Here is a 137,158-nt window from a genome sequence, read left to right on the forward strand (position 1 = left end):
TTTTGACTCGGGTCATGATCTCAGAGTCCTGAGATCGAGCCCCGCATCGGGCTCTCTGCTCAGCGGAGAGCCTGCTTCCTCCTCTCTCTCTCTCTGCCTGCCTCTCTGCCTACTTGTGATCTCTGTTTGTCAAATACATAAATAAAATCTTTAAAAATATATATAATATTACATGTTTCCTGAAAAATCAAGTCAGCTTCAAACCTCCAAAAGTGTGTAGGAATGTGATCCTGCCAACGTCATGACCTGCTGAGGTGGGCCACCCAGGCCCCCGGGGAACTTACAAGGGTCTTCTCCTGGGACCTCCGCATGCAGACAGCAACAGAAGTGCAGAGCTGTACGGTCCCCGGTAGGAAGGATGAGGCTGAGAGCCATGTCTGGGGAACATGCCCCGTTTGAAAGCTCGTTGAGTCCTCGAAACAGGAGGCAGGAAGAATAAGCTTTGTCCTGCATTAAAGAATAAAGGCTAGACGACATCGCCAAGGCGGCCACCAGGATGTCCCTCACTCAGGTCCCCCTTGACAAAACCAACGGGGCATCTGGCTGTGACAACAGTGGTCTCGAGGGGCTGTGGGGTCCAGCCAGGACCCTGTGGAACCCCGCTGTGCTCCAAGACTGATGAAAGCTGATTTGAGAAGCCAGGCCCACACCCAGGCTGTCGACCCAGGGACCGAGGGCTGCAGAGCAGGAAACCGCCCTTCACCCCTGAGGACTCAGCCACTCAGCTGGTCTGTCACCAGCATCAAATATCAAGGGACCTGGAAGGAGTCTCGTGCACCGCTGTGTCAGCCCAGGGCACCTCCAGCACTCCGCCTGCACACACACACACGCACGCGCATGCTCGTGTGCACACACACACTGGGGCCAGCAGCCTATGCACATTCACAAGCCCCAGCAGTGGCGAGAGGGAGCTCCTGCAGACGGCTGGTGGGTGCGCCCCGAAAACCAGCCCAAAGCCGCAAGCTGGGGACAGACCCAAACGAGGTTTAGCCCCCTCAGGGAAAGCAAAGGGGAAGCTGTTGGCACGTGGCTAGACGTGGCAGGATAGAGGAAAAGCGCACAAGCTAAAGAATTCTGCCACAGAAGGGAGCCAGGAGCCGGGAAGGGGGTGTGCCCACCAGTGCAAGAAAGCCTGAGAATCCCTAACGGAGTCAAGGGAAAGCGCGTCTCCCCGGGGAATCAGTAGGTGAAGACTGCAAGGTATGACTGCCCCTTCCATTGTGAAGACAGTAACACAAAACTTCAAGGAACATGAAAAATCAAGGCAACATGACACCACCAAAGAAGCCCCACAATTATGGGGGTGCCTGGGTGACTCAGTCGTCAAGCATCTGCCTTAGGCTCAGGTCATGATCCCAGGGTCCTGGGATGGAGCCCTGCATAGGGCCTCCTTCCCGTTGGGAAGCTGGCTTCTTCTTCTCCCACCCCCACCCCCCCAACCCCGCTTGTGTTCCCTCTCTCGCTGCGTCTCTCTCTGTCAGATAAATAAATAACATCTTTAAAAACAACAACAACAAAAAGGCAACTTTCCCAATTTGCAATTTGCCCAGTAAGTTCAAAATACAAGTTCAAAATACAGGCATTGTGTTCAGAGCCCTGTGATAAAGTGAGCATCGCAATGAAGCAGGTTAAATGAACTGTTTGGTTTCCCAGTGCACATGCAAATTATGTTTATACACTGCTCCGCTCCATCAGCGTGTGATAGTGTCCTGTCTTAAAGAAACAATGTACATACTTTAATTAGCAAACACTGTATTGCTGGGGCACCTGGGAGACTCAGGCGGTTTAGCATCTGACTCTTGATTTCAGATCAAGTTATGACGTCAGAGCCGTGGGGTCGAGCCCTGTGTCCATCTCCAAGCTTAGCGTGGAGCCTGCTTGGGATTCTTCCTGCCCCTCTCCCTCCCCCCACTCATGCATGCTCTCTCTCTCTCTCGCTCTCTCTCTCTCAAATAAATATATACATCTTTATAAAAAAAGAAACAAAAAAAGAATTAACATCAATCTCTCAAACTCTTCCAAAAACTTGAAAAGGAAGAGATGCTCCCAAACTTGTTTTATTAGAACAGACCCACCCTGATACCAAAGCCAGGCAAGGGGGAAAAAACCTACAGACCAATATCCCTCACCAATATAGATTCATCAAAATCTCAACTAAAATTCAACAAAAATTCTCAACTAAGTACTTGCAAACCAAATTCAGCCCTATATACCCGGATTAAGGGAGATTTCTCTCTGGGATGCAGGAACGGTTCAACATTCACCAATCGATCAATGTGATACATCACATTAATGGAATGAAGGATAAAAATTATATGGTTATCTCAATAGATGCAGAAAAAGTATTTGGCAAATTACAGCATCCTTTCATTATAAAAGTGCTCGACAAAAACGAAATGAACGGGAGTCAACAAAGTTCAGAAAAGACGAGCCCACCGCTAGCCTCATACTCACCAATGGAAGGTTGAAAGCTTTTCCTCCAAAATCAGGGACAAGACAAAAGCACTCTCACCACTCCTTTCCGACATGGTACTGGAAGTCCTGGCCAGAGCAATTAGGTAAGAAAAAATAAATTTAATTAATTAATTAATAAAAATATAAATATAAATAAATAATTAAAAATTTAAAATTAAAAAAAAAAAAAGAAAATCCTAACGACTCCCTCAAAAAACTATGGGAACTAATCAATGAATTCAGTCAGGTTCCAGGATACACAGAAATCAGCCTGAGTTTGTGTTTCCCTGAGTTTTCACTGAAGTATCTGAGAAGTAGATCAAACAAGCCCATCCACACTAGCACCAAAAACAATAAATCACCAAGGAATATGTTTGCCCAAAAGGTGGAACGTTTGTGTGCTGGAAAACTGTGACACTTGGATGAAAGAAAGTGAACCACATGAAGCCAACCGGAAGATACCGTCAGGGACAGATGAAGAGTGTTAAAACATCCCCAACACCGAAAGCCTGGTCCTGGGTGAGCTCAGTCCTTGCAATCTGGACGACGGTTCCTTCGGTCCGGGTTGTCACAGAGACCATGAAAGGGGGAGCCTTCCCTCCACAGGGTCCCCCCTCCCTGGCCATATCCCTGCTCCCAGCACAGACGCTGCCCCTCTGTCTCGCTCGCAGGCTACCCATGTTTTTGAGCTTCCGAAGACTGAGTCTGCGGGGCGGCTTCCTTCACACATTCTTCTCTGTGCTTCTATCCGGATTTACTGATTTCTACCTTGATCTTAACTGTTCCTTTCCTTCTCCTTGATCTTCCCTTCTTGGTTTTTTTAGGGGAGCGCTCAGATGATTGACAGGCGGCGCTGCGCCGGCCACGCCCACAGGCTGCCCCGCAGGCTGCTTCCTTGCTATTCAGCACAGGTGTGTTTTCCCTGTCCCTCAGGCCTTCCCTTGGACCCATGGCTTTAGTTACCACCATGTTTAGTTACCAAGAGTTTGGGGGGGGCACGGGGGTGGCTCAGAGTGTTAAGCCTCTGCCTCCAGCTCAGGTCATGGTCTCAGGGTCCTGGGATTGAGCCCCACATCAGGCTCTCTGCTCAGGGGGGAGCCTGCTTCCCCCTCTCTCTCTGCCTGCCTCTCTGCCTACTTGTGATCTCTGTCAAATAAATAAATAAAATCTTTTTTTTTAAAAAAAGAGTTTGGGGGACGCCTGGGTGGCTCAGTTTGTTGGACAACTGCCTTCGGCTCAGGTCATGATCCTGCAGTCCCGGGATCGAGTCCCACATCGGGCTCCCAGCTCCATGGGGAGTCTTCTTCTCTCTCTGCCCTTCTCCTCACTCATGCTCTCTCTCCCTGTCTCTCTCTCAAATAAATAAATAAAATCTTTGAAAAAAAAAGAGTTTGGGGCCTTTTCCTATTATTTTTCTGTTATTCATTTCTACTTTTAATTCTGCTGTGTTCATGGAAAACACTCTGTGGTCTCACTTGTTCTATGGGCCAGGATGAGCCCATCTTGGTCTGCAGGCACTTGAAGAGAACACGTCCCCTGCTGTTGGTGGACGGGGAGTCCTATCGATGTCAGAGGGGTCCTGGGGGGTGACACTGGCTTTGAGTTTTTTCCACGTTCCTGCAAATCTTCCTTGAAGTCATTCTGCCAATCGTTGAGAGGGGTACTGCTGACAGCTTCCGCTTAAACGAGGACTTGCCCACATCTCTCAGACCTGTGGGGAGAAGTGGCCACATCCACACGGGCCCCTGGTGGGCTTTAGCAGCCCTGGGGAGCCCTGCAAGCCGAGCCCACTGTCCACCTCCCGCCTCATGGGCCTTGGCTGGAGGCCAGCTTTTCTGTTCCCTCCAACCAGGAAGGAGCCCCGGGCACCTTCCTGCGGGGCCCAGGCCTGGCCTCCTCTGCCCACGTCAGCTCCCCCACCTGTCCCTTAAAGGTGGCACACAGGAAGGTGCAGCCCCAGACACAGCCAGCGGGGCTCACTCCTGAGGCCCTGGGAACTCAGACGGATGGTGCCTGGAGAAGTCTGTGCTGTTGAGAAGCTCTGTGTCTCAAGGTCACACTTCTTGTAGGAGAAATCGCTCCCAGCTCCATAGTAACAAGCAGGGACAGTGCACTGTGGGTTCATGTTCAGAAAATAGGTATTTCTGTGTAAGTCCCTCTGCCCCCGGTGAGATCTGGGGGTCCCTAAACCTGGCTCGGCAGGATAGTTTCTGGGGGTGAAAATCCCAACCCAGATGTCCTAAAGGAGAGTCATGGGGACCAGCTGTGACCTGCCTCGTGGGGTCCCCACAGGTGGCCCCGTGTTTGGACAGGGTCAAGACGGGGACCAGCACATAGTGTCCACGCCAAATGTCATGCCCATGTCTCACTCATCCCTGCTTCCCAACCCCTCAGGATGTTGTGAATGTCCTTCCCTATCCACACCGGAGGTCTCATGCTGAGACAGACCAGGGGGGCTTAGCGGAGTCAGAGACACCTAGCCCTGGCCATCTGGATGAGGGCTCAGCCCTCCTGCTCAAGACTGAGCACCAGCCCCTGCAGCCCTCCCAGATTCCTGCCAATGCCTGTTTGCAGACACCCTGTGGGTCTGGGGTCCCAGGTGGACCCCACGGGCTTCGCACGGTGGACGGATCACTCTCCAGGGCCCCACTGGCCTCCAAGCCAGGGTTTGCAGGTAGAGGGTGGGGAGACCCCACTGCAGCCCTGGGCTGATGCGCCTGCCGTCACTTTCCCATCACAGCCCCTCGACCCCAGGTCGGGGGGGCCAGTAGGCTCCAAGCATGCTGGTGTAGACTCCAGGAGCCTGGAGTTCGGCCAAAGAGCGGCATTTTGAGGATGGGCCCAGGGCATCTCGCAGCACCGGGGTCTGCGCACTGGCCAGGCCCAGAGACAGGGTCCACATCCTTCCCAGAGGCCGCTGCAGAAGGAAAGAACTCGATGGTCCTTCTGGAAAGTGCACTAGAGAAAAAGAGGTTGCACAGATGTAGACACAATGCACTGACATATGTGCACAATGCACATACAAATGTACACACATGCGCACACACGGACACCCGTCTGGGCCAGTGCACACGTTCTCCTACACAGATCATACAGGGATGCCGCACCTCTCCTTAGCCCCCTCCAGCACCCCAGGCCTGCAGCACCCCCAGCCCTGCGCCTCCCTCCACCGGGAAGCCCTCCCCTCCCCTGCCTTTCTCTTGGCCTCTGCCCATGCATGTGACAGGGACTCCCGTGTTTCCCCACCAGAAAGCTAGATTTTAACAGAAAATCTCCCGTTCTCTGAACGTTGGTTGGAAAATGAGATGTTTAAAGGCTGGGAAGGGGATGAGGTGCGAGATTGCCGAGGGAAGTGACAGTTTCTTCTGCTGGAACCAACCCCCCCAGCTCAGCATCAGCTGGAGAGGACGTCCAAGGGCTTCTTCAGCCTCACCCTGGGCCCTGGGAGCCTCTGAGCTAGTGGGGCCCCGCCGTCTCAGGTAGCCAGCAATGGTGTGGCCGTCAGCCTGGCCCTGGGATCCCACTGAAGCCTGTTCCAGATCCACACCTCTGCCCCTCTGGCTCCCCGGGCTCGTGGGAGGGCTCCTCCTGTGGCGGCCCATGGTGTCCAGCTCTCCGGCGCAGGCTGGCTCTGAAGCGGGACCCACCGCCAGGCCAGCGCATCAGAGGGTGAGGGCAGACACCAGACAGAAGGCCCCCGCCACCCTGCCCTCCTACCACGGCCTGGCTGGCCCCTGATTACAAGGCTGGGCCTCTCTCCTCTGTCCAAGACCCCAGCCACCCTGGTCCCGTCTCACAAGGACAGGCAGTGGGCTGTCCTGGCCCCCCCCCGACCCCCATCAGCCAGCGGGGGCCGTCATGAAGTCCACTGTTCAGGCCCCCCCACCCGACCCGGGCCTGGCCCCATGGCATTCTGTGGTCCTGGCCCCGCGGCCTCCCAGCCCCTCACCCTTGGTGACCCTGGCATCGGCTACCCCCAGAAGACCCTGTTTCTCTGTGCCCGGCAACATTGCTGGTCATGGCGCCTGGACTGTGGGCGCCTCCTGCCTTCTCCTGCAGGCCCTCAGGGGTGACGCACCTGCATCGGTGTGTCCCCTGGGGCCAGAGGGCCACACCTCATCTGGCGGTGGTCCCAGCCACACAGCCAGCCCTACAGTTGCCTTCCACCCTGAGGACCACCCAGCAGCTCCCACCAACCACTCCTCACCCTAGACATCCAACAGACTAAGGAGCCTGCACAGAAGGTGCCTTGAGAGACTGTGGGTGGGAGAGAACATTCCAGAGAGAAGTGGGAGGCAGGAGGTACAGCTACTGTGTACAGGGCATGAGACTGGAGTGAGGAAGGTGGGGACAAGGACCCCCGTCCAGGGGCCGTGACACCAGTGATGGGGACAGGACCCCCGCCCAGGGCTCGAGACACCCATGATGGGAACAGGACCTCTGCCCAGGGCTCGTGATGTGTGTGATGGGAACAGGCCCTGCCCAGAGCTTTTGATGACAGTGATGGCAGGACCCCCGCCCAGGGTTCATGATGCCAGTGATGGGGACAGGACCCCCCCCCAGGAGTTGTGACACCTGATGATGGGGACTGAGCTCAAGATCCACTCAGGGGCCATGATGTCCCCCACAAAGAGGGGCAAGTTTGTCTCCACCTTGAGAGCTGGAGGAAGCCCCACCCCAGCTGACCCCGTAGGACCAGTGGGGATACTGTGTGCTTAGCCCATGAAGGCCATGATGCTGCAGGTGAGCACAGTGGGGCCTCAGTTTCCCCACCTGTCCTGGCTTTCAGGGGCTGCTAGGAAGCAGGAAGGCCTGACTATCTTGGAAGAAGATGGGCTGAGGCTAGGCTGGTGGGGCCAAGAAGCAGTGCATGTCCCTGCCCCGCGGCTGGAGAGCTCACGGCAGCACCGTTCCTGGAAACCTCTGGTTTCTCCACCTGCCCTCAGGACTGTGAAGGCAAATGGGCCCTGCGCCCACGCTTCTCCTGCCAACACCTCTTGCTCTGTTTCCAACCCCAGCCCTCTGGGCTGTGCATCCCCTCCCAGCATGGCCACGGCTCGTGACCCCAGGGGGTTACAGCCAACCTCCGCACTCCAGAGCTCCAAGACCCCCAGCTCAGGGAGAAGGGTGGCCCAGCCATACAGGAGGTTCCCATTGCAGGTGAAGAAATGTTTACGATGGTGCCAGCCTGCAGGGAATGGCCACGCTCCCACACCACAGAGTCCCCCGCCCCAAGCGTGGTGCTTTCTGGAAATCTAGAGGGCCTGGGGAGGGATCAGTGTGCGTGTCTGTACCCTCGGGCAGCGTGGCCCCCGTGACCGAGGTCGTCGGGGGGATGGGGGGACGGCTACCTCTGCAGGGGGGCATGAGGTGGGTGGGCAGGTGGTAGACGGACAGATGAGAGAAAACAAGAGGAAGTCCAAGTGAGCCGGGGACAAGACAGCTACAGGATGCAGATCGGGCATGAGTTCTGTTTTCTCCTCGCGTTTCTGAATTGTCCCAGCTTCCTACAATGCGTGTTATTCTTCTGATCAGAGCGACTAGGGGTTGTTTTCTAAGTAGTATGAGCTGCATCACAGAAAGCTTCCCAGAGCCGGGGGCGCCTTGGCCACCAGCAGTGGCCTCCTACCGTCCTTGCATGGCCCCAACAGGAAAACCCGGCGGGGAGGGAAGGCCAGGTCCTGTCAGAGGGCCTCCAGCTCCTGGACAGACTCCCTCCGTCATGGGTTCCCAGGGCTGACCCAGCCCCCAACTCCAGGCAGCCCCCTGGGGAGCTCCCAGAGGCCACACAACTATCAGGGGCCCAGCCGTCCCTGTCTGGAGGGGCATCAGGCCACGCCTGGGTCTGGACTCCAGGCGCCAGGCCAGAGGGTTATGCTGCGGTGTGCGGTGTGAGAGGTCACAGGCCAGAGTGTGGGTCACTGTCTGCAAAAAGAGGCCTGATGCTGTCCCCTCCCACACTGTCCATGGGTGCCTAGATGCAGGGACACACTGAGCTGCGTGATGGACAAGGACCCTGACCCAGCAGATTACGCTCCCAAGGAGCAGACAGTAAATATCCCAGAAGGGAACTTCCCTAGGCCTGTGCTGGGAAGGGAGAGGCCAGGGCAGCAGAGCTGAGGGGACAGGCAAAAGGACCTCAAGTAGGAGAGCACTGGGGGAGCAGCCCACCAGGACGGTGCAAGGTGGGGTTGGGGGTGGGGGAGGAGAAGGAGGGAGGGGAAGGGAAGGGAGGGAAATGGGAGGTTAGATGCAGGAAGGAGCTCAGGTGCTCCAAGCGGCCTGAGAGGAGGAGACCAGGCAGGATGGCCTGCCAGACCTTGTGACCATAGGTCCCACAAGCCGAGGCCACGTCCTGGTGAGCCGGTGGCAAGTCTGGTCAGCCTGGCCTCAGACCTAGCATCCAAGCAAACCAGACCCTAAATCCCCTGGTCTTGGTGTAGGGGAGGCACAGAAAGCAGGGACAGGAAGCCAGCAGGACCTGCCAGCGAGTGACCATGGCTTTGCTACCCCTCTGTCCTCCTAGGCCTGGTGTCCCCCCTCAAACCTGTGTGCTGCCTCCTTCCTGGGCTTCAGCGGGGAAAAATTTGGGAACTGCCAGCATGAGGCCGCCGGTCACTGTCGTGGCCAGGATCTCGGCTGCCGGCCATCCTGGAGGGGCCTGGGCTGAGGCCCCAGAACTCTGCTGAGGGGGCGTGAGGCCATCACGGTGCCCCTTGGGGCCGGCAGGAAGAGCCAGGCTATCTAAGCCCTGGCAGGGGAGCATCTGGGCAGAAACATCTGGAAATCCACAGAGCAGAGGCTGAGGGCCACAGCAGACAGCTGTCCGAGACCAAGGTCACTAGCGGGCAGAGAAGGTGACCTGGACCCAGTGGCAATGGCCTCAGTCACCCCGAGGCCCCTTCTCTGCCTGGGGCCCTCAGGGAAGAAGGATGGAGGAAGCTCCCTCCCCATCCCAGGAGTGCCACCGGCCACGCAGCCTGGCTGGCCTGCCACAGGCGGGCCCTTCTGGGAAGAGGCCTTCCTGGTAGCCACCAGGCCCTGCACAGAAAGAGCCGGGACATTCCCTGGCCCGGTGCTGGTGCTCTAACACAGGTGGCTGTTCTCATAGAAAGTTCCAGAGAAGACACATGGCACCACAAGAGAAACAAGGCACCGTGCCCGGGGTCTGAGCGCAGGGTAGGGGCGCACCGTTTGGGGAGCATCACGGGCCCCTTCTCTGCCCTTTGTTTTTTTTGTTTCATTTTACCTTTGTTTTTTTAAAGTGGTACCATTGCCCTGTGACACGATACTGGTTTCAGGTGTGGGAGGAGGTGACTAGGTGACTGGATGTCTGTGAACTGTGGGACACGATCGGCATGATGTCTCCTGAGCCCCCGTTAGCTCGCACTGTCACAGATTTTCTTTTCTTGTGATGGAAACTTTTAGGATCCACTCTCTCTGCGATTCCCAAATGAACCTGGTTTTGTTAAGGACCAACGGCCAGGCTGCCCATCCCACCCCCACCACCCCTCAGGCGATACCTCCCTAAGGAAGGGAAATGGCGCACCTTATCAGGGCCTTTTTTAAGTTTTAAACCGTGTCCCTGATGCAGCGGTCCATCCAAGACGGAAGGCCCTGGGCCAGCTGGGCCAGCGCCAGCCCCTCCCCCACATCCCTCCTCCCACTGCTGCCTTTAAAGGCTCCTGGGGCCCACAGACCACCATCTGCCTTCTGCCTGCCACCTGCCACCATGCGCTGTCTTGTAAGCCTAGCTCTGGCCCTACTGGCCCTGGAGGCTGCCCTGGCTCTGGCCCCAGCCCCGGCCCTCACCTTGCCAGGTAGGCCTGAGCTGCCATCCCTTGGCCGGGCGTGTGGGGGGGGTGGCGCCCAGGAGGGTCCTCCCGGCCTCCCTCGGCCCCAGGTGCATCCCCGACACACCGCTGGCCCTGATATGTTGGTGATAGGACGGGCAGCACAGAGTGGAGGAGGCTTGCCCCTGGGGGTCCCCCACAGCAAAAGAGCAGGGCACTGCCTAGAGAACCCCAGGTGCCATAAGGCCGGCCCCCGTCCTTGGACCCCTGGGTTTTAACCCCACCTGCTGCCGTGGGCCTGGACCTGATGCACCCTTTCGTCCCCAGGTCACGCTCTGCTTACTCTCTTCCTTTCAAGAAAGGGGGCAAGTTAGGGTGCTGGGGACAAGACTGCCCATGGTTCCCGCTCTCGCCCCACCTTGCCCCCCCCACCAAGCAGCCCCAGGGGAGGCGGTCCACGGGCCCCCCCCCGCCTCACCTGCCTGTCCTGTGTGCAGCGCAGGCTGTGTGCCCGGAGCTCAGCTCCTCCGAGGAGGACGCCTGTGTGGTCTCCTGCAACTCAGACGAGAACTGCCCCCAAGGCACCAAATGCTGCCCCAGAAGCCCCTGCGGCCGCTCCTGCGTGGTCCCCCTCATCGGTAACACCGCGGCCCCCACGTCCCAGCTGAGGCCTGTCTGGGGGGTGGGAGGAGCCAACTTGCTCTAGGGTCCCCCCTGAGGGGGCATCCCAGACCCCTCTTAGTGACCCACCTCCCCAGCTCCCTGAACTCCACCTGGGATTGAGCCCACTCCCCTGCTGGCATGCGGTCTTAGGCTCACATGCCTCCTCCCAGCATCGCCCAGGCCCAGCTCTCTGAGGTGGCAGCCGCGGTCCCCTCCTTGGGGGCCCAGGGGGCATGGTGGCAGCCCTGGGGGCCAGGACACCAGCCGCAGGGGAGACCAGCTGCAGGGCGAACTCAGGGCCTGAGGGCCGGCCATCTCTCCCCAGCGCCTGTGCAGAAGGCCGGCCGCTGCCCCTTGGTGCGGGCCCCGCTGATGCCGGCACCCTGCTTGGAGAGCAGTGAGTGCTCCCGGGACGACCACTGTGCCGGTGACAGAAAGTGCTGCCTGAGCACCTGTGCCATGAGGTGTCTCTCACCGGAGGCAGGTGAGCGCCCCACGCCCTCCCGGGACCGCACCACGGTCACGGCCACAGCCCCAGCCACCGTGGCAGAAGAAGGCCTAGGCTCAGTCTAGGCGTCAGGCGAGCAAAGGAAGCGGAGACTCAGAGACTCCTCTGAGCGGGACAGCAAGCCAGGCTGAGGAGGGCCTGTGACCTTGCCACGTAACCTTGGGAGGCAGCTGGGCTCCCAAATGTGGGAGGAGGCCTGGGGCAGGAGCTGGGAACTGTGGATCCTGGCCCTCTGTGCCCACGCCTGCCTGTGGGCCATGGGGAAGGCCGGGGCGGGAAGACTGTGGAGCGGCCCCTGGGGTCGCGTCCCGCTCCTCTGAGGCCTCCATGTCACCTGCAGAGGAGCCGCTCCAGTGAGGGGCTTCCCCAGGAGCCCCCCGGCTGCCGGAAGCGACCAGCCTGAGCCTGCTTGGCAAGAACCTCGTCTCCCCGATTCAGAGAGCACAAGACACTTCCCACCTGCTGCCAATAAAAACCCACTTAGCTTCACGTCTCTCCATCTGTCTGTCTGTCCGGGGCACCTGCCAGGAGGGACAAAGCACACAGGCCTCTGGGAGCTCCCAGGCTGCCCACTCAGCCCTCGGGGGTCCGGCTCCGCTGAGAGGCGTCGCTGGCATGGGGTTGGGGGCAGAGCAAAGACTGCAGGGAGGGCTGGGGCCCCGACGTCGACGTGGCCTCTCTCCACGGCAGCGTGTGACCCCATCGGGTGGTTGATGCGGAGGGCAGTGTGCTCGCAGGGAGCCTCAGTGCCCATAGCGATTCGGGCAGCCTCACTAGGACCCGCAGGGAAGCGCGCCCACCCAGCACACACGCGAGCCCCCAGGGTTGCCTCCAGGCTGCCCCGACCGCAAGCACCCCCAGAATTTCCGGAGGCCACCTGCTCCCTGCCTCACTAAGCTCTGGATTCAGGGGTTCCCACGAACTCCACAGGCTCACCAAGTTGTAAGGATGACCCACAGAAGTCTGAGCGCACAGTCTGTTACAAAGGACACAGACCAGAAAGAGCCAAATACAGACCACACCGTGGGGGTGGGGGCGGGGACATGTGTCCCCGCTGGGGTGGGGCACCACCTCCCCACACACCCACATGTCCCCATCCCAGAAGCCCCCTGAGTTTCAGTGCCCAGAGAGGTCTCGAAGCTGCATGAACAGGATGAAACCCTTGGCCATTGTTGACCAACTCAGCCCCTACCCTCTAACCTCATGGCTGGCTCTCAGGCTGCTGGCCCCTGTCCTGTGCCACTGAGGACCCCAGAGCCACATCAGCATAAACTCAGGTATAAGAAAGGAGTCCTTGCAAATATCACAGGACGCTCATATCACCCAGGGAACTGCAAGGTTTTGTAGCACTCTTCCAAGGAGGGGACAAAGACCAGAGTTCTTTATTTTTTTAAGATTTATTTATTTGTTGGGGCACCTGGGTGGCTCAGTGGGTTAAAGCCTCTGCCTTCAGCTCAGGTCATGATCCCAGCGTCCTGGGATGGAGCCCCGCATTGGGCTCTCTGCTCAGCGGGGAGCCTGCTTCCTCCTCTCTCTGCCTGCCTGTGATCTCTCTCTCTGTCAAATAAATAAACAAAATCTTTTCTTAAAAAAATATTTGTTTATTTGACAGAGAAAGAGAGCAGGAACAGGGATGCGGGACTCAATCCCAGGACTCCAGGACCATAACCTGAGCAGAAGGCAAACACTTAACCCACAGAGCCACCCAGATGCCCCCAAAGACCAGAGCTCTTGATGGCGACCCAGTGTGCAGTCAGCGTGGGAGCTTTCGGCCAGCCTGGCCCAGCTCGTGCACACTCCACGGCCTGCCACGTGCCCACTGAAGTGACAGGAGCTGGGGAGAGAGGACGATTATCCAAGAAGAGGGCACCAACTGGTAGCCTTTTGTTTCTGGACCATTCTCCAGCAAAAGGAACCAGGAGTCCCTGGAGACAGTTGAGTGAACACAGGACCAGGCCACATGGGACACCATGTGTCAAAAGCAGCACCCGCCTGCGGCCACCACCACACAACCAGACCCCAGCAGCGACGGTGGCGGACAGGAAGCTCTTCACAGAAAATGCTGGTCAACACGGTGTGGGGGAGGGGGCACAGGACTGGAAGCCCACCTCCACAACGCTAAAGTCATCATCACTCCAGGAGGTGGCATCGGGTGAAACGTCACAGCCTCAAAGCATCCTGTAGACCTGCTCACCACTCACCAGGGGGAGCGTCTCCCAGCGGAGAGCTCGTCCCAATCGACCCAAGGGATCAAACCTGGCACCGCATCTGCTAGGACCCACCAGGGCACTGTGCGTCCCAGCGCGACCCAAGGGGACCACAACACTCACACGTGGTGGCCTTGCCAGAGATGTGCCATCACATGAGTCCAGTTTCCACTCGGTGTTGTAGAAGACAGGGAGCAGAGGGGGCGGGGGGAAGGGACTCATCTCCTGATCTGCTGGCCTCACCACACCTAGGATTCCCTACTACAGGGTCTCTTAAAAGAGTCGCTTTCAGGAACTGGATGTCCATCAGGGTGGAAACCCTCTCCCTGCTCCACCACCTCCCACCGCGTGCTCGTGGCAGCCCACCCTAGAGCTCCCAGACCCTGCCAGCCTCCTGCCCAGGCCACCCAGCTTCATACCCCTGAAGCACCACTTCCCCTCCTCCTCCAAGCTGAGGGCCCCTGTGCTGGAGCCCAGGTGGGCCGGAGCCAGGAGAGGCTGGGAGGGCATCAGTACCGCCCGGGGCCAGGCCCCCGCCACACACTGTCCTTACCCCACCGCCCCAGGAGGCTCTGCAGGACTTCCTGGTGGACATGGTGGAAGGATGGGCAAGGCAGAAGGGTGGGTAAGGAGGAGGAATGGGACAGGGGAGGGATGGAGAAGTGGAGACAAGAGAAAGGAGAGGAAGAGGAGGAAGAGGGAGGAGGTTTAAGTTGTAAGGACCTTCTCCTCTTCCTCCTCCTCCTCCTTCTCCCCCTCCCCCTCCTTCTCCCCCTCCTCCTCCTCTTCCTCCTGGGGGTCTGGGGAGGTCTTTCACGCCCAGGCTCTGTGATCCTACAAAGGACGAAGCACTGCACCTCAGCCACAGCTAAGATGTACACGGCAGGAGACGGCAACACTCACACATGGAAGAGGCACGGGGGAGAACTCTGGAGGCGGCCAGGCAGCGGCTTCCAGATCTGTCCCCGACTAGCCACCAAGGTGGTGCTGGATTCCCCAGCAACGCACAAGCGGTCACGTCCGCCCAGGAAGCTCCTCAGGGGTTTTCCCTGGGGCTGGTCTGGGGACACCAGAGGGGTGGAAACCTAGCCTGGCAGAGGTCCCACAGGGGCCAGCACCATGCCATGGCCCCCCAGGGTAGACCCAGGAAGGCCCTCGTGTTGGCACAGTTGAGCAGCCACATCCCTAGCCACCAGCCCCCTGCCCCCACCATCACCAGCTCCTCCGGTCCTGATTCCAGCCGTATGTCTGTCTGCTCGCTGCTCTGGTTCTGTCACTCCACTGCCAGCAAGTGTGACGGACAGGGTGGCCTGAGGTCTCCTGGCCATCCCTCCCCCTCCCTCTCGAAGGGAGCCGAACCCATCTCATCCAGCCTTGTCAGCCTGGTGCCCTGGGCCTCGTGAGCAGGCTGCGTGGAGGGCACTGACCTTCCCCGGCACCTTGCTGAGGGCACCAGGCTGGGACCCCGAGGCCACTCTGCACTCAAGTCACCAACAGGCTGGGGAATAAGGGAGCAAGCCAGGCTAGCCTCACTGCGAGGGACACAGGAAATAGGGTGAGACTGGGGTAAGGAGCAGGAATGCGGAGGGGGCTCACGGAGCACCACCAGGACAGCGACAAGAACGAGGCTGCCCACGTCTTCCCCGCATCCAGCTGGGTCCACTGCCTCTGACAGCAGCGGTGGCTCCAAGCTCAGTGCTCAGGAGTGGTTTGAACTCAGATCCTCTCCTCCAACCCATAAAACCCACCCACAAGGGCAGAAGCCTCTCTGGGGGCTGTGGCCAAGAGCCTCCGGACTGAATTGCCTCAGCCAGCTCTGAGCATGGGGCCACCTGTGAAAATTTGAGTGACTGTGGGGACTCCAGACATAGCCCCCAGGCCTGGACACAGCTCCCCTAAGTGGGGAGCTGACTCTTGGCTCCCGGGAAGTCAGAGAGGCTTTGAGGGGCCACAGAGGGCTCCCTGCCGTGGCCAGTGAGTCCCCAGATAGTGGGCCCCAGGCACGCCCCCCTCGTAACCTCCCAGAGCAATGGCGACAGAGACTGTGGCCACAGCAAGGTCCGCGTGCTCAAACCTGATGACCTCTGCTCCCCAGGCCAGCTGTCCCCCTACCCAGGCTCCCGATGGCAGCTCTGGCAACCACTCTGATGTCCCACCAGCCCAAGGAACTAAACAGAGGGCAAACTAAACAGACAGGCCCTAAACGTGGCCTAATGGCTAAGCCCACTCATGGGCCAAAGGCCCCTCTCCTGGCCCCCCACTTTGTGCAACGCACCTGCTTTACTGAGACAATTCACATAATACACATCCACCCCTCAACCTGTAGAACCCAGGGGCCCATCGTATTCTCAGTTAACGGGGCGTCCGCCCAATCCAGAGCGTGTCCAGTGCCTGAAGCCATCCCAGCCCAACCCCGGCCCTGGCAAGCGCTCGTCTACTTCTGTGCATGGGGACCCGCGTGTCCAGGACCGTCTCCTGTCGGGACTCTGTCACCGAGCATGTCCTCAAGGCTCATCTCGAGTGGCTCTGGCTGGCCACCATCCCATCAGGGACACTCGTTGATCCACTGATGATCACCAGACCGTGTCTAGTTGGGGCCTTCTGGGAACACTTGTGCACGAGTGTCGTACGGACACGTTCTCCGTTTTCTCGGGGTGTACACATAAGTCACACTGTTTCGAGAAACTGCCCATTTTCCAAAGCAGCCACACCGTGTTACATACCCACCAGCTATGCTCAGAACGTGGAGCTCCCCACGCCCTCGCCAGCACCGGTCGTCCCCGGGGTTCTGTGGCGGGGGTTTTCATGGCCACCGTTAAAGTGGTGCAAACGGGCACCACACTGTGGCTGCGAGAGGCACCTTCCTGAGGGCCAGCGACGCGCTTCGGAGAGAATCTACTCCCACTCTGTGACCGGTTTGCAACCGGGCCGCTGCCATTTACCAGGGAGGTGTAAGAGCTCTGACTCACTGAGACGCACCCGTATTACCGCATGACTTGCCGTTCATTGCTTTTTCTTAATATTCTTCCTTTTCTAGAGCAATTTTACGTTCCCAGCAAAAACAGTAAAATCTACTTCTTGTCCCCACAACACACACGCACGCCCTCCCCCCACCATCAACATTCCCCAGCAAAGGGTACACTCGTTATGATCAATGAACCCACAAGGCCTCACCATGAACACCCAAAGTCCACAGCTGACGGGACAGCTCCCTCTTGGTGCACATATTCAGTGGCTTTGGACAAACGTGTGATACCCACCCGCTATAGTATCACCCAGAATGGTTTCACTGCCCCAAAGATCCCACACTCCGCCTGTTCATCCTTCCCACCCTCAGCCTAGGCAACCACGGACCTCTCCACGGTGCTGAGTGTTGCCTTTTCCAGAACGTTCTACGTTTGGAATCACACAGTATGCGGCATTTGCAAATAGGCTTCTTTCACCTAGGAGCGTGCATTCGAGGTCCCTCTGTGTCCTCTCGAGGCTTGACTGCTCACTCTTTTTAGTGCTCCGTAATACCCCACCAGCTGGGTGGACCAGTTTGCTTGGCCACCACCCTCCTGAAGGGCGCCTTGGTTGCTTGCAAGTCTTGGTAATGAGGACTGAAGCTTCTAGAAACATCTGTGTGCAGTTTCCCATGAGGATGTGGGTTCTCGGCTCTCGGGGGGGAATACCCAACAGCACGACTGTGGGCCAGCGTGGCGTCGGAGTGTGTTCTGGCCCCTGTCACAAAAATATCATCCACTCTGTGCCTTAGGAGCAATGGAAATCTGTTTCTCACAGTTCTGGAGGCTGGAGGAGTGAGATCGGGGCACCGGGACGATCGGGAGAGAGCTGTCTTCTCTACTGCAGACTTTCTGCTGTGCTCTCATGTGGTGGAAATCCAAGGGCTCTGTGGGGTCTCTGTCACTTTTTCTTTTTAAGAGAGAGAGCTCACGCTCGAGAGGAGGGAGGAAGCAGACTCCCTGCTGAGCATGGGGCCCCACTACACAGGGCTAGATCCTATGACCCTGAGATCATGACCTGAGCCAAAACCAAGAGTCAGACAGACACTCAACCAACCGAGTCACCCAGGTGCCCAGGGGTCTCTTTTAAGGACACTAATCCCACCAAGAGGCCTCCACTCTCATGACCCAATCACGTCCCAAAGGCCCCACCTCCTAACACCATCCCCTTGAATGTCAGGTCTCGACATATGAACTGGGAGGACACGGCCATTAACTCCATTGTCTATGGTAACAGTATGTTTAGTTTTGTAACAAAATGTGAAACTTTAAAAGCAGCCGCACCATTCTGCACTCCCACCAGCAACGGAGTAGACATCTTAGGCCAGAAACCAAACCAAGATGCATAATAACCCCAAGAGAGAGAAGAGCAACAGCACAGGGAAATGGAAAACCTCGTGGAAAGAATCCCTTTCACCAAAATTCTTCCATAAGAGAAAATATCACAATCACGAAAAAAAATAGTATAAAAAGGAACATCCAAAGCCAAAAAGGAGACCTCAGTAAGTCTAAGTGTGACGGCAGAAAGCAGGCCTCAGGAGAGTCAGAAGCGGACGCTGCGGGGACGTCTCAGGAAGCAAAAAATCAGGAGATGGAAAGAAGCCGAGATGAGACAAGATGGGAAAAACAGGGAAAATCAGAAATCAGACTCAAAGAGCCAATATTCGAACCTGGGCATTTTGGAAAGAGATTAAGTGAAGGAAAGGATACGCCCAACCCAGGAAACAAGGACCCCAGCCTGATGACAGGGCTTTGGGGGGGGGGCACCGTAGGCTCCGGCAAGGAGGGAGACTCTCAGCGCCCGGAGATGTCAGAGCCGCGGGCATAATGAAAAGCCAGCTTTTCGAAGTTAAAACAGAAATAAGAAAAAGGACAAAAGAAGGGAGAAAACAGAAGGAAGGGAGGGAGGACTGACAACACAGGCGAACTTGTGGACTCAGAAGCCAGGGGAGCGACGAGGCCGGACGGTCCGCCGAGAGCCCGCGACAGCAGAAAGCGGATTCTAACCTCGGCCAGCCGGCCGGTGGGGGGGGACACAGGACGCGCCCTTTCAGACCCGCGGGGTCCGAATTTGCCTTCGCCGCGCCAGCTCTCCAGGGCGAGCCAGGGCGCCCTCCGGGCAACGCGCGGAAGGAGGAGCAGCGACAGGACTGCGCGAGGAGGACCCCGTTAATCTTCCCGGGGAGGGGGAGACCCCGCCGACGGCCCCCGGGAAGAAGGGGACCCGGCAGACGGCCCCAAGGCCGGTCGGAAGGCGCGGGGACCCGCCCGAGCGGTAGGCCGGCGGCAGAGACCGAAGCGGGCGGGGAGCGCCCCTGGGAGAGGCGCCGGACTCTGACGCGCTCCGGGAGCCACAGCCCGGGGCGAACCGCACGCAGCGGGGAGAGCGCGGCGGAAAGGGGAAGTAACCACGCACAGCCCTCAGGGGCGCGGGGCCCGCCTCCCGCCGTCCCAAAACAACATGCCCGCACCCGCGAGCCGGAGACGGTGCGTGAGCCCCACGGCCGCGGCGGGAACAGAGCGCCCGCAGGCCTAGGCACACCGCGCCTGCACGGCCGCACGACACTGTGGGAACCGCTCCACCGCAGCCCCTCCGCGCAGGACCCGGGGCGCGCTGCAGGGCGGGGCTGCGGACGCCCGGCCGTCAGCCCCGGGTCCCGGGTGTCTCATTCTTCCCGGTTCCCATCTTTCCTGAACTGCCCAGCACTCGCCTCTCGCCCCGCTACTTCCCATTTCCTAGGATGTGCCCTCAGCAAATATGGTATTCGGCCAGAGAGGCGGTGGCTAGCGTGAGTTCCGGTGTCTGCCCTCAGCAAAGATGGCACTGCGCTGGAAAGGGTGTGGGCACGACTTCCGGTCGGGCGGACCTCGGCTAGGCTCGGTTCCGGCGGCGCTCCAAGTGACGTAGCGAGCGCGCCGCGCGGCGTGAGCCGAGGACGGTGCGGGGGCACATGGAGGTCAGCGGTGGCTCCCGCGGCTGCTGCGTACGTCTGGCGCGGGTGGGGAGGAGGATTCTGGGCGTGGGTCCTGAGGGCTGGAGGGTGCACCGGGATGCGGGGGGTCGGGGTCCTGCGGCTGGAGGCGGGGAACCGGCCGGCCCGTGCGTGCGCGCTCTGCCGCCGCCATGCCGCATGGCGGCCGGCGGGTCCGGGTGCGGGTGTTCTGTCTGCCCCCGACGGCCGGGCTTCGGGGCTGGTGTTCGCCCGACCCCAGCGGGGCCTCCGGACCTCAGCTCCGTCCCCAGGCGGCAGGGCTGTCCTCCGTGGGGGGCGTCCCCGCCGGCGGGCGCCGGGGGTGCGGGATGTCGCCTTCGGGCTCTTGTCCTCCGGAGTCTGGGCTGTGCGGTGGTGAGACCCGAGGCCTCGCAGCTGCGGTGCGCCGGCGAGCGAGGGAGGCGTGCGGCCCGGGGCCAGGCTCCGGGCAGCTGGGAGTCGAGCGCGCGCTCTGCTTTAGCAGGAGGGGAGGCCCGGGCACCTGCCGTGCGCCGGCCGCGGGGTCGCCCCGCCAAGCGAGACGGTCCGAGCGGCTGGAGGCCGCAGCAGCGGGATGTGCGACGGAGCCTGGGAGGAGCTGACGTCTCGCCTGGGCGTGGAGGCATGAAGGGTGATTTCCTGGGTCTGTGGCGTTGGGGGACAGCGGGGTCTGGGGGGGGGGCGGGAGGGCGAGGCTGTGGGGTGTGGATTTTCCAGGTGCGGTCCGATGGAAAACGTCTTCCCTTGCGTCTCCCCAAGTCAGCTCTTCTAACTCTCCAGCCTTTGAAGTGAGGGGGGCCCCGGGCCAGCCCCCCCACCCCGGGAGACCTGAGTCAGGCGGGGGTCTGGATTGTCGAGCTGGCTGACTCCAGGCTGACTGCCAGAACGGCTGCTCCGCTGCCAAAGCCCTGGCGCTCTGCACTTCGGTGTTCAGTCACGTCCTTCGCGGAAACCAAGTCTGTGAGGGTTTTGCTGCAGAAAGCACCGGCCCACGCAGGGACAGGCAGAGAGGAGAGGTTCCAGCTGGTGGGGAGGGTCGCCGTCCCTTCGTGGGTCCTGCTCTCGGGTCCAGGAGCGGGAGCTTGCTGGAATCACTGCTTTCTCTCTGTTGTCTGCAGGGCTGTGGAACTACGTGCTAGCCGTCCTACCTGCCGGCCCCTGCCCCCAGCCCCAGGCCGCCATGGCTGCCCGCCTGGTGAAGCAATGTACATGTCTCCTAAGGGAGGCCACCCTTGTTCCCCCTGCCACGGCTCCTGCCATGGCTCCCGTGGGTCGACTAAGACTTGCCCAGGTCGGCCGCAGGACTCTGACCTCCTCAGCTACCTCGCCCAGTTCTCACTTCCCACGTTCCTTGTCTGGGCTCCTAAAGAAGGAGCACGTGTTCAGCGCCAGGCCTCAGCAGCAGGAGGTGGACCGGCTCATCGAGAAGGCCACCCAGCCAGAGGAGCTCCTGGAGCTGCTCAGTGGTGGTCACCGCCTGCACGAGAACCACGCAGCCCTCGTGCTCATCCAGCTTTCCCGCCTGCTCTCCGATAAGCCAGAACACAAGGCCTCACTCATGCAGGATGCCCGCTTTCAACAGCTTCTCCAGCTTGTCAACAGCCAGGTGGGTTTCTAGAATGTTCTCTCAGGGTTCAACGGGCAGAAAACAATGGCACTGGAGTCCAGAGCCTCCAGTCGCTTTCTGTAACTGGGAACCTTTTTGCTTGCCTAGTTCGTTACATCCTTTGGTTAATTGTCCGCACGGTTCCCTTAGCTGAATTTTGCTGTCCTTCTCTACCAAGCAACAAATGGGACACGGGACATGGATGCGCAGGAAGCAAGCTGGTTCTTCTCCGTTTCCCGGGTGCTTTTGCCCTGGGCAGGCTGTCCTGACCTGTGTAGCTGCCCTTCAGTGTCTGGCTCACGGTGGGCATGCCCCTAAAGCTGGAGGAGATACGGGGGGCGGGGGGCTGAGGAAGGGTCCCAGGGAGTTGGGCTGAGCGCAGCCGTCATCCAGCTGGTCAAATCCTTAACACATGAGTGCAGAGGGCACCTGTCTGTGGCACGGGGGTGGGGCGACACACCAGCTCTTGGCGGTGGCCTCGTCGGCCCACAGTCCCTCCCCTGTTCCATGCTGGAAGGAAGCCCTGCTTTGGTCACTGAGCTCCAGAGCTCTCTGTGCAGGTGTTAGAGGCCGAGGCAGAGGAGAGTCACAGGTTAAGGGTGGGGTTTCCGACTACGTTGTGGGAAAGCAGTGGGCGTGGCCGGCTGGTTTTACATCCAGAGAGGCCCGCAGAGAAAATGCCGGAATGCTTCTGTGGTAAGGGAGGTGCGGAGCTTTCTGTCTCTTGAAACGTGTGCGTGCACTGAGGTCACGGCTGAAGGTCACTTCTTTCTGATGCTGTCACTTGTAACCTCTTACCAGCCTCCTTCTGGCTTTGCGACTGTGGTCCTGGTAGTTACTGACTGTTTTGCACACACACAGACAACTGAAGTGTGTTTCAAGAGACGAGAGCAGATGTCGGAGCAAACCCATGAGCCAAAGCAAACAGGGAACAAAGTGTAATGCAGGTGGTGGCCGAGCTTCCTTGTAAAAGCTCTCCTGTCTTCCAGGAGACACAGATGCCGCACCACGTTTCCTGATACGGACTGAAATTTTTACTTCCTGGCCTCCGCAGCCCTTCCCTGGCTCCCCTGTTTACACTCTGCTCCCTCTGTGCAGTCCCATTTCACCGGGGAAGGGAGCGGCCCCACCAGTGGGCCTGAGTTAGAGGCTCAGTGCTGTGGGCAGGACCCCACCTGAGCCCCTGCATGCTGGCTCCCTGGGGGCCCTCTGCCGCATTCTGCCTCTGCGAGGGTGTGAGCTGGGCTAGAGAGGCCCATGCGCCTCCCTGAGGCCTGGAAACATCAGCAGGGTCCCCCTTATCAGAAACAGCCCCCGAGGAGGTGCTGGTGCCACTGCCTCAGGGCCATGTGTTGCGATGTGAAGCCTCACAGGGTGTGGGTCCCTGAGGTGGCAGCGGTGGTAGCTTGTGAACAGCCAGCCCCTTGTCCCTGGTGCCTGGGGGTGTGGGGTCGCCAGGCCTTCTCTTGCCCACATATACAGGGGCTGGTGGGAGGGTGGGGCAGCAGGGCGCCGCACCTGGACATGCTCCATGGGGGGGCTCTCCCCTCAGCTAACTGCTTACTGTCACTGCGAGCCAGGGAGCCAGCAGGTGGACAATTTGAACCTGAGTCAGCCCTGCAGGCTTTCCCCTGACTACTGGACTCGGCAGCTTGCTGGGTTCATGTCTGCACGTGAGTGGGGCGCTCGTCCGGCGGGCCCACTGCACGTATCCGTGGCCGGGTTTCTGTGTAACCACCTGCCTCCATGGAATTTGCGTTGGAGGAGCCTGGGGGGTTTTCCTCCTCGCACAGAGCTCATATTCGCAGGGGACCCAGACCACTGGCGGAGCGGGGTGGGCTGCCAGAAGTGCCCACCTTCCGGCCGTGGGCGGGGAGTTGTGCTTGCTCCAGACACGTGGGTACAGGTGGGTTCTCGGGTGTGACTTCCTATGTCCTCCCCGCCCAGATAGCCTCGGTCTGGCACGGGCCCCTCGTGAGGCTGCTCCGGAGCCTCTACACACTAGCGCTGCCCGCGGCCTGCAAGCAGCTGCAGTCGGTGGAGCAGGAGGTCCGCTGGCGCCTGCGCAGGCTCCGGTATAAGCACTTGGCCTTCCTGGCGGAGTCCAGCACCACCTACATGCAGCAGCGGGGCTCCCAGGAGCTGCTGGCCGAGCTGCTTGTGAGCCTGGAGCGGCGCTGGGCAGAGATCGAGGACAGCCGCACGGTGGTGGCCCTGATGGCGAAGGCGGGGCCCCTCTCGGAGCCACTGATGAACCGCCTGGAGGACAAGGTACTGGAGCAGGGGCACGGGACAGCCGCGGGCACCCTCTGTGGCCACGCTGATAAGCCCAGCATGCTTCGCCTTCTCTAAAATCACTGTGCGCCTGACCTGGGCCGGCGGGTGGACCCACTCCAGGCTGACGCGTCCCGATGATGTGCTGCGCCACACACCCCCACACCCCACTTCCCACCCCACCCCGCCGCAGTCAGGTCAAATTCAGCCCCCGTTGCCGTCATAGCGGGCGCTGGCCTAGATGGCTGCTACAGTAGGCCATGCAGCCCATGGGCCCCAGGCTCCCCGCACTGGGACCTGGGGATAAGTCTGGCTGCAGACAGGGCACCCGCGCCTGGGGGTTCCCCGGGTGGGAGCTGGGGCAGGCCCCACCTGGCCGGGGCCTGGGGTAAGTGAGCTCAGGCCCAGTTGCTGTCCCACAGGGGCCGCCCAGCGCCGCGCAGGAGCCCTGGCCTCGGCCGCCCCGCTGACCCCTGCGGCTGTGATTGACAGTGCCTGGAGCTGGTGGAACAGTTCGGGCCCGATGAGCTGCGGAAGGTGCTGGTGACGCTGGCCGCTCAGAACCGGCGGTCGGTGCCCCTGCTGCGAGCCATCTCTTACCACCTGGTCCAGAAGCCCTTCCCCCTGACGAAAGGCGTCCTCTTGGACCTTGCGTACGCCTACGGTGAGCCCTTCCGGCTGGGAGCAGCGGGGAGAAGGGCGCTCTGGCTGCAGCTGTGTCAAATTCGGTGCCCGCCCACCCCATGGCCGGTGCTGGCCCAAGAGGCTGCCACAGAAACACAGTGACCCATGGGCCCTGGTCCCCTCTGCTGGGCCTCAGGGATAAATTTGGTCACGGACACCTCATCCCCAGAACTCAAGGCCAGGCTGGGGTGGCTGGGTGGCTCCCAGGGCAGTCTGTAGACCCTTGAGGGTGAACCCTGGGCTCTCTCTATCCCGAAGGCAAACTCGGCTTCCAGCAGACGCAGGTATTCCAGCGCTTGGCTGCTGACCTGCTGCCCCACGTGCCCGGCCTGACATCCGGCGAGGTGGCCCACTGCGCCAAGTCATTTGCCCTTCTCAAGTGGCTCAGTGGGCCTCTGTTCGAGGCCTTCGTCCAGGTGAGCCGGGCAGAGCCCTGCGGCTTAGGCTCGGATGCCGTGGGGACCTGACTCCCCTGGAGCAGGTTCCCTGCCCCTTGCATCAGGGAGGCACAGCTGGCCAGACACACTGCCTGGTTGTTCATGGGGCTTTCTCCTTGGGTCATTCGGGAAGTAGACGTCGTGGGTGGGGACGGTGTTTTCTGTTCTCTCAGCTTCGGAGGAGTTTGTATTCTTGGGTGGCTGTCACAGGGAGCCAAATGGGTGGCGAGGCTGGAATCCGCTCGCAGCTCCCAGGGCAGCAGCGGGGACAGACGCGTCTGTGTGTGCGCAGCCAGCAGCTGCTCGAGGCCGTGCCGAGCCAGCCGCAGCATTTGCAAAGCCGCTACCAGGCGGCTCCTGGGGATCCCAGCCTCTGGGGATGGCAGCTGCTGGCGGGGAAGGTCTGGGTAGCCCTGGACGGCTGGGGTCATGGGCCATGGGAGGGATGGGTCTGTCTTACACTGTCCCCCGCCTGGCCTGGCCGGCCCAGCACGTCTTGGACAGAGCCCAGACCGTCCCGGTACCACACCTGTGCAATGTGCTTCTGGCCTTCGCGCACCTCAACTTCCGTCCAGAGCGTCCAGAACAGGAGGATCAGTTCTTCAGCCTGGTACGGTCTGTGCGCCCCTGCCTCCTCTCCTCCCCTCTCCCTGCCGGCTGCTACGGGGCCCCTGGGGAGCAGCTCCAGGCTGGAATTCTGCTTGGGGGCCATGGGGATGCGAGGGGAGCAGGCTAGAGCCACATAATGCACATTGTCCTGGGGACAGAAGATGCGCAGTCCCCCACGCCTGCTGTGTGGCCCAGAGCAGCTGCAGGTCAGAGGCGTCGGCCGGCTCCCTCTCAGGCAGCACAGGGCAGGGGATCCCTGGTCTCCGATCCTGGTGCTTCCTTAACACCCTGCCATCGCTGTGAGCTGCAGGCAGAGTTGCGTGCCGCATGGGTCACCTGTGCATCCACGCAGGGTGAGCCGTTCTGCATGTGCACCGGCTTTGACCCTGGGTGTCTGTGGGTCTAGCACGTCAGCTGCGGCCCCTTCCATAGTCTCCCAAGTCCCCTCAAGGCCAGAAACACCTCCCCGACCTGGGGCCTGTTCCCCGTGTGACGGGAGACATGAGTTCATACCACAGACCCTTGTTGCTGGGAGGGGCTGTGGGAAGCTCCAGCTGAATGAAGGTCATGCTGGTGCCGAGGAGGTTTCTGGTACTCTCAACGGGGGCTGTCCCAAGTCTAGCCGGGAGCATGGGCAGGATTGTCCCCGTAGCTCTTCAGGCCTCAGGGTGGCCAAGTCCTTCGGGAGCCCTGAGCGCTACTGGCCCGGGATGCTGGCCGCCGCTGAGCACAGCTGCTTTCTCTGCCCGCCCTGTCCTCGCTCAGGTTCACAAGAAGCTGGACTCGGAGCTGACCGGGCTGCACCCAGCCCTGCAGGTGGACGTGGTGTGGGCCCTGTGCGTGCTGCGGCAGGCACGGGAGGCGGAGCTGCGGGCGGTACTGCGCCCTGAACTGCATGGCCAGTTTCTAGGTGAGGGGTGGGGCGTCCCCCCTCCCAAGCCCACAGCCGCCGCACGTGCCCATCTGCTTTTGTGCGCCTCTGCCAGGGCAGGGGAGAGGCGGCCCCCTGAGCTCACCTGGCATTCACCACTCCTCTGCCCTCTCCCTGTGGGGGACCCCCAGACCCTCTTCCCTGATAGCGCATGTGGTTCAGGGTGCAGTGTGGGGGCAGGGTGCTCTTGTCCCCCACCTGGCCCGCGTGTCCCGCTCTTCTCACGCTGTCTTCTCCCTTAGAGGCCAAGTCCCCGAAGGACCAGGGCACCTTGAGGAAGCTGCTGCATGTGAACGCTAGCGCGCAGCTGGAGCACCCCGGGTACGCGGGCCCATGTCTGCCGGCCGCGGCCCTGGTCCCCGGACTGTCTGCCCTCGACAGGAAGGTGACCCCCTTGCAGAAGGAGCTGCAGGACACACTGAAGGGGCTGCTGGGGAGCAGCGACAGGGGCAGCTTCGCAGTGCCCACGCAGTACGGCTGGGTCCTGGGTGAGCCCCCCACACCCCCTTGCTGACGGCCACCGGGCTGCTGCTCATTCCAGCTCGCTGTGGTGAGGGCCCTGCGCCCCCGGGGACGGTCCCCAACACGTGCACCCACGCCCCTCCTAGATGCTGAGGTGCTGCTGGACCCCGACGGCCAGTTCCTGCCCCTCAGGAACTTTGTGGCCCCTCATCTCGCCCCACCATCTGGGAGCCAGCCGCTGCCCCCTGGAGCCAAGAGGTAGGCAGCCAGACGCCTTCCCTGGGGCTCCCTGCTCCCTCCGCGGGCCCCAGGAGCACACTCCGCCTGAGCCCCGCGCCCTTCCCTGCCAGGCTGGCCTTCCTGCGCTGGGAGTTTCCCAGCTACAGCAGCCGGAGCCGAGACCTGCTGGGGCGCTTCGCGCTGGCCCGGCGCCACGTGCAGGCCGCTGGCTTCCTCGTGGTGGACGTGAGTACCGTGGGGCCCGGGGCCAGCCACGTCAGGGTCCCCCCTCACGCGGAAGGAAGGGAAGCTTTGAAGGTGGCGTTGAAGGCCGCAGCTTCTGGGAGCCACTCATAGACCCAGTCTGCGTGCTGGCCGCAGAGAGTAGATGACCTTACAGGCTGGGGGATGGTTTTGTCACGTTTACGTCTTGGATGTTTTTCTGTCTACAGTGGTTTTTAGAAATTAAAAAGCCGTTTTCGGGCACTACAGCCTTCCGGATCCCTGGCCCAGGGGTCAGGGTGCTGTAGCTCTGAGCACTGAGGGAAGCGGGGCCTCCTTGCCGGCCACAGTCCTGCGGCTCTGTGGGCTTGGGAGGCTAGGGGTGCAGGCGCAGAACATCGGGCAGAGCCGCGGTACCGTGTCCTCCCCGCAGGTCCCCTACTACGAGTGGCTGGATCTCAAGTCTGAGTGGCAGAAAGGCGCCTACCTGAAGGACAAGATGCGAAAAGCGGTGGCAGAGGAGCTGGCCAAGTGACGCGTCCCAAGCCATGGACTTGCGGGGGGCCAGGCTCTCCCGAGGCCTGGCCGGGGCCACTGGACACTCGTGCCTGGGCAAGTTTGCCCAAAGGGGCGTGCTGACCTGCAGCGTCTGCTGCTTATGGGCAATAAACCTGTGATTTCAGCTTTCAACAGCAGGAGACGTTTCGGGTTCTGTTGCCTTCACCGCCCTCTGCCCTGCTTTGCGCACTACTGGCCTATCCCCACCTCTGCCTTCCCCGGGGGCCCCGTTGGCACGCACACAGCTGCCTGTTGCACACGCCGCACATCTACGCAGGTGGAGCTTGACGCCTCTGGCCCTGGGGCCATGAGGGCCTTCCCGGGCAGGCCCCTGGGTCTGGGGACATGGCTTGGGGTTCTCCTTGTGTGGATGCTGAGCACGGTCGTCCTGGGAGGTTCTCTCTTGCCTGGGGTGTCAGGTGAGTGTGGGTGCCCTGAGGAGCCAAGCTGATAGGAGGTGCTGGGTCTGGAGCAGAACCAGTGCTCGGCAGACACGGCAGGTCTCATGACCCTTCCCCGCCCGTCTGGGCCAGAGGTTCCTGGGGTCACAGGCCTGTGTGCCCCAAGCCTCCTTTCCCACTGCAGCAGTAGTGCTACTAGATGCTGGAAAGAACAGTTCGTCCCTGGCTCCAGGGTGGAGGGAGCTGGGGAGGAAGGCCACCTCCACCCTGGGTCCTGAGGCCAGCTGTTCCGCACACCTCCAGAGAACTCGCAGCTCACACAGGCACGGGGGTGGACACGTTTGCCCAGGGGGTGGCTGTCCCTCCCTAGGTGGGAGGGGGTAGCGACAGTGGCCCAGGCAAGAGACCTGCCAAAGCGAAGGACTGGCATGGGTGAGCGCCGGGTGCAGATCGGCTCCGAGGGGCCTCACGCGGCCCCCTGAGGACGTGTGAGCCTGTCCTGTACGCTGCTCGGGTCCACCTGCCTCCATGGGACACACACGAGTCCCTTTGTGCTCCAGAGAAGGGACGCAGTAGCTGTGTGCTCCCAGTTTCCTCAGCGGCGACCTCTCGTGGCACTGGCGGGTGTCCCACCAAGATACTGACAGGGATGGGAGTCCCTAAGTAGGACAGCTCCTTGGCACAAGGACCCCTGTGCCCTCTACACCCGCACGTCCCTTTTGCTAGCTGCCACCCCTGTTTTCTCCATTTCTCCCCTGACCTCAGAGCTTCTATAGAGGAGTCTGCGTAGCCCTCGGGTCAGATCTGCACCAGTTCCTTCCGGGCAGCGCTCATGCAGGTGCTCCGGTCTGGCCCTTCCCTGCCCCTGTGGTTGGATGGCTCAGCCCCACTCCCGAGGATGGTGCAAACCCCAGTTCTCGGTTGAACACCCAGGAGCGCGGCTGGCACTGTGCCGGCCTAGGCTCCCACCAGCAGAATGAGGAGCCCTTTTGTTCTTTGTGTCCTTGCCGTGTGGTGTCGTCCTAGATGGCTCGGATTCTAGAAGATGGGGCATCTCCCCTGCAACTGGTGCTGGGGAGCACTAAATTCTGGCCATCTGGGGGGGGGTTGTCAGGCCTCTGCCATCTTGGTGTTCCCACAGCAACCAGTGTTCTCTCCACCTTTGCGTGTCCTTACTCCCATTTGTATCGTCTTTGGAGAAATAATCGTTCAGTTCTGCATCTCATTTTTAATTACGTGACCTGAGTTGTAAGAGGATGTTCTAGAAACCAGTCACTTACCGGATGAAGGATTTGCAAATGCTTCCTCCCATTTTGTGGGTTTTCACTTCCTTGATGGTGTCCTTGAACTAACGAAAGGTTTCTATGAAGGTCACTGTATCTTTTTTCTTTTGCATGTGCTTTGTAGGGGTCATATCCGAAAATCCTTTGTTTGGTGAATCTAGATCATGAAATAACACCCATTTTCTTCTAAGAATTTTATAACTGTGTTCTTAATACCTTTCATCTGTTTGGGGTTAGTTTTGTATTTGGTGTGTGCTTGGTGTCAACTTTGTTCTTTTGCATATGACTCTCCACTTGTCCCAGCACCGTTACCAGGAGAACAGCTTTCTTCTCGTTGTATAGTCTTGGCACCTTGGTTGAAACTCCATTGGCCACAGATGTCTGGGGTTATTTCTGGCTCTCAGTAGCCTCTTGTCTCTTGATTGTTGCTTTGTAGGACATTCTGAAGTTAGCGTGAGTCCTGGACTACATGAAAAGGCTTCTGTACAGTAAAGAAAACAGCCTACAAAACTAAAAGCCTGCAGAATAGGAGGAGATATTTGCAAATGACACATCCAATAAAGGGTTAGGATCTAAAGTATATAAAGAACTTTAAAAGAAAAAAAAAGTATATAAAGAACTTAACACACACACACACACAAAAACCCTTCCAGTTTAAAAATGGGCAGAAGACATGAACAGACATTTCTCCTAAGAAGACATCCAGGTGGCCAGCAGACACATGAAAAGATGCTCCACATCACTCGGCATCAGGTAAGACACCACCTCACACCTGTCAGAATGGCTAAAATTAACACGGAACGATAGGGGTCCGCAAGGATGTGGAGAAAGAGGACCCTCTTACGCTGTTGGTGGGAATTCAGGCTGGTGTAGCCGCTGTAGGCAACAGTATGGAGTTAACTCAAAAAGTTAAAAATAGAGCCCCCTACAGCCCAGCAATCGCACTGCCAGCTATTTACCCAAAAAAGATAAAACACAAATTCAAAGGGATACCCGTGCCTCTAGGTTTAGAGCAGCGCTGTTGACAGCAGCCAAATTACGGAAGTGATCCAAGTGCGCATTGCCTGATGAATGGGTAAAGGGGAGGGGAGGGGTATACACACATGACACACAACAATGGGCTATTTACAGCCATGAGGGGAAAACTTGGCATTTACAATGATGTGGATGATGCTGGAAGGTATTCCGCTAAGTGGACTAAGAAAGGCCCCATAGGATTTCACTTCTGTATGGAATTTATGAAACAAAAAGGAAAAAAGGCAAACTAAAAAACAAGACTCCTAACTATAGAGCACAAATGCATACCCGAGGGGAGGTGGCCCAGAGGATGGGGGAGGCAGCCGAGGGGCCGGGGTGCTTGGTGAGCACTGAGTGACTGGAAGTGTTGGCTCACTCCATGCCTGCAATTCATACGACGCTACGTTAACCACACCGGGATTTTAAAGAGGGTGAGTCCTACTTGATGGTACATTTTCAAGGTGGTTTTGACTATTCTGGGTCCCTTGTGGCTGCGTATGAATTTTAGAAGAAGCCTGTCAGTTCTTACAAAGAAGCAGTTGGGACTCAGGAATAGCAAGGGAGCCTCGGCTCAGTTTGGGGAGTGCTTTCGGAACCACCTTATGCCTTCTGATCCATGAATGTGGGATGTTTGCACATTGATTTAGCCGTTCCTTAATTTCAAAGTTTTTCTTATTTTTAGAGTGTAAATTTTGAGCTTCCCTTGCTAAACTAATTCCTAAGGACTTTATTCTTTTGGGGGTTATTATGAATGGCATTCTCTTTATTTCAATTTTGGATTGTTTATTACAAATTTATAGAAATACAGTTGAGTCTTGGGGCGCCTGGGTGGCTCAGTGAATTAAACCATTGCCTTCGGCTCGGGTCATGATCCCAGGGTCCTGGGATCGAGCCCCACATTGGGCTCTCTGCTGAGCGGGGAGCCTGCTTCCTCCTCTCTCTCTGCCTGCCTCTCTGCCTACTTGAGATCTCTGTCAAATAAATAAATAAAACCTTTAAAAAAATACGATTGAGTCTTTACCCAAAGTATAATTCATGTACAATATCCTGTTAGTTTCAGGTGTACATCATGGTGACTCTATTTGTACACGGATCTCCATGAGTCTAGTTACCTCTGTCACCGAAGTTACAAGAACGTTGTTGACCGTCTTCCCCATGCTGTACATTGTACTCATGACTTACATGTTTTCTAACTGGAAGTTTGTGCCTATTAATCCGCTTCATCTATGTACCACCCCCACAGCCCCTCCGTCCCTCTGGTCACCCTTCTTTGAAGCTGTTGCCATTTTGTGTTTGGGGTTTTAGATTTTTTACAATTTTGTAGGATTTTTTTTTAAAGATTTTATTTATTTGACAGAGATACAGTGAGAGAGGGAACAGAAGCAGGGGGAGAGGAAGAGGGAGAAGCAGGCTCCCCGCTGAACAGGGAGCCCAGTGCAGGGCTCGATCCCAGAACCCTGGGATCCTGACCTGCGCTGCAGGCAAACACTTAACAACTGAGTCCCCCAGGTGCCCTATTGTGTAGTTTTTTGAGGAACCTCCACTCCAAGAAATGGCTGCATCGATTTATGTGCCCATCAACAGTGCACGAGTGTCCCAACTTGACACGCTTGCTAACACTTTTCATATCTCTTTTTTGATACTAGCCATTCTGACAGGGCAGGGTGGTCTCTCCCTGTTGTGATGTGTGTGTCCCAGGCGATGAGTGACACTGAGCATCTTTTCACGCGTCTCTTGGTGTCCGCTTTTCTTCTTTGGAGAAGTACCTATTCAGATCCTCTGCCTGGTTTTTAATCAAGGTATCTGTTGTTGGGTTTTTTTTTTATTGCATATGCTTAGTTTTATATGTTTTATCGTGTATGTTCTGTATGTATTTTGGGTATTCGCCCCTCACTTGGTCGTGTGGTTCGCGGGTCCCCCTCCCATTCCGTAGGCTGCCGCCTTCATGTTTCATTGATGGTTCCCCCTATGCACCAGCTTTCTGGGCTGATGCAGTCTCGTATCGCCCTTGCCTGAGGAGACTCCAAAAAGAATGTTGCGAGACTGATAGAGAACGTGCCTGTGCTCTCCTCTGGGGGGTTATGGCTTCGGGTCTCACACTTAAGTCTTTTGTCCATTTTGTATTTATTTTTGCGTGTGGGGTAAGGCAGTGCCCGGTCTCGTTCTGCATGTTGTCCAGTGTCTGTCGGCGAGACCGTCTTTTCCCCGTCAGACATTCTTGCCTTCTTTCTCACAGGTTCGTTGACCCCCTAAGTGTGGCTTTATTTCTGGACTCTCTCCAGTTCCGCTGACCCTTGTCTGTTTCCTGCCAGACCCTTACTGTTTGGATCACTTTGATTATGTGCTTTGTAGTGCAGTGTAAAGTGTGGGCGCATGGCACCTCCACATTTGCTCCTTCTCGGGGTCGCTTTGGCTGTGAGGCACCGACCGTCGACCTCCCTGTACTGCTCTTGAACCCACAGCCTTGCTGAACTGATGTTCCCGTCCTGATCATCGCTGCTGCTTTGAAGAGTTTGTCCTTGACTTTAGCATTTTTACAGACGCCTGCTTGTGGCTCTGCCTGCCTATATCCTACCTGGAGTCCATTGGGCTTCCTGATGTTTGGGGGGGTTTTGTATTCAGCTTAGAAGTGTGAACCATGCCTTCTGTGGAAGCGCACGCTCTCCTGGCGTTCCCATGGTGGGGGTGTCCAGGCCGTTAACGTGTTCCGCATTTCCCGGAGACACTGTTCGCTTGTCTTCTCCCCCGTTCTTCAGCGGGCATGGTCTGTCCAGCTTCAAGTTCACCCTTTCTCCTGCCCATTCGAATCTTCTGTTCACCCCTTAAAGTGAATGTCATCATTTCCCTGCGTTTTGGATGTTCTTCCCTTAATGTGACCTTATCATTTGACCTCCCTTAACTTCTTTGCTCAGGCACACGTGTACCATGGCGTCTCGAAGTCTCTGTGAGGTGTGTCATCCTGCTATGCTCTTGGGCAGTTTCTGTTGCCCGCTTTCTTCCCCGTACAGGGGTATATATAGTCCTACTTTCCTCTCCTTGTGCCTGGTAATTTTCCGTTGGAAATCGGGCATTTTTAATAAAATACTGTAATAATTCTGGGTTCAGGGCCAACGCTTTCTCTCCTCTGGGGCTTCTCACTGTTACTTGCTCATTTGCGGGACTGGCTAAGTTATCTTGGTGAAATCTTCCACTTTTCCCCTGCAGTGTGCGGCCTCTGGTGCTCTTCCTCTGGAAAGTACATGGCTGTGCCCACAGTCACCCTGGCCTGCTCTCTGGGCTCTGGCTTCACTGGCTCTGTGAGTCTCCTCCCAGATTCCTTTGACCACAACCTCCACGGTCTTGAGAGCAACCCTCGGGCTCAAACTTCCCCAGGCGCTATTGCAAGGCAAGTCAGCTCCTCTGGGAAGAGACCGGGAGCTGAGCACTCAGTGGAGGGGGGACAGCAGCCTCTTCTGGAGTGGAACCATGGCCCTGAGCTGGCATACTCCACATGCCAGGCCCAGGGTAGAGTCTCCCTCCACAAGTGGGGGCTAATCAGAGGAAGGGAGCCCCACCTCACTCACACTTCCCTGGGACTCAGGCTCAGCAGTACGTGCCAGGATAGGATAGGAAATGCTGAGATCCTGGGGGCCCTGCGTTCTTGGCTCAGCAGTCAGGTGCATTCTCTACCTTCATGAGCAGGGAGAGGGGAGGGAGGCAGCGGCTTGGCTGCATCAGATACCACTGACTCTGAATTCTTTCAAACTTTGAACAGGACACCCGAGTGGCTCAGTCGTGTCCAATGCTTGGTTTCAGCTCCGGTCGGGGGACCAAGCCTGAGTCAGGCTCTGCACTCTGTGCAGAATGCGCTTGAGTTTCTTTCCTTCTGCCCCTCCTCTATGCGCATGTGCGCACTCTCTCCCCCTTTCTCAAATAAATAAATAAATCTTTAAAAAAAAATAACAAAATAACTTGGCCCCAATTTCCTTGAATAGCTCTTTCTTTGTCCGTTTGCCCATCAGACCATTTCCAGGAGCCCTGAGTGTTGGCGGTATGATTTCCACCAGTTTCACTGGGAAACAGGCTTTCATTCTGGAAGTCTGGCTGCCCTCACTCCTTTTCTTGCCTCCCTGTGGGGTTATACCCCGCAGTCCCATGTCGAAAACGGGCGGGAACAGATGCCCTTCTCCTGCCTCCACCTCAGAGAGCATTCAGTCTCACCAGTGAGCACGGCGTTGGCTCCAAGCTTTTGCATAATCTCAGTCAAGCTCATTTTTACTTGCCAAGAAGTTTTTCACCATCTCAACGGCTGTTGGATTACGTCAGACGGGTCGTGTGTCACTCAAAACTGTCACATAATTTTTCTTGTTTAGCTTGCAGATACGGTGGGTTCCACCAAATGGTTTTCAAGTGCCGAGCCATCCGCGGACACCTGGAATAAATTCCATCGGTCATGGTCGTGTAGTTCTTTTTATACAGTGTCAGACTCGATCTGCCAGTCTGGCACTGAGATTTTCTGTGCCGAAGTTCATGGGCGACACAGTCTGTAGCTTCTTGTTTGCTGCTTGTTTCTGGCACCGTCTTAGCTTGGTTTTGGTGCAGTATTTGAATTCGCCTCAGGAGATGAGCTCAGATGTGCTCCTTCGTCTCCTGCTTTCTGGAAGAGACCGCTTCAAATGGACGTTGTACTTTGCATACTTGGGGGAAGTGGCCGGTGCACTCTGGGCCTGGAGTTTTCTTCGGGTAAGCTCTTAAATGAGAAATTAAGTGTCTTTCATGGTTCCAGCACTGTTCAGACCATCTCCTTCAACTTGGTTGCTCGAATTTGGTTTTTTTAATTTGCTTCTTGCCTCCAGGGATTTCAGACATCACCCGGGCGCTCCCGGGAACAGTCTCACCCAGCGTCCGGCACCATGTGGCCCGGTCAGGCCACCGCCGAGCTAAGCATCCAGACCCCACCGCACTCGGCTACTGGGCTTCTGTCCTCTTCAGGTTGTCAGCCTCATTAGGGCTCAGTCGGTCTTAAATCCCCACAGAACCATCTTGTTTCATTGATTTTCTGTTTCCACTGTCACTGATTTCCACTCCTGACTTCAATATTTCCTTCTTTTTGGTGCTTTCGGTCTTATTTTGCTCTTCTTGTCCTAGTTCCATGAGGCAGGAACGTCAATGATGTTGAGGTCTTGCCGCTCTCTGATGCGTATACATATCCCTTCGGCTGCATTACCGCAGACCACACACTTCGATGTTTTGTATCATTCTTCTTCAGGTCAGTTCTGTGTTAAAAACGCCGAGGTCCTCCCCCTTCACCCCTAGATCGCCGGAGTGCGGCCTTCTTCCCAGCATTTGCAGGGTTTCCTGTCGTCTTGCTGTGGTCTGAACACAATGCCGTGATCTGGACGCTGTTCTGGACGCACCGGGGTGTGTTTTCCGCCTGAGCTGTGAGCTCTCTCACGAGAGGTCCCCTACTTAGAACACAGGATCACTCCGCATCACTGGCCAGGCGGCCCGTAGGGGCAGTGGCAGGTGCGCTGTGGCTGTCCTGCACCGGGCTGGCTCCCTGCCCAGCGGCGCGGTGGGTCATCCAGAGGCCGGAGGGGGTTCCACAGCCACACCTGCGGCGGCAGCCTCCCTGCAGCTGCGCCGGCCTCCGCCCCGAGTATTTTGCAGCTCTAACAGCTGCCATGAGCACATCTGGGATGGTCACGTCCTCCTAGGGGACTGATCCCAGCCTCTAGCGTGTCTCCGCACACTGTCAGTCCGCCGCCATCACGCCTCTGCTCAGAGGTCTGCCTTCTCAGATGCTGCCCCGTGCGGCGCCCTCGTTTGGCTGCTGCCTGCTGTCGGGCTGCTGGCCACACCGTGAGTCCGCTGCCGCCAGCCCACCGACCCCGTGACTCTAAGTGACTTTCCCATAAACAGCACATGCTTCCGTCGGCCTTTCGTGTCCACTCTGCCCGTCTTTGCCTCCCACTCTGTGTGCGCACATGTTACTGTGTCTCATGTAATTTGTACAATTAGCCTACTCACGTTTGTGCGTGTTAAGGCCCAAAGCCGGCCGTTTTGTTGTCTTCCTGTTTGCCTCTGTTCCTTGTTCTTTCGTTTCTCTCATCCTGCTTTCCTGTGGACTCTTTGAACACTTCTTTTTAAACATCTCATTTATTTATTTGAGAGAGAGGGAGAAAGCATAAGCAGTGGGGAGAGGGGGAATCAGGCTCCCCACTGAGCAGGCTGACGCGGGGCTCTATCCCAGCACCCTGGGATCATGACCTGAGCTGAAGGCAGAGGCTTAACCGGCTGAGCCACCTAGGCGCCCCTTCTGTGGACTCTGACCATTTAAAAGGACTGGATCTCGACTTACATAGAATGGTTTGGGGTGTGTCATCTCGTTTTGTCTTTTTTTTTTTTTTTAAGATTTTATTTATGTATTTGACACAGATCACGAGCAGGCAGAGAGAGAGGGGGAAGCAGGCTCCCTGCTGAGCAGAGAGCCCAATGCAGGGCTCGATTCCAGGACCCTGAGATCATGACCTGAGCCGAAGGCAGAGACTTTTAACCCACCGAGCCACAGAGGCTCTCCAATAAATAAAATCTTTTTTTAAAAAACCCTCTTGAGGGGCACTGGGTGGCTCAGTGGGTTAAGCCTCTACCTTCTGCTCCGGTCATGATCTCAGGGTCCTGGGATAGGGCCCCACATTGGGCTCTCTGCTCAGCGGGGAGCCTAATTTCCCCTCCCTCTCTGCCTGCCTCTCTACTAACTTGTGATCTCTGTCTGTCAAATAAAAAAAAATTTTGTTAAATCTTAAAAAAAAAAAAAACTCTCTTGAGTGTCAGCTGGTGTTAATGTTTGTTTCATCGTCACATATGCCACCAGGCACTCAGGAGGAGAGCTCACTCTCTGTCCTTCCCGTGCTCCTTCTTCCCTCTCAGTGCCCCAAGAGGACACCTTTATCGTGTCCGTCCTGGTGGAGGGACGTGCTTTACCCAAGCTTGTGGGGCGCTGGGCGGGGGCCGGAGCCCTCAGAGTCCCCTCACTCAGGGTGCATTTCTCCGTCGCTCCCGTGCACACGCACAGGCACACGGCCGAAGCCAGGGTCTTCTTGAATGGTGCTCACTTTCTACACCTGGAACACAGAGTGCGCTTCCCTCCAGCCGCGGGCTCTGGACCAGAAGAGCACTGCGCTTGCCCTCAGCGTTCTCTGTAGGGCTCGCGCTTGTCTGGCTGCTTCAATGATCTCGTCCTCAGTGCTCAGAGCTTACAGCTCAAGTGTCCAGATGTGGATTTCCTTGAATGTACCATATTTGGGATTTGCTCAGCTCCTTGGATCTCTACGTCTCTGTCTTTGGCTGTGTTGGAAGCTTCAGGCATCATTTGAGTACTCTTTCCGACCACTCGCCCCTGCCCCTTTTCTGGGACTCCGGTTATGTGAACAGCGGATCTTGTGTTGTTACCCCCCAGGTTCCCGAGCCTCTGTCCAATTTTCCCCAGCGTTTTCATTGTTGTTGTTGTAAACAGGTTGAGTCCTTTCTGTGGACCCATCCTCAGCCTCACGGGGACGTCCCCTGTCATTTCGGGCCACAGATAAGCCGCCCAGCAAGTGTTTCATTTCGATGAGTCTGTATCGTGCTGTGATTTTGGTTTTCTTCTGTGTTATAATGTCTCTTTCTTTGCTGACATTTTCCATTTGCTCCAAGATAAACTGTTATTCCTTATGGAAGCTTTTCAAGCACGACTGATTTAAAGTCCCTGTCTGATAATCCTAGCATCTCCGCCTCCGTTTGGGCATCAGCCGGTTCCTCTTTCTTATTCTGATTGTGCCTTTCCTGGGTCTGGGGTTTCCTTGAGTTTCCTGGTAGGACGGGGGATTTTTTTATTGTCCCCTGAACAGTCGGGTGATTTCGGTTCACATTCTGTATTTTAGCAGGTGGCCGTCCTGTTCGGGCTTGCCAGGCGGGCCCTGGGTATGCTCTAGTGGCCTGTGGTTTCGGTGGAAACCTGGAACTCTGGCCGGGGGCTGGGGAATCTGGTCCTCGAGGCGTACTTCCTGGGCTGAAAGCCTGTTGTGGGCACTCCCTAACCAGTGCTCAGGTTGGGGCATCTTGGTGGGGCAGGAGGGCCAGTAAGCCGGGTGGGGAAGGAATGGGCCTCTCCCTGATCCTCCTGCCAGTTCTGGCAGACACCCCTAGAGTCGCAGTGGAACTCCAGCCCCACATGGGGATGAATACATACCCCTGGTCCTCTTCCTGGTAGCAGGATGGGGGCGGGCAGGGGGAGGTCAAGAAACGTGATCCTGGACCCCCTTATGTGGGGCTGCTCTGTTGTTCCTCCAGCCCTGGGGACCCCCACCATGTCACCTCACTCTTTTCATGTCAGAGAATTGTTCTGGTTTCCTGCATTTATTGGCAGTCGGGCAAAGAGACAAAGCTAGGCCACAAAGCAGACAAAGCTAGAAGGCCCTCAGGGCATGCTGAAGGGCTTTTGGTTTCCGGAAAGTGTGTGCAGGCCATATAGTAGGGTCCGCGGAGCAGTGGGGCTAAGAAGGACTCAGCCCCGGCTGCAGCACCGGCGAAGGGCGGGAGTGGAGGGGGCGGAGGCAACTTAGAGGAGTCTGGGAGGCGCAGATGAAGGTGTGGGAAAGGAGGGTTAGAGGAGGGTCCTGGTCGGGGATAGATGAACGGGTCTCCAGCGTTTCCAGAGCCTGAGAGGTGTGCAGGATGCCAGCTCAGGCTGGGCAAGGCGGGGCTGCTGCCTAGGGCAGGCAAGGGGGTTAGCTCCACGGTGCATCCCGGGCGGCCACGCAGAGACAGGTTGGGGAGACGCCCAACCCCACCCCCATGACAATGACCGCTCTGATTCCCTGCCCCCGTCCAGCTCTGGGTGGCGACAATGGTCATCTGTCTCCTGGAGCCGGAGCCTGGCACTGGGCGGGTGCGAGCGCGGGAGGGCCCGGGAGGAAGCAAGGGCACGGCTAGGGGAGGCTCAAGAGGGCTTGCGGCTCTGGGGTGCGGCGGGGGGCGGCCGCGGAAGCGGTGCGGGGGCGTGGCTTTCCTCTTTCTCCGCCTGTCGGGGAGCCGAGCTGCGGGGCGCGCCCCCACCCTCGCCTTCCCGCACAGCTCGGTCTCCAGTTTCCATGGAGCCGGGAGGCGGTTGCCACGGAGACCAGCGCACGCAGCCAATCGGCGCGGAGCTGCGGCTCCGGCTCACCTCCTGGATGGAGGCAAGGGGCGCGCAGGAGGCCGGGCACCGGTTCGGCGCCGCCACCTCCCTCGGGGCGCTGAGGCCCCTGCACCCTGCGCGCTGGCGACCCTCCCCACCCCCTTCTCTTCCAGGCCCTCCTTAGGGTTGATGTTCCCTGGGGTCCGTCCAGCTTCCGACCGGCCCCGAATCCCCTGGCGTCCAGAGGGGAATGCTGCAGGAAAGGCGGGGCCGGGCAGCGCGGAAGGAGGGCGAAACCCAGGTCGGGGAAAGGAGGAAGGCCGCCCCCCGCCCCAGCCGCTCTGCAGTGCTTGGGGCGCACGCGCACGCTCACTCGGGGAGCAGGGCAGGCGGGGCGGCGCTGACGTCATCCGATGACCCACCCACCCCCTACCCCCTGGCCGAGGGGCGGTGGCCGCGCAGGTTCCGCCGGACCGACGCACGGACACACCGGGCACGGAGGGAAGGGCGCACGGTCAGGCCATGCCCGGGGAGGCTGCCCGCGCCGAGCTGCTGCTGCCGGAGGCGGGCAGGCCCGGGCCCCGCACAGGTGAGGCCTCGGGCTGTGCCCCCTGCGGCTGTCTCCGCCGCTCTGTCCCTGCCTGTCCCCTGTCTAATCCCTCTCCTGCCTGTCCCCTCTGTCCTTCTGCCTTCTCCAATCACCCCTCCCCCGCCACCCCGTCCCCTCTCCGGTCCTTCTGGCGCCCTGCCCTTTCGAGCACCTGAATGCTGACCGCCGCCCCCCCTCCCGCCCCGCACGTCCCAGCTCAGGACTGCGGGGAAGGGCGGAAACAGGATGTCCTCCAGGAGCCGGGAGCGATGCGAGGGCCTGTGAGCATCCCAGGGCTCCAGGGCTCTCGGCTGGTGTCCCGCCCTCTGGGCCGCCGCTGTTGCCCCATTGTCTGTGAGCAGCTGCGGGCCCTGCACAGAGGTTGGGGGGGGTTCTCCACTGCACCCCATAATCAGGGGAACCCGCCCCTTAGAGGCCTGAAGCTGCTTCAGGGCTGGTGGCCTGGGCAGCTGAAGCAGGACTGGAGCTAGAGCCGGGGGAAGCCTGGGCGACAGGCTGTGAGGGTGGTAGGTCAGATCCCCTGGGGGAGCAGGTCTAGGGGCAGTGCCCCGGGGCGCAGGCAAACATCACTGGAGAGGCGAGGTCAGCAAGTGTGGGTGGAGGCTGAGGGTGTCTACCTGGGTCTGAAAGGACCAAGAAGGGTGGCCCAGCAGGTCAGCCATGAGTGACCCCTAGAGGGCCAAGGGCACCTTGCTGTGGATCAGTCACCTGGGAGTGTCAGCAGAGCTGGGTCCAGGGGCCTGGACTCCCTCTGGGGTCCAGTAAAGCAGGTGGAGGACTAGGACTTCTCAGACCCAGGGTCTCAAGTTGCTTGATGACCTTGAATGCTTCTAAAAACCTTTGACTTTTGACTTCCCTTCCTCATCCCCCATGGCTGGGCTCTGCCCTCTCCCTGCCCCAGGACGGGACGGCAAGTGTACCACCCGCTCTGAGCCCTGTCTCCTCCCGTCCCTGCCCACCACACCCACCTCCAGGCATTCAGTGTCTGTCACACGGCATTGGACTCGAAAGACCCCATTCTCAGGATCCCCTGGCCACCTCAGAATTGCAGTAGTGCGGCCCCAGCACCCGAGGGAGCGTCCCCCATTGCTGCAGGCCAATGGGCAGTGGAGGGCACTACCCCTTCGTAAAAACTTCACCCCTAATCCTCGCAGATTCTTGACTTTTGCAGATAGCTGAGGCACAAACATACTTGTGGGGTGATCATGGGTAGGAAGCAGGAGCCCTCTGAATGGGTGGTTGGGGCCCAGGCAGCCCCTGTGATGCTGCCCTGGGACCGGCTTGCATATTCCTGGCAGGGGGAGCCCTTCCAGCCCCGCGGGGCGGCTCTCACCATGGAATGGCCCAGCTGGCCCTATCGTCCTGGAACCCGTCCCCCACAACTGCCCTCTCCCACGGGACCTCACCCCCACCCCCACCCTCCAGCTCGGCCTCCGTGGGACATGCAGCCTGAGGACGCACACACAGTGGCCCCACTTCTCTCCTCTGTGAGCAGGAGTGAGAGCAGAGCCGGGTGGCACCCCCAGAGGCTGGCCTCAGGTGTGGGCAGCAAGGAGAGAGACAAGGCCAAGAGGCGAGACCCCCACACACAGGAGGTAGGAAACCTAGATCATCACAGAGCCAGCGGAATGCAGGTGTCCTGCCCCTGGGGGTTTATGATGCAGGTCAGGTGAGGTCACTCGCCAGGTCCCAGCTAGCCAGTGTCTGCAGATGGGTGCTGGTCCTGGCCTCAGGATCCATGCCTCCCACCCCCCGCCCAAGGCTCTTCCCCTGGCATCGCACCTCTCGGAAATTTCTCCCAGACACTCCTGGAGGATGCCTCCCCTTCTCACACCCCTCTCTTTCCACAGAGTCGTCCTGTGATGTGGCCGTGGCCACCACCCCAAGAGGGGACCGGCTGGAGCACTGTGCCCTGACCCCTGGACCCAGCACCCTGGCCCTGGAGTTTCTGCCCAGCAAGCCAGGCGCCCGGCCCCCGCCCGAGGGAGCCAGCTGGGATGCAGGGCCGGGAGGCACCCCCTCGGCCTGGGCAGTCCCCACAGAAAGCAGCCCCAGTCTGGGTTCCCCCGAGGCCCAGCCTGCCGGCCGCCCTCCCCCAACCACCCTGGAGCCCCGGATCGTGATGGGCGAGGAGACCCGCCGGGTGTCCCTGCCGTCCAGGGCAGCCCTTCCAGAGCTCAGGGACTGGGAGGGTGGGCACCCCAGCCTGGACCCACCCCCCGAGTTGTGTTCTCAGGGTGACCCTCCTGTGCCTTGCCCTGCCCCAGACCCTGACTCCTACTTTACGCCACCCTCCACTCCCACCGAGACCACCTCTGCCCTGCTCCTTGGCCCCGGGCCCCGCAGGGAGGCCCCGGCTGAGCCAGGGGACTCACCACCTGCCTCGCCATCGGGCTCCTACATCACAGCAGATGGAGACAGCTGGGCCTCGTCCCCGTCCTGCTCCCTGAGCCTGCTGGCCCCGGCCGAAGGGCTGGATGTCCCCTCAGGCTGGGGCTTCTCCCCGCCGGGCTCCGTGGCCGATGAGCAGGAGCTGCCTCCCGCGGGGCCCCCGGGCCCCCCGTCCCCGGAATCCAGCGTCTCAGCCGACAGCAGCTCTTCCTGGGGCCAAGAGGGCCACTTCTTCGAGCTGGACTTCCTGGCCAACGACCCCATGGTCCCCGCCGCCCTCCTGCCCTTCCGAGGCAGCCTCATAGTGCAGGTGGAGGCTGTGGAGGTGACACCAAGAGCCCCCGAGGAGGAGGAGGAGGAGGAGGAGGTCCCTGTCCCTGGAGGGGACCCAGCCGGGGAGGGCGAGGACGACAGCACGTTTGCCTCCTCCCTGCAGTCCCTGTCTGACCTCTCCATCACCGAGGGCATGGACGAGGCCTTCGCCTTCCGGGACGACACCTCGGCGGCCTCATCCGACCCCGACTCGGCCTCCTATGCGGGGGCAGACGACGAGAGGCTGTACAGCGAGGAGCCCCATGCACAGCCTGCCGCCCTGCTCCAGGACACCCCCGGCGAGCCCGCTCCTAGCGTCTCCGCGGGGGTGGCCAGCCAAGCCTCCGAGAGCCGGGAGCCAGGCGCCCAGGTTCCTGAGATGGGCCAGGCCTCCGCTCCTCCTGCAGCGCAGGAAACCCCGGGCCTCACCGGGGAGAGCCCCTGGGCCTGGGGGGAGGACATGGGCTCCATCTCAGGTCTGGTGCCTGCTGCCGTGGGCACGGCTCAGCCCCAGTGGAAGGATGACAGCGCAACCTTAGGCCCAGAGTCTTGGACCTCCCCAGAAGAGGGAACCCTCATTCCAGGCCCAGACTCTCTGCAGAACCTGGAAGAAGCAGGCCAAGGCCCTGAATCTGAGGCCACACCTCTGTCCCTGCAGGACGCCGGCCTCCCCTCAGGCCAGGCGCCCGCCGCCACAGTCAGCCCTGTGCCCCAGCCAGGGGACACAAACAGGACCTTACACCAGGGCCCTGACTGTGAGGCCACACCTGTGTCCCTGCAGGACGCAGCCCTCCCCTCAGGCCAAGGGACTCCTGCCAAGGCCAGGCCTGAGACCCTGCGGGTAGATGCAGGCTGCGTGCCAGGGATCGACCCTGTGGTCACTGCAGCCCAACAGGGAAGACAAGTGACCTCGGAACTGAGGCCAGCACCCGAGGAGAGGGACACAAGCTGCACAGGAGACCTGGGGCCTCCAGCCCGGGACCAGGCCCAGCTGGATGGACTGGAGCCAGCTGCAGACGCTGGGGTGCCCTGGACCTCATGGGGCACCTCCAAGCCTGCCACGGAGGCCCTAGACTCCCCCAAGCCTGCCACAGAGGCCACAGACCCCCTTGAGGCCCTGCAACACCCCAGGCCTGCCACAGATGCCGTGGAATGCCCTGGCTCTGACACAGAGAATACAAATTGCCCCAAGCCTGTCATGGAGACCACAGAATGCACAGAGTCTGCCACGGAGGCCACGGAATGTCCACCATCTGTCACAGAGGCTACAGAATGCCTGGAGTCTGGCAGAGAGACCCTGGAACATTCCAAGCCTTCCATGGAAGCCTCAGAATGCCCAGAACATGCTATGGAGGCCCCAAAATGCACCAAGCCTGCCAATGAGGCCCTGGAACTCCTTGAGCCCACCTCAGAGGCCCCAGAATACCCTGAGTCTGGCACAGAGGCCCTAGAACATTCTGAGCCTGCCCTGGAGACCCTGGAACATTCTGAGCCTGCCACGGAGGCCCCAGACCATTCTGAACCTGTCCCGGAAGCCCCGGAATGCCCAGACCCTGCCACGGAGGCCCTGGAACATTCTGAGCCTGCCCCGGAGGCCCCGGAAAGCCCAGAGCCTGCCATGGAAGCCCCGGAACTCCCAGAGCCTGACATAGGGGCCCCGGAACGCTCAGAGCCTGCCATGGAAGCCCCAGGATATTCTGAGCCTGCCACGGAGACGCCAGAAAGCCCTGAGCCTGCCATGGAGGTGCTAGACCATTCTGAGCCTGCCCCGGGGGCCCTGGAATGCCCAGAGCCTGCCATGGAAGCCCCAGAACATTCTGAGCCTGCCACAGAGACCCTAGAATGCCCAGAACCTGCCATGGAGGCCCCAGAACATTCTGAGCCTGCCACGGAGACCCTAGAATGCCCAGAACCTGCCATGGAGGCCCCAGAACATTCTGAGCCTGCCACGGAGACCCTAGAATGCCCAGAACCTGCCATGGAGGCCCCAGAACATTCTGAGCCTGCCACGGAGACCCCAGAATGCCCAGAGCCTGCCATGGAGGCCCCAGAATGCCCACAGCCTACCATGGAGGTCCTGGAACATTCTGAGTCTTCCATGGAGACCCCGGAACATTCTGAGTCTGCCACGGAGGCCCCAGAAGACCCAGAGCCTGCCACGGAGGCCCCAGAACATTCTGAGCCTGCCACAGAGATTCTGGAATGCCCAGAGCCTGCCACAGAGGCCCCAGAACATTCTGAGCCTGCCACGGAGGCCCCAGAACATTCTGAGCCTGCCACAGAGACTCCAGAATGCCCAGAGCCTGCCACGGAGGCCCCAGAACTTTCTGTGCCTGCCACGGAAGCCCCAGAAGCTACCACGGAGACCCAAGAACGCTCACAGCCTGCCACAGAGGCCCTCAAATGCCCCAAGCCTGCCACAGAAGCTTCAGGACTTTCTGAGCCTGCCACTGAGGCCCTAGAACATTCAGAGCCTGCCACAGGCCCCCCTGGGTCTGCCATGGAGGCCACAGACCCACCCAAGCCTGCCTCCATTAGAGAAGAAGTAGCTGAGGGTCTGTTGGCACCTAAGCAGGAAACCTGTGCCAGTGCCTGTGTTTTTCCTGGTGATGGAGTCGAGCCCCATTTTCCCCCAAAGGAGGACCCAGGGGGTGAGAATCAGGGGACTGGAGGCCTCAGGTCAGCACCCCACAGTGCTAGGAAGGCTCCTGGAGATAGTGGCCCAGAGGTACATCTTGCTGCTCTCCCTGAGGTCAGTCACACATGGCCCCAGAACCCAGCAGAGGAGGGAAGAGCCAACCCCGAGCCCAGGTCTTCTGTTGCTGTGGCCTCAGAAGCTGGGCTGGCTTCCTGCTCTGAGTCTCCCCCAAGGTCTGTGGCCAGGCCTGGAAGGGGCTGCCCCGAAGAGCCTGCCCCCACCACTCCAGCACCCTCTTGGCGGCTGGAACCCGTGCTGGGCCCAGGCAGTGGAGTGAGGGCTCAAGTAGCCCCTGAAAGCCCCAGCTTGTCCCCACCACAAGCCCCCGGAAGCCCTAATAGGGGTCTGCCCAGCATGACCCAAGACAGGCCCCTCGGCCCAGAGCCCGCTGCTCCTGGGGTCCCCACAGAGGCAGCCCCATGCCCCATGGCACCCCTCACCCCCTGCCCTTGCCAGGGACCTAGGGAAGACTCGACGGAGGCCAAGGAGCCCCCGGGCTCTCCGGGCCTCCAGCCGCCACGTTCAGGAGCCCAGCGGGCAGTGGCTGCCTCCTCAGGAACCACAAAACCTCCTGGGGCTGGGCATCGAGTCAGCCTCCCGCCCCACTCCCCCCTCCTCAGCCCTAAAACGGCCCCTATGGGGGACACCCATGCCAAAGACCAGGCCTGGCGGATCTCGCCCCCCTGCCAAGTGCCTCCTGGCCCTCGAGGGCTCCCAGCCGCCGAGCAACAGGATGACCAGGACAGCCTGGAGGAAGGTGAGGGGGGCTGAGGGGCCGGAGCTCTGTCCCAAGCCCAGGGCCACAGGGGGCAGGTGGGCGGGCCGTAGGGATGAGTTACGAGGCAGAAGCCGTCCTCACATGCACACGCCCCCACCCCATACCCAGACTCGCCCCCGAGGGCTCCGGGATCCGGCCAGCACTCAGACAGCCACGGGGAGTCATCGGCGGAGCTGGAGGAGCAGGACCTCTCGGGAGCGCAGACGGCACAGTGCCCGACCCAGGTGCCGGCCCGGGACGGGGGAGGCTGCAGCCCCGAGAGGGCCCTACTCTACCCTCCCTTGGGTGCTCAAACCCTGTCCTCCCCAGGTCCCAGCAGGCGGCAGCAGCGAGGAAACAGTGGCCAAAGCCAAGCAGAGTCGCAGTGAGAAGAAGGCCCGAAAGGTGGGTGGGCTCCTGCCAGGGCCACTCCCTGGGGAACAGGCCTGCTGTGTAAGGGGACCCCTCACACCCAGTGGCTGACAGATGCCACGGGTGGGGCCATCAGGTCTTGAAACCGCTGGGGCCAGAGCACCATTGAGACCGTGCCCACAGCTGGGGTAAGGTATCCCACCCTACACCTGGGGGGCGGGTATCCCCACAGGCTCTACCCAGAGCCCACAGAGGGTCCCCTAGAGTTGGTGGCAGAGTCCTTGTTGTCCCATCAGTGTGCTCTCTCCTGGGCCTACCCACTCCTCCCCACCCCAGCCTGGGACCCCCAGGCTGATGCCAAGGTCTGAACCCCCCGTGTCCCCCAGGCAATGTCCAAGCTGGGCCTACGGCAAATCCAGGGGGTCACCAGGATCACCATCCAGAAATCCAAGAACATCCTGTTTGTCATTGCCAAGCCTGATGTTTTCAAGAGCCCGGCCTCAGACACCTATGTGGTCTTCGGCGAGGCCAAGGTCTGGCCGGTCACCGGGTGGGGTGGGGTGAGGTGGGGGCCCAGGGCATGGGCTGGGCTGACTGCTGTGCCCCTGCAGATCGAGGACCTGTCCCAGCAAGTGCACAGAGCTGCTGCTGAGAAGTTCAAAGTGCCCACAGAGCCACCCGCCCTGGTCCCCGAGTCTGCACCTGGGCCGCTGGTGAGGTCTGGGTGTGAGGAGGAGGAGGAGGAGGAAGAGGAGGAGGAGGTAGGAAGCAGGGACATGGGGGAGGGCTGGGGAGGCGTCTCATGGCTTTTCCTGGGGTGGGGGCAGCCCCAGAACCTGCCGGCTTGCCCCCCTTCAGGTGGATGAGGCAGGACTGGAGCTCCGTGACATTGAGCTAGTGATGGCGCAGGCCAACGTGTCGAGGGCCAGGGCCGTGCGGGCCCTGAGGGACAACCAGAGCGACATCGTCAACGCCATCATGGTGAGTGGAAGGCCCTCCTCAGCCCCCTGCTGCTGGCCCTACCGGGCCCCTCCCCAGCCTGCTCTGTCTCCTCTCTCTGCAGGAGCTCACCATGTAGCCAGGAGCGCCTCGACCGCACAGCTTCGTCCCTGCCCCCGGCTCCACTGCTCAATAAACAGGTGTCTCCACACGGCCTCTACTCTGGCTCCTCTCTGCTGGGCGTGTGCTCTGGCCAAACGGGATTTGTGGAGGGCAGAGGGGAGGAGACGCTTCCTGCGTCCGTCAGTGCAGATAGTCCCAGAGGGTGGAAGTCTGGCCCCCCATGGGGGGTGTGGCCTTCCGGTGGCCCCAGAGACTGGGAGTCCTCTCCCCACCATGTCCCCAGAGGGTGGGATCCGTCCAGTGACTCCAGGTGGTGGGGGGGGTCCCTCCTCCCCCACCCCCACTGTGTCCACGGTGCCCACCCTGCCCAGAGATGGTGAGCAGGCACCCAGCTGTGGCCCAAGCCTGGGCCTGGGGGCTGGGTTTGGGAAGGAACTCCCCAGACTCTCAGGCTAGGCAGGTTTACCAGGGAAAGCCGGTTCCTGGGTGGGGGGAGGGGCAGCAACCAGTTCTTGCCCTTCCTGGCACCCAGCTCTGCAGTGGCCGTCCATGCTCTCCGTGCTCCCTCTTCTCCAAAGTCCAGGGACCCACAAAGGTGGGCCCCTGGAGAGAAGGGAGCGGCTCCTGCCATCTACACAGGACACTCAGAACTGGTTCCACAGTCCACCCAACCTGGACTGCTTCCTACGGCCACTCACACCCAGGGAGGGCTGGCCCTGCTGGGATGACTTCAGCTCTTCCAAATGCTTCCAGAGCAGGCTGATTTGCATTCATGTCTGGAGACCTACCCCATTCCCCTTAGCTCTGCCGGCCTGGGTCCACGACCAGCTCCTGGACACCCCACACCAGAACCAAGTCTGAGAGCCTTCCTCCCATCCCAACCTGCCCCTGGCCAAGAGCCAGATCCCACCCGGCCCCCCCATAGCCTCACTGGGAGCCCAGGGCTGTCCTCCCTTCTCCGGGACACCAGCACCCCTCCACACTCAGTTCGGGGCTTCCCAAACATGCTGTCAGGGGTCTCCCAGGACAGAGGCACCTTCTAGGTAAGGAGGATGTCTCCACGGCCACCCCTGCCTCCCCATGCGCCAACGGCAGGGGAGGCACCCCCCTCGGGGAAGACCTAGGAACACGGTGCCCCCCCCCGGAGACAAGGACCCCTGGAGACAAGGACCCTGGGTCCCTGGGCTCTAAGATGAGATGCTTTTGGTGAGGGATTGGGTAACAAGTCTGCAGTGGAGACCACCTTGGTGGCAATGAGACTGAGGACTGGGGGACTCGGGTGAGAGGCCGAAGGCAGGCACCACACTCAGGAACCCGGAAGATACTCCCAGGGGCAAGAACCTGACACTTGCACCAGCGCCCAGGCCCCCTGCTGCCCACCCCACATCCATGCAGCAAAAGCCCCAATCCCATCCACCCGGCTTGCTGCGATGAGCACCAAAGGGCAGCCGGCCCCCAGGCCATAGTGCCTAGCCCAGACGTGCGTGCCCGGCTCCCACCCCATGAGACCAGAAGCATGCTGGGACCAGAAATGAATTATTCACATCGCAGTAAACTTCTTTGAAGGTCTCTGAGAGTTTCGACAGGAACGTCGTGTGCAAAACCGAAAGGACCCCCGGGACCCCTCTTGGAGCGGGCCGCGGGCACCGGCGCCCGGGCCGGTCCTTCACAGTAGAGGGCGTAGCGGCAGGCCCCTCCCGGCACCGTCAGGCGGAGTCCCGGTCCATGCTGCAGCCCAGAGCCTCGATGTCGTTGCTGATGTCCGAAATCATGCGGTCCCACTCGTCCCCTTCTGAGGGCACGGACTGGTCGTCGGAGCTACCTGCGGCCCTGTTCCCGGTGCCCGTGGAGGCGGAACTCAGGGCCCGCCGGTACCTGCCAAAGCTGTCGGTGATGATGCCTCGGCCGTCCTTCACCCCGATGGTCTCGAGGAAGTTCTCGAAGTGCTGGCTGTCCTTTTCTGGGATGAAGGGCCGCAGACCTGTGGACACAGAGTGGGGTTGACGCTGGGCCTCCCATGGGGAGAACAAGTCTGCCCACCCGGCCTGTCTGCATCCAGCCCAGTTCGACAGGCGCCGCGGGCCCACCAGGTCCCAGCACTGCAACAGGTGTCTGACCCCATGTCCTCCCTCAGGCTGGCATTAAGTTCACTCATAGGCCTGGATATAGAACAGAAGGGGCTAGCTGACCTCTAGGGGCACCACCCACTTCTACAAGAATAAGCCAGAAAGAAACAGAGCTGGGGCTGGGGCCTGGGACCCCAGGCCTGGCTGCACTGACCCTGGTGGGGAGGCCACAGGGTCAGCAGGAGCTCAGACCAGATGCAGCAGTCCAGGCCTCCTGCCCTACCTCCCAGTGAGTAGCGAGCGCTTGGGTGGCTGCTGAGAAGGGTATGACCCACCCCCTTGGATGGTGGGGGCAGGGCTCAGGAGCCTCCACCAGCCCCCATCAGCCCATGGGGTCTCTAGGCTCAGCATGTGGGAGACAAGGCCACCCAGTCACCCGGAGGGTGTGGGCAGGTGTGCAGCCTGGCCACCCTGCCCACCCAGCTCTCAGGGCCAACATCCCAACGGCCAGTGCTTCTACCCAGAAACAGGGTCCACTTCTCTGCCCAGCAAATTGCTGGTCATCCACCGAAAGCCCCTCAAGAACCATGCCCCCCCCCAGCCCCATTCCATCCCCTGCTCCAGGAAGACGCTCTGGGCTTCCACCCAGTCCGGCTCCCAACGGCAGCTCCCATCCGTCACTGGGAAGAGCTCTGCGCAGCGGATCCCCAGCGGAACCCCCGATGCCCTGGCCACACCCCTGCCCCCCCGCAGGGCTCACCGAGCAGCAGGAACTTGCGGCTGTCCCCGTACAGCTGCCGCAGGTTGATGCAGAACTCGTGTACAGACGCCCCGTCGCGGTAGTCGTGCAGCAGCGCGGCGAACTGCTGGATCTCCTGGGAGGACAGCTTGGTGCGCAGCTGCCCAGGGCCGGCAGGGGTGCGGCGGTGAGCGGCGCCCACGGTGCCCCCTGCCAGCCCACGCAGCGGCCCACACTCCACCCCGGGCACCCCGCGCCCGCAAGGAGCCCAGGGACACGTACAGAACCAGGTGCGGGTCAGCAACGGTGGGCTGGGGGGGATGAAGGGGAGGCAGCTGTTGTCCCCCCCCCCCGCCCCTCCCCCGCGCGCCCAAGCCCCCGCCCGCCAAGCCCCGCCCCGCCCGGTCTCCGAGCCCTGCGCGCACACCGTCAGCATGTAGTCCTGCAGCAGCTCGGCGGCCGTAGCGCTCAGCTCGCTCTCGCTGGCCGTCTTGGCGTGCGGAGCCGTCTGCATGCAGAAGGACAAGGGCGACACGCCGCCTGCGTGCGCACACTCAGGGAAGGAGCTGCAAGGACAGGAGCCATGGGCACGGGGCTCCCAAGCTCACCTTGAGGCCCGGGATCCCCGCCCCCCCGCAGAGCTGCACTTCCGACCGGGGCGCCCGCGTGCTCGTGGGGGGCCGGCTGGGGCCAGGGACTCACAAAGCACTGACGTCTGTCTCATACGGCTCCTTCACGTCCACCTTGGTGGAGGAGTCGTCTGCGCAGGGGGCAGAACACAGGCTTCGGGTTATGGGCGGGCGGAGGGGCCGCAAGTACCCGGGCCCCACACCCCACAAGATGTGGGCCCTGGTGGGGGGGGGGATCTGCAGGCCTTCTTGGGCAGAGCCAAACCTCCCCCCCCCCCCGCCCCGCGGCAGCCTCAGGCAGCCCCCCACCAGCTCCGCCTGCAGGCATTCTCCACCTATGGGCACCACCTGTCACAGGTGTGGGCCCCGAGCACAACGCTCCAAATGGGGGACTGAAGAGCACTCCCCAAGGGCCAAGGATAGGACAAGAGCCACTTGGAGCTGCCGCGGAGTGTCCCAGGGTGTCACTTTGTCCCCTCTGCTCACTTCAGACAAGGAGTGGGATCCCAGAGGTCGGACAACTTTCCCCACCGCACGGTGTCGGCGGAGCAGAGAAGGTCAGAGGCAGGGCTGACCCCCAGCCTGGAGCCAGTGGGCTCCGCGCAGGCAGGGAGGTGGGACCCCGGCATGCTGAGCCCCTCCCACCCGCCAAGAGCCCTGGACACAGCCGCTACTCAGGAAACACTGGTCAGGGGACCTTAGGTCCACGTGACACAGACTGTGGGAGGCACAGATACCATTCTGCGCCACTGCTGAGCTCGCGGAGTTGGGGTGACCGGGAGCACAGGGCGCTCCTGGTGTGTGGAACACGGGGCTAAGGGCTCTGCAGATTCAGAGGAGGGGGCAGCTGCCATGTGCCAGCACCCGGCAGCCTCGGTCCTGGAAAAAGCCCTCACCCAGTAGCTGTGAGGTCTGTGGGTTCCTCCCCCCACACACACACCCCTCCCCCTGCCCCTGTTCTCAGGCAGGTGAAGGGACTTGAGCTGAGAAGGCGTTCCCCGCCCGGGATGTGGTACAAGAAGGCACCAGGCTCGCCGGGGACATCAGCAACAGGGTGTGGGAACAAGGCACTGGCACAAAGCCACGGGGACAGGACAGCATCACTGCACCCACAGTCACGTACCACTGTGCAGGGATAGGTGGTGGGTGGGTGTTGAGGCCCCGTCAAAGATGGCTCTGTCCAGAAAGTCGATGGTGGACTCGGTGTACACGATCTGGAAGACCTGTCCCAGCAGGGAGCACAGCTCCTCCGCAGCGACCTGCCATGGGGACAAAGCTGGGCCTTCCTGGGCAGCTTGCTGGCCCCCTGGCTCCTCAGATGCCCAACCAGCACCAGCACCCACTGCCCAGCGGGCCACGAGTGGACCAGCCCACAGCTGGGAGGCTCTCTGGACCCGAGGGGGCCAGGTGTGTCCACCGCCAGCCCTCCTGTCCCCCCAACCTGCCCACCAACATGCTGCCTCTGCTGCAGCCCCAGGCTCGGGGACGGCACTCCCAGCCGGGAACACGGCTCACACAAGTGTTGTTAAGGTAGAGTCCTCTCTGATACTGGGCAGTCACCAGAGGGGCCTGCAGTGAGGACAGGCTGGGGAGGCAGCCCCGTGAGGAAGAACTGCCAGCTAGAGGGCGGGCAGAGCCAAGGAGGCACAGTGATCAAAGGGTCCCCGAGGCAGGAGGTGGCCCCTACAGTCTTATAGACAAACTACACACAAGGAAGGGCAGGGGTCAGGAGGTGGGAGAGACCAGGTCAGTGTGGGAGGGGCCTGGGCTGTGGGGCGGGCCTGTGGTGGGCGGGGGGCTGGGTCAGTAGTGGGAGGGGCTTGGGGTGCAGATTTAGGAAGAGCCCCAGCAGGTTGTGGGCAGCACAGGTGCCTGAGTCCCAAGTCCCGCCCTCTACTCACCTTGCTCTCTGCAGCCAGGATCACCAGGCAGCAGGCCTCCACGGGCCCCACTCCGCTCTCTGACAGGGAGACTGTGGTGAGGCCTCTGGAACTTTCTGCACACAGACTCTGGCTGGGGGAGATGCCAGGGTCCTGGGCTGAGAAGTCAACAGCGCAGCAGATTAGGGCAGCTGTGGGAGCTCCACAGCCTGCTGCGGGCAGTGGCCCCCTGGCTCAGGCGTGCCCCCTCGCCCCTCCGCTGAGCTGCGCCCCCCCCCATGCTCCTTGGAGGCTGCCCTGGCCGTGCTCCCTGAGAACCATCGCTCTGCAGGACCCCCCGGCGTCTCCACCACGGACGGTGCGCGGATCTTGGGCTAGGACATGAAGCGCCCAGTAGTCAGCTACTTTCGGTCTACACACGAGATGGGATTCCCTGGATTCCACTTGCAGGAACCATGGGCATGAGCACAAGCCTGACAGACGGGGACCCCGAAGTGTGTGGGCCCCAGGGTGTGAGGGGGCACAGTCCAGGACAGGATGTGCACCGGGCAAGCCCTGGCCCACGTTTCTAAGGCTCCACACTTCCTCAGACAAGGGCAACCCCGGGCCTGCCCACAGCAGGGAGGGAGGCTCCTACCCTGGGAAGCACAGGCACATCAGCTCAGCAGACCGGGGAGCAGACCGGGGAGCAGGGGCGGGAGTGAGACCTCCCATGCCCCCGCCGGCTACCTCCGGACGTGCCCCTCTGAGGCTCAGACGTGGCTGGGAGCCGGCAACCAGGCAGAAGCCACCCTCGGGACAGGTGTGCCTGCAGAGCCCGGGGCCGGGCACCCCGTGAGCCCCACAAACGCCGCCATCAGACCCAAGGACTGCACTACCCCCTCCCCCGCAGCCACAGGCCCCCGGCACCGAGCACATGAAATGCGGCAAGTCCCCATGGTGCCATGTGCAGCGATTCAGGGGCGGCACAAAGAAGATGGGGGACATCTTGTTAATGACAGTCATGTTGATACACATGGACACAAAGGGCTAAATATATTAGTAACACTGATTTCCCTTGCTTCCTTCTCCTTCTCCTTTTCCATGGCTATTAGAATGTTTTAAGTAGCTCCGGGGCTGTTCTCAGGTCAGGACAGCCCCACACAGCAAGGACGGGCTGTCTGAAAAGCTCCCATCTGGGCCCCGACCGCAGTCCCCCAGCTGTCCCCACAGCTGTGGCTTCAGACTCCTATACCCACGGAGACACCCTCCTCAAGATGTCTGCACTGTCTGCTCCACCCTGGCCTGCCTGGACAGCGGGTCACCCGCCACACGGAGCCCCTGCAGCCAGACCCGGCCCCACACACCCTCCCTACCCCGCATAGCCCTAGGCACCGGTCAAGCCTGGACCTGCAGAAGCATGCGCATGGGGCTGCGTGTGGTGGGCACTTAATAAATGTCAGGGTCACGGCCACTGAGCTGTGGGCCACCATGTGCGTGACCTCACACACGGCACGCTGGGGCCACAGGGCCACACAGATTCAGGGTCGCAGGACCTCGCTTTCAGGGCCACCCACGAAAATGAGGAAGACGCCAGGACACAGGGATTCCTTCTCTCCCTTTAACTCAGAAGCCCTCAAAGCTCTGGGTCCCCGTTTTCGTCTCATTTCGCAAAGGATCTCCTATGGAGCTCATTCTCTCCCTCCAAAAAATCTGCTACCCCTTTCTTAGCAATTTGCTCCAAAGATGAATGTGGATACGCGTCCCACCGTACAACAAACCTACGGGGGGGCCCAGTCCCCCACCCACTGGCTTCCATGCTTGCAGGCGCTGCCCAGAGGTTGGTCTTCCCGTGGCCTTCTGTCCCTCAGGATGCCCCAGACCTCGGGCCTCCTGTGGGACCGTCCACTTCCCAGGCTGGCTGGCCCCGCCACCGCCCTGCTGGGGCCCCCGCTGGTCACTCAAGCTCTGTGCTCTGGTAAATCCATCTGCGAAGTAGGAGAGTGTGGCCCTCCTGTCCGCTGAGCTGGATGTCATACCAGGTTATCCATGTCCGGGCTTCCTGCCAGTGAGCCCTTTCTGTACATTCTGTACGTTAAAACGCTTCATGTTGTTCAAACTAAAGTAATGTCCGTCGTCCAACAGATGTTCCCAGAAGGGCAATGAGGGGGAAGCAGAGCGCAGAGGGGTGTGTGGGCCCGCAGCAAACCCACTGGATTTGTGACGTGGAAGCCCCCCGAGCTCAAGGGGTCACACAAGGATGCTCACCAGCGCCCAGCTCTTAGGGAATCTCTCAGATCCGCCACGATCTGCTGACCTTAGGCAGACAGACAATTTCCCCTCTGCACCACCTGAGCCCCCCTTGGCCCCTGTCACAGGCGCTTTGGCGATGGACGGCTTCAGGACCCCAAAGGGCCCCAGAACACCCAAAGGAGCCTGGGTCAGTGCCGGTCTCAGAAGCTCCAGCCTCAGAAGCCCACCCAGAGGGATGTGACATCTCTCTCCATGTCTCAATTATTTGGTACCAGGCAGAGGCCATGGCACTGGGGGTGGGAAGGGGCCGGCTCACCCAGAGAGCCCAGGAGGCAGGGGTGGCAGTGGGGACCAGGGGCAGAGGCCTGGGGGCCAGCGCCTTGTTCAAGATTCCTCCTGACTCTCTTACAAGGACATGCTCAGCACATCTCTCGGACCAGGCGCTTCGCGATGGTCCGGTCTCCTCTCTGAACCCGGCTTTGGGACGCCTGTGGCCCAAGGCAGGGCCTGCACACTGGCAGCACTGAGCGAAGGCCCACTCTCAGGTGGCAGCCAGCCCAGTGCGGAGAAACTGTGTCCAGAGCTCCCCTGGATTCCCAGGCTCACCCCCAAGGACGCCTGCCCCGGCCCCGGCCCCTACCTGTCTTCAGGACCACCAGGTGTGAGGCGTCATCCCGCACATAGGACACGGCGGCGATGTCGTGAATGGGGACCCTGAGGATGGTGTCCTCCCCGTCCCGCCAGGCCAGCTTGACGTTGTAGGCAGACAGGCTGATGACAGCGTCGTGCTCCTGGGTCAGATGTCCGGGGAGCTGGTGAGCTCTCTGCTGGGGACCGCAGTGCGTCAGTCATAGGCCCGCCACAGGCCCCGGGCTCCCTGCCCCATGCACAGCCCCGTACCCTACTGCAGCCGCACTAGGCCCACCCTGGGTGCTCTGCGGCTTCCGCAGCTACCCTCACCCAGACCCGTGGGGTGTGCTCTACGCTCTGGACAATGTGAATTCTGAAAACAGCCCAAAAGTACAAGGAGCAAAATCCTGAGAAGAAAGCTCACATTCAGACAGGTTTGGTCTTGACGGCCCGAGAGCCAAGCATACCCATGCCACAACAGGACGGGGTTGTCCCTGTCATCCCTCCCAGCCAGGAAGGCCCAGCGTCAGAGGACCAAGAGCTGGGGTCAGAGTGCGAGGGCAGAGGTCAGAGTTAGGAGGGGTCACAGGCCAGGGGTCAGAGGTCAGGGTCAGAAGGATGGGGTTACCTTTGCATTGTCTATGAAATGCAGGATTTCGGTCCTACTGGAGGGATTCAGGTATCCCGGTATGGACGTCAACTGACCTAAGTACTGCAAGAAAGTGAGGAGAGACGCTGCCATGAGGAAGGGAAGATCAGCCCAGACTGTCGTGGACACACAGAGGATACAGCCTGGCCTCCGCCTTCCACCACCAGACCTCTGGCCTGGCTCGGGAGTGGGAGGCCTCTGCTAGGAAGCGTGCTCTGAATTCTTGGAAAAGTGTCCCGGCTCAGGAGACACTGCCACACTTCCCGCTGTCCCACACCATGAGGATGATTATCCCTAACAGGGCCCCTTCCTCAAGGAGAACAAGCTCTGCCAGGGATGGAAATCCCTGGCTCCAGCCTAAAAGGGGGAAAGGGGGAACAGAACGAGAAGAGCGCGTGCCTGTCGCGGTCCAGGGGCGCAGGTTCCCGGGAGGACCCAGAAAGACTGACCACAGGACAGGGGAGTGCAGCCTCCCCACACGTCATCCTCCCCAGGTAAGCACACAGCCTCACACAGTAGGCCTGTCCGCCACCACCCCTGTCACCCTATACATCACGTCCAGCTGACGGCAAGGCACGCTCATGGGCAAAATGCCATCTGAACACACATGGCAAGCGCTGGAACCAGACGCAGACACGGCAGGGCTGTTCTCAGGGGCCACCGGACCCAAAGTTCAAAGCAGTGGCATTGGGGGCGCCTGGGTGGCTCAGTTGGTGAAGCATCTGTCTTTGGCTCAGGTCATGAATTCGGGGTCCTGGGATGGTGTCCGGTGTTGGGCACACTCCCTGCTCAGTGGGGACTCAGCTTCTCAACCTCTCCCTCTGCCTCCCACTACCCCTGCTTTGCTTTCACTCTCTCTCTCAAATAAATAGATAAAATCTTTAAAAAAATAAAATACAATTTATAAATAAAGCAGTGGGATTACTGTGCTAAGGGTTCTAACAGAAAAAGTGAACGTCATGCTTCATATATAATGTAAGCAGAGAGCTCAAAACGCTAACCATGGACCGATGCGAAATGCCAACAACCCACCGTAACAGAAACAGACTGACGGTTCCACTGATGGACACATCTTGCAGGCGGACACAGCCAAGGGACGGGTCAATGGGCATGCAGACGTGTGAAGATATGTCAACAGAAACTTCCCAAAATGGAAAGCAAAGAGGGAAAAGTATGAAGAAGATGGAACAGGATGTCCAAGAACGGTCACTAAGTTCCAAAAGTGGGGCCGGGCGTGTGGTGGGATGACCAGAAGCGCTCACGACAAACGGGCTCCAGACCACAGATCCGGGGACTCCGAGAGCACCAAGCAGGACACACACAGGGAGAAAAGGGAATAAAACCAGAAGCAGCCCAATGCCTGCACATCAGAGTCCAGCAGTAAACCACCACAGAGAGAACCTGCAGTAAGCCCCAGGACAAAAGCACCTTACCTGCAGAACAAGGGTAACAAGGGTCAGAGGGGCGCCTGCGGGCTCAGTCCAGTGAGCGGCCGGCTCTGGGTTTGGGCTCAGGTCATGAGCTCAGGGTCGTATGATCCAGCCCCGAATCAGGGGCTCCAGACCCGCTGTGGCGCCTGCTTAAGATTCTTTCCCTTGGGGCGCCTGGGTGGCTCAGTGGGTTAAAGCCTCTGCCTTCAGCTCGGGTCATGATCCCAGGGTCCTGGGATCGAGCCCCACATCGGGCTCTCTGCTCTGCAGGGTGCCTGCTTCCTCCTCTCTCTCTCTCTGTGCCTGCCTCTCTGCCTACTTGTGATCTCTGTCTGTCAAATAAATAAATAAAATCTAAAAAAAAAAAGAAAGAAACCTAACAATCTTTAAAAAAAAAAAAAGATTCCTTCCCTCTCCCTTTGCTCCCCCACCCCCTGCTTACATGAGCTCACTCTCTCACTCTCTGTAAGTAAATAAATAAATCTCTTTTTTTAATAAATAAATCTTTAAAAAAAAATAAAGTGACTCAGTCGTTAAGCCTCTGCCTTTGGCTCAGGTCATGATCTCAGGGTCCTGGGATTGAACCGCGCATCGGGCTCTCTGCTCAGCGGGGAGCCTGCTTCTCCCTCTCTCTCTGCCTGTCTCTCTGCCTTCTTGTGATCTCTGTCAAGTAAATAAATAAAAATACTTTGAAAAAAAAGAATGATATTGGACTTTTCTTCAGAAACTACGAAGCGAGAGAGAAATGAAACCCTGAAACGTTGGTGGAAACCCATCCCCCCTGCAATCTGTGCCCAGGGAACCAGTCCTTCAAGCAACGGAGAAATAAAACCTTTCGCTGACAAACACAATTTGAGGGATTTTAACACTGACTGATTGATCTGAGAGAGAGCACGAGTGTGTGCACACACTCTTGATCTCAGGGTTGTGAGTTCAAGCCCCATGTTGGGCATAGAGCTTACTAAAAACGTTTTTTAATTTTAACTTTTTTATTTAAAAAAATTTGGTGGGAGGTGTGCCTTGGTTGCTCAGTGGGTTGGAGCCTTTGCCTTCGGCTCAGGTCATGATCCCAGGGTCCTGGGATGAGCCCCGCATCGGGCTCTCCATTCAGTGGGGAGCCTCTTTCCTCCTCTCTCTGCCTGCCTCTCTGCATACTTATGATCTCTGTCAAATAAATAAAATCTAAAAAAAAAAAAAATTTTTTTTTAAGTTTTATGTAAATAATCTCTACACCCCCCATGCGACTCAAACTCATGACCCTGGAATCAAGAATTGTGCATCCGAACAACTGAGGCAGCCAGGAGCCCCTAAAATTGTTTTTTAAATTCAAGACCCAAGAAAAGCCACTTTAAAGAGCGACCTTACATGATGAAAGTGGTCCTCCAAGAAGACATGACAATGCTTCCCACGTACGCACCTGACCACAGAGCATCAACACACAAGGCGAAGACAGAGCTTCAAGGAGAGAGAAACGAATCCACAATGGCAACTGGGGACTTCAAGGCACCCTTCTCTGTCGGAAACGCGCCGACCCAGCAGGCAGAAAGTCAGCGAGGACACGGGAGCGCGACACCCTCGGCCAGCAGGATGTAACCAACACCTACAGACTACTTCATCCGGTAGAACACAGGCTCCTTCAGCTCACGTGACCACTCACCGCGAAACAGCTTGTTCTGGGCCATAAAACACACCGTAACAAATTTCAAAGCCTGGAAACCATACACAGTATGTTCCCAAATCACAATGCAATTTTTAAAAACACAATTGTAGGGACACCTGGGTCGCTCAGAAGGTGAAGCCTCTCTGCCTGGGGTTCAGGTCATGACCCCAGGGTCCTGGGATAGAGTCCTGCATCGGGCTCCCTGCTCAGCAGGGAGCTTGCTTCTTCCTCTCCCTCTACTGTTCCTCCTGCTTGTGCTCTCTCACTCTCTCTGCCAAACGAATAAATAAAATCTTTAGGGATGTAAAATCTTTAGGGGCACCTGGGTGGCTCAGTCAGTTGGCTGTCTGCCTTCTGCTTGGGTCATGATCTCAGGGTCCTGGGATCGAAGCCCATGCTTCAATCTCAATGGGGAGCCTGAATAAATGAATAAAATCTTTAATCCATTATCAGAGAGTTGCTTTCATGAGTATAAAATCAACAAAACAAAAAACGAAAGCAACCAAGGAAGAAAGACCCAACTACCAAAACGCACATAAAAAGAAATTTGAGTAGGTGCATGATCTATTAAAGAAACTGAATTAATTAGTTATTAATAACCTTCTAAAACAGCACCAGACCCACACAGGTTCACAGGTGAATTCTACCACACACTAAAGGAGGAAGCGATACCAATTCTCTATAATCTCTTCCAGAAAATAAAAACAGAGAAAACATCAACCCTAATATCCAAGTCAAAGATACTACAAGAAAAGAAAAATCACAGATCAATATTTCTCATAAACATAAATGCGAAAATCCTCAACAAAATATTAAGAAATAGAATCCAATGAGGTATAAAGATATAAATTACTTAAGATAACAAATATACACAATGACCTGGTTGCATTTATCCCAGGAAGGCAAGGCTGATTCAAAATTCAGAAACAAGTTAATGTAGTCCATCACACACCAACACTCTAAAGAAGAAAAATTGTCTGACCAGATGAACAGATGCAGAAAAGGATTTGACAACATCCAATGCCCGTTCATGACAAAATTCTCATCAAACAAGGAATAGAAAGAAACTTCCTCAAACTGATACAGAACGTGTAAAAAACCTACAGCCAGCATCCTAATTAACAGTGAGATGCTTAAAGATTGCTTCAGATCAGGAGAAATACAAGCATATTCCCTCTCACCACTGCTTTCCAGCACTCCCGGAAGTCCCACCTAATGCAATGAGACAAGAAAAAGAAGGAAAAGGTACGGACTGGGAGGGAAGAAACCCAACCATTGTGCTCAAAGACGCTCTCTCTGACTGAGGAACTAAACAGGTCCCTCTGGGAATTACTGAGTGCAAGGAAGGTGGACACGGGCCCAATTTGGTGCGCCCAGGGCTGTGCCCGGCCACCACCTGCTCACACAAGGAGAATGGGCTGCAGGGCACCCAGAACACAGCAGCAGACACAAGTCAAGTGGCTGAAACTTCACGAAAGCTTCTTTCAGCAACTGTCCGTGTGTGCCGGGCAGCTCTGTCAGGAGACACACACTCATTCTGGGAAGTTCTATATTTCATCCTCTCTCAATTGGGGGCTGAGGAAAGGGAATAAAGCTAAGCTGTGCACTGGCTTCCCCACCCTCTCTAGGGCTAGGAATCTTCCTCTGAGAGAGCAGTTTAAGAGTAAATAAGTGGCACATGTAACTGCTGCCTCATACTTAGCTTCTCACCAATAAACATTCCAGAACGTTCCCACAGAGCTGCAGCTGGCCAGTGCCTTTCCATCCGCTTATGTGCATGTGTCCACCAAATGCAGATGCCTGTTCACACCAATCCGTATTAAGTTTCATCTATTCTCATGGTTCCAGATTCCAGACTTAATACAAAGTTATGATGACTGAACAATGTGGTGCTGGCGTAAGGACAGATATACAGACTGATGGTGTGGAACACAGTCCAGAAAGAGACCCTCACATGCGTGGTCAGCTGATGTCTGACAAGGCAGCCAAGACCCTTGATAGGGAAAGGACAGTCTTTTCAACAAACAGAGCTGGGAAAATGAGAGGTCCACACAGGGAAGAAAGAAGATGGTCCCTTACCTCACACCGTATATAAAATATAATTCAAATGGATGAACTGTCTAAATGTAACACCCAAAGCTCTGAGTCTTAGAAGAAAACCAAGAAATAGCTTCATGACATTGGATTTGGCAACGATTTCTTGGTTCCAACACCAAAAGCACAGGCAAAACAAAACAAAAGAGAAAAACTGGACCTCAATGAAATTAAAAATGTTTGTGCATCAAAGACCATAAGCAACAATAAAAAAATTTAAAAATTAAAAAAAAAAAGACCATAAGCAACAAAGTGGGGCGACGACTGTCTACGGGAGCTGGTGTTTGCAGCCACATGCGCGGTGGTACCCGGAACACTCAGAGATCGCCTACATCCCAACAACCCGAAACTAACCAAGCTGATTAAAAGTAGGCAAAGGGCTCCAAGCGGACATTTTTCTGAAGACACAGACGGCCAACAAGCGCACGAAAAGATGCCAGCATCACTAGTCCCTACGGAAATGCAAATCAAAGCCACAGCGAGAGGCTGCTTCGCGCACCCACCGCCACGGCTCCCAGCGAGACCTACAGTAATGTGCCGGCGAGGACACGGCACAGCGGGCCCAGGACACGCTGGCAGTAGCACAAAATGGCACAGCGGCCCGGAAAACGGCGTAAGTTCCCCAAACGCTGAGAACCAGAGTCTCTGCAGGACCCAGCGACCCCGCTTCCGGGGATACACCTGAAAGACGGAAAGCAGGACCTCCGAGAGCTCGCCACTGTCGCGGCAGTGACACCCTAACCACGAGAACGTGGAAGCCAGCCAACGACCCTCGACCGACGGTGGCGACACCGACTGCGGCCCGTCCACGCCATGGGACGTGACTCGGCCTCTGAACAGGAAGGGACCCCGCAGTGTGCCGCAGTGGGGAGGGGCCTCGGTGGCATCGCGCTCCTTGAAATCCGCCTGCAGTTTTGTTCTCCTGTGCAAGAGCTCCGCGGATGCCCAGACGCACACTAGAGCGGAGGCTAGCGGGGGGCTAGGGAGGGCCGGTTCTGATGCTGGGAGAGCTCTGGGTTTACAAGACGAAAAGTTATGGACAGAGGTGGACGGTGGCGATGGCCGCCCAACAGCACGAACGTACTTACTGCTCCAAACTGTGCACTTGAAGATGGTTAAGGCAGGAAACTCGGTCACATGTATCGTCACACGATAAAACAAAGCAGCAAGGAAGCAAAGGGTGCCTGGGCGGCTCAGCCGGCTAAGTGTCCGACTCTCGATCTTAGCTCAGGTCTTGATCTCGGGGTCGTGAGTTCAAGCCCTGCATTGGGCTTCACGCTGGGCAGGGAGCCCACTGAACACCACCAAGAGCGACAAAGCCAAAGCAGAGACTGGACAGACGCTTGGGACCCACGTGCGGCAGCAAGTTCACAACAGTCAGAAACGACGGAAACGTCGCCACGCTCTGACGTGTGGACGTATCAGTGAAATGGGGGTATATACATAGAGTTGTCCTCAGTGTTAAAAAGAAAGTTCCAGGGCGCCTGGGTGGCTCAGTGGGTTGAGCCGCTGCCTTCGGCTCAGGTCATGATCTCAGGGTCCTGGGATCGAGTCCGGCATCGGGCTCTCTGCTCAGCAGGGAGCCTACTTCCTCCTCTCTCTCTCTCGGCCTGCCTCTCTGCCTACTTGTAATCTCTCTCTGTCAAATAAATAAATAAAATCTTAAAAAAAAAAAAAAAAAAGAAGAAAGTTCCAACACCTGCTACAACACAGCTGCCAGAGGGGGAGGTGAGACAGAGCGGGAAGAGCCAGTCACACAGGGACACACCGTGTGACTCCACGTGCACGCGGTCCCCAGCGTGGTCCAATCCACACAGGAGAGAGCAGAGTGGGGGGTGCCGGGGACAGGACAGGGAGCTGGAGTTTCGTGGGGACAGAGCTTCCATTCGGGGATCTGAGAACGTTTCAGACATGGGCAGTGGTAGCCCCACAGCACCGGCAGCATGCTTAATGCCAGTGAACCGCACACTTAAACCTGGTTAAAAAGAGTTAAAATGAAAATTTTGTCATAAATATTTTATATATTCATTTGACAGAGTGACAGCACATAAGCTGGGAGAGAGGCAGAGAGGGAGAGGGAGAGGCAGGCTCCCCGCTGAGCAGGGAGTCCAATACGGGACTCGATCCCCAGACCCTGGGATCATGACCTGAGCGGAAGGCAGATGCCCAACTGACTGAGCCTCCCAGGCCCTCTGCCATGTGTATTTTACCATATTAGAAAATCATCTTGGGGGACGCCTGAATGGCTCAGTTGGTTAAGCAGCTGCCTTCGGCTCAGGTCATGATCCCAGCCTCCTGGGATCGAGTCCCACATCGGGCTCCTTGCTCAGCAGGGAGCCTGCTTCTCCCTCTGCCTCTGCCTGCCACTCTATCTGCCTGTGCTCACTCTCTCTGTCAAATAAATAAATAAAATCTGTGCTGTGGCATTGGCGTCCGTTCCCTGAACACATGAGGACATCCTCCAGTGAGAACAGACGGGCCTGGAGACCTTCCGACGGCAGATTCCAGACGACAGCCTGAGTGTCCCTGTCAGTTGCAGAGCGGTCCAAGGCAACTGCGCAGGCCTGCAGGACATGGCGGGGGGCACTCCTCGGGAGACGGTGCACATGTCGGCCGACCCCGCGGCTGCCGGCACCCCGATCTCCCAGTGGAGAAACTGCTCCCCTCTCCGCTCTCCAGACCTGCTGGCTCTGCTCTTGACAAGTTTCACGGGGATGCGCCGGCGTGCACGGCTCTGGGTTCACCCTGCTCGCAGCGCGCTCCACTTCTTAAATCTCTAAGTTTGTCTTTTGCCAAATGAATGACATTTCGGACACGACTCCCCAGAACAGTTTCTCAGCCCCTCCGGCCAGGACTCCAACGACACACATGCTGGAGAACGTGCTCTGGTCCCACAGCTTCCGCCAAGGTGGCCCCTCTGTCCTTCGGGGCACGGCAAACTTTCTGGCTCTCCCGGGGTCCCACGGACACCCTGGTCCCACCCGGGTTCATCGGGACCAAAGTCCCTGCTCCCGGCCTGGCCTCCCCCAGGTGGGTGCTGCCCTGCCCGCCCATGGCTGACACCCCTCTGCTGCTCTTTGGTCCTGACGGAGCGGCTTTCGGTGGGATCTGGCCGCACCTGTCTGTGTTTCTGGGTTGCCAGCCTCTTCGACTCCACACCTGGGGCACATGAGGACAAAGAGACGCTGGAGGCCTCCCCTGGGGCCCCCAGGTCCCTGTGGGGCTACCTTGTGTCCACCTCGCAGAGGAGCCGACAGTCACCTCATGCAGCATCCAGGACTGTTGTTGTGCAAAATGACACGCCCAGGGAGAGGCACATGCACCGCTCCTTCTGGAAGCAGAAATCCCCAACTTTTCTCTTCCAGGGTTTAATAGTGGCGACATTTCCCCACACCTGCGCTGTCCTCACATATGGCTCTGACTCGTCCCAGGTCTTCCCCAGCCTCTCCCCACACATAAAAACATCCTGTTGCCTCTCCCAGAGGCGCTCACGCTCGGCCCTCAGAGTCTTGCCGTGGCCTGTGCTCTTGCGCTGCACCAGGAACCCCCCTGGCTCTTTTCTTGGGGGAACCCTGGGCTCTGGACCTGCGTCTCTGCTTCACGGTGTGTCCTGCGCTGTGAGGCAGCAGTCCTCCCATGTCTCCCTCAGAACTGGGCCCGCCTGGTCACTGTGGCGGAACACCTTCGTCCCATGAGGTTGCACTGGCCCACTCTGCGACAGGCCCCGCGTCTCCGCGTGAGCACTGCCTCTCCTCCTGCTGGGCCCCCCTCGTGGGCCCTCAATCTCCATCTGCTCTTCTGTCTCCCGCTGACTGATTTCCTCTCTTCACCTTCTGGCCACTCCTCTGGGCGCCTTTCTGGACTCTCCTTCGAGCCCTCTAGTGAACGTGTTAAGACACACATGGATGTACATCTCATTCTAAAAACTCCCATCCAGGGACGCCTGGGTGGCTCAGTTGGTTGGACGACTGCCTTCGGCTCAGGGCGTGATCCTGGAGTCCCTGGATCGAGTCCCGCATCAGGCTCCCAGCTCCATGGGGAGTCTGCTTCGCTCTCTGACCTTCTCCTCGCTCGTGCTCTCTCTCACTGTCTCTCTCTCTCAAATAAATAAATAAAATCTTTAAAAAAATAAAAAATAAAAAGTAAAAACTCCCATCCACCCCTCTTTATTCAGAAGTGAAGCCTGGAACTTCTGAGATCACCGTGCTTGCTCTCACCTCTCCAAGGACGTTACACTGACCCCCGGTTTCCCGCATGGCTGCGGCCAGGCCCACATCTCTGTCCCATGTTTGCCACAGGCTCTATCTCCTTGAATGTGTACGAATCCACGCTGGCCCCGACAGAAGCCACACGCACAGGCACGGTCGCTGGCTGTGCTTAGCCTGGCGGGCGGTAACCCCAGCTCCCCCCACCGAGAGCACCCCAGGACCCCCGTGTGGAACAGGCCTGCATAGGCGTTCAGGAAGCGCGGCAGGGAGGGGGGCAGGGGACTCCCACTCCACACCCAGGCTAGCCTCGTGTCTTCACTTGGGGTCGCTCCAACCCTCCTCTGTGCCAAGTGTCCCCACAGCTGAGCCTCCCCAGTCCTGTCTCTGATGGGGACACCACCCACCTCCCCTGTCACCTGACGGTGAAACCCCTCCGAGGACACCACTGCCCCACACCTTCCCCAACTGGGGCTGGGACTGGACAGCTCTGCATCCCGAGGGGACGCGAAGCGGACTGGCTCCGTGCAATCTGCAGCCCCACCCTCCCAGGTGCCCTCTCCAAGCGCAGGCGCCCCACTCCTGGCGCAGCCCCCTCCACCACCCTGACCTCGAGGCCGCAGCCCCTCTCCCCAGTTCACTTGCACTCAGTGTGTTTGGGGGCCTGGCGTGCCACGCTTATCTGTAGGTGCCTGCACACAGGACCGGACAGGGTTTGGGGACTCGGCACACACATGCCCGCCCTCGAGAGAAATGAGGTGGCTGCTCCTGTAGAAAGAGCCGGAAATGGGGCCAGCGGACTGGAACATGGAGTGTGGGCACAGTCACCTGCCACAACAGCGCCGGCGGGACAGCGGGGGGCGCACCCCACGGCCGGACTCACCTTCACCTCCTTCTCGATGTAGTCGCTCAGCAGCCTGTCGGGCTCCACGCGCTCGGGCAGGGACAGCGCCACAGTGTGCAGAGGGCGCCGCTCTGTCACCTTCTCATGGGCTTTCTTATCTCTACTCTTTTCACCTTTCAGGAACACTCGTTTAAACGGCGACACAATTCCAGGCTGCAGGCAGAAACGGCAAGGGTTGGAGGTTGTTATTCACGAAGGCTTCGCACAGCCCCCACAGCGCACATGCCAATGTGGCCGAGCCACCACCACGGTCCCCATGCAAAGGGGCTGCCCGTGCGGCCCGGGGAGGACAGTACCAAGAATACCAGCCAGGGTCGGGGTGGGGGTGGGGCTGGTGCTGCCTTGGGCGCATGGAGTGGGGGGGTCCGTCCTCCACCGGCTCTCGGACACTCGGAAAGGTGAGGGCACGCTCTCCGAGCGAGTAATCTCGTGGCTCGGTAAAGGGCAGGAAGGGGGAGGACCCCCCAGAAGACAGCAACGTAGTGTCACCCGAGCCCCTGGCTCCAGCAGGTACCTTCGCTCCAGGACCCCGGAGCAGGCACCCCGGCCTCAGCAAAGGACACACCTCAGCAGCCGAAAGCCCACCCACTCCCTGTGCCCTATCTGTGCTCCCCACGCCCTTCCCACCTCCAGGGCCTCTCTGCCCCAGGGCGCTGACCGCACTGCGCAACCCATACCACAGAGGCTAACCTCCCACCCAAGGAAACCTATGCAGTGCGAGCCGGGGGCCTCGCTTACTCGCCTCTCCAGCCGCCTACACTGCCTGTTCTCCACCTCGGCAAGGTTTTCACACAAGGACGAGGCCGCTCCCGCTGGCAGCCGCTCACACATCAGCTCAGACAGGACGCCCAGGGCCTCACAGGCACACGGACGGGCTGCAGAAGGGACGGAGCATCTGCGAGGAACCTGCCCGCCCTGGGGTCTGTCCTGGCCCCGTTCTTCTCAGCCCCTAGAGTTTCAGCATGCACAATCTCGGGGTATGGCCAAGAGTGGGGAGAGTGGGGGGTGCTGCATGGGAGCAGGTGGGTGCTGTGGGCCGCTCACATGGGGAGGGGTGGGGAACGCTCGGCCACAATGGGCCAAACAGCTACAGTAAATTTTAAGTTGAAAATGACCCTGGAAATGTAGGAAAGCGAACACCACGTTTCACCAGCCCTACCCTAGGCTGGCAGGCCACAGCAGACCGGGGCTGCCCCTCTGGCCCACACCCCAGTCAGCAGCACTTCTGGACCCCCGGCTTCCGTGTGCAGAGCACCTCCCAGCTCCTGCGACAGGTGCTTGCCGCAGGGGCAGAAACGACGGTGGGTACGTGCACACCTTACCCTGTCAGAATGTACGAGCCTCACAGATGCTGACACCCGTGCCTACGCCCTCTCTCTCCCTGGCCACCCCACAAAGCTCCCCCTCCTGGACCGCGACCCGCCGGGCACAGGCTGAGGCTGAGTGTGACCAGCGGCACACACAACTGCTCACACACGCTCTCCCACCTCGTTACTTCCTTGCTCCTGGGAGTACCAGGAAAACGACTCTGACAGGACAGGTTTGCCACAGTCAGCCTCTCACCGCAAGGCCCACGCCAAATCACCACAGCCACAGACCACATGCGCTGCGGGTGAGGCACAGCTCATGGAATGGCAGTCCGCACACACGGCCTGTCGGCACTGGGAGGATCCGGGGCCTCACCCCTGCAGCCGCCGGGTCCACGGCACATGTGTGGCCCCCGGCACATGTGTGGCCCCCGTGGTGAGGAAACCCGGACCGCCCACTCCAGAGGCCTCCGACTAGCCCAGGGCCCCCACTCACGAGCCTGACCTGTCCTCCTGTGCCGCCACCCCTTGGGACCCTGCAGGGGACCTCCAGCACCGGTGCTGGTCAGTGGGCATTCAGTGCCCACGCTGGCTAGGCGTAGGGAAGGCCCCGTCGGGGAATGAGATGGCTCCTACCTCAAGAGGGCACAGTCAGGCTGGAGAAGAGCCCAAAGCTGGCGAACAAGCACTAAATCCACGGTGAAAACCGCCGGCTGCCGCTTGGAAGGCGTGCTCAGTGCCAGTTGCTCCGCCTTTAAAGGTGCCCCCGCCCCGGCCACAAGGCACAAACCCATGAGGCACGGGGGCACCTACTGGCCGATCGTGACCCCGTGGGAGTGGCCGGGAGCGCCCAGCTTCCAGCCTCCGCCCTGAACAGCCGCACTGCAGGCTTCTGGCTGCTGCTGTGAACATCTCCAGCAACTTTCAGTGGTTGCACAAGCTTTCCCTGACGGCGGAAGGCTGAAACCACTGGGTGGAGACACAGATTGTGGCAAACCTGACCCTTCCCGTGGCCACCTGAGCCCCGCGTCAGGGGCGGGTTCCCTGCCAGCATCAGGCAGCGCTCCCACCCCCACCCCTGCCTCTCCAGAAACACCGCGACCAGGTGGGCACTCCGGGTTTGGGAACGGAGGCTGCTCTAAACACGAAAATGTAAAGTGACGTTCTGGTTAAGGAAACACAGGGGAGACCATTCAGAATATCCTGACACAGAAGCAGGGTTCCCGAACACAATCATAGATCCTTTAATTTTTGCAATATTCTCCAGATCAAGATGTCAAGTTTTTAAAAGCATGTCTGACAGTGCCCGTGCGCCTTCCTCACTCCACAGGAATTTTTACTGAGTGCTGACACTCACCGTCCCCACCAAAAGGATCTCACAATCCCTGAGCCTACAAGACAAGGACCAACTCAGCCCCCAGAAGGAGCACGACGGTGATGATGTCCCTTCAATAATGGAGCCCCGCACTGGGTGCGGCCTGGGGTCCACCTGAGCCTGAATCTTCTGTGAAGATATGGGGCCCTGAGGGTCCAGGGCAGGGACATGGGGCTTCTGCGGCACACAGACTACTGGCCGCTTCAATAACTGGGGGCATCTTTCTGGACTAGTTGGAAACAAGCCTGAGATCCTTACCTATCCTATAATATCTTCCATTTTATGCTAGAAACCACTTTTGAAGTTGGGGACCTAGAAGGTGGCTCTTAAACACTCGGTCTGGCTGCTGAGCGTTTCCCAGAGGAGCGCCCAGGGGCCAGGCTGGCCTAGATTTGCTGGGCTGAAGCTCGATTAGTTGCTCAGCTGGGGAGCCCGGGCTCGGAGCAGGTGCATCTCCTCCATGGCTCTCGGAGGCTAACGTCTCCGCCAGAGTGTCTGACTTATGAGCGATGTGTTTCTGGAAGAACAAGCACAACCACTCACGGGGCAGTGGGCCCCGCCTGCGGCCTGGAGTTCATCACAAGATGACACACCAGCTGGCTGGGTGTGCACAGCGCTAGGCTCAGCACACTCTGCGGGGTCCCCAGCAGCCAGGAGGGGAGGGACGGCGCAGGGCACCCAGAGCACCTGGGTGCAAGTCTATACCTTCTCAAGGACGTATCTTACCTGATCCTTTAGTCATAGTTCAGAACTGCTCCTGAACACACACTTTCCGTGTGCAAGGCCACGGGTGTCCTCAAGTCCAACACTCAGCAAACGTCTACTGAGTACTTGGTAGGTGCCCGACCCTGGGGCTGCAACGAGGGGGCCTCTGTCCCTTCCCCGGGGCCCAGCGGACGGGCAGCTGCATACAGCGGTCAGGCCCACGCAGGGCTGCAGTAGAGCCTGAGGGACGCACGGCGGCCAGATTGGTGGTCAGGCAGACTACTCGAAGGCCTGCTGCAGCAGAAACCAAGGGCACAGCTCTGTCTCGCCGGGCAGCTCAGCGGGCGCACGTGGCAAGGCACGGAACCCTCTCCTGCAAGCTTCCTGACCAAGGGTCCCTTTATGTCACACCTGTGCTGCAACACTGTCCACCTTCTTTTGTTTTTAAAGATTTTATGTATTTATTTGACAGAGATCACAAGTAGTCAGAGAGGCAGGCAGAAAGAGAGAGGAGGAGAGGCAGGCAGAAAGAGAGAGGAGGAAGCAGGCTCCCCGATGAGCAGAGAACCAGATGGGGGGCTCGATCCCAGGACCCTGAGATCATGACCCAAGACAGAGGCGGAGGCTTTAACCCACTGAGCCACCCAGGAGCCCCAAGATTTTATTTTTATGCCATCGTTACAGCCAATGTGGAGCTCAAACTCAAAACCCCAACATCAAGAGTCACACACTCCTCCAACTGAGCTAGCCAGGCGCCCCCCCGACCCTGGCCTCAAGACTCACACCCAGTGCTCATCTTTGTATCAACTAACCGCCGGCGTTCTCGGTTACGCGGTCGACAGGCACGCTGTCAGAGCAATCTGCCGGACAAGGTGCCTCCCACCAGGAAAAGAACCTGCTCCAGGCCCAGGGAGGAGTGGGACACGGCCCGCGCCCTCCGGCCCTCCCCAGACCACAAGGCCCCCAGCTCCGGGCCCCGACAGCTTGCCGGAGCGGGAGCCACGCAGGCGCTCCGGCGGGGTCCCAGCACAGGCAACATTCCGGGCGTGCATCTGCCAGCGCCGCGCAGGCTCTTTCTCTCCACCCTTTCCCCAAGTCACGTTCCAACTCAGATCCCGTGTCCTAACCAACCGCGAACCCAAGTGAACCCGCTCTTCCCCCGCAGCTGGGACATCTGGGCCTCCCACACCTCGGGTTAAGATGGGTGGACCCTCCTCTTCTGCTCGCCGACCACTGGCAGCCACCGCTTCTCAGCCCCGGAACCCAGTGGGAACCTTCCTCCCTTCTTCTCAAAGCAGGGGTCGTGGGCCCGGGTCACCCCGACTCACAAACACACCCGCCGGGCTTGCACCTACCTCGTTCTCCATGGGACACCCACTGGACAGTCTGGGGAGGGGCTCTGGTCTCTCCCCCCCTGCCGAAAGTTACTTTGCACTCTCTGTTTGCTTCTGATCTTGCTGAAAAATATGGTCGGATGTGAACCCTCCCTCTGACAAAATATGTGAATGCACAGGAAGACCAGAAACCACGGCTTCCTCCAGCAAACCCCACTGAAGCTGTTTACCGTTTGTTTAAAAAGGGTAAGAGGCGGGCGGCGCCCTCAAACTGCTGGCACAACCCGTACATCCACGAGCATGAGAGATCCAAGGAGAGCAGTGTGTGCTGAAGGCAGTTAGGAACCCGCGGCGCAGTGGCCTCCCTGCATCTCCGGCCAGTGCTATGTGGTCCGCTGAAGGACACGATTCTGGAATCCCCACCGCTCTGCAAATCCGCTGCCCACAAGAGGGACTGAGCAAACCCAGACCCCACAGAGCTCTCCTCTGACCCCTCGGGGAGCGCCCCCACCTGTGTGTGGCCACCTCAGCCCCAAGTGCCCAGGCTGGGGCTGGGGCAGGGCATGCCCTTAGAGCCCTTGGCCTGCAACAGCCTCTGTGTCCCAGGGGTTCGAGGTCCCCACGTGACACAGATGAGCATGTTTCCTAGCCAGTTCCCTTCAACGTCTTTAGGGTCAAACGCCCTCATCTGGAAAAGCAGAAGCTGGTGTGCTGATGAGGCCTGATGCGGAATATTCCAGAACAGCCTGTCAACAGGAAAGGCTACGTAAGGAAGCGTCTGGGTTCACTGAAGGGGCCATGTGTGCTCGCAGATCCACAGCCTTAACAAGCACAACACATGTCTGTTACCAGGGTGAACCAAATGAAAGTGCTGGCATTCAACAGCTTTTTGCCCAGAAAAACAGCCTTTCCACATGGCTCCACTTATACTGTGTGAAGCTCAAGGCTTCGTGACTCTGAGACCACGGGCTCCAAAGCCATCGCTCTGCGCCCCGACAGCGAGCATGCGTGCCGTGCCCCAGATGGAGAAGGCGCCGCAGGCCGGGAAGGCAGCCCTGAACCCGATACGCTCGAATAACGCCCGGCACTGACCAGACTGTCTGTCTCTGGAGGGGCTCGGGGCAGCAGGCGGCCTGGATGCAGACATCTTTCTCCAAGCCGCCCCCATGCAGCAGGACCGGGTGGCCCTGGCCTCCGCACGGCCACTGAGGCAGGTGCAGAGTGGCCCATGGGACGGGCACGCCTACGGGACACCCCAGTGGCGCCCCCCCAGCCAGGCGGCCTGCTTTCACAGATGTCACGGTCGCCCGGTGGGTGAGAAAGAGCAAGGCCAGCGAGCGCACGGGCAGACACCGCAGACAAGACACGGGGGTAGACACGCGGCCCCTGCGAGCGTCTGGGGAGGACTGTGCCCCCAGATGCAGCGGTGACACACAAGTAAATACAGAAAAATCATTAAAAACTCTAGAAAACCAAAGTTGGTCCTCACAGACACAAGCTGTGTGATACTACGGCACCACCTGGTTCTGAACGCTGGACACAGCAAGACAACAACTGCGGAAGCACAGATCCTGTGGCAGAAATGACACGTCCCGCTTGGTCAGACTGCACACGCAGAATGCAGACCAGCCCAAGGGGCCAGGCGCACGCACTGCTCCGGGTGTCTCTGCATCTAAGAAATCCATGGTTTTCGGGGGGTTTTTTTTAGACTTTATTCATTCATTTTAGAGGGAGGGAGGTAGAGCACGAGTTGGGGGGATGGTGGTGGAGAGAAGCAGACTCCCCCATGAGCAAGAAGCCTGATGTGGGACTCGATCCCAGGACCCTGAGATCATGACCTGAGCCAAAGGCAGACACTCAACCCACTGAGCCACGCTGGTGTCCCCAGACATGCGTGCTTTAAAAAAGAGAGATCATGAATTCAAACTGAGAATTCTAATTTGAAATGAATCTACCAGGATCTTCCTTTATGTCACCTTTATGCTTGTGTCTTTTCTCTCTTACGTGAATGATCTTAGTTCTAGACGACCTGGCTGGCCAGCAGCCCCCAGCACAGGTGCTGTTCATGGTCCACACAGTTCTGGGGGCCAGGGGGCTAGGCGGGGAGCTGGGAAGCAGGGGTCAGGTCTCAGCACCCCGCACAGCCACCTCCTCAGCGCCTCGTGTCTGCAGCTCTGTTCTGTGTGGGGGTAAGGTGACCACAGCCAGACCTGCACCACCTTCCAGCCTCAGACGCCGCTCCAAGGAGGGAAGACAGGTTCTGATCCTCTTAAACACCCTTATAATTAGGAAGTCAAGGGGCACCTGGGCAGCTCAGTGGGTTATGCCTCTGCCTTCAGCTCAGGTCATGACCCCAGGGTCCTGGGATCAAGTCCCGTATTAGGCTCTCTGCTCAGCGGGAGCCTGCTTCTCTCTCTCTGCCTGCCTCTCTGCCTACTTGTGATCTCTATCTCTCTGTCAAATAAATAAATAAAATCTTAAAAAAAAAAAAAAAAAAATTAGGACGTAAAAAGAAATATTCTCCACTGGGGGGCGCCCGGCTGGCTGAGTGTGTGGAGCATGCAGCTCAGGATCTGGGGCATGAGTTCAAGTCCCATGACGGGTGTAGAGAGGAATTAACATAACAAAACAAAATTACTAAGGTCTCAAAGACTATGTATACTTTACCCCAGAACAAATTTAAAAAATAAAAAAGATATATTCTCCAATATTCTCCACCAGACCAAAAACTGGAGCAAGGGCCAAACATAATCTGACCCTAGAGTTTTGGTTGTTTTTTTTTGCTTTTTTTAAAGATTTTATTTATTTATTTGACACAGAGAGAGAGGTCTCAAGTAGGCAGAGAGGCAGACAGAGAGAGAGAGGAGGAAGCAGGCTCCCCGCCAAGCAGAGAGCCCAATGTGGGGCTCGATCCCAGGACCCTGAGATCATGACCTGAGCTGAAGGCAGAGGCTCAACCCACTGAGCCACCCAGACGCCCCTAGAGTTTTGTTTTTTGTTTTTTCTTTTTAAGAAATTAACTGACAAAAGGTTTAAAAGGGAAAGAAGAAAGTGAGGAGCCAGTGGATGAAGGTGGACACAGGCTCCGACCCGCGGTCTGAGCTCTCCAGGGCTCACGGCACTGATGGACCCCGGCGCCCCCACTCCCCCAGTAAAACCAACTCAGCACAAACCCACGAGAAACGGGGTGAGTGTTCCGTGTGGAACCCGTGTCATCCGTCACCCACCACACATCCTCATCTCGGCCAGAAAAGCCAGGTGAAATGCTTCCTCCTTGCCCTCTGGTCAAAGCTGTCAAAGCGACACTGTTCCTTAACAACGGCCCAAGGTGAATAGGAACGAGCCGCACCCGTGGCCTGCAGACGCTCAGGTGGCCCCAGCTCAGATAAGGGACAGCTCTGGAGGGGAACATCTCAGGAAGGGGGCCACTGGGGCTAGGAGTGGGGGGAGCAGCGCAAGCCGCGGGGCAGCCGCCTCTGCAGGAAATGCTATTTCAGGTCCCACAGGCACCGAGGGTGCTCACCGGCGCGTATTTCTGGGGCTTTTCAACCAGGGAGCAAGGACATGAGCTTTCCGTGTGGAAGAGACCCTTAGGAGTGCAGTCTGACGCTTCCAGCTCAAACTTGGGATTCCAGAGTTATGGGTTCCCTCCTTCCAGATGCTCCGCCCTGTGTCCCGTGCTGGCGCTCCGTGTGTAAGGATGCTAACTACACAGACACTGTGTCCTAAAACCTACAAGACAGTTGCAAGATAACAGTATCACTATTATTACTAATATGATTACTGAAAACAATCTGGGGCTTTTTGGTACTTCTTGTCCTCAGTGTAAATCCCGCTGGGGCTGTGCTGTCACATGTCTATGATCTCATTACTTGAAATAACTCTTCTCTGAGGGGTTATGCCTTTGTGTAGCTTTATGCCATTTTTAATACTTTTTTTAAAAAGATTTTATTTATCTGACAGACACAGATCACAAGTAGGCAGAGAGGCAGGCCGAGAGAGAGAAGCACGCTCCCTGATGAGCAGGGAGCCCGATGCGGGGCTCAACTCCCAGGACCCTGGGATCATGATCTGAGCTGAAGGTAGAGGCTTAACCCACTGAGCCACCCAGGCGCCCCTAAGTGACATTTTAAGAAGCTTTTACTCCATCTGCAATATTATAAAACATAACATGGTTGCACAGGCACGAACCCTATGCTCAGAGGTCACACCGTCCTGGCCTCCGGGTAACCGTTTAAAAACCAACAGAGTGAATACCGGCTCATGCATGTCCTGGAGACCGCTCATGGGACCCAAGGGACCCCCGTGGCCGCATGACCCCAAACCCCACCATGTGGGCGCAGCATAGCTTGGAGAACCTGCGCCCTGCACACAGAGTAAGGCCACAACACACAGACCATGTCCTGTTCTTGCCACTGTGTCCTTGGGGTAGGTCTTTGGGAAGTGGGAAGCTGGGTCAGTCAACATACCAGGTGAGCCAGGGGTCGCCCTTATGCCCTGCCTGGGGTTGCACAGGCCCCTTCCCTCAAGCCTGACCAGCTCGGGGGTTTCTGCGGCCCTAGGGAAACAGGTGGCCCCAAGTGATCTGAATTTGTGTCTCTTGCTATTCAAGAGTCTGTTGGTTTCCCTTTTTAGAAGCATCTTATTTAGGGACATTTACCTTCTGTTTTATAAGGTGCAGATAATGTTTTCTTGATATATCTTTTTTTTTTTTTAAGATTTTATTTATTTATTTGACAGACAGAGATCACAAGTAGGCAGATAGGCAGGTAGAGAGAGAGAGGAGGAAGCAGGCTCCCTGCTGAGCAGAGAGCCTGATGCGGGGCTCGATCCCAGGACCCTGAGACCATGACCTGAGCCGAAAGCAGAGGCTTTAACCCACTGAGCCACCCAGGCGCCCCTTGATACATCTTTTTACTTTGCTTGTGCTTATGTGGTCAGGTCTTTTTGTCTTTCCTTTTATGGGTTATTTATTTTCATTTATTTGTTTTTATTTACATTCCAGAGCCCATTTGTTGCTCATCCTGGTGTCCAGTACAAAGGATGGACCCATTTCACCCTTTTCTGTACGGTGACCCAGGTTCCCCATGCCACTCACGAAGAGTCAGATCTCCCCACTCTCCTGCACAACTCAGCTCCTCGCAGAGCGGGGCCTAGTTCTGACTCTGCCCCTCTGTGCCCGCAGCTTCGCACAGAAGAACCCCACACCGGCCGGCAGGGGAATGGCCACTCTGGGCCTGTTCCCGAGTTGCTCCTCTTTTCCACGGTTTTCTCGTTCTTGCTTGCTCGTAGCTCGGGGAAGCTTCCGCTCAAGTAGTCTGGTTCCAGAGAAGAGCCTGGTGGCCTTTTCACTGGGATCATAAATTAATTTGGGGGGAACAGACCCAGTCATGAGGCCACCAATCCCAGCCAAACACGAGATGTCTCCCCACTTCTTCTAACCTGTTTTTCCATGTTTTGGGAGTTTGTCCCACAGACATCTCAAATGTTCCTGCTAAGTTTACCCTAGAGCACCCACTCACCCTAGGGACCAGGACCTTCTCCTCCGTGATAGGCCAGAGCTCCAGTGGGACAGAGGGACTAGCAAAGCTGGCTGGAGGGGCTGCTGGAGGCGGGCAGGGGACATGGCATCTGAGCCAGAGCCCAGCCTGGGGTGCAGGAACTGTGGAGCGGGGTTGGCCCCCAGGCCCCCCACACCCCACGCATTCCTGTACTGACATGAAGGCAGGCTGTGGTACGTCGGGACTTGCTGTTTCCACTGACCCAGGCAACTGGAAGAGAAGCCGCAGGGCATCATGCTCGGGGAGAGTGGCCAGCACCCCTGCAGGGGCCCAGATGCGCTACTGAGCCCACGTCTGCGCCTGAGGTCCCACGTGGCCAGAAGCCATTGTTTCACGGAGCCTGGAAGAGCAGGGCTGCTGGCCCCACAGTGCCAGGCATGGTCTGCCACCTCGGACACTGCCCGTGCCTTCTGCAGGAAAGCTGTGCCCCCGGAGAAGCTGGAAATCAGCTTGCCTGCACCCAGCCGTGGTGCCCTGTGGGAGCTCTCCTTTGGCCACACAAACCAAGCACATGCAGCGGCATGGTGGCCTCCACCAGGCAGGAGTCAGGGCATACTGGTGGCTTCCAAAGAACCACCTGTGAGGGTCTCCTGTCCTTTCTGCACACCTGTGCAGGGCATGCCGACACACAGGCAGAGTGTAAGGTCCCGCTTCCACAGGTCACCCGAGAGCCAGCTGGACAGCACCATGGAGAGCTCAGCACGCGCGGCCACGGCCACGGCCACCATCGAGAGAGGATGCCCAGCACCTTACAATCTCTTGGGACACGCTGCATCCACATGTGGGCCTTTGGCTACTTCCTCCCAGCGCGGCCAAATGCCTGCGCACTCCTCAGCAGAAGGATAGGCAGCGCTGAGGCCAAGCCCCGTGACTTCCAGCTGCCTGGGACCAGCCTCACTGCTGCCAGGAGCTCTGGCAACAGCCAGGCCTAGCTCGGGCCTCCTCAGCACCCATCTTCTTCCAACCTCCTGACCCCAAAGCTGCCCCTGCTGCTGTGAGCCAAACACACAGAAACCAAAGGAGGAGCATCGTGGGGGGAGGAGCGCCCCCAGAAGGAGGGGTGAGGGAGAGGAGCGCCCCCAGAGGGAGGGGTGAGGAGCAGCGTCCAGAACAAAGGCAGGGACCGGTCAGCCCAGTTCTGACGAGTCCCCCACCTCATGCCGGCAAGGGAAAGCCTGGCCAGCGGCGCCCAGCAGGAGAGGGAGGGCACCTTCCCCGAGGGACACCGCCGGCGGTGTCCGTGAGCAGGGGCCATGCGCGCTGCACGCAGAGGGCGGCCCTCCTACCCTGCACCCCACACCTGGGCCTTGGCCCTGCTGCGGGCACTGCAGACGGCGCGAGCTCTCCGCCAGGAGCCGACGCCACGCCCAGGGGCGGGGCCACACAGGCTCCTCCTCGGAGCGCGCGCCCGCCAGGCCGGCTAGCACCTGGCCGGCGAGCACCTGCGTGCGCTAAAAGGAACCCAGCTGGTGAGAGCATGGCCTGGGCCTGACCCCGCGGAGACCGGCGCCCCGAGGGAGACCAGCAGGAGAGCGTGAGAAAAGCTGGCGCGCCCGGCGATCGGGCAGTGAGGGCGACAGGGCCGCGCGGCAGACACGCACAGACTCCACAGACTCCCAGCAGCTGCGGGCCACCCGCGTTAACGTGCTGCCGGTACACGGGAGCGCCCTGTACTCCTCCAGCAATTTCTCCGTGTGAAGTTCTTACGAAATAAAGAGAGTGGTAGAGACGCATGGAAACAGCGCTCTTCCCACAAGACTGCACACACCAGGACCCGCGTGACGCAGGCCGAGATGTTTGCCGCTGCGAAAGAACTTGCCCCCGGGGATCAGAGAAAAGGGCAGTGAAGCACATGAGAAAAACAAACGGAAGACGCATCAAAGGTGCCCCCCTCCTGCTGCAGCCAAGACCCAGCCACGGAGGAAGAGGGAGGTGAGGCCATGATGTCGGCCAGCGTCCAGGACCGCCAAAAGGGTCACATCGTGTCCCCCCTCAAAACGCCTTGCCACTGGGAGCCAAGCACAAGCTTCTTAGGACACGCACAACCCTGACATGTGCAAAGAGCTCTAGAAATGAAGGTTCCCACGCAGGGAACTTCTGGTGCCTGCATACACCAGGTGATAAGATACCAGTGACAGGGCTTTCTGCCCCTGGTGACTACAGCAAAGTTCCAGCTCTAAGAATGAACTCATGAGAGCATGCGATGTAGACACACAAGGGCCACAGATGTCTCTGTGTAACAGGTGTCAAAACAGCAGAATCTTTGTAAGGGGTATGCATAACCAGTAACCCTGGCTCTTCAACCCCCCTCCAGGATAAAGAACTGTTCCTGATACTTAATCAGGTGCGATCCATCACCTTGTCTCTATACCTGCCGGATGTAGCTACAGAAATCTGTGCAGGCCAATAAACACACCCCAGCAAGGGTGGCCAGGGTGGGCCCTACTTAACCACATGACAAAGTTCAAGCGACAAGAGGATGGAGAAGGGGGGGGTGGGCCCTTCGGAGAATCTACTCTCTCTGCACAGTGCACATCCTGACCCATCACCCTGTGCTCCTTCCTACAACACTCGGGTCTATCTTACAGCACTAAGCCTCCCCAAACATGGTAAAGGAGTTTCAGGAAGGCGGCAACAACTCCCCAGAAAGCACTGGACCCAGTGGGCACTAAACATGTATCTGAAATAAATGAAGTCAAGGAAGTAAAACCATGTATGTGTACAGAATAGTAGACACATGTAGGAAAGTGATCTGAAAAGCTCTAATAATAGTTGTTCCTGGTGGAGAGGATTTTTTTCTTCATTTTTTCTTGATTATACTTTGCTATTTTTCTAAGCTGTAAATGTATTTTTTTTTTTTTAGTAAGGAAAAATCTTAAGTTCATTTTGGAAAATAAAACCCAAAATTGTTAGCACATACCATTTCATCTATTGGGTTGGCAAGTATTCAACAATCTGGTAATGTGTCACGTGAGCAAGGATATTTTAAAACCCGCATTCTGATAAGTGACTATTTGGAATACAAACGGGCACTACTGTGGAGAACAATTTATCAATGTGTACTAAAATTACAAATGTACATAAAGCTTCCTAATAATGGCATTTTCAGGGCTTAATCCTATAGATACATGTACACACCTGAAAGCTTAGCAGATGGCCCATCTCTGCATTTTGTGTGAGAGCAAAAGGGTGACATAAAATTCTATAAACAGGCTACTGTTGAAATGAATTGGACCAAACCATAAGGAAAAACGCCACCGAGCCCCAGTGAGGACTAAAGAAACTGCATATGTATAATGCAAGATCTCCAAAACACCGTCAAGAAGAAATAACCCAAAAGAGGTCCCTAGTCTCCTAACAGAAATAACACCTCCACAACAATGAGCACCCCTACAGGCAGATCTTGGTTCCTAGATACCATTTCCACTGAAAGCAAACAGGCTCCTCAGACTAATGTCTGGTTCCGGACGGGCTGGGGCAGGAAAGCAAGAGAATAGCCTAGAACATCTTGGAGCAAATGTAACCAAGAGCTCAGGGTACTGGGGACTAGTCAAAAGTCACCGGCCACATGCCAACGTGAATACACTGAACAGGACTGAACTGCCCTTAAAAATAGTTAAGATGGTAAACGGTAGGTTATGGGGTTTTGACCGCAATTAAAAATAAAGACACCAGATGGGGCGCCTGGGTGGCTCAGTGGGTTAAAGCCTCTGCCTTCGGCTCCGGTCATGATCCCAGGTTCCTGGGATTGAGCCCCATGTCGGGGCCCCATGCTCAGCGGGGAATCTGCTTCCTCCTCTCTCTCTCTCCTTGCCTGCCTCTCTGCCTACTTGTGATCTCTGTCTGTCAAATGAATAAATAAAATTTTTTTAAAAAATTATAAATAAATAAATAAAGACACCAGAGCCAGCCCACAGTGGCTCCCCAACATCGGACCCTCCGCTCAGCAGGAAGTATGCTTCTCCCTCTCCCTCTGCCCCTTTCCCCACTAGTGCGTGTGCGCTCTCTCTTGCTCTCTCTCTGAAATAAATAAAATAAAATAAAGCAGAAACCTGGCTGGGGCACATGGGTGACTCAGTTGGTTGAGCATCTGTCTCCAGATTTCACCTCAAGTCATGATCTGTGCTGGCCCGAGCCAGCTGTACCCTCAGCGGACTCATCCCCTTGTTTCCCAAGATGCCCCACTCTTGAAAGGTTGTGCTTGAAATCCGTGTGGCCCCCGGTGGCCCTCCACGGATCGGGGGGTGCTTTTCCCTCACTTTCTTTCCTCCTTGTTGTTATGTCGGTCATGGGATCAAGCCCCAGGTCAGCCTCTGCATTCAGTGGGGAGTTGGCTTGGGGCTCTCTCCTCTCCTTCTGTCCCTCTACCCTGTATGCTCACTCTCTCTAATAAATAAATCTTAAAAAGAAAAATGCAGAAACATGGCAAGTGGTGAGTCAGCTTCACCAGGAATGGAGCAAACAGACCTTGATCAGCAAGTCTGGGTGCAGTTTGTGAATCAGGTGGCAATATAGGATTGATGTGAATTTCCTGACTGAATGGTCTGAGGACAGTGGTCCTTGTATCAAGAAAACACACGCTGGGGGCGCCCGGGTGGCTCAGTCGGTTAAGCATCTGCCTTCAGCTCAGGTCATGATCCCAGGGTCCCAGGATCAAGCCCTGCATTGGGCTCCCTGCTCAGTGGGAAACCTGCTTCTCTCTCCCTCTAACGCTCCCCCTGCTTGTTCACAGTCTCTCTGTCTCCCTCTAATAAATAAATAAAATCTTTTAATTAAAAAAAAGAAAGCACACACTGAAGGAAGAAGGGTCATGGAACATCATGTCTGCAGTTGTTTTTTTTTTTAAGATTTTTACTTACTTATTTGTTTATTTAAGAGAGAGAGAGAGCACGAGCAGGGGGAGGGAGAGGGAGAAGCGGGCTCCCTGCTGAGCAGAGAGCCTGACATGGGGCTCGATCCCAGGACCCTGAGATCATGACCCGGGTTGAATGCAGACACTTAACTGACTCAGCCACCCAGGTGTCCCAAGCAATTGCTTCTTAAATGGGTTAGAAATTGTAATACTTGGGAATCTGGGTGAAAGGTCTCTGAATACCCTGTGCACTCTTCATGCACTCATTTCAACGAGACATAACGATCCTAGAATGTGTAGGTACTTAACAACAAAACATGTCAAGCCCAAACACAGAACCACGAGGAGAAACAAATCCGAGACAACTAGAGCTTTGACGGCCACTCGCTCAGTAACTGGCAGAGCTGCACGCAGTTCCCCAGCAAGCGGTTTGGCGATGTCTTATGAAGTTCGATACATAGCTACCACATAAATGGCAACTCAGTTATTAGGTATTTACCCAAAAGAAATGGCCACATGTGTCCATGCAATGACCCGTTCACAAACGCTCACAGCTTTCCTCAGGAATACAAGACCCGAGAGCACCTGACGCCCAGCAACAGGCCATGGTGTAGACGTACAGTAGACTGCCATTCGACATCACAGGTGAGTGAAGGGTCCCTGAACAAAAGAATATGCCCAGCCTGGGGGCGCCGGGGTAGCTCGGGAGTAAGGATCTGCCTCTGACTCAGGTCATGATCTTGGGGTCCTGGGATCAAGACTGCATCAGACTCCTTGCTCAGCAGGGGAGTCTGCTTCTACTTCTCCCTCTCCTCCCCTGCTCGCACTCGCCTCTCAAATAAATAAATAAAATCTTTAAAAAAAAAAAAAAAAAAAAAAAGGAGTACGTACTGCCTGAATCCATGTGTGTGAAGTTCTCGAACAGAAACCAATCCCGATGGGCCATCTACAGTGCCAACCATCAGAACAGCGGCTGCCTCGGGGGAGGGGAAGGCATCCTAGGAGGCACAAGGGACCTTCTGAGTGATGACAATGGTCTGTTTCTTGGCAGGGCTTCGGGATGCACAAGTGTACACAGCTGTTAAAACTTAGCTAATGTACTTTTAAGATGCGTATGTTTCGGTGTGTGTAACTTTTATAGCAAAAGAAAACCGGAAACGATATTGAGCCCCAGCTACTGACAAGCGTGCTGAAGCACCCAGACCAGAGTGGAATGGTGTCCGTAACTGACCCTGAAATGCACCAGAGAGGCAGGGCGAGGGTTCGGGCGGGCTCAGAGGTACATGGGTAGGTGTGCATAACAAATGTTAATGGCAGAATCTACGTGGTGGGTGGACAGGGATTTGCTGTAAAATCCTTTCAACTCTGTTGGATTCAAGAAGGTTCACAATCAAATGCTGGGGGGCGGACTGCACAGTCTTCTTCCACGGAGGAGGCTAAAGATTCAATCCTGGGGGAGAGGAGCCTTCTTCTTTTTTTAATAGATTTTATTTCTTTATTTGACAGGGAGAGACAGAGAGAGCACAAGCGGGAGGAGGGACAGAAGGAGAGGGAGAAGCAAGCTCCCCACCGAGCTGGGAGCCCGATGCAGGGCTCCATCCCAGGACCCTGCGATCACCACCGGAGCTGAAGTCAGAAGCTTGGCCAACTGAGTCACCCGAGCATCCCCGAGAGGAGGCCTAACGGGACCTGGCATGGGCCTGACCTCCACGTAGGAAGGTTGGGTCGGTTTCGGCTACTGTTACACCGCAGAATGTACATGGGTGACAGTCATTGACAGGGACATGTCTCCTGGCAGTTAGACCTGGGAGATTTGCTGACATGTGACCAGCAGGGTGAGAGACCTGCCACATGGTCTCTCCAAGCATTAGATTCATAAACTGCATCCCCGCCAGGTAGACAGTGAGGGAAAATGGAATGTTCTAGAGCACCCAGGACTGCAGAGTTAATGGTAAGGACACACAGGAGGCGCACTGGCTTGTGGGTCCAACAGTGTGGGGAACTACAGTAAAGAATTAAGTGTCTTTCTCCTCAGAGTCACGAGTGGCAGCAGGTGAATCAGCGGGTCCCACACGAGGGAGCAGCTCCACATGTAAGGACAAGAGTTCGCTCGTCCACACCCACGGTGCTCCCTTTCAGAGTGCAAGGATCCTTCCCGCCTCCAGGTTACAAGACACCCACCTTCCTAAGCCTCAAACAAAAGCCTAAATCCCCACGTCCGGCTGCACTTGGTGAAGCAGATTAGTCCCACTGCATGCATCCAATCCCCACAATCAAATGTCTTAATTCTTGGCACAAGCCCAGCCAAAAAACACCACTATTCAGGCACGCTTAGGAGGAAAAAGTAACATTTCTGGCCAGGAGAGCACAGCACAGGTCGTCCTGTGACCCTGAGCAGCCCGTCTGTGCGTCAGGTGACCAGGGAGACTAGGTGCTCAGAACCTCTGGGTGAGACCGAGACCAATTCCCCCCAAGATGGTCCTTGCACAAGACTCTGGCCACACCTCCCCGATCTCCAAACAACCTGAGTCTGCTTTCACAAAGCCAGGGACCAGGCAGCACACACACACGGTTCTCCCTCAGCCTGGACGCCCCAGATCCAGGCGTGGCAGGGCCGGTGCCCCCACCCCTGAGGCCTCTCCTCGGCGTGGGAACAGCCGTCTCCTCCCCTTGTCCTCATGTGGTTGTCCCTCCGTGCGTGTCTGCACCCCGACTTCCTCCTCGGATGAGGATCCCAGTTGCACTGGGGTAGAGCCTGCCCTAGTGACCTTGTTTTGCCTCAATCACCTCTTTAAGAGCCCTCTCCAAGTACAGTCCCGTTCTGAGGTCCCAGGGAACCTCAGGGCTTCACCCTGTGGATTTGGGGGGAAAAGGTTCAGCCCAGAGCACCTGGGGAGCGGGGGCAGACGAGGAACAAGCTGCGGTGCACCGAAGGTATTAGAAGTTGGGGCAAAGGAGCTTTATTTAAGGATTTTTCTCTACGCTTGTCCTTAATGCCTTCACAACAAAAAGGGTTTGCCATTTGCTCTCATCAAAGTGCGCTTTCTCTGAACTTCCACTGTCGTGGGTCCTCCAAGCCCCACTTCCAGCTGTGACCACAGAGCTCATCTGTGTCCCCACATCTGGTCCTGGCACTCAGTCAGCACCAGGGAAGAGCTGTTACAGAGAGTGACAAACAGCCCAGCAGCTTCCGCCCTGCCCCCCGGGCCCAGGGCCCTCCCAGCACCCCGGCTCCTGAACAGCACGCACACGGGCCCATGTGGGGCGAGCTGGCGCCCACTGTGTCCCCTTCTCCCACGCCATGTGGGCACCTGCTCTCCAAGCAGGATGCAGCGGCCCCAGCCCTGCTTCGCATGGCACAAACCATGACCCAGGCACTGGGATAGGGGAACAGGAGGGTCTCACGCTGCTGGCTCCGCAGGACTTAAGTCCACAGGACTTAAGGGTGGCGGCTGACTCCCCACAAAGTGGGGATGAGCCGGGCTGGTGCTGCCGACAGGAAGGAAGACGCAGGAGAGCCACAGGGACCGCGGTCACCAAGCCCATCGCTACAGAAGGTGCTGGTCCCCGACCTCACAGGCACAGTGCTGATGGCCCCCCTCGCTTCACAGCGGTCCACTTAGTGGTACCATCTCTGAAAAAGAAATGTGTTTCTCTCCAGGATGTTCCTCCCGAGTGATGTTCCGAGCCATAACAAAGAGGCACCGTGAGTTTTGGGCCACTGGCACGGCCAGCAGGTCATGGGGTCTGGAGGCGGCAGGGGACTCTACAGTTCTTCACAATGGAAACTAATAAATACAGGTACGATGGAAACAGCGACTCTCCAAATCAGAGAGGACACCTTTGTCTCCCGATGTCAGGCATGTCTCGCGACTGCTGGCCTCCCTGGGCTTGTCCACTGGCTGCTGGGCCTACGGTCCCTGCCCGGCACCTCCCAGCTCGGTGGCACTACATGTGGTCACCCAAGAGTCCCTGTGAAACTGACCGAGAGGCAAGACAAAACAAGGCACAGACCCCAAAGTCCCTGTGTTACCCCGTGTTACAACTGTGACATGTCATGACTGACCATTGCTTCTTGCGGTTCTTTTTTTTTTTTTTTTTTTTTTTTTGACAGAGATCACAAGTAGGCAGAGAGGCAGGCGGGGGCGGGGGGGGGGGGGAAGCAGGCTCCCCGCTGAGCAGAGAGCCCAAAGCGGGGCTCGATCCCAGGCCCTGAGATCATGACCCGAGCTGAAGACAGAGGCTTAACCCACTGAGCCACCCAGGCACCCCCTGGCCGTTGTTTAATTGGAGAGAAGAGAGTAAAAAACTCACAGTGCATTGCTTATATGAAGTACCATTTCCTTAAATTCTCATTTCAGCTGTGTACACACACACACACACACACACACACACGCCTGTAGAGAAGGCTGCCTGACATCTGGAGACAAAGGTGTAAAGACACTGGTCCAGCCAAGCCCCCAGTTCCTCACAGACACCACCTGATGGAAGGTCCAGCAGCTACCGGAGCTGACGGCCAAGGGCCCATAACTTGGGGGGCTGTTTTCTCCCCACTTTTTATATGAAAACTCAAAAATTCACACAAGTGAACAGAATAATGGATGAGGAAGACCCATGACCAGCGCATTCCACTATCTCCCCTCTGTTTTGTTTCTTGTCTGGGTAAAGCCAGTCTCAGGTGTCCCACCATTTTACCTATAAACAGGTCAGTGTGGAGGTCTACCAGCTCAGAACTCAGCCACACGTAATAGACATTATATGCCACAAAATTAGCAATAACTCCCTGCTACTACCTAACACCCAGGCCTACATTTCCAGAGTACCTTATAGCCTTTCTTTATTTACATTTACAGAAAGCACAATAAAGTCACCCAACGTAAAAATATTTAACCATTCACGATGAAAGCCCGGCCGCCGGAGGGGTGACCAGCAGCAGCAGAAGCCGGGCCCGAACCGCACAGAGGCCTGGTGGTGACCTCCCATGGCCTGGGGTCCTCATCTAGTCAAGCATACAGTCCAACTCATGCGTACACCTAAGCTTCTCACAAAAAAGAATTATATCCTGACAGAACAGGGTCAGAACTCTTGGAACTTGGGTCCCTTTTATAAGGTGGCAACATTATTCTCCAAACCCCAAATCAGGACTTGTGGTCTGTGAGATAGCAGTCACTCTGGGGACATGTGGCAGGGAGAGTGGCCCCCCGTGGTCACTCCTACTCCCCAGGCCCCATGCCTCTAGCAGCCAGTGGACTTGCTGGTGCACACACATGCACCAGATGTACCAGGACCGGCTCCTCCCACTACCTCATCACCCAGAACTTTCCATGGGACATTACAGGGGCTCCACTCACCCTCATCCTATGTGCCAGGGTAGCCTAAGAAAGGACAGGGCTGGGGTCACCTGGGTAGCTCAGTTGGCTCAGCAGCCTACCCCTGATTTCGACCCATTTCATCATCTCAGGATGGTGAGATCAAGCCCCGTGTCAGGCTCTGTGCTGGGCATGGAGTCCGCTTAGGATTCCCTCTCCCTCTCCTCCCGCGCTGCTCAAGAAAGAAAGAAAGAAAGGAGGTAGCTGTGCCTGGGGCCACTTGATATGAAACCCACCCTGTTCTACTTACTCTCTGGTGAGCTCTACAGCTCACTGCCTCCAGTGCCGAGGAAATAACAGGCCACATTACAACACACCTGAACAACTGCCCGAGAAAGCCCAAGCACAAGTGTCTGAAGGCCTGAAGAGGCCTAACCATCCACAGCTTTAAAGGTTAAATCTGGGGCGCCTGGCTCGCTGGCTCAATACAGATGCGACTCTGGATCTCGGGGTCATGAGTTCAAGCCCCATGATGCGCCAAGAGCTTACTTTAAAAAAAAATTAAAATAAAAATTAAAAATAAAGGTTAAAACTGCAATGTTGAGAGAGCTAACCTGAAGAGAAATTTAAATGTCTAAACTGTACTTTCTGGGCGCCTGGGTGGCTCAGTTGGTTAAGAGGCTGCTGCCTTCGGCTCAGGTCGTGGGTCCGGGTCCCGGGATCGAGTCCCACATAGGGCTCTCTGCTCAGCAGGAAGCCTGCTTCTCCCTCTCCCTCTGCCTGCCTCTCTGCCTACTTGTGAGATCTGTTAAATAAATAAATAAATAATCTTTAAAAACAAAATAGCAAACTGTACTTTCTTTCGAAAATGTTATTTATTTGACAAAGAGAACGTGCACAAGCAGGGGAAGGGGGGTGTGCAGGGCGGATCGTAGAGGGAGAAGCAGGCTCCCCACTGAGGAGGGAGTTCGATACAGGGCTCCATCCCAGGACCCTGGGATCATGACCTGAGTCCAAGGCAGACGCTTAACCCATTGAGTCCCCCAGGTGCCCCCAAACTGCACTTTCATAAAACTATTAGGTCATTATTTCTGCTATTTTAGCTTGAATTTGGGTATAACTTTTTAAATAGATCTTGTTAACATAAGCATCAAGTGTCATGAGCTGGCGGTGACCTCACACTAAACGGAGGAGCAGAGCAGAAAGGCTCTGACTGCTTGAGACTGGCAGAGCAAGAGGGAAAGTGTGCTAAGTTGTGGCCTGAATAGGATTTCCCGCCCCAGAGCTGTCTGCTGCCCTGCCTATGGGAAAATGAGCTAGGGCAGGGGCCTAATACAGAGAAAACACAGAACTCTTGTGTTAGGCAACCATGTAACAAGTGATTATCTTCTCTAACAGACACAATGACATTCATCATTAACCTTCTCTAGGCCTAAATCTTCACACGGCCCCCACTTCAAAAATTCTTGAGTTTCACTGGCTTCTCACTTCTATTTCAGGAATGTCCCACCGATTCTTCATCTCTTCCAACGTCATTGAATATTCTAATGTTTCTACCAAACCTCATAGAGGGCTCTGAAGTCCGTCAGTCTATCCCATGCTTCTTATCACAGAACCAGGTTAGCATCCGTGGGAAGGGAGGGACCCTGTTCAGCCAGCCCCGTCTGGTCTGAGTGTGGAAGATGCTTTGAGGCCAAGACTGGTGACCCGCTGGGCCAGGAGCAACGCTGGCAGCCAAGAGCGCTGGGGACAGGCCATCTCCTGTGCGGGTCCTGGCCCACCTGTCTGCAGCAGGGAAGGAGGCCGTGGACTGACTTTCTTCTGGAGCCTTCTACCGGCTGTGGCAGAAACATTCAACTCAGCTCTCCCCTTCAGGGTGGGCAGCATCTCTCGGCTGTCTAGCGCCTGCAGGCTGAATCACTTTCTCGGGCTGTTTTCCAGACTTCGGTATCGGCAGCTGGTACCACACTTTAATTAGACATAACACAACACGTTGCCGACATAACAACAAGGAGGAAAGAAAGTGAGGGAAAAGCACCCCCCGATCCGTGGAGGGCCACCGGGGGCCACACGGATTTCAAGCACAACCTTTCAAGAGTGGGGCATCTTGGGAAACAAGGGGATGAGTCCGCTGAGGGTACAGCTGGCTCGGGCCAGCACAGACTGTGCGACCAGAGGACCTACCCAAGCCTGTCTGAGATCTGCACACAGAAGCGCACACTAACGAAATCCAGCGCGTCGTTAAGTCCTCTACCTCAAAGAGAAATTGCGCTCAAACCATTCTGCACTTCAGTGGCAGCCGAGCTACGACGGTCTCCCGAAACGAGAGTGACGTTATCAGCCACTCCGGCCGGTAAGGAAGATGACAGAAACCGAGGAGTCCCCTGAACTATGTCCGAAATGCAGCCGCCGACGGAGCGTGCCCGGAGCGGCGCGGCGGGGCGAGCAGGGCCGGGCGCCGCGGCCCGGAGGCGCACCGTGCGCGTGTGCGCGGCACCACGAAACCTGAGGCACCGAGCGGTCCCGCTGTGCGCGGGGCGGACTCCCCATTGTCTCCCAGACACCGTCCCTGGAAACTTTCCGGCGCCGCGGCGGGCCGGCCCCTCCGCAGCCCCTGCGCCCTGCGCCGCCGGCCCAGCCATGTGCAGAGCCGGGGTTGGGGGACCCACTGACCGGAAGGGGCGGAAAGGCGTGGCTCCTTCCTCCCCCGCCGCGCGGCCCGGCCGAAGGACCACCTAACCCCATTGTCCGGGGGCTCGTCTCCCGGCCCATCTGCGGAGCCCGACGCCCGCGGCCCAGCGCCGGGCCCGAGCGCGCGACGCCCCTGGGGAACCCCGGCCTGCCGGCCGTCCTCTACCCGCAAGAGTATGCGCCCCCGACCGCCCCACGCCTGACCTCACATCTAATCTCCCCCCGTGGGACCGCCCAACGCCCAGCGCCGGCTGGCCGTCAGCGCGACCCCGAGGGACCTCCCAGTCCACCCCCGGCGCCCGCCCCGCCGCCCCGCTCCGGGGTCCAGCCCGCCCCCCGCCCGACTCAGGAGCGCCCGCCCGCGCACGCTCACCTTCTTGCCCTTCTTGCCCTCCTCCTCCATGTCGCCGCGAGCGGACCCCGCGGCCCGGCCCGCCCCGGGAGCCCCGCGCCGCCCGTGGCCGCTACATGCTCGCCCGGCCCCGCGGCCGCCGCCGCCGCCGCCGCCGCTCCTGTGCCTCCCGCCCGCGCGGCCGCACTCTCCGGCCGCGGCCGCCAGGGGACGTCCGCGCCCTGCACCCCACACCCCGCACTTCCGGGCCGAGGAGCGGCCCCGCCCCGCGCCCCGCCCCGCGCCCCGCCCCCATGCCTCAGGGCCGCCGGGAACGCGCCCGCCTGGCCCCGCCCCCTCACGGCCACGGGATCGCGCCTGCCACTCCCCAATCCTGCCCCACGCCCTTCAGAGAGGACGAGAGCGCGCCTGCCCCGCCCCGGATCCGTCTCCAGCCCCTCAAGGCCGCAAGAGCGGCTCCAACTTTTCAATTCTGCCGCCATCTTTAGGGCAGCCAACTTCCCGGCCTGCCTCGCGCTCGGGAAGGCCACGCACAGGCCGACAGGAAACGGAGGGAGGGGCTAGCCAGAAGGTGAGGGGTGTGGCCGGTGGGGAAGGGCCAGTGGGAGGTGCCGGACTCGCGGGAAGGGCTATGGGTAAGGTGAGGGCATGGCCCGTGGGGAGGGGAGGGATGGAAGGCGGGGCCTGCGGGAAGGGGGCGGGACTAGCAGGGAGGCAGGGCGGCGGGGCGGCAGCAAGGTGGAGGACAGGAAAGGAGGAAAGGCTGCGCTGGTGGGAAGAAGGGGGCTATCGGGAAGGGGCGGGGCTTGCGGGAAGGTGAGGGGGGAATCTGTGGGGAAGGGGCTTGGCCGGCAGGAAAGGGGGGACCGGATGGGGAAGGGGGGGGGGCTGGCAGGAAGGAGGCGGAGCCTACGCGATGGGGCGGGGCCGGTGGGGAGAAGAGGGCCGGGCGGGGAGTGACGGGGCCGCAGGAGGGGGGACCGACTGGGGGAGGGGGCGTGGCTAACGGGAAGACTGGGCGTTGGGCGTGGCCAGAAGGTGGGGCGCGGCCTGCCGGGCAAAGCCCCCTCCTTTCTTTCTCTCGGTTTGCACGGCGGTTCCGGGGCCCCAGTGAGGCCCCTTCTGAGACCTGCCCGCGCCAGCGCCCATCACTCCGACTCCGAGGACGGCGGAGGTGCGGGCACAACGTCGCTTGGGCTCTGCCCGAACACACTTGGCCCCTCAGCAGCGCTTGGGACAACCGCCCCTTCACAGCGGAGTCCGGGCGGGCCTCAGGGCTGCCCGCCAGCTGCAGGCAGGAGTCCGCGGCCACCGGCCACGGTGTCGCCACTAGCCGCGCTGCCGGTAAGAGCCTGCGGGCCGCTGGACGACGGACCGGTCCTCGTCTCGGCTTCCGCCCTCCGGCGCTGCTGCTGCGCCGGGGTGCAGCGTGTGACCTCCGGCTCCCGGCGCACTTGCTCCTGCTCCGCCGGACGGAGCCCCGGCCCTCTGAGCGCTCACCCGGCACCGCAGCGCTGAGCCAACGGGGCCGCTGGGAGGCGGCGCGGCAGGAAAGGGCTTTGCGGCCTGGCTCCGGGAGGTCCTGGGCGGGCACCTGCAGAGTCAGAGGCCTCCTCGGCGCCCGCCTCCCCGCATCGAACCCAGCTCCTTCCAGCTCCGGCGAGCGCCTTCCTCACGTCTGCAAGGCCGCGCGCCCTGAGCAGCTTTCCCTGCACTCTAGAGGGACGCCCAGCAAGTCCTGCCGGCGCTTCTCCACCTTCGGTGGGCTCCTTTAGCTGGCGAGGCTCTCTCCCACGAAGCTGGATCTCAGCCCTGAGGGTGACGGAGTTTCCTCCCTGGGAGCGTTCTCTCAGCCTTCAGAGTGGCAGCTGCTTCTCGTATCTTCAGGATTTTCTTTCCTTTTATTAGGCAATCCCTTGTGACCCTCATCCCCTATGATACTTAACGATTCTTTATATTAAACCTTTCCTGTACCCTGTTTCTGACTGATTGGACCCTAGTTGATAGTCTCAAGCAGCCCCAAAGGATTCCAGCCCCTTTGGCACATAAAGCGGCCGCAGGTGAAACCTTCCACTGGACCTTCTCTGCTCCTTCAAACGCAGACGGGGCAGTGCGTCTGATACCTAGTCTCCCACCGCTGCACGGAGGCCTGACCCTCCCCATCTCCCACTCAGGTGGCGATGCAGCCAAGAACACTACTCCTATTAGCTTGTGTTTTGGGAAAAACCCACTCTCCTCCTCCGTCTCAACTCAAAAGAAGTGCTCTCAACCCTTCTTTTTTTGCGGGGGGCGGGGATTCTTTCTTACTCATTTGACAGAGAGAGAGGGCACAACAGGGGGAGTAGCAGGGAGAGGGAGAAGCAGGCTTCCTGGAGAGCAAGGAGCGGGGTGCAGGCCTCCATCTCACAACCCTGAGATCATGACCTGAGCCGAAGACAGAGGCTTAAACGACTGAGCCACCCAGGCGCCCTGCCCTCAGCACTTCCAACACCAGATGTGTGAGGGCTTTCCCCACACCAAGCAATTCTGTGACATTAGATGGGTGTCCCACACTTGAACTCACTCTGGCACCATCTACCCAGATAGGGCATCGGATCCCACAGGTTGAGGGCTTGGTCCCACAAGAACCCGCACACACACTTCAGATGCCAACAGCAAGTCCAAGCTGTTACCCGTGCTTCTGACTAACTGGCTATGAATTGGGGTTCCCAAGATCCTCCCTCGGGTTCAATGAGCCTGCTAGAGTGCTCACAGAACTCAGGAGAAGCGTCTAACCACTGATCACCAGTCATCCTAAAAGGACATGATAAAGGGTACAGGGAAACATCCAGATGGAAGAGATGCCAAGGGCAAGGTGTAGGGAAGGGCACATGGAGCTTCCGGGCCTCTCGAGATGTGCTGCTCAACCAGCACCTCCACGTGCTCTCCATCCCGGAAATTCTCTGCGCCCCCATACTATCGGTCGGGGGAATAATGAGCACCAACCAAATGAGAATAAGCAAAGGCTATTTGTGCAGAGGCTGCTCTAATGGAGACAGTGCATCCCTTGGACAGGCCGAGGCCCAAAGGCAGGCAGTGGGGGAGAGAGCTTCGTGGCGGAAAAAGGGGGATTCAGGGGTGCCCTGCTGGGGGCTATGGGGCTGAGGGAGCTGGAGTTGGGCTAAGCAGACATTGGGCATCCCTTGTGTTTGGTTCTCTCCGGTTGGCCCTGAGTTGGAACAGGGAACAAAAGTGGGCATCGACCGAGTGCTGGCACATCCATCTCGTGGATTGTGCCGGGGTGCTGTGCGGCTTCCCAGGCCATCACTAGACACAGTGGTCTGGATTCCAGAAGCTGGCCTCCTGTGCTTCCCAGGGTCCTAGGATCAAGTCCCACAATGGACTCCTCGTTCAGTGGGGAGCCTGCTTCTCGCTCTGCCTGCCACACAACACCCCCGCCTCCTTGTGCACTCAGATAAATGTTTTTTAAAAATAAAATAATCTCTGGTGCACCTGGGTGGCTCAGTGGGTTAAAGCCTCTGCTTTTGGCTCAGGTCTTGATCCCAGGGTCCTGGGATAGAGCCCCACATCAGGCTCTCTTCTCAGCGGGGAGCCTGCTTCTCTTCCCCTCTCTCTGCCTGCCTCTCTGCCTACTTGCGATCTGTCAAATGAATAAATTAAATCTTTTAAAAATAAATAAATAAAAGAATCTTTTAAAAAGTTATTCAGGGATGCCTGGCTGGCTCAGTTGGTTCACCGACTGCCTTCGGCTTGGGTAATGATCCCAGGTGCTGGGAGCAAGTCCCGCATCAGGCTCCCTGCTCATTGAGAAGCCTACTTCTCTCTCTGCCTGCTGTTTCCCCTGCTTGTGCTCTGACAAATAAAATCTTTTTTTTTTTAATTTTTAAAAAGTATTCCGTGCAATCCCAAAGCTTACATAATTTTCTTTCTACTCTCACAATGAGACGCAACCCAGATTTTTCTAGGGTTCTCTCTTTACAGCAGGCTAATAAACCACTTTGTTGGATGCCTGGTTTGTCCCTGTTGGACCTAGCTGTTGGGTTTTTTCCCACCCAGCTCAAGTATCACCTCTTCCACTAAATGTCTGGATACAATTCTTCCCTCTTTCAGCCCCAGAGCACTTTCTTTGCATGTCCTGACGCTAGAGTTAGCCATGATATGACATTTCCTCTACTCGATTGTAAGGTCCTTTAGAGACTGTGTGGGACTCCTCTTTGCATCCAAGAAGCTCTAGCAAGACAAATGATAGGCACGTGAGACTAAGACGGGAGGGCACTGAAGTTACCCAGACAAGGTCTCAGACAGATGCCTTCCCACTAGACTGGAGTTTTCAAGAAAGCCCTGAACAACTGAAGATTTATCTTCAACTGGCCGCTCAAAGATGGTTTTCCCAGACTCACATCCTGGCCAGCTTCCCATTAATTGGTGTGGGGTTGTTGCTGTTTGGTTTTAGTTAATCTTTTCCCTGTTCCCAAGGCTGGGAAGACTTCAGTGTTTTCTTTCTTGTCCCTCTAACCCATCCACTATCTCAATCGTGAGAACAAAACAGCAAATAACTAACTAGATGTCTCTGGGTTGTTCTCAACACATGCCATGCAGAACTTCATACCACGCCGTGCCCATGGTAAATCCAACCAGTTGGCTTGCTTAGTGAAGAAAAGAATTTCTTCAATCACTTCAGGTGAATTCTCAATGACTTTGTAACTTCGAGTTTCGGGCCCTGTACATGATGAACAACCAAACCCCAGAAGCACAACCACGCTCTGTAGCCTCCTGGGGGAGACCCCGTGAGCTGTACTTTGGCGTCTCCTTGGCTCTAATTCTCTGTGTATCCTTCCAGAGCCAAATTGCTAATATTCTCTTCAGGCAGACATTCCAGTTGACTTGGAAGAATAATGGAGTTATTCTTTTGAGACGTGGATCTGGAGAAAGTTCTTTCTGACAGCCTGGTGGTTGAGAACTGCTGAGAGGTCGGTCTGTCAGTCTCACGCAGCCTCCCTGTACTATGCAACTGAGCTTTGATTATGTGTTGTTTTTTTTTTAAGATTTTATTTATCAGAGAGAGAGAGGGAGAGAGAGCGAGCACAGGCAGACAGAATGGCAGGCACAGGCAGAGGCAGAAGCAGGCTCCCTGCTGAGCAAGGAGCCTGATGTGGGACTCGATCCCAGGATGCTGGGATCATGACCTGAGCCGAAGGCAGCTGCTTAACCAACTGAGCCACCCAGGTGTCCCTGATTATGTGGTTTTTAATATTTTGGCTCCCTTATTACTTGCGGGGGGGGGGGCGGGGATTTCCATGGAGCATCTAACCGTCCCCAATGAATTTTATCACCATTTTAGAAAACAAGCTTTTCTCTTTCAGTCATCAGAGAGCCCAACTTTTGGGTCACACATGTAGACCGTCACAGCTACACCCTGCTCCTCTATATCCACGACCATGTGCCTTCCCGGTTCTCTTCATGTCAGGGCAGAGTGTTGGAAGGCAAACAACCTGCTCCAAGTCCTGGCGCCTAACTAGTCCTAGGTAACCTCTGGCTGGATGTTATTCTCCTGGTAGCAATCCGGAAGGAATATTCCTGCCGGGTCTCGAGAGATTTAGTAAAATACGTAATGGGATTTGTATATTAGGATGCATGGATGAATTTAGCAGGAGCAAAACAAGCTTCAAGCACTGCTCGGCTTCTTTACCTACAGAGCAAGTCCTCGCCTTCCCGGTCTGATGTTCAAGAGTCTGGCGTGTGCAGCCCTTGCCATCCCTCTCGGAGAACACCTGCCCCCCTACCACGCTTCGCTCTGTCTCCAACAACCCGCACCTTCCCTGGCGCCCTCCTCGGCGGGTGGGGGTGGGGAGTGGGGATCGAGTTAAGACCCAAATCTCCTCCCGACCCAGAGGACCTCTCCACAGAGGCAGAAGAGAAGATACTTTCATTAAACCAGAAAGTGGCGCGCATCCCGGGCAACCCGCTGAAGAGATGCGAGGGCAGAGCGCGACCTCGCCGTCCTGCGTGGCTCGGCGGACCCAGCCCCACGGCGGGCGGGGGACCCTTAAGCCGTCGGGACACCGGGCGCCAGCGGGGCCTCCCGGGACGCGCACTGGTCCTCAGAGGGCAGTGCGGCGGCGGCCCGGGCGACGTGCGCCCCGATTTGAACCCGGAGGACGCGGCATCCCGCTCTCAACCCGGGCCCGCCACAGCCTTTAAAGGACTTCCGCCCGCGGCCGTACCCGCGCCCCGCGCCCCGCCTGACGTCACTGCTTCCGGCTTCCGGCGGCTGCGCGACGACGCTGCGCGCGGGTGTACGAGCCGGCGCCATGTGTCTCCAGCAGCGGCCAACTTCGGTGGGGCGCGGACATCCGAGGACATCCGAGGGCCGGTGTATTTAGGCGGCCCACGCTCCCGACTGAAGCCGGATGAGGTCCGGCCGGGGTGCGGGCCGCGGCCGGCCGCCGGCCGAATCTCCGAGGGGATGGGGTCGCGCGGCTGCCGAGCGCGGCGTGGGCGGACCGCCTGTCCCCTCTCGCGAGGGTGCCCGGCCCCCGGCTGTCGCGGGAGGCCCTTGAACCCGCCCGGCCTGCGGCTGCAGAGTGCAATTGGAGCGGCGGCCTCCACGCCGAGAGGACTGCGGGGAGAGGCCGCTCTGGGTAATGCTGGGCGTGCGGGTGCCCCGTGGGCTTGCGATTTGAGGGGTTTCTGTCCCAGGGTGTCCGGGTCGCCGGAGCCCCGCGGAAGGCCGCTGCTCCCGTCCGGTCCTCTTGCTAACGCTCCCCGACCGGGGGTCCCGTCCCGCACTGCCCCAGCCAGCAAGCGGGCGTCCGGCCCGCGCGCCCTCCGCCACCCCCCGAAGGAGCGCGCAGAACCCGGATCCTGCGCCGCAAGCCTCCAGCGTGCTTGGGTCTGCGGTGGCCCTGTGCATTCCTGCAGCGCTTGCCAGAGCATCCTGAAACGGTTTGAGGCCTTGCCCTGCTCCGTCCAGAGCAAGGTTATAGAAATTTCAGACAGGCGCGCGTCCGGGCCGGGCCTCCTGCCGCGTGCAGTCGCAGGAAGCTGCGTCGGTGGTTGAGTTCGGTTTCTTGCAGGGCTGCGGCGGGGGGTCCTCCGGAGAGGGAGCGAGCACCCCTGCCGAGTCCACTCTTCAACCTTCATTTTCCGCCCAGCTCAGACCTTTGAGCATCACCGTGAGGTGGTCTCGGGTCCAGTGCAGAACAGGGGCCCAGGGTCGCCCTGCCGGCCGCCCCAGACCACCTTCCCCAATGCCAGCCCCGGAGGGAGCCGGGCATCGGAAGGGGGTGGGAAGCGTAGGTGGCGGGAGATTCCCTTGGGAATCTGCCTGGGTGGGAGCGAGTGTTACCCGTGGGGAATGGGCCAGGACACTCCTGGCAGGGCGGAGAAGCTCAGGGGCTCTTCTGGGTGGCGGGTCACACCACATCTCCCTCAGACATGGAGGCTTCTGGCAAACGTGCGGTCTGCCTCTCCCGTCCAGGTGCAGACACTGAACACCGCAGCCTGCCGGCGGCACTGGGAAGCTGCTCCGTGAGGCTCCTGGGTCTGTGGTCCTGGGAGCAGGGCACTGGCTGAACCCCAGCCCTCTTCTCAAGGATGCTGGAGCAGCGGGTGGACCAGGTAGTGCCTCCCTCCAGAGCTCTCTGCTGGGAGAGGTCTGGCCTGCTTGTCCCCCGCGGCCACCACGTGTGCTGGCTGCCCCCTGGCTCCCCTGTGTTGCCCCGTGGGAAGAATCGGCTGTCTTTGTGTCTAATCAGTGAGACTCATGTGTCCTGCCAGCATCACTGCAACTGGGGGGCTACCTTGCTAGCCGGGGGGCAGAGGGCCAGGGGCGATGTCAGACCCACCACTGCTTCTGACTGGCAGCTCCCCCACCCCAGCAGGCTCTGCTCTGGGTTCCTATCCCAGCACAGGACACGTGGTGTCTGCTCTTCCCCACTGCTCCAGCGGCCGGAGTGCCCAGGTCGCAGCGGAGAGGGCCAGGAGGTGGCCTGGTCCGTGTCGGCGGGGCTGATCTGGGATCCGCGGCAGTAAGTATGCTCCGGATGCCTGTGTCCGTTCATTTCCACGAGCCCGTCCCATCTCCTGAGTCAGGCGATTGAGGCCCAGAAGGGTTCACTGGCTTCAAGCTCACGGCACTGGTTTTGGCCAGCGGTGGTCTTGTATCTGGGCTCCTGCAGCCGCGGTTCTGTGGTGCAGCCAACCTGCCGCCGTTTCCCGGGGACCCTGCTGGGTCAGTGGGGTATTGGCCTGGGAAGGTCAGGCTGTTGCCATGTGCCATCACAGAGACCTCCGCCCACTCTGGGGTCAGGAGGGGTTCCGGGTTCAGTCCCCTTCCGCCTCTCAGTGCAACCAGCATTTAGTCCTGGCTGTGTGCTCAGGTCACTCGTGTTCATAGCCGGCCTCCACACTGTCCGCACGTGCAGCTGCCTCATGCCTGAGGAAGTGGACCCTGGAGTGTGGCCTGCGCATGGACGTGCCCCACAGGGTCGCTCGTGCACCCATCTCTCTAAGCAGGTATGTTCCTCTCTGGCTCCCGTGCAGGGAGGTGAGGGGGCGTTTCTGCGTCAGGCCCAGGCTGGGGAGTGGGCGGCTCGGGGCCTGGTGTGCACATCTGACGGACGTTTCTCTGCCCCCAGGTTTGGATGCCGCACTGTCCGGTTCCAAAACGAAGATCCTTGCTGTGCATCGGGGCCCGGGCCCCTCTGACCTCTTGTGTTCGGCAGAGGGGCGGTTAATAAAGCCTCCTCAGTGGGTGATGCGGCTGGCTTGTGTCCTTTCCATGTTCTCGATACAAGGAGCGGGCACCCTGCCCATAAAGGGAGTGGCAGCCAGACTCCTTCTGCCCAGTCTTCGCGAAGTGCTGAGTGGGTGATAGGCTACCGGCACCTGCCACTGGGCACTTGCCCTGGGGATCCTGGATGGGTTCTGCTGTCTTGGCAGGCTCGTTTGCCTCTTGTCCTTGGCCCCAGTGTGGGTTGGACCTGGGAGCGAGGCTCATCTCGGCCGTGGGCACGCACACATGTGCAGGCTGTGTGGGAGTGACGCATGCACACGGTTGGCGTCGTTTGAGAAGTAACACGTCCACACGTAGCTGGACACTTCTACATTTGGTGTATTCCTGATGTCCTGGCACCCCGGACACACATACACCTGGTTGATGGGAAGAGGGGGAGGTGGCCTCCACGGTGCCCTGGTGGGGCCCTTCCATGCAGCAGCCTGTGGTTCCACATGTCCTGAGATGCAGTGGACCTGCGTCTTCAGGGAGCCGGGGAACTGGAGGGAGCTCAGCATCTCCAGCAAACCAGAGGCATCAGCAGGGGCCAGGGTGGGGTCCCCGGCAGTCCCCTGCCCTCCTCAGTCCCCCAGCAGAGATCCTCCCAAGGGGTTTGTCCCAAGAGGACAGGAGACAGGAAGAGGAGACATGCCGTGTCGCCCCAGCCTCCGGGCAAAGGCATGGGCCATGGATCCTAAGCGCGCAGACTGCATTTAGGGTCCAGATCACAGGGTGGCCGTGCCTTAAGCCAAGCTCCACCCAGGGGCCAAATCCCCAACCTCAGGAGGTCTGGATGTTTCTACCCGGGAAAACCCAGAAGCCATCCAGTGCTGTGCAAACTGTATCAAGCTGAGGTTTCACTGCACAGGCGGAGTTGTTCCTCTCCATTGAAGCTGGGAGGTTGGGGAAGTAAAACCCCGGGACAAGATGCTCTGAAGTGCTGGTGTGGAAAAGCCCTTCAAAAGCACCAGCCGCAGAGGGGATTCCCAGAGCTGGGATGATGACTGGACCTTGGGAACCGCCCCCAGAAGATGGGGTGCAAGCCCAGACCATCAGGCTTTGGAGTAAGCACATCCTTGTCTTACAGTGTGTATCCGTCCTAATGAAACTTAAGGGTAGAAAACTCGTGTGTGTCCATGTTTTTGAGTTTTAAGAAGTGAGCTCATTGGAAAACAATCATGGGGCACCTGGGTGGCTCAATGGGTTAAGCCTCTGCCTTCGGCTCAGGTCATGATCCCAGGGGGATCGAACCCTCCGCATTGGGCTCTGCTCAGCGGGGAGCCTGCTTCCCTTCCTCTCTCTCTGCCTGCCTCTCTGCCTACTTGTGATCTCTGTCAAATAAATAAATAAAATCTTTAAAAAAAAGGAAGACAATCACTATGCTGGCTCTTGAATGCGGGTTCCCCAAAGCATGTGGATGACTCACTTTTGCCAAATACTCTGGCCTCCCCAGGGGTGTTGAGAGAGAAGTGCCCGCTTGGAGGGTGCATGGGGTCAAGGAGGCTGTCTGGGGACAAATCTGAGCCAGCCAGTCTGTATCTTCTAATGGGGCTGTGAGAGCCCAGTGGGACAGGTGGGGGGACGTCAGGGGCGGCCTTCTGGGTGACATCCAGAGGTCTGGGGCTGCAGCCAACTACGAATCTGTCTGCGGAACCAGACCGCCAGCCCTGCGGTTCAGTGTGACAGTGATGGGAGGGTGGTTTTGTCATTTACATCCTGGTATGGTCTTGCACACGTTGAAGTTACCCGAGGCCCCGCCCCAAAGGCCCACTTTTTATCAGATACAAGGTAGCAAGCCCGCATTGCCCCTAGTTCGAGCTCCAGAGCTCTGGCTGTTAACAGAGGTTTGGTAGCTGGAACAGGTGACGCGCCTGGTTGGGGTCAGGGGCAGGTGTGGAGACCATAGAGGCTCCGAACTTACCGGGGAGGCCAGCAGGAGCCCGCCAGTGCACCAGGCACCTGGACTCTCAGGCGCGCCCGCCCTCAGGGTGCGGGAACCAGGAAGCCACGGTCAGAGCCCCTCCAGAGGGAGCGGCAAGCCGGGAGGGCAGCCCCTCCCTGGGACCAGAACCCACTTCCTACTTCACCATACGGCTGGGGAGGCGGCTGGGAGGGCTGAGCCTGCTCAGAGTACCCTCCCCTCCACCGTTCTGCAGAGGAAGGTTGTGGCAACCCCGCCTGGGGGGCTCCTGCTGGCAGGATGGACGAGGAGGGCCCCGAGTGCGGCAAACCCGACTTTGTGCTTTTGGACCAAGTGACCATGGAGGACTTCATGGAGAACCTAAAACTCAGGTAGAAGCAGGGCTCAGGCTCCCTTTCCCCAGCCCCCAGGCTCCCCGGTCTCCATCAGCCCAGGGTGGGAGCCTGAGGTGGGGCCGCACACAGTACACAGACCCACCGCACCACTGTGTGGGTGACAGCAGGGGGTCCTGGTGGGGCCGGACCCGCCTCCCAAGGCCAGGGCAGCCAGCCAGTGCTGCAGCGGGCTTCCCAGACCCCTGACCCCCATCATGGCCTGGGTGCCTTCTGCTCCTCCTGCCTGGCGGGGAAAGGCAAGAGCCAGCCCCGCTGACTGGGGTGCACTGTCCGTCTGCCACTGGGGGTCATGCTGTGCCCTGTGGGCTCTAAGGGAAGGGGTCAGGCGCTGTCCCGGGGTGGAGCTGGACATGCTGAGATGACACTTGGGGGTGCATGGGGTGCCCCAGGGCGTGGCTGGTACAAGTAACATAGGGACTGGTTGCCCTGGAGGAGCCAGGGGATGGTGAGATGGGATGGCCACCAGGAGCTGGACAGCAGGGTGGCTTTATCCCGGCCAGCCAGCGGGAGCACAGGGTTAGGGGATGGGGCCCCCTGAGCACACATTGTTGAAGGCAGAGGACAGGAAATGGGCTATTTTGTATGGGGGGGGGGCTAAGTGTAATTTCACATCGTTCTTCTACACTAGCTTGTGAGACAGGCATGACCATGTCCTTTTTAACAATGTAGTACTGAGCCCTGGTGGCATGCAGGGGGGCAGGCCCGGGGCAGATGAGAGAGGGTGTGGGGGGAGCCGGGGGAACTCCCGCGTCCGAGGCAGTGGCAGAGGAAGAGGAACCCCTGACAGGGGACGGACCACAAGCCACCAGGGAAGGGCGGGTCCCAGACAAAGGGGGCGCTGAGCAGGCTGGCGGGCGTAACTTCCAGGGCAGAGAGGTCAAGAGATGGACAGACCCAGGTCCAGGAGCCAGAGCTCCCGAAAGGAAGGGTGGAGAAGTAGGAGGATGTGCAGGGGGAGGACGGCCCCTGCATCCCCAGGCCCCGTCCCTGTGCCCCGCCTGGTCCCAGCCACCTGGGTGGGGCCGGGCGGGGTTCCCTGCTGCCTCTGGGTCCCCACCCAGGCCCCAAGACAGGAAATAGCTAGAGGCCCCTCCCTTGGCCTCCAGCCCTTTCTCTCCTCCACCTCCAGCCCTCAGTTCTACCTATCCCTTCAAAAATCAGGTGCTGGAGATTCCTGCTCCAACAGGTCTCCCCCCAACCCAGGTGGGGCCTGACCACCACCCTGGGAGCAGCGTGGGCCCCAGCACTACCCTGCATTGGGGGTGGGATTCTGGCAAGATGGCACTGGGAAGTGTCAGGTCAACCCGCACTCCTTCCCACTCTCAGCCCTGCGCTGGGCCAGGGCCCCCACAGACTCCCAACAGGGGCCCAGCGCCCCAGCACCTGGGGTGTGCCCCCACATCCCTGAGTGCTGAGGCTTGGCCCGCCTGTGCCAGGTTCGAGAAGGGCCGCATCTACACCTACATCGGCGAGGTGCTGGTGTCAGTGAACCCCTACCAGGAGCTACCCCTGTACGGGCCTGAGGCCATCGCCAAGTACCAAGGCCGCGAGCTCTATGAGCGGCCGCCGCACCTCTACGCCGTGGCCAACGCCGCCTACAGGGCGATGAAGCGCCGCTCCAGGGACACCTGCATTGTTATCTCAGGTATGGACCTAGGCCCAGTTGCCTTGCGCGACCCCACCCGGGAGGGGGCGCCCAGGGGGCTGGTCAAGTGCAGCGTGGGCTACCCTTTCTGTCTGACCATCATCCACCCATCTGTCTGGCAGGGGAGAGCGGGGCAGGGAAGACAGAGGCCAGCAAGCACATCATGCAGTACATTGCAGCCGTGACCAACCCCAGCCAAAGGGCCGAGGTGGACAGGTGAGAGCGGGCAGGGCTGGCGCAGGGCCGGCCCTGGGCCTCAGGCCTGGAGAGGAGAGAGATCTAAGCCAGCATGCCTCCGGCCAAGTTCGCAGGGCTCTTCTGCTGGTGACGCGCCCAGAACCCGTCCACCCAGCAGAGGCAGGGCCGGGTGCCACGGGTGAGGGTGGGTGCCGCCACAAGGAACAGGGAAGAGGCAAGGTGCACAGGGCCAACAGACAGGGGCTGTGACCCTTCTGGGAGATCCCACAGAGGGGAGAAGCTGGCAGGATGGTCAGGAAGGGCCTGAACCCAGATCGGGGCCCTCCTGTCCGCCTCCTCACCAGTTGCTTGCCAGCTGTTACTAGTGGGGCCCCCGTGGGCACAGCTTCCTGTGTGAGCGCCCTGGCTCTTCCTGTCGGGAGGGGCGAGGTGGGGTTGGGGGGCACGCGAGGCTGGCCCACCCTGCGGAGGAGGCGGAGGACAGAGTGTGCGGCTCCAGCTGCTCCCTGCAGGCGGCAGCACACCCAGGAGCGGAGCCTCCCGTCTTGCCACACCCATGCATAGCCCAGGCAGGTGGCCTTCCCAGCCAGTCCCCAGCCTGTGCCGTGGGAGGCCTGGGGCAGGGATGCTGGGCAGGGACAGTCCCCGGAGGAGGCCTGTGCCCTATCGCCCAGCCCCTCTGCCCCGCACAGGGTCAAGGACGTGCTGCTCAAGTCCACGTGTGTGCTGGAGGCCTTTGGCAACGCACGTACCAACCGCAACCACAACTCCAGCCGCTTTGGCAAGTACATGGACATCAACTTCGATTTTAAAGGGGACCCCATCGGGGGGCACATCCACAGCTATCTGCTGGAGAAGGTGGGCACTGCAGCCACAGGCCTCACGCGCTGGCCCTTCCAGGCCTGGATCCCCAGTGGTGGGGCGGGGGCACTTTCTCTGAGGTCCAAGGCTTGTAGGTGGGGCTCCTCCGTGCCAGGCCTGCCTGAGCCCCTCTGCCAGCACTGCACCAGGGGCTGGGTGGCTCCCCTGGGTGGCGTTGCAATCCAGGCAAGGTCCCAGCTACCCTTCCCTCCACAGTCTCGAGTCCTTAAGCAGCACGTGGGCGAACGGAACTTCCACGCCTTCTACCAGGTGAGCCAAAGCAGCTGTGTGAGGCTGCCCGGGAAACCCTTCCCATCGCCCTGCCCTCAGTCCCTTTCCCCTCCCTGCTCCTCCCTGCTGTGACACCGCCAGTGCCCTGCCCTCACTGGAGGGGACTGTCCCGGGACCCCAGCAGGGTGGTGTCTCTGCTGGGTGAGAAGCGGCCTGCTGGGACTTGGGTGGATCCTCACCAGCGCTGAGCTCCTCTTGGTCGGTCTGTCGGTGGGTCCTCCGGCTCATTTGGGCGGGGTGTTTGCAGTTCTGAGGGCCTGAGGCAGGGGTGTGTGGGCTCCCAGGTGCTTCGGGGCTGTGAGGACGCAGAGCTGCGGAACCTGCACCTGCAGAGGAACCCCGCGGTGTACAACTTCACCCGGCAGGGCGCGGGGCTCAACGTGAGTGGGGGCAGGGCTCCGCGGCACTCAGCCGGACTGCTGGGCCCCGATTCAACAGGCACTCCCTGGGAGGACTCGGAGGCCCGGCGTGGCCCTGGAGTGCTGAGCCCCTTGTCCTGCAGGCCTTGGAGAGCGACGAGAGGAGCCACTACCTGGCCGTGATGGAGGCCATGCGGGTGATTGGCTTCAGGGCTGAGGAAGTGCGATCGGTACACCGGATCCTGGCGGCCGTACTGCACCTGGTGAGCCTGGCCGGGGCTGCAGGGCCATGGCCCCTGGAGAGGGAGACAGCTCCATGGGTCCAGTCGTGCGGCTGGCCCATCCCGCCCCCGGGGAGGCTGAATGCGTGGCAGGGCTCCCGGAGGCCCGACCCAGAGCTGAGAGCTCTGTAGTGTGCCGCTGTGCAGATGTGTCCCGCCTCTCCCGGGGGCGGTCTGGGCAGCTGGATGGATCCACTGCCGCTGAGCCTCCCTTCGCTGTCAGGTGGCCTGAGAGCAGGGAGTGCCTCGCAGCTGCAGGTGGCAGCCATGGGACCACGGACGTGACGTTCTGGGCAGGAAGCCTTGGAGAAGACTCTGCTGTGCTCCCAGGGCTGTTCCCATGACCAGGGCAGAAGCCAGGCCCCGCCACACCCCCAGTCCTGCCATTCCTTCCTTCTCCCCCAGGAGAGATGTGCAGGCAAGCTCTGCTGGGACCTGGAGCCTGACTGTCCTGGCTCCCCATCCCCAGGGGAACATCGAGTTCTTGGAGACGGAGGAGGCCGGGCTGGAGCAGGGGCACCTGGAGGTGGCTGAGGAGCAGCTGGTAGACCACGTGGCTGAGCTGACAGCCACACCCCGGGAGTTGGTGCTGCGCTGCCTGCTCTCTCGCACGGTGGCCTCTGGAGGCAGGGAGCTCATTGAGAAGCGCCACACTGCGGCTGAGGCCAGCTACGCCCGGGACGCCTGTGCCAAGGTCCTCTTGGGGGCAAGCTGTGGGGAGCGAGACGGGGACACCCAGGGGGCCTTCCTGGAGGAGGCAAGGACTGAGACAGCCCGAAGGAGCTGGCTCCTGGCCTCCCCTCAGGCAGTGTACCAGCGGCTGTTTGAATGGGTGGTGAGCCGGATCAACAGTGTCATGGAAACCCGGGACCGGGACCCCCGGCGAGACGGCAAGGACACGGTCATTGGTGTGCTGGATATCTACGGTTTTGAGGTGTTCCCTGTCAACAGGTGGGGAGCCTGGCCACCACATGGTCTGGCTCTGACCCCAAACCCTAGGGCCACCTTGGTCCCACAGAGCTCTGCTGGGCTGGGGAGCAGGACCTCCAGCGGCTGTCCCAGCCTGTCCCCAGCCCCGGGCTCAGGCCCCATGCTTGCTCCAGCTGTGCCCCCTGTCCAGCGAGGCCCTCAAAGGCAAACTGGGGACTCACGTACCCTGGCCATGACCACCAAATCCACTGTGGAGCATGTGTGTCAGAGCTGGGGCCACAGCGGGAGGATCACCCCCATGGTGGGGCTCTCAGGGAGGGGCCTGCCCCGGCACCAGGCCCTGCGGGCAGGACATGACCGTGCCTGGCGCCGCCCGCAGCTTCGAGCAGCTGTGCATCAACTACTGCAACGAGAAGCTGCAGCAGCTCTTCATCCGGCTCATCCTAAAGCAGGAGCAGGAGGAGTACCAGCGCGAGGGCATCACCTGGCAGACCGTGAGCACTGGTGGGGCCTCGCGGGCGGGGGCGCCAGGGCTGTGGGGCGATGTGCGGGCAGACTGGGAGCCGCCATGTGCCCCCCACACAGGTAGACTACTTCAACAATGCCACCATCGTGGAGCTGGTGGAGCGGCCCCACCGGGGTGTGCTGGCTGTGCTGGATGAGGCCTGCAGCGCCGCAGGCACCATCACCGACCGCATCTTCCTGCAGAGCCTGGACACGCACCACCGCCACCACCCCCACTACACCAGCCGCCAGGTGCTCCCCTGCCCCGGCCCTTGCCCACAGCCTGGTACCCGCGCTGGTCCCCGCCCCGCCCCCCCGGCCCAGGCACAGTGCTGCCCACCTTGGCGGGGCCCAGCCTCCTCTCCAGCACTGTCCGCTGCACAGACCCCCGCCCTGTGCCTTGACCCTGGCCTGCCCCCCCCATCCCCCAGCTCTGCCCCACAGACAAGACCATGGAGTTTGGCCGAGACTTCCGGATCAAGCACTATGCGGGGGATGTCACGTAAGGCCCTCCCCGCTTTTTAGCAGCTGAAGATGTGCCTGACACCACATTCACAAGTGGAAAGCGTGAAATGGAGCTTTTAAGATCAGAGCTCTGGCCTCTGGGTGCACCATAGAAGCTTCTGGAAGCTTTAAAAAAATGCCCATATCTAGGCTCCACTTTGGGGAGTGCCTCGGTGAGGGGCACACTGTTATGGCAGCGCGGGTTAGCTGGGGACTAGGGAATAGGCAAACCACGGACTGCATTCCCAGCAAGCCCCCTAGCCAGGAGCTGCCCATGCTTGGGGCACATCCTCAGGAGTCCTCCAGAAATCTCTTTGACATTACTGTTAATTTTCCTGTGCTCCCCTCCTCCCGAATGGGACTTGAGGTGACTGACAGAGTACACACGTGTCTCATGTGTCCTTCACAAGGACAAGTAGAGAGGACAGTGCACCCAGAGGTCAGACCCCGTGTCCTGAGTCTGCACAGGAGCTGCAGGTGTGGCAAGATTTTGGCACCGAACTTTCTTGCCTTTTGTCATCAAAGGGCAAGACAAGGACCCCGAGGTTCTCAGTGCCGCACAATCGAAGCAGTCCCCTGCCACAGGAGTTCCCGAAACTCAGTAGGCACTGATCTGGGCCTGTGGTGTATACTGGGGCACAGACAGGTTAAGTCCCTGGTCCAGGTCACATAGCACGAATGTGCGAGAGCCATGGTCCAGTGCAGTGGGCACAAGTGCCAACTCCTGCTCCCAGAGAGGCAGCACTGAGGGCGGGAGTCGAACATGCTGAGAAAGCTGGTGTGGGAGGGGAGGGAGGGAGGCTGACCCAGGAGAACAGGGGTGGGGGAGGGGCTTCCTGGGGACTGTCAGAGGCCCCCGCCCCTCACCAGCCCCGGCCCCCCAGGTACTCAGTGGAGGGCTTCATCGACAAGAACAGAGACCACCTCTTCCAAGACTTCAAGCGGCTGATGTACAACAGGTGCGTGGGGGCCCGAGGCTGGAAAGGCCTTCGTACACTTGGGTCTGACACCTGCCTGGTGGGCTGACAGCCTGAGGTTTGACGCCGAGGCCACAAGGCTCACCAGTGGCAGAGCTGGGGCGAGGGCCGCCCTCCAGAGGGCGCCTGGCGATGTGACCTGTGTCCACAGCTCGGACCCCACCCTGAGGGCTATGTGGCCGGATGGGCAGCAGGACATCACAGAGGTGACCAAGCGCCCCCTGACCGCGGGCACGCTCTTCAAGAACTCCATGGTGGCTCTGGTGGAAAACCTGGCCTCCAAGGTACCGTCCCCCACCCCCATCTGCGCGGGGCCTCTCGGCTGTGCCTGGCCAGCGTCCTGGGCGCCCACCGCCCTGCATATCACAGGGAAGGTGGTCACTTCCTGTCGGCTGTTCCCCCACCCCCAGTCCAGCCAGGGGGAACCCAGCACCTTGCAATTCAGATGTCCTGGGTCAGGCTGAAGCTGGAATAACCGTGAGGTTTGAACCAGCCTACCCAGCTCCTCCCTGCCTATTGGGCGGGGCTCACAGGCCGGAAGGCAGAGGGGGCAGCAGGGGGACACCAGAGCCCGCTTAACCACAGAACATCCGGAGACCAGCCCTGCCCCTGCAGGTCCACACGGCTCCGGGCTTCCCTACCACGTCCTGACCCGGTCCCTCCGCCCCTCTACCCCTGCAAGAGCCTCTTCCCTGGGCAGCCGGCAGGCGGGGGGACAGTTGCCCACCTGCCCTGTGGCCACGGAAGCTGATGCTGGTGACTCTGAGTGTCCTCTGTTGTGGCAGGAGCCTTTCTATGTCCGCTGCATCAAGCCCAATGAGGACAAAGTGGCTTCCAGGCTGGACGAGGACCACTGTCGCCATCAGGTTGCGTACCTGGGGCTGCTGGAGAATGTGCGGGTCCGGAGGGCGGGCTTCGCTTCCCGCCAGCCCTACCCCCGATTCCTGCTCAGGTAGGACTCCCTGCTACCCCGGAGCTGCATCTCCCTGCCCGTGTGTCTCTGGGCCAGAGTCCCATGAGGAGTCAGACGGGGGGCCAGAGGGTCCCAAACCCAGCCAGTGCTTCTCAGCTGTAGACGCACATGACACGAACAGCAAGGACCCCTGTGTGACATGGGATGGGGTGGGCAGGTGCTAGGGTGAGTGGCATGTGGGGGTGGCATGAGCTTGGTGTGTGGGATGGTATCAGATTGGGGCAGCTTCCCACCTTTCCCCAGAGCTTGGTGCCCACTGCCCTGTCCTGTGGTGACAGGTACAAGATGACCTGTGAGTATACGTGGCCCAATCACCTGCTGGGCTCTGACAAGGCAGCTGTGAGTGCCCTCCTGGAGCAACACGGGCTGCAAGGGGACGTGGCCTTTGGCCACACCAAGCTCTTCATCCGTTCGCCTCAGACTTTGGTCACGCTGGAGCAGAGCCGTGCACGCCTTATCCCCATCATCGTGCTGCTGCTGCAGAAGGTGCGGCCTGGCTGGATGCCTACTTACAATGGAGGATGGAGGGGGAGGGGTGTGGGGGGAGAGGGAGGGAAGGGTATATACCTGGAGGGGAGGGAGAGAGAGGGGTGTGCACTGGGTGAGGGGATGGGAGGAATGGGTGTGTGCCACCTGGAGTGGGGAGGTTGTGCACACACTGGCGGGGCCCACAGGAATTCCCTCTACCAGGAGATTGACCAGGACCGAAATTGACTTAAGCAAAAAGTGTGGATGTGGTTAGTTTACCTCAGTCCCGTGGTCACCAGCTTCAGGCCCAGGTGGATCCAGGTGTTCAAAATACGATTTTCAGCAATGTGGCTCCCCTCCTTTACTTTTCTTTCTTTCTCCCTTTCTTCCTTTTTCTTTTTTAAGATTTTGTTTACTTGAGAAAGAGCAGAGGGAGAGGGAGAGAGAACCAGACTGCCTGCTGAGCAGGGAGCCTAATGCTGGGCTCAATCCCAGGACCCTGAGATCATGACCTGAACTGAAGGCAGATGCTTAACCAATGAGCCCCCCCCTTTTTTTTAAGATTGTATTTATTTGTTTGAGACAGGGAGTGTGTGTGGGTAAGCAGGGGGAGTGACAGAGGGAGAGGGAGAAACAGGCTCCCTGCTAAGCAAGGAGCCCAATGCCGGGCTGGATCCCACAGCCCTAAGATCAGAACCTGAGCCAAAGGCAGGCAGACGTTTCACCACCTGAGCTCCCCAGGCGCCCCCTTCCTTTTCTCTTCCCTTCTTTTCTTCTCTTGTCTCGGAAAGATCTCAGACCTAGAGAAAAGCACGCAGAAAGAGCACCGACTTCCTCCTACTCCCAGCATCAGCTGTGCTGCCCTGACCAGTGTGTGGTTTGAGTCAGACACCTGCAGCCCATCCCAGTTATTTTTAAGCAAAACGGGTCTTTAAAGACTTATTTATTCATCTTAGAGGCCTCCAGCATGTGAGCTGGGGCTGGGCTGAGGAGAGGGAGAGAAAACACCAAGCGGATTCTCCGCTGAACACGGACTCAGGGGCTCGCTCTCACGACCCTGAGATAGTGACCTGAGCCGAAATCAAGAGTTGGACATTTGACTGACCGAGCCCCACAGGCGCCCTGTCAAATCATTGTGTTTAGAGCCATTTTACTAAGTATTTCCAAAGGACAGGAATTCCTCCATCTCTTTTTATTTTCAATGTTTCAAACTGACTGAAAAGTCAGAGATGCCTGTGATGACTTACCATCCACCTGGGTTGCTGCCATGGTGCGCTCCCCCACCCCAGGTCTGTGTGTCCATGTGTCTGTCCCCACACCCATGTAGAGGTACGTTTATATGATCTCCTGAACCATACCAGTAATGGGGCCACTCTGTATTTCAGCACACGTCTCAAGGACAACTACGTTCCCTTTTCTGACCATGCTGAGGTCAGCAGACGAGAACCCTAACACCAACTAGACAGTCTACATATCTGAACAATACGCAGGCCATATTCGAATTTCCGCAGTGTCCCACTATTACCCGTGGTGACCCCGCATTTAGCTGTGACAGGACACCATGCCATGGTCACAGAAATGGGACTTGGGACACTCACACTGGGTCTTCGCAGCCCCACCATTTCCAGGACCGACCGCACTGCCATCCTGTCCCCGTTCTGAGTCAGGTTCCTTACATCTGCTTTCATCTGTGGGTCCCCTGGGCTCCCTGCCGTAGGGTTTCCAGTCTGGGTTTTAATGGTTGTATTCTTGGGGTACCCCTCTATGTCTGGGGCCCCTACGAGTTGGAGGTCAGACCTGGGCCAGCATGGATTCCAGGTGGACAGTTGGCAGCTGTCCCCGGTGAGGGGGAATTGCCCCCGTCTGCGGGTGCCAGGCAGAAGGACATGGAATGGGGAGAGCGGCTCTCCCAGGAGTTAGGCAGAGACTGCAGCAGGGCTCTGTGCCCACCTGGGAAGCCACCCTGCAGCCAGGTGGAGGTGGCTCCCAGGAGTCATGGGCAGATCAGCCTGGCCCCCGCGCCCCCGGGAGGGTGGGGGAGGTGGGCGGTCCGCAGGGGTGGGGAGGGAGGGAAACAGGCGGGGAGGCGGGGCCTGGCCGAGACTGATGGAAAGCCCGGCTGGCCCCCAGGCCTGGCGTGGCACGCTGGCCAGGCAGCGTTGTCGGCGACTGCGGGCCGTCTACACCATCATGCGCTGGTTCCGGAGGCACAAGGTGCGCGCTCATCTGGCAGAGCTGCAGCGGCGGTTCCAGGCGGCGAGGCAGCCCCCACTCTACGGCAGGGACCTCATCTGGCCGCCGCCCCCCGCGGTGCTGCAGCCGTTCCAGGACACCTGCCAGGCGCTGTTCTGCAGGTGCAGGCCCCAGCCACTGCCCCTCCGCTTCTCCCCATTCGACCTGCTACCTGCATGCAGCCATCTGCACCCCACAAGCCCCACTCATAAGCAGGAAAACAGGAGGCAGTGCCTAGTAACTGGGTCCCCACACTCCACGGTCAGGGCAGAGCCCTGCCAGCTCCTTGCTGGAGGCCCACAGGGGAGGGTGGCTGGCTGGGACCAGGCCCTGGGGGAACAGTGCGTCTAAGCGGCACTTTGAAGGCCAGTAGTTCTCCAGGAGGAGCGGCACAGAGTGGGCGGGGCCACCTCCTACCCAGCCGGGGAAGGGGACAGCCTACAGCCAGGGCCAGGCAGAGAGGCTTGGCCTTCTCCCCTGGGGGAGCGGAAGCAAGAGAAGGGCATGGATCTGAGGGAAGCAGGACAGGGGTGGGGAAGCTAGGGCTGCACGAGCTAGGGCTCCATCTGACCACCCGGTTCCCTCTAGGTGGCGGGCCCGGCAGCTGGTGAAGAACATCCCACCTTCAGACATGGCCCAGATCAAGGCCAAGGTGGCGGCCATGACGGTCCTACAGGAGCTACGGCAGGACTGGGGCTGCCGTCGGGCCTGGGTCAGGGACTACTTGTCCTCTGTGAGTATTGGGGCCATGAAGTCTGGGCACCAAGGAGGGGCTCAGGGCTGAGACCTGTCCATCCCAGAAGTCCTCTCCCTGGGCCTGGCTGGCTGGCCAGCCTGTGGGCCATGCCCCTCTGCCCCTGGCCTCTGAGCACCTTCTCTCTGCCCCTCCCTCTTCTCCATGTGTGTCAGGTAGAGGTGCCCCCCAACCCCCTCCACAACCTGCACCCATGCCGTAGTTCCCCTGGCCCTCACACAGGCACAGGGAGCCGTGCCCCTGGCTCCATTCTACGGGGTATGAAGGCTCAGGGGCTGAAGGGCTTCCCTGGACCCCGGGACACTGCCTTCTCAGCTTCCGCTTTGGTGGGCAGCTATGGCGGGCTCAGGCATGACCAGAAGCTAGAGCTGCAGGGTTGTGGGTGCAGGGCCCTCAGATGAGCCAGGGAGGCTGGCACAAGGCCTGACTCGGTTCGGCTGGCAAGGTGAGGGACAGCAGTGCCCATTTATCAGACTTCCTGTCGGTCCAGCGTGGCCAAGCAGCTCCCATCTGTCCTCAGGCCACAGACAACCCCACAGCCTCGGGCCTGTTCGCGGAGCGACTAAAGGCACTCCGTGAGAAGGACAGCTTTGGGGCCGTGCTGTTCTCCAGTCATGTCCGGAAGGTGAGGCCTGCGGCTGGGCAAGGAGCGACAGCCCCAGCCCAGGCCCAGGGCAGAGGTTTCGGAAGTGGTCAGATCCAACCCAGTCCGTGAGAAAAGGGGTCTAGGGAGAGGAGGCTGGCCAGGTGAGCCTGAACACGCCTGTCCGCAGGTGAACCGCTTCAACAAGAGCCGGGACCGGGCACTTCTGCTCACTGACCGTCACGTCTACAAGCTGGACCCCGGCCGCCAGTACCGGGTGATGCGGGCCACTCCCCTGGAAGCGGTGAGCCCCGGGGGGTGGAGGGAGGTGGGGGCGTCTCCACTGGCACCTACCTGAGAATGCCCCAGCTTCTTAGAACCCAACATCAGCTCAGGATGCCGGGCCTTTCTGCTCCTCAGGGCGGACAGGGTGCCGAGCCACGGGCCCCTCTTACCCACATCCGTGGCGGCGTGGTGGTGGTGGGGCTCCCGCCCGACCGCGGGACCCGTTGCTGTGAGCAGCGGTCTCTCCCTGAGGTCCCCGGAACTGAGTGGGGGCCTGTCTGGGGCGCCGGCCACGCCTGTGTGCCCTCTAGACGTGGTGGGAGGGAAGCGGAAGGCTCAGCGCCCCGGCAGCACCTGCACGTCTGCGGGAACTCGGGAGCCCCGGGAGGGCAGTGGTGCAGGATTAGAGGTGCGGACCGCGAACACTCCATCCGGAGCTCGTTCTCCGGAGCAGCGCCTCGGCGGACCCGTTTGTGGGTGGAGCTGGAGAGGGAGGAAGGGGGCCTGGACGGGGCGGGCGGCAGGCTCCGGGAGACTGCTGGTGGCGAGGAGGAGGGCCTGCCGCTCCCCTGACCCCGGCCTCGGGCGCGCCGCGCAGGTGACGGGGCTGAGCGTGACCAGCGGCCGGGACCAGCTGGTGGTGCTGCACGCGCGCGGCCAAGACGACCTGGTGGTGTGTCTGCACCGCTGCCGGCCGCCGCTGGACAACCGCGTGGGGGAGCTGGTGGGCGTGCTGGCCGCGCACTGCCAGGGGTGAGTCGGACTGGGCCCGGGACCGGCGCCCTGCGGCACTGGCCCCGCCCCCCGCCGCCCCTGCCCCGCCCCCTGGCCTCCATTCTGTCCCGCCCCTGACACCCCGTCCCACCCCTGGTCGCCCCCCACCCGGCTCCTGACTGCCCTCCCGCTCTCGGTGCCCCAGACCGCCCGCCCTGCCCGCTGACTGGTCTCCCTCCCTGCCCACCCGCCCCCGCTTCAGAAAGGGAAGGGCCCTGGAGGTCCGCGTCTCCGACTGCATCCCTCTGAGCCAGCGCGGGGCCCGTCGCCTCGTCTCGGTGGAGCCCAAGCCCGAGCAGCCAGAGCCGGACTTCCGCTGCAGCCGTGGTGCCTTCACGCTCCTCTGGCCAAGTGGCTGACCTGGCCTGCCGCACCCAGGCAGCCCTCCAGGCCAGCCCCACGCCCGACACCCATGCGCCCTGCAATAAAGGGTTATCTGTGTCTGTGAGACTTGTGTCTTTGGATGGACGTCCGCATAGGGGCCAGCAACCTGGCAAATGTCACCCCCACGTCCTCTGATGACCCCTGAGGGGTCCTGAACTGGAGGAGAAGGCCTGGGAGCCCAGTCTGGTGGGGCAGCAAGACTGGGCCCTAGCCTGTGAACCCGCTGGCGGTGGAGTCCACAGGCAGAGCGGAAACCGTGCCCTTTACGTCCCACAGCTGAGGTCTCCTCCCCAGACCAATTCCCCTCCCCTAAGGCTCCTTGAGTTGCCAAGGGTGCTCCTTGACTTGTAGGGGAGAATGGCCACTGGGCCAACTGACTATTGGGGAAGCTTGTGGGTCCCAAGGCCACCCCCCTGGGCAGGGCTATGGCTGAGCACACACTGGGACAGACACTGTCCCAGCTGTTGGCTGTGTCCCTGCTAGGGGTGGGCATCCCAGACCCCAGGAACCCTACCTCGGGGACTTCTAAGCCAGGACCTCCCACAGTCTAGGACAGGACCTTGTGTCTGGGGCATCTCAGAAGCCAAAGAAAGGCCAGAGTGGACACAGCTCCACTCCGTCTCACCAGCAGCCTCCCTTCCTCTCCAGACCCTCTGACCCTGCAATGCCCCAGCCCTGCTCTCTGCCCCATTCTGCCACCTCCACTGACTCTTGTCACTCTATAGATGGCCCCTTGGCTTTCAAAGCTGCTCCCTCCCCACTGGGACACACCAAATTTGGGTGCCATCCTTGCCTCATTGTGCCCTGTTGATGTGGAGGGAGTTTGGCGACTGTCCATCATGGCCGTCGAGTGTGTCACTGAATGACTCACAGCTCCCAAGGCTTCCCCTGGTCACTGCTGACGCCCCTCTCTGGGGGGTTTGGGGAGTCACCTCCTTGTAGAGCCCAGCCTGGAGGCCCCTGGACGCCCCCACGTAGCCCTCTCCAGCATCTGTCCCGGCGCTGGTGGCCTCGAGACAAGCCAGCTCTTCTCTTGAAGAGCAAGCCGGCTGTGAAGGGTGCTGAGGTCCGCTGGGGTCCGCTGGGGTCCGCTGGGGTCAGAGATGCTAAGTGGCTCCAGACAGCAGGTGCTCTGGCCGGATGTAAATTCCCTTTCCAGTAGGTGGCTTGCCGGAAGTGGTCAGCCCGGCCTGCTTCCTTTCCAGATTCTCCATGACCTCCTGGCTGCCCCGCTGAGGGCAGGGCTTCATGGAGCCCAGAGGGAGGTGCCTCATGCACCACCTGGCAACATTTGGGGGTCCTGCCCTGCTGGGGGACAGTGCATGCTGAAGGCCCAGAGCCAGACACAGATTCTCCAGCATCCCAAGAGAACGGTGGTGGCTGCCGGGTAGGTTCCTGAGGCTGCAGGATCCTGAGATCCGGTCAGAGGGGTTGATCAACAGGCCAGGACGAGGAAGGAGCTAGAACCTCCTTATTCAACCCTGACCTCCCATCAGCCTATTGCCACGCATTATACGTCACTCCATACATCCTTGTACTTGACGTTTATGAAGCACTTTGCAAACTACACCTTGCCCTCTAGCGGCCGGGTTGGTGTCAGCTTTATCCTGTGCTGTGACGGTGGGGGACGCGGGCTCTGTGACTTGCTGGGGCCCTTGGTCTGCTGGGTGGGGCAGATTCAGGCTTGCAGGCCCCACGCCAGCAGAGGTCCCAGCTTTGCACAGGGGACTGTGGTCCTGAACGTTTGCTGCCTCTGAGTCCAGCTCGGCTCCTGAGTCCCTTCCGGCCCCCAGGGTAGGAGCCCATGTGGGCTCCCTGGAGTCTATGCTGGCCCTGGGAGTGAGTGGCTTTAATTAGAAGGGGTGGGGAGATGCCTGGGTGGCTCAGTTGGTTGGACGACTGCCTTCGGCTCAGGTCATGATCCCGGAGTCCCGGGATCGAGTCCCACATCGGGCTCCCAGCTCCACAGGGAGTCTGCTTCTCCCTCTGACCTTCTCCTCGCTCATGCTCTCTCTCACTGTCTCTCTCTCAAATAAATAAATAAAATCTTTAAAAAAAAAAAAAATTAGAAGGGGTGGGGCACTTCTGGGCCCAAAGCTTAATTGAAGGTAGAGTCTGGGAGGTGAGGCAAGGACCACACGCAGCCACCCCCGAGCTCTGTGGCCGGGACTCGAATCCCAGCTCTTCCCGTCAGAATCCTGAGCCCAGACGCTAGCCTCCTCGCTACTTCCTGTCCACGGAACGAGTCTCCAGAAGCTCAGGGAGGCAGGAGGCTGTGGGGAGGTGTCCAGCACACAGGGGTGGCCCTCATCCTGGACGCAGGGACAGGAGACCCCCACATGCAGCCCTGGGGGGGTGGCTCCCCTCACTGTCCCTGCCCCCACAGCTCCGGGCATGGGCAGGGCGGTCTCCATGGAGCAGATGAGGAAACAACCATACCGCTGGCCTGTTCTCTGTTTCTCCTTGTGGTATAATTCACACGCTGCAAGATTCACCATTTTAACACGCAATCCAGTGTTTTTAGTATCGTTAGTGTATTTCGTGGTTTGAGTCTATCGGCGAACAGCGTCATCGAATGTTAAAACTTTTCATGGCCCCAGAAGAAGCTTGTCCCCAAGAGCAGCACCCCCTGCCCTTCTCCAGTGCCCGGCAACCACGAGTCTACTGTCCACCTCTGTAGACTGGCTTGCTCTGGACAGTTCACGTAAAGGTAACCAGGAGCTCCTTTCTCTGCCTTACTTCGCTCAGACTTCAACCGTATCGAGCACATGTTCACGAATTCATTCTTTCTTGGGGGGCGGGGGGAAGGATTTATTTATTCATTTGAGAGAGAGAGAGCAAGCGGAGGGAGGAGCAGAGGGAGAGCGCGAATTTCAAGCAGACTCCCTGGTGAGGGCAGAGCCTGACACGGGGCCCGATCTCATGACCCGGAGATCATGACCTGAACTGAAACCAAGAGTTGGACGCTCAGACTGAGCCCCCCAGGCGCCCCGTTGTCTGTTTTGCTTAGATAGCCGTGCTAGACAGTGTGCGGCGGTCGGGGCGCCTGGGGGGCTCAGCCGTCGGGGCGCCTGGGGGGCTCAGCCGGCTGGGCGTCTGCCTTCCGCTCAGGTCATGATCTCAGGGTCCTGGGATGGAGCCCCGCATCAGGCTCCCTGGTCAGCGGGGAGCCTGCTTCTCCCTCTCCCTCTGCCACTCTTCCAGCTTGTTCTCTCTCTCAAATAAATAAATAAAAATCTTAAAAAAGAAGTGTATGGTGGTAGCTTGCTGAAGTTTTGATTTTCGTTTCCCTGATGACTGGGGTTGGGCAACCTTCTGTGAGTTTATGGACTATGTGCACATCCTCTTTGGAGAAACGCTAACGCCAGGTTTTTGCCCACTTTTAAAGTGGTTGTTTTTATGACTGAGTTGGAGGACTTCCTTGTATATTCTGGATGCTCTGCCACATTTTTATAAGTAAAAAATAAATATATTTATTTATTTGCTTATTTGAGAGAAAGAGTGTGAGAGTACGAGCAGGGCAGGGGCAGAGGGAGATGGACAGGCAGGCTCCCCGCTGAGCAGGGAGCCGGATGCAGGGCTCGATCCCAGGACCCCAAGATCCTGACCTGAGTGGAAAGCAGACATTTCACCAACTGAGCCCCCCAGGCGTCCTAAAGCTTTATTTATTTATTTATTTTGCTTTGTGCACCAGCTAAAAACCAGAGCTGCACTGAATATGGGGGGGAGGCTTATCAGTGCACATCTGAAACACTAGGTACCATCACTTATCAGCACAAAGTCGGCGCCAGATTCCAGGTGACAGCCTGCGCTGGGGCTCCCCTGTGGCCTGTGAGCTGGTGTTCAGCCCCGTGAGTCTGCCGGGAGGGGAGGTGTGAGCACCGTTTTTCTCAAGAGTTATCCACGGTGATACGTGGGCCACAGGCCCTTCTCGGGCGCTCACAGAGGGGTTCCTGCTAGCCAGAGCAGCGGGCCCAGCCCCTCTTCACAGAGAAGTCTCCCCAACAGCGCAGAGTGGATGGCTGGTGCTCCAGCAGACACTGGATCGTCAGCCCTGCAGGTGGGCACAGACGCTCCCACCGTCCTCTGCGGTCACCGATCCCAGCCCCTTGCAGACCACACCCGGAAGCACTCCCTGCCCCTCCTGGAAAATGCGGTAGTACCTTCAGGAAGCTCTGTCATGGTCACAGGGGAGCTGCCCTGTGTCCCATCCCTACGAGCCCTTGAGTTACAGGGCACCAGGCCTCACCGTCCCTCCCGGGAACCCAGACAAGGCCATGGGCATGTAAGACGGTGCAGGGCAAGTGCAGGGCCCCGAGTGAGCTGCAGTGAGACCTTGGGGCCAACATCATCACAAGTGTCCTCAGCAGGGATGTCCCCAGGTGCTCAGCTACGGGGAAAAAGGTCCCAGCAGACGTCCCACGTCTCATGGGCTGGCTCTGGCCTTGGTGAGCTTGCACAGTAGGCCAGCTGGGGCTCATGGGGCTCTGTCCCTTTCCTCCCACCCCCAGAGATCAGTTCACAGGCCAGGCTTTTACTCTCACCCAGGAAAGTACATTCGTGGGCTACGAAAGGTCAGAATAGTCCAGAAACCACATCTGAGTGAGCAACAAGCTTCCGCTGCGCTTACATCTTCCCGGAGCTGAGCAAACTGGGGGACGATGGTCCGGGCGGAGAGTAGGCGGGAACTTCAGGGTCCCGGGGACAGGGTGGCCAGCTTGGCGGCAGCTCCCATGCACCACCCTTCCTTCTGTCCCCACCAAGCAGTCGGCACATGTCCAAGTGAACAAGGGAGGACAGAAAGCCCACAACTTCCCTCCGTCCTCCACTGTCAGCCAAGCGGTGTCCTTCCCAAAGCGGGGCTGACCTGGCACGCCCACCCTGGCTGTGACCTCAGGCCAGCTGCAGAGAGCCGGGGCAGAACAGACAAGGAGCAGAGTCACTCACGGAGACATTCACAGAGACACCCACCTCAGAGACACCCCAGAGACCCAGGGATGCGCCAGAGACACCTCAGAGACACAGACATGCCCCGGGGGGCACCCCAGAGACCTCAGAAGCACCTCAGAGACAGTGCCACACGGATGCCTGGTGGTAGAGTGTGGACGTGTCTACAGGTGTGTTTCTGTGCGCATGTGTGGTGATGTGTGTTTGCATGTGTGTACGTGCATGTGTATGTACGTGTGTGTGTGTGTGTGTGTGTGTGTGTGTGTGTGGTTCTTGACAGTTTGTCCTCTATGTCAGTCCACGCGTCTGTCACCACAGTCAAGATACTGACAAGCTCCGTCAGCACACAGACGCTTGCTACCTCGGGTCATCGTCGTGGCCTCCGTGGACCGGGCCACACCGAGCTGCCAGGGAGGCTGCCCGCCATCCATATTCAGAATCCCAGCCAGCTGTCACATGTTTTACAGCAAGATAGTGACGTTCTCTTGGTTATTCCTAGACTCAATCCAGTCACTTATTTTTTGCAGTAATCTATTTTTAATTACAACAGCAGTTGCCTCCAAGACACGACGCTCATGAAACTTCCGAACCTCGACAGAGCTCAGTGGAATCAGGGAGGGCTTCGCTGTAGTATACTGAACTGTGACTCACGGGGCAGCTCCGAGCCGAGCCAAGAGACATGGCAGACACCGCTTCCCCAAACAGCCTCGGGCCAGTTCCGCCTCCGGGAACCTGCAAATAGTAATCACAATAATAATAATTTGCTGTAGAACCGCAGCACCCCCACCCCGTGTTAGAGCCTCTCTCCAAGGAGGGGCCCCAGCAGGTGGCCCCCGGGCTCAGCAATGCCAGGGCAGGCTGCTCCTGCCCAGCACTGAGCTGAGTTGAAAGCAGGAAACAGCTTGCCTCTCCCTGTGGCTCCCCACAGTACCCCCAACCCAGCCACTGGCAGGCCCTGGTCCGGCCGATGGGGCCAGGATGCCCAGTCCAGAAGGGTCAAGGGCACCGGCAGACCCACCAGCCCTGAGCATGGGAGGCTGAGGGTCCAGGCTGTCCCTGCAGGGGCTCCCACAGCAACATCAAACCTGCCCAGTGTGGAGCCCACAGCCAGACTTCCAAGCACATAGGGAAGACAGCCCACCGAAGCATGCACCTGTAGAGACTGCCCTTGGGGAGAAGGTCACATTTCCATAACTGACCTGCATTCCGCCAGTTGGCAGGATGCCCTGAGTAGGTATTTCCAAGGACACTTACTGGGCGGGTTCAGGCCCCAGAGGATCTGGGAAGGCACTCACCTGCTCACACCAGTGACCACCCCCATGGGGATGCCCCCCTTCCGATGGGCAGTGAGCTCCTGGCCTCCTGCCGTGGGCATCTTCGGATCCCACCATCTTCACTCACGTTTGTCATCAGACACGAGTGGGTCTCCCCCTGCCCCTCACCCTGGGAAATTCTCACCCCTACAGCAGAGACAATAGGATATCAAGTGAACGCCTTTGAACCCTGCCTGGAGTGTACCAGCCCTGCTGGACCCCAGCGGGAAGCCCATCCTCCCCTCATCCTCTAGGAGCACGTTCCCTAGTGCCCCCCACACCCACGTCATTGACTGAGCTTAGGATCCATTCACAAACTTTCTTCCTCTTCTTTTGAAATTTAATATAATTTGGTATCAATCCAATTAATTAACATACCAGGTATTATTGGTTTCAGAGGTCAAGTTCAGCAATTCATCAATTGCATATAACACCCAGTGCTCATTACATTGCGGTACCTCCTTCATGACCACCACCCAGTAACCCCAGCCCCCCCACCCCACACCCCTCCAGCAACCCTCAGTTTGTTCCCTGGAGTTAAGAGTCTCTTACGGTTTCAGACGTTCTTGTTTATGGAGACAACATCCTCCCACCCCCCCATCCTGCCGAGAGCGCGATGTCACTATCCATCCAGCGATCATTAGGTGGGGCCTCAAGCTCCTGCCATGCGCACCTGCAGCACCCCTGCTCCTGATCTCTCTCTCTCACACGCCCTCCTCCTCTAATAAGCAAATAAAATCCGAAGCTCCTGGGTGGCTCAGTCAGGTGTCTGCCTTCGGCTCAGGTCATGATCCCAGGGTCCTGGGATCAAGCCCCACATCGGGCCCTCTTCTCAACAAAAAGCCTGCTTCTCTCTCTCCCGCTCCCCCTGCTTGTGTTCCCTCTCTTGTTGTGTCTCTCTCTGTCAAATAAATGAATAAAATCTTTAAAAATAAATAAATAAAGTCTTCAAAAAAATGCTGTTCTCCCCATAAATGTTTCTGGGATACATTGCCAGCTACTTGGCAAATTAATTATGTTACCAAAATTTATCTAGGTTGATAAAAGTAGTCAATGTAAAAGAAAACCATTAAATAATATATATCTAAATATTTATATTACCTTAGTGATGGGAAAGTTTTTTAAGCATAAGGGCAAAGCATGAAATATAAGGGCAAAATGTATCATGTGGATATATATGTATTTATATATACAGAGAGCGACATAAAAAGCAAAATTCTCTCAAAAGAAAAAAAAACCACCCGTAAGTGAAAGTGTGTGGCAAACGATAAAATGGGAAATCATAGCATACAGGAAAAGTTTTGTTTTTTTTTTTAAGATTTTATTTATTTATTTGACAGACAGAGATCACAAGTAGGCGGAGAGGCAGGCAGAGGGAGAGAGGAGGAGGCAGGCTCCCTGCTAAGTAGAGAGCCCGTTGTGGGGCTCATTCCCAGGACCCTGAGATCATGACCTGAGCCGAAGGCCAAGACTTTAACCTACTGAGCCACCCAGGTGTCCCCAAGTTTTTTTTTTTTTAATTTAATAAGTCATCTCTCTACCCAGCGTGGGCCTTGAACTCACAACAAGATCAAGAGTCGCGTGCTCCAGCGACTGAGCCAGCTAGGCATCCCAGAGGGACGCTTTTATATGGACATGGGATGTTTGTACGGGCCCATGTGACAGCAGACTTCTGGGACTCTGACAAAGAACACATGCCCATGCCCACGGGGAAGAGACGCACTGGGTCAGTACCTTCCCCATGTGGAGGTGCGTGGGGCATGCGACCAGCTGAGGCAGGGCGGTGGAGACGCCCTTGGCTGGCTGAGGCCCAGCAGCGGGGCTCGGGGAAGAACCGCACATTTGCTCCCAAGTGGGCCCAGCAGAAATATCAAGATTGTGTTGAAGACCTTGGATGACTTCAGAATGTTCCAGCAGGAGCTCCGTGTACCGCAGGCAATCCGATGAGGGATGCGAAGCTGCTGTGACCGCCGATGGCATCGGCAGGATGAAGCGAGAAGGGATTCTCCGGGGCAGCACGAAGCAGTTACAGGGCAGCAGAGTTTCGGGTCGCTTTGGAAATACACACAGACGTGCGAGAACGGAAACGGGGGACATAGACCTCCCCAGTGCCAGAGCTGCCTTTTGGATGACAGCTGCCGTTCTGCTTTAACTCACCTCTGCTTGTGCCCACACCGCACCCTCAACCGGAACTTGGCCAGGGAGCCTCTGCGGTGGGTCTGGAAGCGCCGGTGCCCGCGGGCATCAGGGGTCCATGACCAGACTCCCTGGCCCAGGTCTGGGAACTGAGCCTGTCGTTTGCGCCCAGCACCGATTCCAACCACCCAGAAGCCCACAGGGCCCACACAGACGGGTCTGCGAGGAAGAGAATCCGCGGGCGGGTGGTGGGGAGGGGCTCGGGGTGCTTGGGCGGTGCCTCCTTCTGCCCAAGTCAGAACACCCGTCTTCAGAGGGATTTGCTCATTTAGCAGAGTGGAGGGCTGGTAGTCAGACTTGGGGGACCCTGCTTGTCCTGGAAGTCCAACGCCTGGACCTCTGGTCCAGAAGAGCTGTGTCCGACAGCCACAGGGTACCCCCCATAGACGGCATTCGAATCCTCCCAGCAGCCACGCTAGACGAAGAGAGGGACGCCTGGATGGCTGTCGGTTCTGCACCCGACTCGGTTCCAGCTCAGGCTGTGTGTGATCTCAGGGTCCTGAGATTGAGCCCTGCATCTTGAAAAAAAAACAAAAAACAAAGAAGGGTGAAGAGAAACGGGAAACAGGTGCACTGGATCCTAACCATGTTTTATTCCACACAATTTGTCAAAACATTATCATTTCAACGGGTGACCAATGTAAACATGATTAATATTCCATTTTACCTGTTTTGGTGCCGTCTTTGACACCCACCAGGTTTTCCACTGAGCGCAGGTGGCAGGCTGGACGCCCAGTACCCTGTGGTGGGTGGAGGAGGCCCAGCTGCGGAGCTCTGGGCTCCGGGAGGCCGAGGGCAGCTGGCAGGGGAGTCAGGAGGGCCACATGCGGGAATGGAGCCCCCACACCCTCACCCCGCAGCCTGGCCTTGGATCCCGCCTGGGAGAACCAGTGCCCCACGAGGCCACCAGGGGCGGGCAGGATGCCCTGCTGACCGAGCCTGGCTTCTCCGTTTCCTCCTCAGCCCAGCCTGGCTGCCAGACTCACCTCCCTACAGCCCAGCCCTTGGGGGCCTTGGTTCCTGAGTCCAACCAGACTCCTGGAGGCAGCCCCCACCTTCCTGCCCCGAGAGCCCCTGCTAAACATCATGGCCCTTTCCTGAACCACAATCAGCAGGTTGCTGGTAAACCTTTATGACCTAAGGAGGCCACGCTCCAGGGCAGGCCAGAGGCACCCCTGGAGGGAAGGAGTGAGCCTGGGGCCAGCTCCTCCTACACCCCCGACCTGGGGCCCACTCTGAGGATTGGACCGCAATGCAGACTGAGAAATTATCCCAGATATTTTCAGAGCTGTTTGACACACTCCTGTTAATTAGCAAATAATCAGTCAAAGGGGCTTGAAGATCTAATCGGCTTTATTTAACGATTTAGGAATCAGGCCACATCCCATCTGGCAAGTACAAAGGAGCCCCAAGGAGCTGTAGGAAAGGCAAGGTATTCAGGGACTGAGCAGGGGTGGAAAGAAGGAAATCATTAGCAAGCAGCGTTTCCAGCAAGGTTGCGCTCCTCCAGGGAACAGAAGGTTCTATCAGCAGATTAGCGCCTAGTGCTAACAAGGCAGGCCCGCGTCGGCTGGACAAAGTCACATTTGGAGGGGAGCGAAACTGCAGTTTGGGTGGGTAATGGGTCTTGAGTGCTGGCCTGGGGCTTAGCACAGGTGGCCCCCTGCTGTGTTCAACACACCTCATTGGCTCCCCACACATCAGAAATTAGGTGGCCCTCATTTCTCAACTTGGGGAAATGGTCTCTTTCTGCCCGAGACCCTAGGGAGACAGAAAGGGAAATGAGACTCTTCCCTGAGGCCACCCTCAGACTTGGAGCTCCCTGCTGGGAGGTGCCAAGGCCCTGCAGTCATCGGAGAATCCAGCGCAGCTTACATCAGCGCCAGAAGGGACCACAGCCCTTCTCGTCCAGGGGAAGACACTGGTGGCAGGCAGGGGCTTCTCTCTAGTGGGGTGGGCCCTTCGGTGGGGCCACGGTGTGGACAGACCACAGTTCTCTTAGCCACTCACCCATCTAAGGACACTGGGTTGGTTCTGCCTCTGGGCTGTTGTGAATATGGTGACATGAACATGGGTGTGCAAATACCTCAGTGTTTTGGGGTACGTACCTTGGAGCGGAATTACTGGGTCACATAGTAACTCTGCAGACCCCATGCGCTGCTGTCCACGGCAGCTGCACCACTGCGTTCCCGCCAGCTGTGCGTGCGTTCCAGACCCCTCACATCCTCCTGACACCTGTTTTCCCATTGCACACCTGACGGGTGTGAAGGGGCATCTCGGTGTGTGTTTTTTTTTTTTTTTAAAGATTTTATTTATTTATTTGACAGACAGAGATCACAAGTAGGCAGAGAAGCAGGCAGATAGAGAGGAAGGGAAGCAGGCCCCCTGCTGAGCAGAGAGCCCGATGTGGGACTCGGTCCCAGGACCCTGAGATCATGACCTGAGCCGAAGGCAGCGGCTTAACCCACTGAGCCACCCAGGCGCCCCTCGGTGTGGTTTTGATTCGCATTTCCCTGAGGAGCCGTGATGCCAAGCATCTCTTCACGCGCTCCTTGGCCGTTCACTGTCTTCCTGGGAGAAATGTCCGTTCCAGTCCTCTGCCCATTCTTTTTTTTTTTTTTTTTTTTAAAGATTTTATTTATTTATTTGACAGAGCGAGATCACAAGCAGGCAGAGAGGCAGGCAGAGAGAGAGGAGGAAGCAGGCTCCCTGCTGAGCAGAGAGCCCGATGTGGGCCTCAATCCCAGGACCCTGAGATCATGACCTGAGCCGAAGGCAGCGGCTTAACCCACTGAGCCACCCAGGCGCCCTCCTCTGCCCATTCTTGAATTGGGCTGGCTGTTTCTCTGATGTTGAGTTTTAGTTGTTTACCTACCGGATATTAATACTGTATCTGACACACGATTTGCAAATATTTCCTCCCATTCTCTGAGCTGTCTTTTCCTTAACAGTAGCGCCCTTTGATGCATGAAAGTTTTTAATTTTAAAGATGTGTGACGGATCTATTTTGTTTCATGTGCCAGGTCTCGTCTTCCCCAATGTGCTCTGAGTACTCGCCTTTTGTCAAGGATCCTATCATTGTTACCGTTTGTGGAGTAGATGCGCTGAGAAATGGTTATGGAAATTTCATTTCATTTCATTTCATTTCAAGAGTTTATTTTGGGGGGGGGCGCCTGGCTGGCTCAGTTGGTACAGCATGTGACTATTGATCTCACGGCAGTGATTTGAGCCCCACAGTGGGCATCAAGCTTACTTAAAAGAAAATAAAGAGGCGCCTGGATGGCTCAGTGGGTTGAAGCCTCTGCCTTTGGCTCAGGTCATGATCCCAGGGTCCTGGGATCGAGCTCTGCATCGGGCTTTCTGCTCAGCGGGGAGCCTACTTCCTCCTCTCTCTCTGCCTGCCCCTCTGCCTCCTTGTGATCTGTCAAATAAATAGATAAAATCTTTAAAAAAAAGAAAAATCAATTATTAAGTTGGCTCCGCGTCCAACATAAGGCTCAAACTCATGAGATCAAGAGTCGTACACTCCACCAACTGAGTCCGCCAGGCACTCCTGTGAATTTTATTTTTTTTTTTTATTTTTAAAAGATTTTATTTATTCGACAGAGAAAAACACAGTAGGAGAAGGTACACAAGCAGGGGGAGGGGCAGAGGGAGAAGAAGCAGCAGGCTCCCCACTGAACAGGGAGCCAGATGCAGGGCTCGATCCCAGGACCCTGGAATCAGGACCTGAACCTAAGGCTGAGGCTTAACCCACGGAACCATCCAGGTGCCCCATGAATTTGTTGGTTTTTAAATTTCCTTCAATATTTTAGTGAGGTTTTAATCAATGATAATTGAAAAAGACAATCTTTCCATCTCCTGAATCGAAACTTGGCTCAAATAGAGAAACAACTCCACGGGGTGGGGGTGGGGGGTGGGGGGTGGCTTCTGGCTGCTTCCCCCACGGGCAGGTGTGAAAATGCGAACTGATTGGAAAGAGAGAGAGGGAAAATATGGTCCCTGGACCCGGGGGAGTTTACCCTTTTGTGAAGACAGGAGAGGGCCAGGCTTTGGCAATGAGGGCATGTTCAAGGCTCTGGTTCCTGGCTCTGACCCCCAGCGTCAAGCTCCATTTTTAGGTAAATTCAGCCATGGCAGGTGCCTCAGGAGCAGATGGCATGGCCAAGCCTCCAACAGTGGGAACAGCAGGGCTGGGCCTAGGGGGAGCTGGGGGCTGGTCTCAGCCACACCGAGTCTGAGGTGGAGGCAGGACAGCCAGCCACAGAGTGCATGAGGGCATCCAACAGTGACAGAAGGACCAGCCCAGGACAAAGCTGTTCGAGCTCACAGAGCCCTCAATGTCCATGGGCTGGTGTGAAGGACCACCGGGACCTCCAGGGGGTGTCCAGGGAAGGTGACAGGGCAGGCTGGGCTGAGGGGATGGCTCAGGGGGAACCAAGGCAGCCACAAGGCCTGCAAGCTGTCTAGGGGGCCATGCAGGGACAGCCACACCCCAAGGCACTGCGCACACAGAGGGGGGTCCCCAGGCCCACTTTCCCCATGCGGGTAGCCCTCAGCTCCCAGGGCAGTGTGTTTGGAAGCCTGGAAGCTTCCCTGGCTCATCCTCTACTCCTGCTCCACCTGCCAGGCCAGGGCTGCCCTTTCCTGTCTAATAAACTCGTGCTTTCTTTACTCCCCACTCAAACCCAGCAGCCTCGACGCACTGGGGTGTGACCGGGCTCTCGGCTGCTCTGTTAGAATCCACGGGGGGCCTCACCCCAGAACAATGCCACCAGATGCGAGCCAGCTGCTGGACTGGGGCACGGGGTCGGGCTGGCAGCTGGGGACACACTGCAGTGTTTGCCGCAAACTGACGAACGGGCACACGGGCCGCCACCAAGACCACCCTGAAGAAAGGGAAGGACAACCCACAGGCGCAGACGGGACGGAGAAGCCAGCGTGGTTGCACTGAGCACACACACACAGCTCCCCGTCTACGTGGAATGCAGGTGAAATGCCGCTTCCAGTCAGCAACGAGAGAAGAATTAGGCACAAACAAAGCTGCAAAAGACTGGGAGCAGGGGACAACAGTCGAAAAGGACTGCTGCCACGAGCAACTCCACAGCCTCACTTTTATTGGATAGAAAACAATAGCCAACAGAAGGATCGATGAAGGTCAAATGTTAGTCACATCTTGCAGGCAAGCGAGGAGGAGGATCGAGTTTATAGTTAAACAAGCACATTCAAAGGACTCATCTAACAACAGGAGCTTCTGGGAAGAGAAAGGAGTGATAACGGAAAAGGGAAGCAGGCGGTTTTCGTTCCACCCTGAGCTGACCGGGCGTTCCCGGGTGCTCGGCTTCCCTGAAGCAGGCGGTCTTCCGCCTGGGTGGGCCGGGCACTCCCGGCTGCCCGGCTTCTGTGAAGGGGCGGCGTTCCACCCCGAGCGAGCCGGGCATCCCCAGCTGCCCAGCTTCGCGGTCGTGTATCATCCTTCCCCCAAAGACCTGTTGCCAGTATATGTATTTCTTAAGTCCGTATCTAAATGTGCTTGGTAACTAGTAAAATCCTCCAGGGGTTACAGTTTAAGTAACAAATTGTTCCGAGGGGCAGCAGCATCTCCCCCCTTGTTTGAGAAGTAGAAAAGTTGATTTTGCAGCTTCTTGATTTTTCAGTCTTTGGAGGGATTTTCGCGGGCTTCGGAAGACTAAGCATAAAAAGATTATAGCAGTAAGAATAATCATTCCACCTGTAACACCGAGGCCAGTTTGTATGATCCAAGTAGAAGGGTTTGAATCAGAGTATCATTAATTCTTTGAGTAAAATTCACTCCTGGAACGAACGGAATGTAATGAGTGAGTAATACTTAGAACTGTATCTTAAAGTTGTTTAATATCTAAGGTTAGATTATCACCATAATGGTTAATATGTTGCCGTATTTTGCTCCAAGATACTTCTGATTCATTATAGGCATGGGGAGTAACACAGAAAGAAGAAACATTCCAATCACATAAAATATGAAGTCTAAGCTTTATATTCTGAAGATCATCTCCTATATATATCATGGCTGTTTCTAAATCAGAGACACGTTCATCTAGTTTTTCATCTATGATCATTTGTTGATTCCAGGCCTTGCTAGCATTCTCGTGCCACTTCTGTACAAATTGTGTAGTTTGTACAGTTTGATGCAAGGCCATTCCTGCAGTGGTTGCTGCAGCAGTAATGGCTGTAATTCCTAGAATAGCTGTTTTAAGTAACCCAACAAATCTTTTTGTTCTATGGGCCCAGTTCTTCAATACTGTAAAAGTGTATGTATGTCTGGAGAACTTTCTTCAATACTGTTTTTCAATACTGTTAAAAGAACTTTCTTCAATACCCAGTTCTTCAATACTGTTAAAAGTATATGTACGTCTGGAGAACTTTCCCAAACACAGTGGTGTTTCATCGGTAACCAAATGCCTATTCTTCTAGCTAAAAGAACGACAGAATATTCTTATCTACACAGGTGAACCATCTTCCAGTTTAGACAGTCTATTTCTCTATTACTATGAATGAAAGTCGTTTTTCCAATAACAAAAACATAGGGATCTCTAACACAAGCTCTTACCCATTCTTCATCCATAAGGAAAAAAGAAAATGTGTATTTATTAGACAGATGAACGTAAGAGCCATTCCAAACTCTTACGTAACTTAAAGCGGGAGTGACCTTCCGTAAATTCTTTTGTCTTTTATGATAATCAACAAAAGGAGATGACATAGAAAGTCCTTGCCCAAGCCACACCAGAGGTGCATCTCCTGAAGCTAAGGTTTGCGGTAAAATGGGATCATCAAAAACTTGCCATTTTAACTTTCGATGAGGGGAGCAGAGTTCCCCAGTACAATTGGTGACTGTCATCCCCTTAGGGGACCAGTCCCACACAATTCCATAGGAATCATTAATACTGGGGTGAGAAACTCTACAATCCTTCCATAAAGGGCGAATTCCCTCATCAGACCACATTTGTGTTGGCTTGCATTTGGCAATAGGGGTGCTGTATTATAGCTAGGACCCCGATATTTGTAGGCTTGGAATCCTTTAATGGAGAGTAAATGTAACTGAGCTTTAGTCAAATAGTTGTTAGTAGGAAGGTCCACCAACCATCTCTGATTACCAGGGACAAGGCAACTGGAATGATTGCCGATACATATTGGCCTATTTTGATATCCAAAAGTAAGATTAATATTTGTGCCCTGCTTGTCCCCAGTTGAAACACTGTCCTTTAAATTTTCCTGTGGTCAGAGCAGCCATTGCTTGAGCTAACAAATCAGCTTTATAGGTCTCTGTTCCTACTCCTTGACATAGCTTAATAGAATCTGTCAATGTTCCCTTGCCTTTAAAGGGTGCTAGCAACTTCTTAAAATCAGAATTAGCATTCTCATAAGCCAACAGTTGCATAATGGTATCCACAGCCTCAAGATTATTTATCTGTCTTCAGACAGCCTCTTGTAATCTTGCAATAAAATCAGTATAGGGCTCTCTTAGACCCTGTACCACTTTCTGAAAAGAAGAGCACTTATCTCCCTGAGATTCTATTCTCTCCCATGCTCTCAAACAGCAACACCGGAGCTGCTCAACAGCTTGATCACTCATCAATACCTGGTCTTGAACCTGGGCCCATGGTCCGAGACCCATGAGCTGTTCCATGGAAATAGGATGTTATGAGCTCTATTACGGGCAGCTGCTATTTCTGCATGATCTTGCCACCATGTTTTGAACTGCAGGAACCCACTTGGAGATAGAACTGTTTCTTGCCTGCTATGACCAATCTGTCGGAATAAATCGATTGCCTTCTGCAATGCCTTGAATAATTCCCATTGTAAATGGAGAATTAGTGCCATAGTTTTGTACTGCCTGTTTTAGTTCCTTCAATAATTTGAAGGAAAATTGCTCATGCTTGGCCTCATAGACAACATTAGGATTGTTAGGATCATGTCCTGGAGTGACATGTTCTGTGATAATAACCGGGAAATTATAATGCAAGGCATCTAGGTCTCCCGCTCGCTGTGCTTCAAGGAGGCCTTTCCGAACAGCCGATAGCATGTACTTTTCATCTTTTTTATTAAATGGTGCCTTTTTTTTTTTAAAAGATTTCATTTATTTACTTGACAGAGATCACAAGTAGGCAGAGAAAGAGGAGGAAGTAGGCTCCCCGCCGAGCAGAGAGCCCGATGCGGGGCTCAATCCTAGGAAGCAGGGATCATGACCTGAGCTGAAGGCAGAGGCTTTAGCCACTGAGCCACCCAGGTGCCCCTAAATGGTGCCTTCTTATAGAACAGTGGAGCCGATGGCAACAGTGCCATGGGCACCTTTTGTTCTGTTACTGGAAGAGAAGAAGTTTCCTCCTTTCTATATTCCTTTCTGGTGGCCTTAATAGTTTCTTTCTCCTCCTGGATGGCATGTTCAGGTTCCTCTTTTTTAGTTTCTCCTGAACATTCATTATCACTCTCTGAATCGGGTTTGTAAAGTCTCCAAAACGGAGCGAATTTGGGTCCAAGTAGGCCATATAGTGACTGGAATTTGCTCTCCTTTCATATACGAAAGTTTTAATTCGTGACCTGCTTTTTCCCACGTTTGTAAATCTAAAGTCCCTAATATAGCGAACCAGGAGCAATGTTCTTTAATTACCTTTAAAAACTCCCTAAGTTGGCCCTCGCTGACTTTTGCTCCTCCCACCTTCAGGAGCTTTCTCAATAAACATACATAAGGGCTATAATCGTTTGTGCTCTCTAGATTACCCATACCCTGCGATAATGGCCCACAACTTACCAGCGGGGGTGGGGGGTGGGGGGGAGGCACGGCCATGCAAAACTCACGTTGGAGCTTATTCTCCTGTTTTATTTCTGATCATATCGGGTCTGATCTGGTCCCGTCCCTGTTCGGGGGCACTTGCCACTTCCAGTCAGCGACGAGAGAAGAATTAGGCACAAATAAGTCAACTGCAAAAGACTCTGAGCAGGGGACAGCACTTGAAAAGGACTGCTACTTCCAGCAGCGCCACAGCCTCACTTTTATTGGATAGAAAACAATAGGAAGGATCGATGGAGGTCAAACGTTAGTCACATCTTGCAGGTAAGCAAGGAGGAGGATAGAGTTTATAGTTAAACAAGCACATTCAAAGGACTCATCTAACTAACAATGGCGCTTCTGGGAAGAGAAAGGAGCGATAATGGAAAAGGGAAGCAGGAGGTTTTCTTTCCACCCTGAGCTGACCGGGCGTTCCCGGGTGCTCGGCTTCCCTGAAGCAGGCGGTGTTCCGCCCTGAGCGAGCCGGGCATCCCCAGCTGCCCAGCTTCACGGTCGTATATCGTCCTTCCCCCAAAGACCTGTTGCCAGTATATGTATTTCTTAAGGCCGTATCTAAATGTGCTTGGTAACTAGTAAAATCCTCCAGGGGTTACAGTTTAAGTAACAAATTGTTCCGAGGGGCAGCAGCAGTGAAAGCCTCCAACAACGAGCATGAACGCAGCCACTCCAGGCCCAACAGCTCGGGAAAAGGCTCCTGGGTATTCACCCAAGCCACACCCCACCTGTGTACCCCAGAAAACAAGTTCCAGAGTCCCCTGGCCTGTTGGTGACAGCAGCCATGACCCTGAAGCCACAAGCTGGTGGCATTTCCCTATAGAGTCTTTTTTTTTTCTTTTTAAGATTTTATTTATTTCTTTGACAGAGAGAGACAGTGAGAGCAGGACCACCAGCTGGGGGAGTGGAAGAGGGAAAGCAGGCTTCCCACCAAGCAGGGAACCTGACTTGGGGCTCCATCCCAGGACCCTGGGATCATGACCTGAGCCGAAGGCAGACACCCAACCATGGAGCCACCCAGGCGCCCACAGAGTGTCTTATACAGCAGTGAACATGATTCACTCCAGCTAGACAAAATAATGTGCGTGTCTTCACACCATGATAGGGAGGAAAGCTTGGCCAGGCCCCAGCACCCAGATATTTGGTCAAACACCAATCCAGATGTCAGGGTGAAAGTCCGGTTTAGGTGAGGTCAACATTGACATCAGCAAACTCCGGTTAAAGCGGAACACCCTCCATCACATCGGTGGGCCTCATCCAATCAGTTGAAGGCCTTAAGAGAAAAAGTTTGAGGCTCCCCCCCAGGGGGAGGAGGGGTAACTCCGCCTCCAGACGCAACCTCAGCTCCTTGCTGGGTTTCCAGCAGCCGCCAGTGCCCACAACGGTATGAGCAATTCTTAAAATAAATCTCTCTCGCTTTCTCATGCTCTCTGTGTATATACACGCACAGGCACACTTCATTGAATTTCACTTCACTTTATTGTATTTCATGGATTTTTTTTTTTTTTTTTTTTACAAATTTTAGATTTCTGGCAGACCTGGTTGAGCACGTCTATGGGCACCATTTTTCCCACCAGCATTTGCTCATTTAATGTCTGCAGTCCATTTTGCTGATTCTCGTAAGATTTAAGCTTTTTCATTACTGTTTTATCCATTAAGATGATCTCTGGTCAGTGATGATGATTCACAGACAACTCGCATGATAATATAGTTTACTTCAGCAACAAAGGATTTTTTTTTAAAAGATTTTATTTATTTATTTGACAGAGATCACAAGTAGGCAGAGAGGCAGGGAGAGAGAGAGAGGAGGAAGCAGGCTCCCCGCTGAGCAGGGAGCCCGATGCGGGACTCAATCCCAGGACCCTGAGATCATGACCTGAGCCAAAGGCAGAGACTTAACCCACTGAGCCACCCAGGCGCCCCTCAAAGGATGTTTTAATTAAGGCTTGTAGGTTCTTTCTAAACGTCATGCTACTGCACACAGAACCCACAGGGCAAATCTAATTTTCATATGCACTGGGAAACCAAAAAAATTCATCTGACCCACTTTATTGTGATGTTTGTTTTTTTTTTTTTTTTTTTTAAAGATTTTATCTATTTGACAGACAGAGATCAGAAGTAGACAGGCAGGCACAGAGAGAAGGGGAACGCAGGCTCTCCACTGAGCAGAGAGCCGGGTGCGGGGTTCCACCCCAGGACCCCGAGATCATGACCTGAGCCAAAGGCAGAGGCTTTAACCCACTGAGCCACCCAGGCACTCCTGATATTTGCTTCTTACAATAGGATTCCTTTCTTATAAAGTAATAAATAAATAGATAAATTTTTTTTTTATAATTTAGGATTTCAGAGGTTGGGGGACAGACTCTGGGAGGAATAAAGGGCAGATTTCGTCATTGGCAGTGCCCTAGTTCTTGCAATGGCCGGTGATTCCAGAACATTTTTTTTTAATATTTTATTTATCTGACTGACAGAGATCACAAGTAGGCAGAGAGGCAGGCAGAGAGAGAGGGGGAAGCAGGGTCCCCGCTGAACAGTGGGGCTCAATCCCAGGACCCTGAGATCACGACCGGAGCCGGAGGCAGAGGCTTAACCCACTGAGCCACCCAGGCGCCCCTATCAAGTTTGTTTTTTGGTTTTTTTTTTTTTAAAGATTTATTTATTTATTTATTTGACAGCGATCACAAGTAGGCAGAGAGGCAGGCAGAGAGAGAAAGGAGGAAGCAGGCTCCCCGCTGAGCAGAGAGCCCAATGTGATGTGGGACTCGATCCCAGGACCCTGGGATCATGACCTGAGCCGAAGGCAGAGGCTTAACTCACTGAGCCACCCAGGTGTCCCCCCATAAGTATTCTTAACATTAGTTCATATACCAGGTTTTCTTTTTATCATTCGTTTGTTCTTAATACTATTGTAATAAAACCCGGGATGCTGGGGAGCTCAGTGGGTTCAGTGTCTGCATTTGGCTCAGGTCATGATCTCAGGGTCCTGGGATCGAGTCCCACATCCGGCTCCCTGCTTGGCAGGGAGTCTGCTTCTTCTTCTCCTGCTGCTGCTCCCCTTGCTTGTGCACTCCCTCTCAAATGAGTAAATAAAATCTTAAAAAAAAAAAAAAACCACATTGCCAACTGAATTGTTCAGCTATACCTGCAGAGCTCCAGGAGAGAAGCCAGGTGAGAATTCCTGCATAGGCCCGCCCACTGTCCCACAGCTGACACTGTCTCCTGATGCTCCGTCACTCTGCACATGTGCATGTCTTTCTGTAAACTGCAGCCCCAAAGCCCTTTGCACTTTCCAATGTTTCCGTGTGGCTACAGCCATTGTTCACGGTCACAGCCAGGAAATTCAAACAGTATGGTTACATGATGGACATTATTGGCGGGAATGCTCAGGGAAACCACAGCGGGAGGACCTAGGGACGCAGGGGGGCAGCAGGTATGTCCGGCGTGGACCTGCATGGGACCAGGCACACACCTGAGCCACTCAGCAAGCTCTACCCGCCAGGCTCAACATCTCCTGGGGATTTTTTTGTCCATTGTTACTCTGTTGGCCACTAAATGTTTCTTAAATTTCATCTTTTCTTCCTTATCACTGGCCTTTTTCCGGTACGGACAGTCTTTCCTTCTCTCATTCGCATCAGGAGGTGCACAGGGGATTCTGATCTTAGTCACCGGCTACAGTCTGTAGCTGTCGTTCTCTGATGTTTATGTGGTCCCAGACCTAGCCCACCCGAGGGACTGTTTGGGGCACCCCCTCGCATTCTGAGCACGTGCTGCCACCAGTTCTCCAGGCTCAGCCTGCACTCACTCCGCCCCATCCCGGAGCCAGGCCTTTCTTGGAGCAGCTCTGGTTCCTTCCAGCAGAGAACAGAATTGAGAGACTGAGATGTGGTGCTCACTGCGGCTGGGATGTCGCTGCTTTGAGGAAACACGCAGACATGCGCCCACATCTGTGTGTCCGCAGGTGTATGCTTCTGCATCTGCCCAAGTCTCTGTGCAAGCGCACGTGCTTGTTCGTGGAGTGAAACCGTCAGCTCGAATGGGCACCTCAAACTGTAACCCCTGGTCACAGGGCTGGTTTCAATCTCCACCCCTGGGTCCCTCAACCATGTGGCCTTGCTCTATGTGCAGCGGAGGCCTGGGCGTCACCAGCCTAAGGGAGGCTGGCTGAGCGAGGGCACACAGACTCACTGGGCAGGGGACCAGGGCTCAGCCAGACGACCTTCTGGAAGGGGCAAGAGAGGCAGAAGCAAACTTCCCAGGAAGCTCTGGGGCGAGGGCAAAACTCTAAGATATTCTGGATGGAACAAGCAGCCAGAAAAGACGGCTGCTGTCTGGCTCTGTGGAGACCTCAGGTCATGCAGGGTCACTGGGAAAGGTCAAACATGTCCCCGAGCAGCTGGGAGGGGGCTCCTCACGCCCTGCTGTCCCCCAGGAGAGGCTGCCCTCCATTTGAGGGATGAGTGACCCTAGTCATGGCCTCCCCAGACCTGCTTATGCATAATCAGCGACTACAACTTCTGACTGTTCTATTTCCAGGAATACTGTTCCCTTTTTTAAATTTTATTTTTAATTTAATTTTTTTAAAGATTTTATTTATTTACTTGAAAGACAGAGATCACAAGTAGGCAGAGAGGCAGGCAGAGAGAGACAGACAGAGGGAAGCAGGCTCCTTGCTGAGCAGAGAGCCCGATGCAGGACTCGATCCCAGGACCCTGGGATCATGACCTGAGCCGAAGGCAGAGGCTTTAACCCACTGAAACACCCAGGCGCCCCTTAATTTAATTTTTTAAGTACACTCTACGCCGACCGTGGAGCCCACTGCAGGGCTTGAACTCACAACCCTGAGATCAAGACCTGATCTGAAATCAGAGTCAGACACTTAACCCACTGAACCACCCAGGTGCCCCAATTTTATTTTACTTTTTTAAGTAGGCTCCAGGGCCAACATGGGGCTTGAACTCACAACTCGTGAGGCCAAGAGTCACATGCTCTACCGACCAAGACAGCCAAGCACCCTGGGATCCTTTTTGTTTTAAGGTTGTTCTGTTGCGGGTTTCGTCCCTCTCGTCTGACAAACATACTTCCCCCCAAAGACAAAAAGTACTTCTGGGTTTAATGCGCGTGTGCTCTCAACTCAACACCGCGTCTTCAGAGAACGGGCAGCCTGAGGGAGACATCCACACACCCAGGACAAACATCGGCAAGGAGGGGGAAAGTTGCTCTGGAGCTCACGGGCCGCCAAGGGAGCAGGCTGATGGCTGGGAAGCTGGAGGGAAGCCGCTCGCCGTCACCAAGTGCTGGGCAGTGGAGGCTGGAGTCTTTCCAGGAGGGACTACACCTCTCCTGGGGCTCCCAAGGCCCCCAGCAGTGCTGGTGAGCACAGGCTACACGGGGCTGACACGTGAAGCTGTCTGCCAGGCTCTGGGAGTGCCCAAGAGCTTATTTTAAGGGCAAGAGCAGCTTCAAATCCTGGAGAACATTGACTGAGAAGCCCCAAGGCTAGAAACTGCCTGGAACTCCACACCGGAGCAAAGAATTGATT

General features: G+C 57.8%; 5 protein-coding genes and 3 non-coding genes across 15 annotated transcripts; 7 read left to right on the top strand and 1 right to left on the bottom strand.

Moving 5' to 3' along the window:
* The first annotated feature begins 10,186 nt into the window (after positions 1-10,186).
* On the top strand, positions 10,187-11,483 carry LOC122905379 (whey acidic protein-like). The gene is made up of 3 exons (XM_044246996.1): positions 10,187-10,274; positions 10,745-10,885; positions 11,236-11,483. Exons 1-3 carry the CDS (start codon positions 10,187-10,189, stop codon positions 11,481-11,483), a joined length of 477 nt encoding a protein of 158 aa, XP_044102931.1.
* An 8,054-nt stretch (positions 11,484-19,537) lies between these two features.
* On the top strand, positions 19,538-27,741 carry TBRG4 (transforming growth factor beta regulator 4). 5 transcript variants are annotated; one of them, XM_044245719.1, is made up of 12 exons: positions 19,538-19,614; positions 20,084-20,245; positions 20,721-21,208; positions 23,156-23,479; positions 23,975-24,146; positions 24,425-24,582; positions 25,094-25,213; positions 25,978-26,122; positions 26,386-26,631; positions 26,752-26,863; positions 26,956-27,070; positions 27,480-27,741. In XM_044245719.1, exons 2-12 carry the CDS (start codon positions 20,227-20,229, stop codon positions 27,579-27,581), a joined length of 2,001 nt encoding a protein of 666 aa, XP_044101654.1. In that variant the 5' UTR covers positions 19,538-19,614; positions 20,084-20,226; the 3' UTR covers positions 27,582-27,741. The 5 variants fall into 5 exon arrangements, with proteins under 5 accessions (XP_044101654.1, XP_044101653.1, XP_044101655.1 ...); XM_044245718.1 differs by having other exon boundaries at positions 20,087-20,245; XM_044245720.1 differs by having other exon boundaries at positions 20,087-20,233.
* LOC122905787 lies at positions 23,671-23,807 on the top strand. Its single transcript, XR_006384461.1, has one exon. It is a non-coding gene; the product is annotated as a small nucleolar RNA SNORA5 (small nucleolar RNA).
* Positions 24,192-24,326, top strand: LOC122905786. The gene has a single exon (XR_006384460.1). It is a non-coding gene; the product is annotated as a small nucleolar RNA SNORA5 (small nucleolar RNA).
* Positions 27,742-39,963: 12,222 nt separating the features above from the next.
* NACAD (NAC alpha domain containing) lies at positions 39,964-47,740 on the top strand. The gene is made up of 9 exons (XM_044246997.1): positions 39,964-40,030; positions 40,247-40,411; positions 41,902-46,209; positions 46,339-46,454; positions 46,540-46,614; positions 46,968-47,114; positions 47,193-47,342; positions 47,440-47,562; positions 47,645-47,740. The coding sequence occupies exons 1-9, from the start codon at positions 39,964-39,966 to the stop codon at positions 47,657-47,659; spliced, it is 5,166 nt and encodes a 1,721-aa protein (XP_044102932.1). The 3' UTR covers positions 47,660-47,740.
* A 1,423-nt stretch (positions 47,741-49,163) lies between these two features.
* Positions 49,164-90,353, bottom strand: CCM2 (CCM2 scaffold protein). 3 transcript variants are annotated; one of them, XM_044245724.1, is made up of 10 exons: positions 90,269-90,353; positions 66,741-66,914; positions 56,448-56,531; positions 55,830-56,016; positions 52,979-53,115; positions 52,201-52,336; positions 51,151-51,208; positions 50,876-51,014; positions 50,470-50,608; positions 49,164-49,624 (listed from the first exon to the last, which is right to left on the bottom strand). In XM_044245724.1, the coding sequence occupies exons 1-10, from the start codon at positions 90,296-90,298 to the stop codon at positions 49,350-49,352; spliced, it is 1,359 nt and encodes a 452-aa protein (XP_044101659.1). In that variant the 5' UTR covers positions 90,299-90,353; the 3' UTR covers positions 49,164-49,349. The 3 variants fall into 3 exon arrangements, with proteins under 3 accessions (XP_044101659.1, XP_044101660.1, XP_044101661.1); XM_044245725.1 differs by having other exon boundaries at positions 55,830-56,013; positions 90,269-90,352; XM_044245726.1 differs by lacking the exon at positions 90,269-90,353 and adding an exon at positions 71,504-71,620.
* A 6,763-nt stretch (positions 90,354-97,116) lies between these two features.
* On the top strand, positions 97,117-97,248 carry LOC122905791. The gene has a single exon (XR_006384464.1). It is a non-coding gene; the product is annotated as a small nucleolar RNA SNORA9 (small nucleolar RNA).
* Positions 97,249-100,816: 3,568 nt separating this feature from the next.
* Positions 100,817-114,406, top strand: MYO1G (myosin IG). 2 transcript variants are annotated; one of them, XM_044245727.1, is made up of 23 exons: positions 100,817-101,033; positions 101,180-101,315; positions 102,776-102,984; positions 103,107-103,200; positions 103,875-104,040; positions 104,260-104,313; positions 104,619-104,714; positions 104,837-104,956; positions 105,444-105,668; positions 105,780-105,925; positions 106,284-106,398; positions 106,490-106,660; positions 106,840-106,910; positions 107,797-107,871; positions 108,041-108,173; positions 108,675-108,841; positions 109,141-109,348; positions 111,461-111,684; positions 112,151-112,295; positions 112,837-112,941; positions 113,090-113,203; positions 113,783-113,937; positions 114,161-114,406. In XM_044245727.1, the coding sequence occupies exons 2-23, from the start codon at positions 101,224-101,226 to the stop codon at positions 114,315-114,317; spliced, it is 3,042 nt and encodes a 1,013-aa protein (XP_044101662.1). In that variant the 5' UTR covers positions 100,817-101,033; positions 101,180-101,223; the 3' UTR covers positions 114,318-114,406. The 2 variants fall into 2 exon arrangements, with proteins under 2 accessions (XP_044101662.1, XP_044101664.1); XM_044245729.1 differs by lacking the exon at positions 100,817-101,033 and having other exon boundaries at positions 101,132-101,315.
* The last annotated feature ends 22,752 nt before the right edge of the window (positions 114,407-137,158 follow it).

The sequence above is a fragment of the Neovison vison genome, chromosome 4 (assembly GCF_020171115.1).
Source record: "Neovison vison isolate M4711 chromosome 4, ASM_NN_V1, whole genome shotgun sequence".
In the NCBI taxonomy this organism is placed as follows: domain Eukaryota; kingdom Metazoa; phylum Chordata; class Mammalia; order Carnivora; family Mustelidae; genus Neogale; species Neogale vison.

What these genes read in the sequence shown, in the direction of transcription:
- LOC122905379 (XM_044246996.1), top strand. Translation starts at nt 10,187, where the DNA reads ATGCGCTGTCTTGTAAGCCTAGCTCTGGCCCTACTGGCCCTGGAGGCT. An exon ending in CCCGGCCCTCACCTTGCCAG is followed by an intron (nt 10,275 to 10,744) that starts GTAGGCCTGAGC and finishes TCCTGTGTGCAG; the next exon opens with CGCAGGCTGTGTGCCCGGAG. An exon ending in CTGCGTGGTCCCCCTCATCG is followed by an intron (nt 10,886 to 11,235) that starts GTAACACCGCGG and finishes ATCTCTCCCCAG; the next exon opens with CGCCTGTGCAGAAGGCCGGC.
- TBRG4 (XM_044245719.1), top strand. An exon ending in ACTGCATGGCCAGTTTCTAG is followed by an intron (nt 26,123 to 26,385) that starts GTGAGGGGTGGG and finishes CTTCTCCCTTAG; the next exon opens with AGGCCAAGTCCCCGAAGGAC. An exon ending in CTGCCCCCTGGAGCCAAGAG is followed by an intron (nt 26,864 to 26,955) that starts GTAGGCAGCCAG and finishes CTTCCCTGCCAG; the next exon opens with GCTGGCCTTCCTGCGCTGGG.
- NACAD (XM_044246997.1), top strand. Translation starts at nt 39,964, where the DNA reads ATGCCCGGGGAGGCTGCCCGCGCCGAGCTGCTGCTGCCGGAGGCGGGC. An exon ending in CAGGCCCGGGCCCCGCACAG is followed by an intron (nt 40,031 to 40,246) that starts GTGAGGCCTCGG and finishes CGCACGTCCCAG; the next exon opens with CTCAGGACTGCGGGGAAGGG. An exon ending in TGGTCTTCGGCGAGGCCAAG is followed by an intron (nt 47,115 to 47,192) that starts GTCTGGCCGGTC and finishes GTGCCCCTGCAG; the next exon opens with ATCGAGGACCTGTCCCAGCA.
- CCM2 (XM_044245724.1), bottom strand. Translation starts at nt 90,298, where the DNA reads ATGGAGGAGGAGGGCAAGAAGGGCAAGAAG. An exon ending in ATTTCATAGACAATGCAAAG is followed by an intron (nt 56,017 to 56,447) that starts GTAACCCCATCC and finishes TGCGGTCCCCAG; the next exon opens with CAGAGAGCTCACCAGCTCCC. An exon ending in TGCAGGACTACATGCTGACG is followed by an intron (nt 50,609 to 50,875) that starts GTGTGCGCGCAG and finishes GGCCCTGGGCAG; the next exon opens with CTGCGCACCAAGCTGTCCTC.
- MYO1G (XM_044245727.1), top strand. Translation starts at nt 101,224, where the DNA reads ATGGACGAGGAGGGCCCCGAGTGCGGCAAACCCGACTTTGTGCTTTTG. An exon ending in CACTATGCGGGGGATGTCAC is followed by an intron (nt 106,911 to 107,796) that starts GTAAGGCCCTCC and finishes CCGGCCCCCCAG; the next exon opens with GTACTCAGTGGAGGGCTTCA. An exon ending in TGCCAGGCGCTGTTCTGCAG is followed by an intron (nt 111,685 to 112,150) that starts GTGCAGGCCCCA and finishes GGTTCCCTCTAG; the next exon opens with GTGGCGGGCCCGGCAGCTGG.